Source organism: Dreissena polymorpha, chromosome 16 (genome assembly GCF_020536995.1).
Source record: "Dreissena polymorpha isolate Duluth1 chromosome 16, UMN_Dpol_1.0, whole genome shotgun sequence".
In the NCBI taxonomy this organism is placed as follows: domain Eukaryota; kingdom Metazoa; phylum Mollusca; class Bivalvia; order Myida; family Dreissenidae; genus Dreissena; species Dreissena polymorpha.
In genome coordinates, this window is record NC_068370.1 from 46,260,826 (window position 1) to 46,405,004 (window position 144,179).

The following is a 144,179-nucleotide window of genomic DNA, read 5'->3' on the forward strand; positions in this document are numbered from 1 at the left end:
TTAGAAAAAAAAACGATGAAAAGGTTCTTATTTATCTTCTTTTTTTGTTTTGTTTCTCTTTTATGTCGTTGATGTAATGAAGGCCAATGAAAATATAATATAGTTAAAGTTGGCTCCCATTTAACGAGCATGGTCGTTTGATGGTTAAAAAAATGCGGATGCATAACTAAGGCTTAAACGGATGCGTAGTAGTTGTTATGCTATGTATCTATAGAGTATATCGAGATCATATAATTGTGCAAACTCAATTAAACTATCCGAATCTTGGCTTCATTGCACTGCTTTTAGATTGATATTCGTTATATGCGTTAAATATAACTGTTGCAAAAAAAGTGTATTCAATATACTGAAACTGCCAGTTTATATTTATATCAGTTTCGGCTATGTCATTGTATTTGTCGAATCTGACATGTAACGCAAATTGCTAGTGTCCTATTATCTGGGCATAGGTATTGTACGTTATGTTTTGTAAAGATTTATCAAATTACTTTGAAAATCGCACGCAGGATGCAATAAGGTGTCAGCTTTTTATTTGCTGTTCGGTTTGACTTACCGATTTTTTTTTAAAATGCCCAAAAACTAGCGTAAATGTAATTACCCAACTATTGAAATAAACTTATAAAGTCATATATTGTATAAACTTGCATCAAGTTTTCACATACATTCAAAATATAATAATACATGTGGGTGCAATCATTTGTTCATTATTGTTTAAAATATTTTATTTACATACACCGTCCGATTGTTTAAGTTTTCTAAAACCTTCTTTAAAATATCATTCAACGTTATTGTCTTTTCTAACGAGGCTCTGTTTTCTGGCAAAAAACTTTTTTTTTCTATTGAATAGCTTGCATGGATACTCCTTGCGTGCTCAGCGTTCCGATATTTGCACACACAAAAAGTCATTTTGAAATAGCATATATATTTATAATTTTGCGCTGTTAAATAATGCACTACATTCAACAGTTTGGCGTCCTAACGAAATGTAAGTATATAAAAAGATCTAGGGTTTTGTATGCTGGAATTAATTCAGAATTAATTAACTGCCATAAAACTTGCATGGGGTGTATTGATGAAATTAGGTAACGTCCTCGTAAACAGTTTACCTGATACGTATTCCCGGTATTGCACGCCTCTGCATGTGAGCTCTGTTTACTAGCCATTGAAAAGGCCTGTAAATCAAGCATTACGGTACGAGCACAAACACAAAACATGTCTCGAAAACCGAAACTATGTTTACATGCCATTGAATAATAAATCAGATTATACCTTTCGATAAACACCCATTTAGTGTAGCAAACAGGCCCAGATTACTAGCTTATTTTAGGGGGTAACTGGTCTACGATTTTCAACAGCAAGTTTTATATGTCAAAATATTCGTATAGGTCTGTAGTTTTTGAAAACGACTTTCGTTTTCTCCAAATAGGTCGGAGATGGTAAAAAAAACAAGATGGCGTACAACATGGCCGACACTAATATTTAAAGGCGAAATTAAATCAACCATATTAGTTTAAATAAAATTTATTTTGAATAACAACACCATAATGTATTAAAAATACATATTTAATATTGTATATTTATACAATACATTATTTACAACAACTCAGTTCATAAATAAAAAAAATGTCAAGGTCAAAACGAAGGTCAAAGGTCAAATTAGTGTCTATTATAACACTTGTTTTACACTTAAATGCAAGAAAATAATAAATAATACAAAAACAGTGACATTTATTTTACCATAATCATTTACTGAGTATTATCATAGATTTTACATTACATAACAATCATGAAATATATCAGTTATGCAGTTTAGAACAAGCTGACATGTGTTTTGTGACACATATATAAAACATACTGTAAGATACAATATTATTATTATATTTAAGATGCACATGTCATGGTTATGGTGAAATGACACACACACACAATTGCTTCAAATAATATAACAAGCATTTAAACCAATAATACACTTTTATTAACTAGATGTACAATTTAAAACCGGTGACACACTATTACAATGTTAAAGGTTACACACCACTTATATATTGTACATGTTCTTAGGTCATTATTTTTCTATCAACTTGTAGATAAGTATTAAAGAAAATGTCATTTAGATTGACAAAACCATTCACTGACTATAATAAAGGGATGTTACATCACAAAACATTCATTTATTTCAGAAATGCCTTTTGGAACCACCTCACATGTGTTTTGTGACACATACATGTATATTAATCATACTGTTTTATACATTATTTTCAAATAAGATGAACATGTCAAAATTATTGTGCAATGACATACAATCACAGTTATGAACAATATAACAATCTTTGAACATACTTCTTAACAATGTTTTACCAACTGGATGTAAATATAAAAACCGAAAGATTGCATTCTACTAAATTGTTAAAGGTTACAAACCACTTGTGTCATTCGATTTTTTGTGTCATTTTTTAAAACTCTAATAAATCAATTTTAACATAAATAATATTGATAAGGCCAAAAAAAAAAATAGTCTTGGTTCAGGGAACCCGACCGACCCTATTTTTTGCCCCCGACCCTAACGATTTTTTTGGTCCATGGAAAAAAATCTGATGAAGAAAAATGCTAAAATCTCGTAAAATTTCATTGAAAACAGCCACCAATTAAACCTGGATTGGTTTTCTATATTTTTCTCTTTGTTTCAATGAAAGTTTTCGCAATTTGAACAGTGAACAATAACCGGTCTGCACGTGTATACGAGACATCGCTTGACCTTATTGTTATTGAAGTGCGCATGCTAGCTGGCCAATCAACATTGAGCTCGCTTACACATGAAATGACGTTGTTAAATGAAATGTAAAAAATGGGTGGAGCTATGGAGTAATATTCGGCCATTCATGCGCAGACACTGTGCACTTTGAATACACAGTTAATATTGTCGTCTGCAAACAAAATAGCGGCCGGTCGCAAATGTCGTATTATTATAGATTAAAAATGAAAAGAAGCGTGACAATATTTTAATTATTTCCAAGCTGTCTATTGATCTGAATTTAAAAGTGATAATTAAATAATTAGTTCTATGTCGATGATGTTACAACTTTCTGCCAATTTCCGATCGAAATGAAAAGATGATAATTAATTAATTTGTTTGTTTTACTCGCACACTATGCTAACTGACAGCAGCGTATTTTAATCAAATAAAAATGTGAAAAACACGCGCGGTTTAATTTTAATTAACATTTCAAATTTTTAACACATAGGAAGAGTCCTTCATCTACACTACTATAAAAATGGAAGTAACCACTTTGTCTCTAAAGTCGCTAACATGGCGTCTTTAACCTTAAAGCGTTGTTGGACGAAAAAGAGTCATAACAAAAAAAAATAATTAAAACACAAAACACTAGAACATTCAAAGAGTCATGGAAACTTGACAACAATTGGCTTCGCTTTGATAATGAATCAAAATCAATGTACTGTGACGCCCTTAGCCTGTACAAACCAATAGCAACATTCAAATTTATGTACACTGCTCACTTCCTGTGCGATGCGCTCAAACCCATTGCCATTTTATCAAAAAAATGTACCAGAAGAAAGACTTGTGCTATTCTGAGGTTACCCTCCTTTTGACAGCCACTATTCAGACTCTTGAGCACCTGTCGGAGACTAGGTCAGGTCTCATGATGAAAAAAATTCTGAAGGTCACACCCCAAACACCAGAGACTCATAAAGATGGCTTGTTCACTTTTGAATATGAAGGTCACACTATCACAGACAGACAAAGAAAAAATGGTTGGCTAAAAGAAATTTTGGGCCAGCGCTAGCCCTGAAGAAGTGCATAAAGAGCTAGGAATATTGAATAATATACAACGACTTAATACCACATGTGCAATATTAATCATTTGGTCAGTGTTTAAACAATCATGGGTGCATTAACTGACCCTTTTTCACCCTGAAATCAGTCGACTGGTAAAAAAAAAAAAAAAAAAAAAAAAAAGAAAAAACCTACCTACCCTCCTACATTTTTCTGGCCATGTTCCCTGAACCAAGACTATTTTTTTTTTGGCCTAAGTATGTTATACAGAAATACAAGCAAATCTCAATAGATACTCAATATTGCATCTCTGAAGATAATACATTATATTTCATAATCGAGTAGTGTGAAGTCAACAAGTAACTGTACATATACTAGAGAAGTACATCGGTAAACTTTAAGTTCAGTCTTTCTATGGAAAAAACAATATCATGTCACAGCAATACAGACAATCAACGGATGGCATTGAGAAGTGTACATTGTACTTACAGTACGGACTTTTCAAACGTGTTGACAATAATAACAAGATTTAGTGAACTGTGTTTGACCTATAAAATTGGAAAACACTTGACCATATGTTATTATTTTATTAATTGTTTGGGTTATATCAAGGTAATACATGGAAAATATGTTTTCTGATTTATTTGAAATAAGTTATTCTTATCAATTATGCTTTTTTATAATTTATTTTAAATCCTAATGCAACTGTCAAACCGTCTATTTACTGCTGTTTGAACACACATCAAGCTTCAGTATCAGAAATGTCACTATCTTGATCAAACACTAATATCAAGTTATGCAAATTGGCACAAAGCATATCTTGTGTGTGCATATTTGCAGTACACTTGCAGGCTGCTGTGCATGGCTGTTTGTTTATAAAACAGCGACATGTAAAGTCCTCACATATTTCACAGTCACACGTCAGATCATTGAGAATCTCTGGAGCAGCAATTGGTTGATTCATCATTGTTGGAACTAAATTGTTATTGCTATCAAAATGATAACCAAACAATGTTAGTGATGGCAAGTCATGTTTTGCAAAAAGGGAGTGGCGCCATATCCAGAGCTGTAGAAGACATCTGAGACAGTGTAGATAAAAACTGTCTCTGGTTCGAGGCAAGGCTTTGGGATGTGCAGATGTTGCAGCTCGAATGCGTCTGATTTCATTCAATGTGAGGTTTTCATTTCCATATAGGAGAGCAACAAACTTTTCACAGGCATCCTTTTGTAACTTCTGAAGGTTCAATTGTTCACCTATATCATGCAAATTCTGGAAAGTCTTGGCATATTTCATAAACAAATTGAATACTTCTTTCTTCCCTTTCCCGTGAAACCCACTGGTTGTATCACAGCTTGTGATACAATAAACTGTCAACAGGATTTTCATATGATCTTCAGTCAGCTTGTGAACAACATCATGGATTGGAATGAAACGTTTTTTGTCTACGTGAGTAGTGTTTCTGCCTGTGAGTAAATAAATCTCTTTGGCCCCAATTGATTTGTAATGATGTGTCACTTGCAATAGCAAGACATTTTGCATTTAGCATGTGCTCTGTATCACCAGCTGCTTGAAATGCATTTTCAATTGTCAACCAATACACAGCTTGAAGAAGAAGTGGGTCAAGAAAGTCTTTCTGAGCATTTAGTGTCATTTCATCAGGAGAATAATATTGATTTTCAAGCTTCTTAACAGATGAAGATATATGTTTTCTCAATATTCCTATAGCTCTATGTACAATTGAGCTGTCGGTTTCATCTTCGATATCATATGATACCTCATTGTCAGCCTGGGCTAGTTCTTCAAAGTGGTTTGCGTCCCTAATTGCATCCTGGAGTGTTTTTGTTGAATCACACACAAGATCTGTGTTTCCCCTCTTATGAATAAACGATATTTCGGGCCAAATTTCACTCAAAAGTTTTTAAAGGTAAGATGTTTTGTAATTTTCAGCTTCATGGCATCCCTTATTAATACAGAGCTGTATAAATTTTTGTCGTAATGTGGTTAATTTAACAACTTATTTTTCAACAATGACTGTGTGTTCAAATTCTACTTTCAAAGTTTTGGCAGCTTCTTGTAAGTGATATTGTATTTGTCACCCTTTTCAATGTTTAAATCAGCAGTATTGTAATAACTTGCAAGACAACCCTTTTTTCGGTGGTATTTAGCCTTAACAGCAACAAGATCACCATTTGGAAGACTTAAAGACGATTAATAACACACTCATCATGACGTTTATATGAAAAATCTAAGACCTTTGAGTATATTGTTTTAGGATCTATTGAATTAGATTGTTCAACAAATGACCAACTTCTAGAATAACTTTTTGAATTCCTGTCCAATTTTGGATCACATTTTTCTCCACATTGCAGTTCTTAGTTGAATTTTCTGAAGAAGACCTTGTTCTTAAAAGAGTTGTTTGATTATTGGGATCCTGCATTCTGCCATCAGTGATTTACCCGGACTGGTCTGCTGTTGCACCCGTCACAGCTGGAAGATTAAGGTTTAACCCATTTATGCCTAGTGGAGTCTCACATCCTTCAAAATTGGATCAATTTATTTCCAAAATTAGGGATGTCTAGTATATTTATTTCTATATTTAGAATATTTCTTGCAGAAATTCCTTTAAGCAAACAGCGTAGACCCTGATGAGACGCCGCATCATGCAGCGTCTCATCAGGTCATGCGGCGTCTCATCAGGGTCTACGCTGTATGTCAAGGCCTTTTTTCTTGATGCTAGGCATAAATGGGTTAAGAATGTTTTCTCTAGGAAAGTGTCTTGCATTGGTTTCGTTCATGATCATCATGATCATGATGATCACCACCACCATCATCATCATCATAATCATCATCATCATCATTATCATCATCATCATCATCATCATCATCATCATCATCACCACCACCACCACCACCACCACCATCATCATAATCATCACCACCATCATCATCATCATCATCATAAAATTGTATCACCATCATATGCATCATCATCATCAATCAACATCCTCCATTGTCACCATCCATCCTCTTCCATTATCATCAATAGTTTGTGTAGTGTGATCACCAAAACATATTGTTATAAATTGTACTTAACAGTGAACTATGTTGAGCTTACTCAGTATTATTTTATTACTGCAAGGACAGGGGTGCCGAAATCAAATGTCCGAGTTGCCCGAGTCGTACATTTGCTTGTCTGGGCAACTGATTTTTTTCAATTAAGTTGTCCGTGGACAACAAGTTTTTTAAAAGTCGGGTCCAGGTATACAAAAAAATACATTGTATTAAAGTCGTAATTAAGTTTTACAAAACCGGATGTTGACATGCGATAACATTGTCAGTGCTATTTGCGGAGCAATCAAGCTAAAATACGGGCACTCTTCTGCGCAGTGATCTCCCTTGTTCTACAAGAGACCAGGAGCATGCCGCATTTTAAACATTCGGCCCGACTGTTAGGTTACAATATACTAAAATATTTTGGAGTGCAATGCTATACTCTCTAAAAACATGAACATCATTTATAAGAAGACACAATTCTCTGTAGAAGCACTTGCCATGGCTTTATTTTAGAATGTTTCTGTGTGCATGTGGTAAGGAAAACATTGATGTTTAACAGAAATTCACTCTTTTGCTTGAAGGTTGTAGACTACATGAGACTTTGACAGATGGCAGCAAACCCTTCTCAACTGGTACGAAGCCGGTAAATAGATGGCCATAAAACAGTGACCGCTGATTCGCGTCGAGTTCTTTCTTGCATAACGTATGACCCCCCTTTTTTATTGTTTAAATCATCGCGACTTGGAATGCTCTTTAAGAAACGGTATGGTTATGCGGATGTCTATGCGCAAAAGTTTGACTTGATTTTTTGTTTAAGTTATTGCTTTCACATTGAATTTGAGTAGGAAATCTTTTAGTATATTGTGACCTGTTAGACAGTGTACAGACTTGTTTCTTTATTTTTACAATCAGAGGGAAATAAAAAGTATCAAAGTAAGATTATAAAAACACGGTCTACCTTGTTATTTAGTACGACTTTAATGGTAAAAATGGAAAATTTAGTTTTTTTTAATCATCAACAACGGAGCAGAAACCCAAAGCTTTGAGCAATCCACCTCCCCAAAAAATTAAGACAGATTATGATAAAAAATATGAGCTAAGTAAACGCACCAGAACTTTTCAAGAAACTTGGCTCACAGATTTTTTAATGGTTACCAGTTGATGATAATCAAATTGCTACCAGTAGCGGCGCAGAGCCTCAGTCTGATGAGGTCCACATATTGGACTAGTTTAATTTGTTAAGATTACCATGTACTTATGTTCAACAAATGTTTTAATAACACTAGCTTTGCAAGATTAAAAGTTTTAGAAAGTCTTTATATTGTTTATAATATACTGCTATAATGAATGTACTATTGAAATACAACTATAAACAAAACTAGCAAATCATACTCATTTTGGTATATTCCACATTATTTTAAATTAATCAATAAATGCGTTTATAATTTATATAAACATTAACGGACAAGTGTAGTTCAGCAACGGACAAGTTAAATTTCCTAAATGGTTGTCCGTGGACAAGTATAGTTTTTTGAGATTTCGCCACCCCTGTGCAAGGATTGGTCCTTCTTCCCATGGTAAGCAGTCATCAAATACAACTTATGTATGCACACAAATATAAGATGTAATTATTTAAGTCTTAATCTTGTTGGTAAAATTGCCCTTAACTGGTATACCTCTACACAAGTTCCACTGCCTGCATACAGTTCTCTAGTTTAATCACTTCAAAGTATGATTAAACGCTTCGTGTTGAGGTGATTCTTAAACAAATTTTCACACTTAAACATGCAGCAAACAAAATGTTAAATCATAAGGTTAAAATTTAACAAATTATGTTAATTTCATCTTTTACACCTCTTACATTTGTAAAAAGTGTATTATTATGAGTCAATTTTGAGAAAATGTGCATGCATTGTAAACAATAATTTGTTATTAACTAATGTCAAACATTTACATTATGTGGAATGATATCTTAGAGACAATAACTTTACTTTTAAATAGCCCAAACATACCTTTTGTCAACATCTAAAAAGCTATAGATTCATCTTTAGATGTGTTTCTCAAAATGTGAACTGAAAAACAGAAAAATTATAATATATAAAAATTAAACTTTAATAACGTTTTATTTATTAATATTCGGTTATTTGTATCAATCCGGATACTACTCAAGTTTAAAAAAAACAACAGAGATAGGGTGCACTATAAGCTAATTATTATATAATTTCCCATGCATACACATTGAAAAACACAATAACTTTCATATTTAATTACTTTTATAAACAAAAAGATAACATTAATAGCCTGTTTATGCCTTGAAATAGATTGGAGGCTCTGACCCTCAAACATTAAGCCTTTAAGCCTTGGTTTTTATTCGTAATTCCAAGTAGAATCTAAATTTCTTTCTTTAAAAGTGTTGCATATATATGTATTATGCTAAGCACTATACAAATAAACAAACTATATACATACCTTTTGTATGTCATGTTTGCCAAAATTTGTTTTTGTTTCATCTTCTGCAGACAGAACATCAAGGTCATGTCTTAATAATAACAAAGGGAAGCAATCACACACTTACTGTCTGAGGTGAAAAACAGCTATGTTTGAACTTAGTCCACGCAAACAAAATAGTTTGCAATCGTGCTTTTTGTAATTTAAAGACTTCTCATCATTTATTAAGATTTCAACATTAATGACATAAAATTTAAACAAAGTAAAGCAAAAAAAATGCCTGTGTAAACTAGTCTTTTATGACTTATTCAATACATGTTAATCTCTAGACAAACAGAGCTTCCTGGTAAAAGGTACTATTTAAAAGTAAATTTTAGAAACTGAAACCTTATTATATCTACAATTTTAATATTATTACATATATTTCTCAATACCGTAATTATATTTCAAAGTAATTTATTCCATTGTCTCGCTTGCGTGACCTTTGTCAATTATTTGACAAATCAGGGGCGAAACATGGGGTTGAACAAGATCCTGATGTAAATGCATACTTAACATTTTTTTAAAGGATTATTTGAAAATTAAGTAAAATAATTGAACCAATCATAATATAAACTGTGTTTTTCTCAATATATTTTATTATATATCAAGATATTATTAAAAACAGCATCTGCATGAGTGTTTTTTATTCATTTTATTTCAAATAAATGGTTTACAAATATGAATTACAAGAATTTTACTGCTATTTTCACTGAAAACGTCTATTTTAATGTATAACGTTATGTATTATAGAATAAGATATAGAAATTGTCATGAAAGAATGCTTAATATGGACTATTCAACTTAAGGTGTGTTTTTGTTTTTGGCGGCCATTTTTGACGCCATTTTGTTTCCATGGCAACTCCAACACTTACGGAAAAAATAATACCCATTACAATAACATTCAGACTTAGACCTACATTTTGATATATACAACTTGCTGTTGGCTTTCATAGACTACTCTGGTCCCATATTTAGGGTCTCATTTGCTACACTATTACGATCAATCCTTATATTAAAATGATACTATGGGCATTTTTCACTGTTGAATTGAGCTGAAAAGAATTAACAGGTCAAAAGAGTTAGTTAAAATGTGGTTACTGACCAATTATCTGCAACTCATCTTGCTACCAGTTGTTTATAAAAATATATTTTATATTCGATATTCTTACGTGACTCACCCAGTCCTGTAAGCCGAAATGATCCGTAAAACAAAAGTGTGTCTTTGTGTCGTATGAACGAATCTGCACTCAAATTTAATTTAGGTTCACATCGTACATGTATGATCAGTTGTCAAACGAAAGTACGGTTGATATTCAAATGCATTATTTTTCTCTTTCTGGGATATTGTTTTAGTATGTTGATGCTAGATTAACGAATATACGTGTATATGAAGTGAAAACACCAAAAATAAACAACGGTTGCGATAGACACCTATGAACTGCTAGATGCCCATAATATCACTTTAACCTGCGGCCTATTCCGGATCTCTTAGCTTTCTACAAATTATATAACGCGATATATATATACATATATATCATTTTGGGGGGATTAAAACTTCAGGGATATAATAGCTGTATTTACACACGGATACATGCTGGTCGATGCAAATAGACTAAACCATATGCGATTGCATTCATGTTAATATGTCTAATATGATATATGTTTGTGCCCTATTGCTGAACATAATGTTGTGTTTTAATTGTAAATAAAGGCGGACTTGTTGCATCCTTTGACATACTTACGAATTGCAAATAAAACTGGAAGAACAATTTGCCGTTTAAATATTATGAAATATTTGTGCAGTAAATACAACATATGTATTCAGATGTATAAGATTGCTCGCTCTCCTTAATCTGCCTTATAGTGTTGTCCCTACTTGAAACGTATTTTGGAAATGTTTTGAGGAACAAGGTTTTATTTTCTTCTATTAATATAATTATTGATGTTCGCGATTAACAATTAAAATTTAAAGTACATACACACCTTTAATTATATCATACGAAGCGATTTTTATGCTTTCCAAACATGTACTCTTAATTATTAGCCGTTGCTTGGATTTGTACTTCTTAACTATCTTATCGAGTAAAAAGTATGTAGTGTTAAATCGTAGCGCTTAACACGGCGAAGTTTTTCTGTTTACCACGCTTTATCGATATAAGATATATGTTTTATAGTTAAAACTTTAAATGCAATTCACAATGCATAGCCATGCAATGCTTGCGAATTATCAACTTTCATGTTTGGCAATAGGCTGCATCTTATTGGCAAGTGTCCAAATCTTACATGCTTCGCAACAGGTAAACAAAACCTCTTCCGATACAGGTTACTCCCGTAGTCGTTAATACTTTAGAATTGTAATAAAATCACATGCTATAAATGGACAATAACTCGCTGGCGTATTATTAATGACATGCCTTTTAATTTAGAAACGTACTTCTATGGCAAGCGACGTGCACAATAATGTCTTAAACCACGGTTTAACAGTTAACTATATAGTTAAGAGACTTTGAACCCGGGTTCAAAGTGCCGTTTGCACATTAATTTCTTAAACCCGGGTTCAAGACTATGAACCGCGGTTCAGAGCTTGTCTAAAAATAGATACAAATCTGTTATCTGCGACAACCAATCAGCGGAGCTTAAACCACAATTAGAAGGTAAATGTCGCGACTTCATTGTTCATCTCTTAACTATAGGGTTAAGAGACGTTGAACTTAATTTAAAAGATTCTGCATTTAAAACAAGTGGTGGCACTGATATCGATGCACGGATGCATATGATAGTCGTTGTGATGTAATAGCAAGTTGTCGTTATGGTGATGCCGATGGTAGCGATGCTGATTTCAATTTTAATTAATCTGAGATCGGTGTTTTAATTAATCTGAGATCGGTGTTGAAAACAATTCCGTTGTTATTGCTGTTAATCTCAATAGTGCTGATGCTAATACCTATGTTGTTTATGCTGATATAAGGCAGCGTTGTTTTTGATTGTGGTGAAGCTGATGCTAGTGCTGGATATGATGCTTTTGGAATTGATAATAATGATTCATTGGTATTGGCGCAGATATTGTTCGTTGTGATGCTGATGATGGTAGTGGCGATATTGATGTTAATGACGGTGATGCTTATTTTGGTGTTTTATTTTCTAAATACAAATAGATGGGTGTAATTTTAATCGCATATGTTTACGACGTACACATTAACATACTATACGCCTACAGAAAGTATTTAAAAGAGAACAGTGCTATCCAATTTTACCATTTATTTTGAAGGTTCGCATATGGAAAACGTTTATCGTCTTCTGACCCTCTCGTCATGATAATTACCTAAATAGATACTGAAATTATTCCATGCGCATCCAATTTCGTTCCAGCTAAGAAGGAACATTATGTAGCTCGTTGTTCCTCATTTTTCACTTTAATAACAATATTTATTGTAAACAACTGAAATGTCATCCCAACCCAAACATAAAAAATGCAAGCAGTGAATAATTGTATGGTTTGGGATTATCATGCCAATCTTTGCTGGGAGTGCATGGATTGGAGATTGTGCATATATTACTTAATATGTTATTGTGTTTTCTTGTGCAAAAACATGTTATGCAAACTAATAATTGTGTAAATTGCTTATTGAGTCACACCAATCATTAACACGGCAAAAACAATCATTCATTCCACGACTTTCGTCTCGATTCCTTATAAGACTATCAGCTAGATTTTTACTAAGAAACCGGTTAATAAACAAAAGTATGCCCGCTTTTAGCTCTTCAAAGGTTGGTTCAGGTAAATGTGCAAATTCCCCGTATTCATTTTTTTTAATTGAAATGTTATCAAGGGTGTATCTATGAATCCACAAAAGGTATCAACTTAAAACTAGATAGTAAACCTTGCATGGAAGTTAAGCTTGTTAAGGGCATATTAGGAGCTCTTAATTAAGAGAGATACACTAAAAATGTGTAGGTAGATAAATATCATGTATCGGCCAAAATACACTCTCAACATTTCATCATAGCTTTTATCGTTCATTTGAAATTGTAAATACAAGTAGATGGATTTGTTTAAACGTTGTCCTAATGTGTTTAATCATAAAGGTTTACACCGTACAAATGATAAATAATATACGCATAGAGCAGTCATATTGACACTGACACTAATATCCAGTTTCGCCATCAGTTTTGAACGTGCGCATGTGGAAATATTAATCATCTTTTGTTCCTGTTGTCATACAAATTACTTTTTATATACTGAAATAATATCATAAACATTCAATTTCAGTCCAGGTAAACAGGAAAATTAGGTACGACGTTTTTTCTCATTTTTGCATTTTTATATAAATACAAACTTGTAAACAACCCAAATGTCATCACAACCAAAGCATCAAAAATTGCTTACAGTTAAAGGGATCTTTTCACGCTTTGGTAAATTGACAAAATTGAAAAAAGTTGTTTCAGATTCGTAAGTTTTCGTTTTAGTTATGATATTTGTGAGGAAACAGTAATACTGAACATTAACCATGCTCTAATATAGCCATTATATGCATCTTTTGACGATTTTAAAACCTAAAAATTATAAAGCGTTGCAACGCGAAACGATTGAATAATTTGGAGAGTTCTGTTTTTGTCGTTAAATTTTGTGAAACTACGAAGATTGCTTATATAAGGTATAAAATACGTCACGAATGTGTACTCGGCGGAATAGCTCAGTAGGCTAAAGCGTTTTTACTTCAGGACTCTGGCAGGACTCCAGGGGTCACTGGTTCGAAACCTGCTCCGGGCAATGTTCTTTTCCTTTTTTTAATTTTGTCCTTGATTTTTTACTGGAGCTTTTACGATCCAATGTTTACATTTACCAATATAAGCATTTAATGAATAAGTTTTAAAAAATGCCAAAATCTGTGAAAAGGCCCCTTTAATAACTGATTCAGCTTGGGTTACAAGGACGTATAAAGGCCGATCCGGTTTATGGCGGCTAGATAGTGTTGAATAGACGTAACAAAAAACTAAATTATTTTCACACGGTTGCTCAACTTATGTAAGTTAGGATGATAAAGGTACTTTTTTGGTAAACAACCCTCCCAATAGCAGATTCTTTTGAAAAAGGCTTTGTCACGCGGTACTGTAACAGTAGAATAAGGAACAATATTTTAGGTTTACATAAAAAGCAATGATGCTATTATCAGTTATAAAATTGCTCAAACTAATGAGCATGCACGTATTTTATGATTGTTACTTAACAACTTATCAAGGAATTTAATTACAAACTACTTCAAATGAATACAATTCGTAAACTACTTTTTCCGCATGTGTAGTAGCTCTTACGGTGAAGGGAAAACATCGTATGCTAAAATGTCGTCTGCTTAATTTCTAAAATTATCATTTTCTTCATTTTTTTTCAAAGAATACTATCAGAATAGCAAACAGTTTGGATCCTGATGAGACGCCACAGAACGCAAAGGCGTTCAAAATTCGGTTACAGCACTGAAAGAGTTAAAGTAAAAGAGTGTGCATTTAACAACGCGTCAGGGCTAGAATAATAAGTTTACAGGGTCATTTTTCAGTTGAACTTCTTAAATTCTATTAAATTATCAGTTTATGAATTTTTTCATCCATGTGTACATTTACAACAGTGAACATGTTGTATTCTGAACAAACGAACTATTTCAGAGAAATCGCACAATCTATTTATTTCTAATAGGACAATTTAATTTGTAGAAAACTAATTACCAATATAGTTACAATTAATATGATCGATATGAGCAAACATGACATTGATATTTCATAAGCAATCATGTACATCGCAATTAATTATTCCATGTTTACATTCTATTTGTTTGCAACATTCCTTAAAACGAATTATCGCGGATGCAATTTTTTTCAAATGCGTACAACGTTCCATCTATGTGAAGTGGTAATGATATTAAGTGGTACTAAAACTATTTCATTCCGGGATATGATGCTATGATCAGCGTTAATATATATGCCATATTCAAATATACACTGTAGCGCCGCTAAATGTCGCATCTCCGCTATATGTCGCAGGCTACGAGATTTGTCGCAACCTTGACGATACATATGTCAAGCGAAGTGCACATTATTTCTTAACCCACGGTTTAAAGGTTAACTACATAGTTAAGAGACTTTGAACCCGGGTTCAACGTGTCGTTTGCACATTAACTCATTAAACCCGGGTTCAAGACTTTGAGTTTTGATTACAGTATAACAATGTTAGTAAGATTATACAATGTTTCCAGTACCTAATTATATAAATAATTTTATCACAAAACTAATTAAACCTAAGCATGTTTTCCTTAATGCAAACGTAGGCGTATGCATGCGTTAAAGCTTGTAAAAATTAAATACATAGGTCAGTGAATTTTCTCAAATACGCTGAAAACATATGCAACGTTATATGTCAATGTCTGCAGCAAGTATAGAGCAATAAATAAGTTGCATGCACAATTTACCCAGAAATATAACAGTATAAAAGAGGGCAAACTTCAGCAAAATTGCAGCTCAGATTAGTGGAACTTGCATAAATGTAGTAGAAACAAAGATATGCAGAAGTTGAAAGTTTTGTTTACCAAATGTTTAAGTACAATTTGTGATTATAATTCTATTTAATTATATTTCAGAGTTATAAAACACATCGTCGTTGACCTCACACAATGAACTCAATCACTGGAGTGAAGTTTGAACTGATGAGCTACAGTAGACAAAGTGATATGGAGAAGTTGCACGTTGACCGCAAACACATTTACCAAATGTACCAAAAGAGGGTGTAATTCTTCTAAATTTCATGTCAGAGCACTTGGCCACCTCACATAATTACCTCGCACACTCTTAAGACTTTCCAAACATATGTGTAAAGTTGAAAATGAATACGGGGAATTTGCATATTTACCTGAACAAACCTTTGAAGGACTACAAGGGGGCATACTTTTGTTTATTAACCGGTTTGTTGGTAAAAATCTAGCTGATAGTCTTATAAGGAATCGAGACGAAAGTCGTGGAAGGAATGATTGTTTTTGCCATGTTAATAATTGGTGTGACTCAATAAGCAATTTACACAATTATCAGTTTGCATAACATATTTTTGCATAAGGAAACACAATAACTTATTAAGTAATATATGCACAATCGCCCACAAATGCACTCCCAGCAAAGATTGGCACGATTACGGCCCTGTAATCTAAAACCATACAATTATTCAATGCTTGCATTTTTTATGTTTGGGTTGGGATGAAATAAATATTATTATTAAAGTTAAAAATGAGCAAAAAACGAGCTACATAATGCTCCTCCTTAGCTGGAATGAAATTGGATACGCATGGAATAATTTCAGTATCTAAAAGTAATTATCATGTCGAGAGGGTCACAAGACGATAAACGTTTTCCATATGCTAACATTCAAAATGAATGGCAAAACTGGATAGTACTGTTCCCTTTCAAATACTTTCTGTAGGCTTATAGTATTTAAATGTGTACGTCGTAAACCTGCACGATTAAAATAACACTCATCTATTTGTATTTAGAAAATAAAACACCGAAATAAGCATCACCGTCATTAACATCAATATCGCCACTACCATTATCAGCATCACAACGAACAATATCTGCGCCAATACCACTGGCATGAACATTACTATTAACAACATCAGAATCACCAGTTGAATCATTATTATCAATTCCAAAAGCATCATCCCCAGCACTAGCATCAGCTTCACCACAATCAAAAGCAACGCTACCTTATATCAGCATAAACACCGTCGGCATTAGCATCAGCACTATTGAGATTAACAGCAATAACAACGGCATTGTTTTCACCACAACCGACCTCAGATTAGTTAAAATTGAAATCAGCATCGCCACCATCGGCATCACCATAACGACCACTGGCTATTACATAACAACGACTATCATAAGCATCCGTGCATCGATATCAGTGCCACCACTTCCGACATAAGAACCACCAACTCCCAAATTAGCATCATCACAACCGACATAAGCATCACTACCGCAAACATTAACAGCTGCCTTAACGACATCAGAGCCACCACCGTTTCATCAGTATCAACCTCACCGACATCAGAAACATTTTAGCAAAATTTTAGCAGCACCTCGAATCACCAAAGGCACCAGCAGCACCGCTATCGTCATAAGTATTACCCTTACCTTCGCAAGCAGCATTATTTTAAACGACCACGCAATAAACAATGACATTTATAATTATTGATTTCTAGAAATTAATAAACTACATTAAAATGCAGACGAGTGTAGAAGAAGTTCAACACACAGCAACATTAAATTGAGCAAATCGCACTCTGCTGAATCAAAATGCGCGTTTATATTTATTTTATTTTTTATTTTATTTAATGTTTGTCTAACTTTATTTTTCTTATCATTCATAGCATAAAATAAACATACAATTATAACTTTTAAGGAATGACATGCACTTAGAAGCTTTATACAACTGATACTCTGTAAACATCCTCCTTTATTACACAACAATATTTTAACAACTGCACACCCGGTTGGGAGAAATCTATTTAAAAGAGATAGATCAGACAAATTCAGACATGACTTAATATATTAATTATCGCAATGTGCGCACGATTACGCCTTAACTATTTTTTCAAAAGAATCATGAAGGAATAATGAAAGTGTTTATTATAGATTCAGAATCTTTTATATTTAGTTCAAAGTCTCTTAATCCTGTAGTTAAGAGACATGAAGTCGCGACATTTACCTTCTAATTGTGGTTTAAGCTCCGCTGATTGGTTGTCTCAGATAACCGATTTGTATCTATTTTTAGACACACTTTGAACCGCGGTTCAAAGTCTTGAACCCGGGTTTAAGGAATTTATGTGCAAACGGCACTTTGAACCCGGGTTCAAAGTCTCTTAACTATATAGTTTACTGTTAAACCGTGGTTTAAGACAATAATGTGCACTTCGCTTGCCATATACTTCTAGCCTTTGTTCACACTATCAGAAATGAGCTGGCGCATACAAGGTAAACATTATACTCAAGGATAAAATATTACTTGGCTTTGAAATTAAACGTTAACAAAATCCAAACTGTGTTTATTAGAAGGACATGTGTAAACACAATTCAACCGCGCCTTTAATGCAACATATATCTGTTTAAACAGCTTGCATTAGTTGACAATACATTAATAACACATTATGAGAGAGCAAAACGTCCTATTCTACCTCTAAAGGTACACAAACCTGTGTTTTTAATAAATATCAAAGTCTTCTGTGTTTAACGGTAATGTTAAAACAGGATTATTACTGAAATGGTGCATACATACATGTAGATTTTTTGTGTGGTTTAAGTAGTGTATTGTTTGTTTTTCACGAGGAAACAAAAATATTTTTTTTCTCAGTGGCGCAGCTATGAGTAAAAATGCTTATTTCCTATGAGCGCTAATGAATAAAGTCAACAATCTATGGATACCAACATTTAAACAATACCTGTTTATTGCTTTTCAGCCGTGTATTTATATTTTTAAAAAGTTAAATTTGATACTTTTGCGAGAATGATAGTGTCATTACGTCAAAATAATTTCGTCATTTTACAGAGTACCAGTTGACAATATCGATAATGTTCACCATCATTGTTGGTATTTGAAACAATTAATTAATGATATTTCTCATTAAACCACATGAGATAATTACAATATCAGTTATTAAGTTGTATGAGTTTACATAAATGACAATGCGAAAATAACACGCTCTGTGTTTGATAAAAAAAAACAATTGTACCGTACAATGGTGTTAAAAAGTTAATTTGTGCGATAGTTTTAACCGCCCAAATCAAGTAATGTGGACTGCACATATAGAATTGTACCTGACAATTAACTCTGCACTCTGGGGGTAGGGATATTAAAGATAATGCTTTAATTAAAGTACCGGACATGAGCTTGTGTTCGCTGTTTTGCTTTACACAGGCGATTGGTTATTAGTTAAAGAACACAAGTCAAATGTTAGTATACAGAACGACTACTACAAGCTATAGCTTCCTGATTTATTAAAGGATTCAAACTATTTTGAAACACATGTAAACACTTAAAATGTTAGATGCTTAATACTTAAACCACGTATCTGCCATTAATGTGAATTTCCTAATATGGCAACACAATTTCATTGTAAAAAGGGGATCGACCGAACTGTGTTCCCATGTAATAAATGCAAACAATCAAATAAATTAGGCACATATATTAATGATATTAGATTATGGGTTTAACATAGAACGCAGACAGTATCATACAGTTTAAGCTCCTATTTAAAGCTCAAATGTTGAAGACAAAACTATATGTAAACACAGGGCGTTTACGGCCTGTAATTCCCACTATTTTATTTAAAAAAAAAAAATATATATATATATATATATATATATATATATCAATATGTGTCACGCCGTAACCTGGCATGGACGTGTGCGTTACCCAATTATGCTCAGCTGGCTGACTCTTAAGACAAGGTTATATAAAGTTCAAACGATAGCACCTTATTAAAGTCCCAGTTCATAGCTACATATATGGGCAGAACCATAAGAAATCATAAGAAAACGTGTTTTTATTTAGGACATCACTGAAAATCCGTTTGAAATCGGTTGAAAACCAAAACTATAGCGATTTTTATTTTGGGGTCAAGACGGTAAAGTACGAAAACGACCTAGTAAATATTCATGATTCGACACGTTAATTCAAACCTAAACAAACAAAATTGCGGATACGGGCGAATTTAGCGGAGAGAAGATTAGAACTGATGCAAATAAATCTGTTACAGACGGAGATTGAGTTTGCTAAATCTATGTATGTAAATTCCATATGCTAATAATGTTTATCGAAAGCTAAACATAGATATAATTTTCATAACTTGCAACGCTGCAATGATTTTCATGTATTTATGATCATTTATATACATGTATTATTTAATCGATTCAAAACCGATTTTGACCAGGTTATCGATTTTTCAATGAATTGAGGTAAAGTTTAGTTCTCGCTATAAGATTTATGTGCAAAACAACGATCTATTCCGCGAACTGGGACTTAAAGCAAATGTATGGAATGAAAACACACATGAATATTTAAAAATGATATGCATATATATCTTTCATGACTTTACATCCCTCAGTTTAAGTATACATATATATACGTTAAAAACGCTCATGCACATTTCGTTGTAAGTATTAAAAGACAATTTGAAAGCCAGTGTGACACTTGCTTGTAAACGGCTATCAAATATTGATTTTTAGTCTTTGTTTTGGATGTGATGTCTGTATGATGCATACAATTGCTAAATCATTTTTAAAAAAACAAATCGATCAATGTATTACTATGACTATAAATATATATGTATTTATCTATCGTATGTGTGTGTTTTAATTTGCCTTAAATAATAAAAATTTTTTATAGTAGACAGTTTTAATTTGTTATTAAGTGCTTAATTGTCTGCGTGGATTCGAGCTAATTTTCAAAACTGGACACACGGCCTATGTGTCATCACCTTTGGATCGATATGCCAAACACGCACGAGGCTTATCTATCTCTGCCTGCAAGTAAATTTGGTTCGTTATAGCATTTGACAAAGTAATTATTTGTCCTGGGCTAAGTGTAAGATTAACCTACCCCTCTAGAAGTTTACAAACATCAATCATTTGCATTAACCGTTTCAAGGCGTTGATCCCAGTTTTTATCTAACAATATACTCGTACATTACATATAATAAGATCCGAGCAAAACGCGCGATACAAAATGCATATTGTATCCATATTAATTGCAATTTTATGCACAACACATGTTGTCCTTCATTTTGATTGTAAAAATTACCTATGATTTCAGCCAATTTCAAACGAAGGGGAGATACTAATTCGTTAAACCTGTTCTGCCATTCTGTTAGCTTTAATAACAGCCGTATTAGGCAACACTATTAGCCAAACAACCACAGCCCATTCAATAAAATACTATAATTTTATAAGGATGCGTACTATTAGTACGTCTGTTTGTTGTATTGTTTTGCCTCATTAAATTTATTCAAAACCCACTTGTTCTACATTGAAACCATTCCGGTGACATGTCATATTTAGAAGTAGGGGGCGCTGAGGGAAATAAATCTGCAAGCATATATATATATATATAAAAGAGAGAAAAAAGCAAACATGAATACAGCATGCATCCCTATAATGTAAAATGCACATGAGATCTTATTCATATACATAATTAGTATTTATCGATTAAGGGCAGGTAATTTTATGAACACTAAATATATATATATTAATTGAATGTTAATTTAGGATATAACTGATGTAGTCACAAATTACTGTCAAACCATTACGATTTGACAAGATGAGATTTCGTGGTTTTGTTTATTTAATGGGCTGTAAAATTCGTGGATTTCCTTTGTTCAAAAAACTAATTGCATACACATAACTGTACTATGTGAGCCAGACTTTACTGTCAAAAAGTGTGCTTCACTGTGGGAAGTGAGTCCCAAAATCGACATGTCTATTAAATGAACGACGCGTGCTACGCAAAACATGGAAGGTCACCATTGGAGAAGAGGTCATACTCCCAAGTGTCATGTTAAAAGTGGATGTCCATTAAATGAACGACGCCTGCTACGCAAAACATGGCATGTCAGTCACCATGGGAGAAGAGATCATACTCCCAAGTGTCATGTTAAAAGTGGATGTCCATTAAATGAACGACGCCTGCTACGCAAAACATGGCATGTCACCATGGGAGAAGAGGTCTTACTCCCAAGTGTCATGTTAAAAGTGGGTTTCCATTAAATGAACGACGTCTGCTACGCAAAACATGGCATGTCACCATGGGAGAAGAGGTCATACTCCCAAGTGTCATGTTAAAAGTAGACGCCTATTACACAGATAAAAAAAATCAAATAAAAACTTACGAAGCCATTGACAACACAATGTTTATACAGATCTGGTTTCACCTTGGCAGGGTTAGACGACAACGGTCACGTGCTGTCACCAGATGGTCCCAAAGGACATACATTGTATATTCTTTATATATAATTTAAATACAACACGCTGATTTACAAAACTGTAAAGTGCCATTTAAAATTGCAGTACCGCCATTCCGATACAAAACGCCTTAAAGGGGCATTTTCACGTTTTGACTTATAGATAAAGTTTTTTTTTAAAACAACAGTGTTTCAGATTCGCAAATTTTCTTTGCAGTTACGATATTTGTGAGGAAACAGTAATGCTGGACATTTACCATGCTCTAAAATATCAATTATATGCATCTTTTGACGATTTAAAAACCTAAAATCTTATAAAGCGTTGCAACGCGAAACGATTGAATAATGTGTAGAGTTCTGTTGTTGTCGTTGTATTTTACGATACGACGAGGATTGCTGATATAAAGTATAAAAACATCATTCATCGTATGAGCACGAATGGCCGAGTGGTCTAAGCGATAGACTTTTACTCCAATGGTCAGTTGTTCGAGCCCAGTTGAGGGTTACTTTTTTTCTTTCTTTAATTTTATTCTTGTTTTTTTTTTACTGGAGCTGTTTAGATCCAATGTTTACATTTATCATTATAAAGAATTTACAGGCAAACTTCAATACATGCAAACATCTGTGAAAATGCCTTTTTAAAAGGCAAATATACATCCAAATAACCTCAAAGTCGTATATAGACGAACATTATAAATCCGCCCTCCGGTGCGTCTTTTGACTTAACCCCTGAACTCAGTTAAAGCTCTCATACATATGTATTACACCACTCACAAATCCATCCAAATCTACCAAAATCTACATAAGACTTCGTAAAAATAATAATCTTGCATCATGTTTGTGTGATGGGCACTATTGTTTTGTTTTATGCTTCATCTTTACTCGAGAGAATGTGTAATTTCCTAATAAGGGGTATATTTGGGAAGATTGGGGTAGATTTGGGTAATTCGTGTCGCCCTTGCATCGAACGAAATATAACACATTTTACTTCAAAAGGGTAGCAGGCTCTTTCGGCCCCAAGCTTTTTTGGCCCAGTCCGAAATTTCAGACTTATTCAACCAAAGCTTATTCGGCCCCAAATCGACCAGGCTTATTCGGCCCTTAATGAAATTAATTGAAAGTCACAGAGACATATACAATACATTTTATGTATTTTATAGGTCTTTGAAAACCATTATCGTTTTACAAACTGTTACCAATGTACACAATTGTTTGAATTGTTAAATTGTGCCGGCTTTTAATTGAATCGATTATCGGTTTATTAAATATTCAAAAGTACCACACGTTATTTGTATATTTTGAAATCTGAGTGAAGCTTTTTCTGGAAAGAAATAAAAAAAGTATATAATCGACGGCAGGTTAGTTTGATGATTCACTGTTGGAATATTTTTTACTTTTAATTTGTGTTTGTATGCACTTCGAATTGTTCTATTTGTATGGCCCTGTATCAGGATATAAGCGATTAAAAAACGTTATTAAAAAAATCAAGTACTATCTAATCATCGTATTTGACTTTCATGTGTTTGACGGTAAAAACATTTGATACGCAATATAAAACGTAATTCGTTCGTGATTTCTGATTTCGATAAAATATTCCACAGACATAGAACGTTAAGGAGTTCCAACTGATGTTGGAAAACAATCGGTCTTCCAGGGGTTTCACTGGCCCCAAAAAAGTTGTCGCCACTTGTTCGCGTCGTGAAAACGAAGACCGTCTTCGATTGACCTTTAAGGAATCGATTAACTAGTTTTTCGGCGTAGCTGATTAACGTCATTTTTGACCTTAGGTGACCTTTAGGTTACATTCATAAAAATGCCCGCGGCTACCCATGAATGAATACACTTCATTTAGTCCATTGGCTGATTTGAGAATACCACCAGAACATTGGAAACATGGCTGCGTCTTTCTAACACTGTTTTACTGCGTGTTCAGCATGAAACAATTTATCTCTTATGAAAAGGCATGATAGATAGAACAGTTTTACACTTAATTCTTCACATCAATACAATTTGTGCGTAGATTCTACACCTTCGTCAGTTCGCGGTTAGTGTGTGTGAATGTCAGAGTTTATATACAGGATCATCGCTGGGTCTTCACGAATACCTTATACTCTGACCGGAGTTCGATCGCGGCCAGTAAAATAATCGTTATATAATAAAGACGCTATGTGAACTATGTGAACTGCAATTTTCTTTTGACGATATCAAGCGATATAATTATGATATGTCAATAATAGATTCTTCATGTGTTTTCAACAATACCATGATAAATATTATTTTTAATTAATTTAACAAGAATTATTCCACCATATTGACTAATGTATTAAGCATGAGCGCGCTGTTAAGCGTGTTTAAAATATGTACGGATACTTCGCGTGTGGCCGGTTGGCTCATATGTTTTAATTTCACTTCCATTATTCTTTTTGTTTTCTGTTTTGTATCTATAGGTTTATGGCCAGCAATATGTAAAATAAGCCGCAAAAACTTCGCGTAACATCCCGTACTGCGTGTGATGCAGCTAAGAACTGCACAGAAAGACATTCGTTATCCTTGATCGCATTCATTGAACTCTTTACCTTTCATAAACTCCAACCACAATCAACGCCGTATATCTTTTTTTTAAAGATATTTCTTGTTGACATTGATTTGGAAATTAGTGGATGTTCACCTGTTTGCAAAAAAAATAATCGAAAACATTTCCCGCAAAAACATAACGTTTGTTTTATACCAATGAAATATTTTTTCATTTGCAATTGTAAACTGAGGAAAAGGCGCCACTTTTAGGTAAGATTGTTAAGGTAGATGCGGATCTCAGTAAGAATGTAGATATAAGGACTCTGATGATCTGTACGCTGATCCTAATTTTCGGATGTTTATCCGAATTACAGTTATTGTGAATTACTTTATTTCCTAGTTCTTCGTGAATGCTCTGAGCTTTAATAAGTTCATACGTACAGCTCAGAGTTCTTCTTGTTAACTAATTTTTAATGTAAAAAAATATGACTCGCGCATGTCTATACAATCGAATTCAATCAACCTAATACACAAAACAAAAGTTATAACCTCTAGATATTTTGGGACATTAAACTATGCGTAATGTGCTTAGCAAAAAAAAATTTATACCAAATACTTTTACATCTTATTATCACCATTTTTACCAAATTACAATAGGATCAAAATAATTTTAGGAGGTAAACATAGTGAGTTAATATGGTCACCCTCAAAACTAAAAGTAACAAAATTACCAACACAGATTGTCAATATCGATTGTGTCCTCCATTGGCAGCAATTACAGCTTGGCACCTTGCTCTCATTGAGACGATGTAATTTCGTATCTCACATTGGTTTATATCGGCTCAAACCTGCATTACGTCACATGATACGTCCTGTAAGGTGTTCTGTTGTGGCAGCTCCTGGACCCTTCTCTTTAGTAATTCCCATATGTGTTCAATAGGGTTCATATCCGGACTTTTCGCTGGCCATGGAAGAATACGGATGTTATTCTGTGCAAGCATGTCCCGTGTTGCCCTTGAAGTATGGCACGTAGCTTTATCCTTTGCTTAAATCATCTCTCTATTCGCTCGAATGTGGGGTATAACGTAAGGTTGAATGATATCTTTTGGTATTTTAGGGCATTTAGATTACCATTAACATGCACTTGGGGTTTTTGTATGCAAAGAAATTCCAGCCCACAGCATTATGGAACCACCAACAAAACGATCCACCTCCAACAAACAATTATCGTGGTTTCTTTCTCCCCGACGATGATATATCTTTATACGGCCATCAGCTCCACATAGTTTAACTCTTACCTCATCAACAAAAAGGACATTTGCCCAATCTGCTCTTGAATACCTCAGATATCGCCTTGCCCAAACTAGACTAGCTCTTCGATGTCTATGGGTGAGAATGGGACCTTACAAGGGCATCGATAGCGTATTCCAGCGGCTCTGAGGCGATTCCTTATAGTCTGTAGAGAAGCATGACAATTGTTCATTGCATTATTTTGCCTTGCAGTTTCTGTAGCAGGTAAAAATCTGTTACGTAAATGTGTTAGTACAATGTACCTGTCCTGGTGATGAGTTGTAACTCTCCGACCAGGACGTAGATAAATGTTAGCAACACTTCCAGTTCGTTGAAATTTTGCCCAAAGCGCGCTGATAGTCGATTTGATCCTAATTAAGACTCTAGAAACCTGAAAACATATGAAAAATACTAAACACCTTGCTTAAACCATAAATAGTGTCTTAATTGATGAATTTTATTCAATATCCGTTGTTTAATTTAAACGAGCAACATATCTATCTTATGGATGTACCACTTTGTAGCAATCAAATGGCTCTGCCATACTGCTCCATAGACATTCTAGCCATAGTGTTGCGTTTTTGGACACCGCTGACAACTTCAGTAGAGTTAGGATGTGGTGTGTAACAATTCATAAGTGTACACGTAATTTTTCGCGCACAAAGTCGGATTCGAACCCTCCTATCCGCACGACCATTCCGCACTACCGCAAACATGTGATTTTAGTATTTTTCGATATACAATAAGGCCACTCTTAATTGATATGTTGGTGTACAGATTAAAAAAAAGTTGAAGAGGCGAGCGAAAAAAAAAAAAATATTTTTTTTAAACAGGAAAATTTTCAAGCGAGCGAAGAGCAAAGTATAAAAAAAAACATTTCGATAGAAAAATATTGCATTAACAAGAGATACAGGTTTAAACAGCTATAGTTTACATTCAAATCAATTCTTATACAAAGAAAATAATCTATGTGCAAACGAGCAATAATATATCTATGAGTTACATACTTTTTAATAATAAAAATGCACTAAAATTAAGTTTCAGAAAGTAAACTTTTAAATGTAGAACACATGTCTAAAGCTAGTGTTTTCATATTAGGAATAGCATTACTTGTAAGTTTTAATTAAACATCTTTTAATGCAATTAGTACAATAATGTTTATATTTTTATATTTAATAACTCTTCCATGAAGATTCTGTGCTGTTATATGAATTTGCAGCCGTTAAAGCTTCCGATATGATTTCATGTCCGAACGATGCTACAGCAAATTGACGTTAAACAATATGAGGTCGATGTATATCGAACTCATATTTATAGGAGTAAGTTGCATATGACCTTTGACCACGAAATATAACCATATCATTAAAGTGAGGGACCCATGTCTACCTACTGCTGCTTATATTTGTTCGAAGTTTTCAGTAGTGAAAGCTGTGAATAGGTATACCATGTTGCAAGCTGTGAAAAGGTATACCATGTTGCAATAGCGCTTGAAGAGGGACAATCATCAAAATAATAATGACAGACAGTCGGACAAAGGCCTTGCATATTGTCGATACCATATTTTAAATAGGGCATATTGATGGCTACTCGCTAGTACGGTATTGTATTTTTCTGAAATAAATGTATACATCACAAAGAACTGTTTTGATGTTTCTAAAATACACGAACCTAGCTGTAAAACATTTTCCGTCAACCATGTGTTTTAATACTTCTAAAACATTATCCATGTGACTCTTTTAGAACCAGCCTTAAATGATTTTATTTTTATTTTTTGTTCACTTAAAATCGTGTTATAGGAAACATTTGCCTACAAATAGGGAAATACCGTCCATATGCCCATTTAATAAAGAAAATGCATAAGAAAACTTACGTCATGTTTCCTGATGTTGTTTCAAAATGAACATGCTTCAACGGTATCTGCTGATAGTTGCATGTGCGAACGTGAACAAACACATTCAAATAAGTCACAGAACGAAGCAGATGTGTTAATATTTATAAGGGTTGGCTGCAGCAACTTTTCACCGCAATTTGTTAAAAGGGCCAAGTAGGAAGCAATTTGTCTGGTTGTCTCGATCAAATTTTCATGCGACTACAGTTATAGATTACAAAGGTTATGAAACACTATATTTGGCATTCATATTCAGCGTCAAAATCGTTTCTGCGGGAGTGTTTTTTTCCACAAATTCTTGTTTTTTTCACTGGAGCTTTTTTAAGATCCAATGTTGAAATTTATCAATATAAATGGCCCACTTCAATACATGCCAAAATCTTTGAAAAGATCTCTGTAATCCACAATTCTATTAGTCTTTAAAAATTCAATCTGGGCCTTCATGGTCTATGCTTTCAACAACTTGAGTGGTCAATTACTAGGGTCATGGCTGTAAGATACCAATACTACAAATTTGTGAGGGAACTTTCAGTTGTTCAGTTATTTAATGAGTATGGTTTCTGTTGATATTTTTAACCAGGTTTTCCGAAGGAAAAAACTGGTTATTACAATGGCGAATGTCGACGGGCTGGCGGGCGGGCGGAACAAGCTTGTCCGGGCCATAACTTTGTCGTTCATTGTTAGATTTTAAAATCATTTGGCACATCATTAGACGGTGTGTTGTGTGAAAAAGAATTACGTCAATATCATCAAGGTCAAGGTTGCAACGAATAAAAAAATATTTATTTTGAAACAAAGGGGGTTGATTTTAAACATTCAGTTCAGTTTGACTTGTCTCCCTTTATCAGACTTTTTTTCAAATTGAAAACCTGGTTTTGTGACAATTTTGTCTCTTGTTAACTGTTGTGTTTACTCACAGTATATGAAGCTTGCACCAGAATAATGAACTGATTTTCACAGTCTGTCTTATTTAAACAAAAATCTGTTGTAAAGGTTATTTTTAAGTTTGAATTTTATTTGGAATCATCATATTATTTTCAGCTTACACTTGTCATGAGTTCCAAACGCAAGAAGGTCTCCACTGGAGACAATGAACAGCAAAAACTGAGCAAAAAGCAAAGAACAGTGGAAGCAGATGATGGAGAAGTCCCTTCCACTTCTCACGCAGAAAGCAGTGAAGAGCAGGAAACAGAAGATGGGGGAACTGTAATTTACAGACGCTCCCAAACGTCTGGTCCGAGAGTTGAGGAAGATATGGAGGAGGAGTCTGTGGTGGATCTCAGTCAGAACCCAGGATTTAATGTGGAGGTAATGGGGCTCAAAATTAGGCTCTCATGTATTCAAAATATGTGTTCAATTTGTAAAATGCAAAGATTAAATTGTAATTTATTTATAAAGTTATAATAAATTTTTATGTATTTATCATGCATCTGATTGGTTAATGTGCAACCATGTGTATAATAGCCACGCTGACGCACTCTATTAACTTTTGCATGCTCGCCACTAGTCATACGATGTAGTATTAAAATAGCCACCGAACATACTGCTTGTTCTCAGTTTATGATAACCCACACACACAACAAGATGATGTACATTTATTAAACATTTATTATGTTTGACAGGGCCTTTCCTTAATTAATTTGAGACAAATCAACACACCGTCATAACTGCTCTAAGATATTCTCTAAAAGGCAGAAGTCTATACCTGTAAGTAACCTAAAAAAAATTTGTTGAAATCAGTTGTCACTGTATAGTGCTCCACTTTCACAGAGTGACGATAGTGCAATGTGGGGAATCAGTTGTCACTGTATAGTGCCTCACTTTTACAGAGTGACAATAGTGCAATGTGTGGAATCAGTTGTCACTGTATAGTGCTCCACTTTTACAGAGTGACGATAGTGCAATGTGTGGAATCAGTTGTCACTGTATAGTGCTCCACTTTTACAGAGTGACAGTAGTGCAATGTATGGAATCAGTTGTCAATGTATAGTGCTCCACTTTTACAGAGTGACAGTAGTGCAATGTGTGGAATCAGTTGTCACTGTATAGTGCTCCACTTTTACAGGGTGACGATAGTGCAATGTGTGGAATCATAGAGAAGATTGAGCTGAAGAACTTCATGTGTCACCCAAGACTGAGCATTAACTTTGGTCCAGCAATCAACTTTATAGTGGGACACAATGGAAGTAAGTTGCTGATGAGAAAAAGCGAAGCTGATCTAAGATAATTAGAAATCTGTTTTACTATAGAGAAATCATCAATCTATACAGGGCTCGCGCTGTCGTTCGCCATTTGAGCCATTTGCGAAAATATTGAGAATTTGGCTCAAGAAAATTCTGATTTGCCAAAATGCTAAAATCTCGACAAATGCCATTAAAAATATTTGCCATTAATCCAGACTGGTTTCCTATAGTTTTCTCTTTGTTTGAATGAAAATGTTCGCAATTTGAACAATAAACAAAACGCGTCTGCACCAGAATAGAAACATCGCTTGACCTTAGTGTTATTGAAGCGCACGTGGTAGCTGGCCAATCAACATTGAGTTCGCTCATACATACTATTGGGTCATTAATGAGCAGACACTGGGAATACACAATTGATATTGTCATCTGCCAAAAATATAGCGGCCAATGGCAAACGTTATATTTAAAGATAAACAAATGAAAAGACGCGCAACAATTAATAATTTCTAAGCTGATAACTTTACACCTTTTTACCAACTATCGATCTGAATTAAAGATGTCGGTTGGTCCGTCCGTTCACGGAATGGTTTCTGGATGATAACTCAAAAACGCTTATGCCTAGGATCTTGAAACTTCATAGGTACATTGATCATGACTCGCAGATGACCCCTTTTGATTTTCAGGTCACTAGGTCAAAAATCAAGGTCACGGTGCAGTGATTTTTTTTGCCCAAAATTACAGCCGATATTCGGCTGCTTCCCAATTGCAAAAAAAGACGTTTTTTCCCAAAAATATAACAAATATTTCCAAAAAACTGACCAAATTTTCCCAATAAAGCCATGAGGTTACAATGTCATTTAGCGTTAATTTCGTAGAACGAGTGCCGATCGAGATTGTCGAGTCTACACCGAATGACAACTGACTTACAAATGTTTGCGAATGTAGCCGAATACGATATTACGTTGCTATCCACACAACTCTCTATATTGCGGATCTGTGTATAATCAGATTCATATGCATATTCTGCTTTATTATGTTTGTCATGCTGTATAGTTTGGTGAAATAACATTGAACTGAGGGTGTCAATTGTGCAAGATATTTAAAGGTAAACAAATGAAATGTATTATTTTAGCTCCATTTAATACAACATTAACACAGCAAGAACACTAAAGCGTGTTTGTTAATATTTGTTAATGTTTTCACCATATCATATTTTACTTTAAAAAACATCCTGAATTAAATTCATACTCTTAAAGAGATTATGATTAAATCATAATGGTACATGTATATTGAAGAATCTATAGATTATTGCAAGTGTAATATGCATGTGGAAGGATATTAACTAAACGTTGTAAGAAGACATGAAAGCAACACTTTATAATAAAAAAATGCTATCAAACATGAACTTAGCAATTTTTATTCTTTTCTTATAATCATATTTATAATGTTTCCCAATTTCATGGTTTATCGCGCTATTTTCCCCAATATTATGGTTTATCGCGCTAATTTTCCCAATCCAAATGCCAAAGGCTGTAACAAAAAAATATAAAAAAATCACTGCGGTGACTAGAACCAGTAAAATGGTTTCAGGATGATAACTCAAGAACGCTTACGCCTAGGATCTTGAAACTTCATAGGTACATTGATCATGACTTGCAGATGACCCCTATTGATTTTCAGGTCACTAGGTCAAAGGTCAAGCTCACAGTGACTCGACACAGAAAAATGGTTTCCGGCTAATAACTCAAGAACCCTTATGCCTAGGATCATGAAACTTCATAGGTACATTGATCACGATTCGCAGATGACCCCTATTGATTTTCAGTTCACTAGGTCAAAGGTCAAGATCATGGTGACTCGAACCAGTAAAATGGTTTCCGGATGATAACTCAAGAACTCTAAAGCCTGGGATCATGAAACTTCATAGGTACATTGATCATGACTTGCATGTGACCCCTATTGATTTTCAGGTCACTAAGTCAAAGGTCACGGTGACTCGAACCAGTAAAATGGTTTCCGGATGATAACTCAAGAGCGCGTACGCCTGGGATCATGAAACTTCAAAGGTACATTGATCATGACTCGCAGATGACCCCTATTGATTTTCAGGTCACTAGGTAAAAGGTCAAGGTCACGATGACTCGAACTAGTAAAATGGTTTCAGGATGATAACTCAAGAACGCTTACGCATAGGATCATGAAACTTCATACAATGCCCCAGATAATTATTTGGGAAATAGGGTTTTCACCCATCGATTTTGAAAAATAGGGTGATTTCATTCTTGAAATAGGGTGAAATGATTTATAAAAATGCATACCTTAAAATCATTACTGCTTTACTTTTGTTGAAGCTGCACACTTGTATTGATTCAATAAAACTGTAAACTATCATAATTAACTTTAATAAACATAAGTTTCATAACATATTTAATCCTTGAAACTGTCCTTAATATAAACTTTAAACTTAAAAAAATCGATAACACGAATTATTCTGCACTTATTGGCTCTTGCTTTCTTTGTTCGAAAAAGTTTACAATCGACTGATATTTTGGCGCAACAATTGCGGACGTCTGTCAACCTCTCTTAAACATTTTGATTTCGCATCTAATAGATACTGAAAGTACAGATGCTTAACAAATACATGCACAATGAGGGACGAATTATGTCAGATTGAAAACACATGTATGTCTTCGTCAATTATTTAGTCAGACGCTTTATTTAACTGTGAAATCTAGTCCGCAGAGCGTTTTAATAATTTTGAATGCTCCGTTATCAGTGCGCTTGCTGAATGAAAGCGTCGCCGTGTTATGATAATAATTCCAAAAATAAGAGAAAATTCCGAAAACGAGCAAAGCATTTTCAATCACGAGCAAAGCATTTTCGATCGAAGCTATTGCATTGTACGCATCAAATTTGATGAATTTGCGTAGAAGTCAAATTGGTTGCGTTTTCAATACGCATGATATTGTATTTCTTTGCGTTTTAAAACATTTTAACAGGGTGAAAGACTCAGATACGCAGCTTGTCTGGGGCACTGTTCATAGGTACATTGATCATGACTCGCAGATGACCCCTATTCATTTTTAGGTCACTAGGTCATAGGTCAATGTCACGGTGACTCGAACTAGTAAAATGGTTTCCGGATGATAACACAAAAACGCTTACGCCTAGGATCATTAAACTTCATAGGTACATTGATCATGACTCGCAGATGACCCCTATTGATTTTCAGGTCACTAGGTCAAAGGTCACGGTGACTCAAACTAGTAAAATGGTTTCCGGATGATAACTCAAGAAAGCTTATGCCTAGGATCATGAAACTTCATAGGTACATTGATCATGACTCGCAGTTTACCCCTATTGATTTTCAGGTCACTAGGTCAAAGGTCACGGTGACTTGACTCAGTGAAATAGTTTCCGGATGAAAACTCGAGAAAGCTTACGCCTAGGATCATTAAACTTCATAGGTACATTGATCATGACTCGCAGATGAACCCTATTGATTTTTTTTGTCAAAACTCAAGGTCACAGTGACAAAAAACGTATTCAAACAATGGCTGCCGCTACAACTGACAGCCCATATGGGGGCATGCATGTTTTACAAACAGCCCTTGTTTTTCATTGATTTAAATATATTTTGAAGTTCTTTATAGAAGAAATACAATGACTAATACACATGCGGTAATACGGACGATGTGATTTATATTATTTTGAATTGTAATCACGTGAAATTACAATTGGAAAGACAATAACAAAGAACAATTAGTAAGGGCTCTGGGTGGGGTGGGGGGCTCTGCCCTTTATTCCTGTTGTGTTCCTGCGGCTTCTGTTCTAAGACCCCCAGCCTAATTTTCAGGATTTCAAATTTGGGACAATTGACACCAATTTTAAATGTACATGTATAAAATAACTTGTATTTGTACTTTGACATGTACCATAATCATTATTTCCATATTGAAAACTGCATATATTATATTATGATACGTGATATGCCCTTGTTGATAGTATATATTATTATTTCAAGACCAGTTTTTGCGCACCGAAAAAACGAAAACTGGTTGGCTCAAAGAAACTTTGGGCCAGCATTAGCCCTGCTATAGCATATTACCACTTAAAGTGATATTATGGGAATCTAACAGTTAATAGGTGTCTATCGCAAGCATCCGTTGTTTATTTTTGGTGTTTTCACTTCATATACACTTATATTTGTTTATACAGGATCAACATGCTAAAACAATATTCCGGAAAGAGAAAAATAATGCATTTGAATATCAACTGTTCTTTCGTTTGACGACTAATTATGCATGTATGATGTGAACCTAAATTTAGTTTTAGTGCAGATTCGTTCATACGACACAAGGACAATTTTGTTCTACGGATCATTTCAGCTTACAGGACTGGGTGGGTCACGTAAGATATCGAATATAAAATATATTTTTATAAACACCAGGTAGCAAGATGAGTTGCAGACAGAGCTTCAGATAAGCTTTTTGGGGTAATTGGGTAATACCCTTCAAAATAAGAATGAATTGGGTAATGGAAAACGTGATTGGGTATCCAAAAGTATGATGCCCGCTCATATAAAAAATAATTGGGTATTTGTACCAAAACAAACAAGTGAATTGGGTATTTGCAATAAAACGTGAATTTAGCTTCTCAAAACCGTACCTACATAAAGTCACTGTTATGTATTCAATTGCAGTATAGGTTGTTCCATCTTTCTGCTATCAGATTCAACAATCTGAAGACAGGGGAATTTCTCAACCCACTCATCGAATGTGTTTCTACTTGTTTTTGTTCCAATAATATGGGCCAGTACTTTTGTTTTAGAAACCCAACACACCCCATCATAGGGGTATGGAACGGTATTGTGGTAGTATAATATAGTGTATTTTGACCGAAAATGCCCCAAACAAAATTCATTATAGTCATCAACTATGCCCATTGCAATTGTTTTATATTTAGATTAATTTACCACGACAAAGGAATCTAAATGTTTTTGTATTTTTTTGCGCAACTTTTTCGTCTGCCTCGAGACGTCATTTTGTTTGACTCGCATTTGTTATCATCTAAACGATTGGTAAATACGTTACCAGATAAAAACAAGCGCTTGTCGATTAAGACTCGATTCAAAACGGCCAAAACAAAACGGGATTTTTCATTACACATAGAAGGCGGCTCGAATTGGGTATTGGCGATTTGTTTTGCGTACCGGTACGCACAGATTTTGAAAAAATTGCGTATCCACCTATTTTTTATTGCGTATTTACGCAAATACGCAGCTTATCTGTAGCTCTGGTTGCAGATAATTGGTCAGTAACCACATTTTAACTAACTCTTTAAAACCTGTTAATTCTTATCAGCTCAATTCAACAGTGAAAAACGCCCATAATATCACTTTAAGTGACCACATTTTTTATCAATTCTTGATACAACTTAGTCAGAATGTTAATCTTGACAATATCTAAATCAGTTGGAAATCTGGGTAATGTTACTACAAAAACTAGGGAACCAGGTCAAATGTGGAAAAACCTTGTTGACAACCTAGAGGCCACATTTATTACTTAATCTTTTTCATATTCTTCCCAAAATAGGTCACCACGTTAAATCTTAGATTTAATCTGATCAGATTAGTTATAACTCTAGCAGAGGGGGTAATCACGTGATGGTCAAGATGTCGACGTCCATACCGAGACAGTTATTTTTCGCCGTTTTAAACCCTTTATTACTTCTGTTTATTTTTTAAATGACACTCACTTTCCAGCCATATCGACTTTACTCCCCGCAAATTTTCATAGTGGAGCCCTAATTAGGTCATCCCGCTAAGAAATTTCGCACCGGGTAAAGTTGAAAATAGAGCGAATATTACTTTGAAATAAAAGCCAGTAACTTTCTCCCTAATATGGCTGGAAAGTTAGCGGAATAAAAAATTATTAAACAAGTAATAAAGGGTATAAAACGACAAAAAAATCCTGCCTCTGCATTGACGTCGCCATCTTGTTTGTCACATGATTACCCCTACTGTCTAGAGGTAATATAACTCAATCTGATTAAACTTGGTCAGACTGTCTTGACAATGTCGTTGCTAATTTTGAATCCATGTCATGTCTGTCCTTAAACTATGTCACCAGGTCAAATTTGAGAAAAACCTTTATTGCTCTTGAGGCCACATTTACTTTTGACTCAATTATGGTGAAACTTATTCAAAATATTTGTTTGGAAATATCAAGGTGCATTTAGAATATGGATGATGTACATCCAAAAACTAGATGACCAGGTCAAATGTAAGAAGAAACCTTGTTACCATTAAAGAAGCCACATTTATGAATCAATCTTGATTTAAATAGTTCATAATTATCAGCTTGAATATGTCTAGGCTTATGTACATGTAAATCTGGGTTACATGCATCCACAAACTAGTTTACGAGATAAAATCTAAGAAAAAATGTTTGCTTTCAAGAAGGTTTATATATGACTCATATGACTGAATTAATTGAAACAAGTTTAAAAATTGATTATCTTGACAATATCAAATGCAAGTTTTAAACAAGGTCATGTGTGCCTAGAAAATAGGTCACTAGGTCAGATGTTAACAATTGTGTTATTACTCTTGAAGCCATATTTATGACACTATATGGATATAACTTGGTCAAAATTGTTTTCTTGCCAAAATGAATTCATTGAATATTAAATATTGGTTAGGTAGGGTCAGTAACTAGATGATGACCTAGTTGCAACAATTCAACTCTCAGCTTTATTACCCAACAGGTTGCTGAGAGTTGCCATGCAAGGTATTGTTAAAGGTGCAGACTTTAATCACCAATGCAAAGGCCAAGAAACACTGAAATTGAAAAAAAAATCAACTTGTTCCTGTCTAAACCACAAACAATGAAAGCACAATATAATTTCTTTTTATTAGCTCACCTGAGCACAACGTGCTCATGGTGAGCTTTTGTGATCGCCTTTTGTCTGTCGTGCTGCGTCAACATTTGTCTTGTTAACACTCTAGAGACCACATTGATTGTCCAATCTTCATGAAATTTGATCAGAAGATTGGTCTCAATGATATCTTGGATGAGTTCGAAAATGGTTACCTTTGCTTGAAAAACATGGCTTCTAAGGGGCGGGCATTTTCCTTATATGGCTATAGTAAAACCTTGTTAACACTCTAGAGGCCACATTTATTTTCCGATCTTCATGAAACTTGGTCAGAAGATTCATCCCAATAATATCTTGGACGAGTTCGAAAATGATGCCGGTTGGTTCAAAAACATGGCCGCCAGGGGCGGGGCATTTTTCCTTATATGGCTATAGTAAAACCTTGTTAACACTATAGGCCACATTTATTTTCCGATCTTCATGAAACTTGGTCAGAAGATTTGTCCCAATGATATCTTTGATGAGTTCGAAAATGGTTTTGGTTGCTTGAAAATCATGGCCATCAGGGGCGAGGCATTTTTCCTTATATGGCTATATATGGCTATAGTAAAACCTTGTTAACACTCTAGAGGCCACATTTTATTGTCCAATCTTCATGAAATTTGGTCAGAAGATTGGTCTCAATGATATCTTGGATGAGTTTGAAAATAATTATGGTTGCTTGAAAAACATGGCTTCCCAGGGGCGGGGCATTTTTCCTTATATGGCTATAGTAAAATCTTGTCAACACTCTAGAGGCCACATTTACTGTCCGATCTTAATGAAACTAGGTGAGAAGATTCATCCCAATTATATCTTGGACGAGTTCAAAAATGATGCCGGTTGTTTGAAAAAACATTTCTACCAGGGGGGCGGGGCATTTTTCCGTATATGGCTATAGTAAAACCTTGTTAACACTCTAGAGGCCACATTTATTTTCCGATCTTCATGAAACATGGTCAGAAGATTTGTCCTAATAATATCTTGTTATCTCAGATGAGCGACATTGGGCCTTTCAGGCCCTCTTGTTTTTTATATTTAAGAATTCTGGTTGCTATGGCAACAAATGGACTAGAAATATTGCCAAAAATGGTGGAGTTTCACCAGTAGGGGACTTATATTGCTTGGCAATAGTCTTTTTATTCTAAGGAATTCTAATTTTGAATCCCAAAATGGATCAAATTGTCCTGTTTTTCAGGTGGAAAAAGTGCTGTGATCACTGCCCTAGTGGTTGGTTTGGGAGGCAAGGCTTCAGTGACAAACAGGGGCACCAAGATGAAGGGGTTCATCCTTACTGGAAAACAGTAAGTTGCAAATTGAACTTAATGTACCTAGCAGTGGGTGATTTTTTGGCCCTCTTTTGAGATGGGGCTTTAGTCTTCATTTTGTGGGATAATAATAATGTGTGATTTTTGGCATTTTCTGGAAAGATCTTTAATAGAAGGGTAGAGGAAAATCTATTAATACATTGTTAAAGAGCTCTAGGGGCCACATTTATTACTCATTTTTGATTGAACTTGGTCTTTACTATATCTAGACCAAGATTTAATCTATGTCATACAGTGCTTCGAAAATCGAGGTCATCTTGACAAATCTTTTTAAACATTATTACACCTCTAGGATGAATATTTATGACTGATGATACTTTGTGAGAGTGTGTATCTTGAAAAAATATAGGCCAAATTTTAATCAGGGTCAGGTGCATCCAAAGTCTAGGTAACCAGGTCAAATATTTAAATAAATTGTTAACACTATTGGGGCTCAGAATATTATCATGACAATATCATGTAAGTTATGTTCCAATCCGGGCAACAAAGGGTCAAAATCTAGATAACTAGGTCAAATCTTTAATAATGGGTGTAGGTGAACTCGGCTGACAACTTAAACGCCATCCATTATGACCCTCTTGTTTTAAGACCTGTCACCTAAACCTCAGCGCAAATGTCACCTAAAATTGAAAAAAAAAAATGTCAGTATTTTCTCAGAATTAAAGTTATTTTAACCAAAATATCAAATTCCAGGTGAAAAATAAGCTGTTTTGTTAAACACAATAATTTTACAGATATTTTACTCTAAAATGATGTCCTTAAATTCATGCTACACATTGCAGAGCTACAGATAAGGGTCGTATTTTCATAATTACGAATTGTTTTCAAGTCCGTTACGTATTTATTTTAAAATCTTGTAGTACCATAAGAATTACAAAATCAAGTTACAAATATTATTTTTACATTAGTTTGTATCGATTATCGATTTTTATTGAGTTTTTTTCGCCTATTATACATGTAGATCTTTTTGGTGCTTATATAAAATGGTTATCGGGTTTGTTTAACTAAGCGCATTTTTTCCAATAAAAGCGGCATGTACAGTCTATCTGTCAAAAAGCATGGCCGCGCCCAGAGAGCGTCCTTAAAACTGCAAAGCGTGCAAAAACACGCTTTTAACATATTGTATGCAAAGTGAGCCGAAGTTGAATGTTAAGAAAGACATTATAGAAAAGATCTTATACGATGTTGTATGTTCAGTTGCCGAAACAGTCGGAAAAGCTTAAAAAAACGCGACACGATGGGTCCAAACTTAAACAAAAAACATTGAACGAGTGGAAGGGACAATTGCCGTGGCCAATCGTTGAAAAGATTGAAGGGGAGACCAGTTTTGATTGTGAAATATGTAAAAATTCATCGAAGGCATGCAATCTAAGCACAGTTTGGGCATATGAAGGTATTTGAAAAATAAAATTGTATACTACTGAATAGACACTGTTGAACTCGTTTTAATTAAGTTGCTAGTATGTTTATTTTGATTTTTTGCATGAAAATAACCATTATTATTTATTTTTAGGTCATTTAGAAAAGTTAAGAATTATTTTCCAAAACTTAGTAGTAACGTTAAGAATGAAATTTCAGAGTTAAAAATAATTTTTGGAAATCTTGTAGTAACGTTAAGAATTTCACAAAACCTTATCTGGAGCTCTGCATTGCTATAATTTTATAGATTGAATTCGTATATATATATGTTTATTATGCCCCCCCTTCGAAGGAGAGGGGGTATATTGTTTCGCACACGTCCATCCAGTGTTTTTTTCAGTTTGGGGGGAAGGGGGTCGAGTCCCCTGAGAGGGGGAAAATTCGCGCTTAAAAGGGGAAAAGGGGGAAATTTCTATGCTTAACTAGTAACCCCGGGTGTACTTTGTCCAGGGTTTTCCATGGAAATCCATGGAAAATATGAGGCTGGAGTATTCGGACTAAGTTTCCAGCCTTTTCCAGCGTCAATATTTAAAAAAAAGGGTGGAAAATTGTCCATGGTATGTGGAAATAGCCTGGAATAGTTTCCATGGTTTTCCAGGCTCCCTGGAATAATTACCATGGAACAATTTCCAGGGTTTTCCAGCCAGCATGGAATAAATACCGTCCGAATACTCCATGTAATCTGGAAAACCATGGATTTTTTTCCAGGGTTTTCCAGATTACATGGAGTATTCGGACGGTATTTTTTCCATGCTGGCTGGAAAACCCTGGAAAATGTTCCAGGGTTTTTCCTTGTTTAATATTCCATGGATGCCTGGTATAACATGGAAAATTGTCCAGCGTTTACCATGGTCACTGAATAGAAAAAGAAATTTCTGGTCTAAAAACAATATTCATGTATTAAATGAATACAATACTCACAGCTTAAATAAATCATAATTTAAGGTTAGATTAAAACAAAACAAAAAATCAACATAATGCCTTAGTTTCTTCGATGTATTATTTTGTTCACAATTCATCAAAATATAACATCAGATTACAAATTGTGTTACATTTATTTAACCATACATGCCATTCGTCCCGGATTGTCCGGGACAGTCCCGGAAATGAAGACCTTGTCCCGCTGTCCCGGAAATCTGTCAAATGTCCTGGAATTTACAAAATCCATATATACATGTACCTTATCTTAGGCTTAACTGCACCTCGAATCTGTGTATATCTGCAGCGTCTCCATGACAATGCCTACCCGAATAGGCAGACTCCGCTACATTTCAAAATCGATCAATTTACAGGGGTCCTGTTATCATATCGATTGTCTCACGTTAGCGGTCAAACCGAAAAGGCGGCATTGTTTAATGTGGTTGTTAATTGACTTTAATCAACTACGTCATTATTTCCCGCTGCGTAAGGGCAAAGGATAGTTGTTCACACATCTGAAGTCCAACATCGCTGAGTAAAAAATTAAAAGCAGTTTATGTTCGCACGTTTAACCGACAAAGAAGTTGAGTAAAAAAGTAGGCATATAAAAACGTCATCCTCACTAGGTTTATTATTGTCTTGTTCTAAACCCCCATGTTATAAATAAATAAAGGCGTATTAACAACTACGCGTTACACACCGGTCTTAATAACAATAACGCAGTGACGTCACCATCTATGTTTAGAACGCTTACACTGAAAACACGTGGCTTGTATCTAGTAACGGAAGAAGTAATGTTTAATTTGACGTTAATAGGTGAAGTGTATTTCGGATAGGCTTTCGAACTTTTGCAATTAACGATGCGAAACAAAAAAAAACGTACCAAAAATGCGTATGTCTGTAAATATCGCTACATTTTATACATGTCCCGGAAAATCGGCATAAGTCCCGGACAATTTAACTCAATGTCCCGGAATTGGTCTGAAAAATTATGGCATGTATGATTTAACAAATTATTCAGATCAAACAAGTGTTGTTTAATACATGCTTACAAAGCCTCTATGTCCATTATCATAAATCAGGCCCTTACATAACAGAACAGGCGCTACTTTAAAAGTTAAAAAGTATAATGCAACCTTCACAACATGTATTCAAAGTAACAAAATACAAGCAAGTCAAGTAATATACAGTAACAATTCATGAACCCTGTACAAACGATATACAAGAAACAAAATGAAAAATTTAAGTTATTTTAGCTATTTCATGTTTGTCACAATATATGTAGCTGCCCATGAGCACAAGGATACTATTTTTCTCAGCTACATTGTACTTTCACTTTAATGCAATTTAGGTGCTCAATTTCATTAAAATACTTTGCATAATGCATGTACATGTATTACTTTCCAAGTGACAGTTTAAAATATAATTGCAAGTCTAAAATTTGTGTAGGCAGCTTAGTAAATTATAAGTACCCAGGTGGGATAAAATTACAGTTTTTAAACACTTTTTTGTTAATTAGCAGGGCTTCAGTAGGTTGTGGATCTTTTATAGAACTTGTACTGCTGTTATACTGTACAGCTCCTGCATGATCTCTGAAAGAAAAACAAAGCAAACAATATTACAAGAAAGTCATAAGTTTTTTACATTCATCTGTAAAAGTAAATGTGCAGCAATCATATGATTGAATATCTATACTTCAATGCTCATTCATATTTTAATCTATTTTAGATATTTCATATCACTGCTCAATTCGGTATGTGGCTTTTTTGTATTTGAGCGAACATTTACGATCCTAAGTAGTTAGCAATTATTTCTTTTCCATTTACTGAAATTTATTCTCTTAAAGTTTGCAAGCGGGCTTTAATCTACTTGCAAACAGGCAACCACACAGGAAAACTGAGACTTTCAAGTGAATAAATTGGTGATTTAACTTATATTTTTATATGACTCTCTTTTATTTTGAAATTTATATTGTTAAATGCCCCAAAACGGGGTACACTAGCATGTATCTGGAAACTCAAACATACATGTATATAGGAATTTTATATTCAGATATTGCTATATGAAAGTTATGCTAATTTGCTAATTCATATAAAAATAACCTGTAATTGAAACTAGACCAAAATATTGGATACCAAAAAGACAAAATACTTTCAAGTGGTTAACACTAAATTACTTATATGAGCCCGGGGCATAACAATATTTACCATGAATTTGTGGCCATGTTAGTCCTCTTAGTAAATGCGCCAAAAGAGCCGCTTTGCTGTCTTGGGTATCTTTCATCAACTGGTCAGCTACAGTTAAAGCACATAATGAAAATGTATATAGAAAATAATTCAAGTATTGTTTTAAATATTTAGTAAAATGGTCTTTAAATAATAACTTACAATGAAGTTAATACATCACAAAGCATAGCATAACAAAATTTGTAGGTATGATAAGTACAAATTTATTATTGCTATAATTAGAATGATGTGTAATTCTATTGGTATGAAAATGCACAGTGAAACCTAAAAAACAATGCTATTGGTATAATTAATTTATTTATAAACATTAACAGCATTAATGAGCATTGAGTTCTCATCATGCACAGCACATAACTCCCTTAGCCTCAGTTCCCTAGCCATGCATTATAAACTTCCGATACTACATTCAAGCTTATTAAAATCTCCACATAGGACTTCCTTTATCAAGCTGCAAACTGCACTTAGTGAAAATGTGTGTGACAGCTGCTTTTAAACTTCTATATTTGCCATACTTTTACCTAAAATGTCACATAAAAAAGGTCTACAATGATGACATAAGAAGAATAAATTTAAAGGAATATTTAGAAATAATGAAAATCACAAACCTTCAGTTGTTGTTCTATTCCTAGACAGACTTCTGAAACACTTGTATGCATCACTTTTTAACAACATTTCATGTCACTTTCCAAATGATATACATACATTATTATTTTAAGAAATTCTTGTTAATGGAAAAACTCATTAACTCTACTGTTTGTGAACATTACATTAACTTCATTTTAACAACAAGTTTAACCTGCATATTTTACAATACGCCTGCTCCAGAATTTCAATCTAACAGGTAAACTTTCTGTATTTGAACTCAGCCAATCAGAAAAGGCTGTGATATTTTATAACCAATAGATTAGCAGCAGACATATCTGACTCACACACAGGTTTATCAGATAGTTTGTTAATTGCAAACCTGGACTGTAGTTAAATATTGAGTGTGTATACACCTTGAACAGGGTTAAGGAATTTAAACTTGTAGACATTGCTTTGAAAGTTACTACTATTACTTCTACTACTAGTACTACTACTACTACTTCTGCAAAACTACTACTACTATTACAACAGCCACAACAACAACAACTACTACTACTACTACTACTACTACTACTACTACTACTACTACTACTTCTACCACTACTGCTACTTCTACTTATACTACTTCTACTACTACTACTACTACTTCTACAACTACTACTATTACTTCTACTAAAACTGCTGCTACTACTACTACTACTGCTTCAACTACTACTACTGCTTCAACTACTACTACTACTACTACTGCTGCTGCTGCTGCTGCTACTACTCCTGCTGCTGCTGCTGCTACTACTACTACTGCTACTGCTGCTGCTGCTGCTACTATTACAACTCCTGCTGCAGCGACTACTACTACTACTACTGCTGCTGCTGCTGCTGTTACTACTACTACTACTACTACCACTACTACTACTACTACTACTACTACTACTACTACTACTACTACTACTACTACTACTACTACACTACTACTACTACTACTACTACTACTACTACTACTAGTACTTCAACTACTATTGCTACTACTACTGCTACTACTACCTACTGATGCTGCTGCTACTGCTACTACTGCTGCTGCTGCTACTTCTACTACTACTACTTCTACTACTTCTACTACTACTACTGCTGCTGCTGCTAATGCTACTTCCTTAACTACTACTACTACTGCTGCTACTAGTATTGTTATTATCATTTATTCTACTATTGCTACCATTACTGCTACTATTCCTGTAAATGCTAAAACAACAACACAATAATAACTGCTACTACTGCTACTGTCACTTTAATTTGCACCAATAGTATAATTATCAGTAGTTTAACTGCTTGTACAACTTATACAACAACCACTTTTACTTCTACTCCTACAACATATTCTACTGCCAGCCTCAGCATTACTACTTCTACCACTACTACTACTACTATAACTACTACTATTTCTGCCCAAACTATGCACATTGTTTTATGTTTTATTCATATGTTGTGTAAATTGTTGAACTCTGATTTACTTTGAATAAAATGTGTTGCATTTTTATAAGTTATTTTCTCCTCTTATAAAGTCTAAGTTTTTTCCAGGGTCAGCTGAAAATGTTAGAGTCTTTTCCATGCTTAAAAAATTCTATGTTCCACTTTCCATGCTATCTGGAAATATTTTCCATGGTTATCCAGCCTAAATCCAGCGTTTTCCATTCCTTTTCCATGCTTTTCCATCCAAGGCTGGAAAATGCTTGGGGAAAAAAGTCTACGTTTCATGGACATTTCTAGAACAAAACCCTGGAAAACCCTGGAAACTGTTTCAAATTCCAGGGATTTCAATGGAATTCCATGTTATACCATGGATTTCCAGCCTAAGTTCCATGATTACCCTGGACAATGTACACCCGGGACAGTACAAAATCAAGTTTTAACACTATAATTCGCAATACAGAGGGAGAAAAACATAATTCAAACTCTTTTATTCATTAGCATGTTATGTTCAAAGTTCAACATTTCTGGGCTTTTCAGCGAGTTTATCAATTATTCTGGTGACCTCCTCTTCACCAAGTCTCTCCGTGTGCAGACAAATTCTGATCAGGGACTTCAGTGTAGCTTCCCCAAGCCTGTTTCTCTGTGGCGTGCAAAGCAGGTTGAGCAAACTAAACAGTCTTTCAACACTCTCTTGACCGGACGTTTCTGGCGTTTCACTGCCGGCATTTGAAGAAGACTGACTTTTAAGTTGTACTTGTTTGAAAAGAATATCAATTTATTTTTAAGTTAAAACAGATTTGTCAATTTTTTTACGATAGCTTTTGTTGTTGTTCAACTACGTACTGTTTGCGGTAAAGGCTAAAATAAAGTAAACATGCGGATGCAGTTCAGGAAAATTGTAGTAAATTCGTAACGAAAGACGTATTTAAATGACGTATTGATTAAAATTGAATAACACTTCCGAGAGGGAAATTATAAAAATATTTGGGGGAAAAATATATACTCTAAAGATGGGGGAATGGGGCCGAATAACGCCGAATATTTCATCCAAAGAAAACACTGCCGTCGGTCCGTCCACAGAATGGTTTCCGGATAATACCTCAAGAACGCTTACGCATAGGATCATGAAACTTAATAGGTACATTGATCATGACTCGCAGATGACCCCTATTGATTTTCAGGTCACTAGGTCAAAGGTCAAGGCCACGGTGTCTATAACCAGTAAAATGGTTTCCGGATGATAACTCAAGAATGCTAACGCCTAGGATCATGAAATTTCATAGGTACATTGGTCATGACTTGCAGATGACCCCAATTGATTTTCAGGTCACTAGGTCAAAGGTCAAGGTCACCGTGACTCAACACAGAAAAATGGTTTACGGATGATTACTCAAGAACGCTTACGCCTAGGATCATGAAACTTCATAGGTAGATTGATCATGACTGGCAGATGACCCCAATTGATTTTTAGGTTACTAGGTCAAAGGTCAAGGTCACGGTGACTTGAACCAGCAAAATGGTTTCTGGATGATAACTCAAGAAAGCTTACGCCTAGGATCATGAAACTTCATATGTACATTGATCATGACTGGCAGATGACCCCTTTTGATTTTCAGGTCGCAAGGTCAAAGGTCAAGGTCACATGGAAAAAAAACGTATTCACACAATGGCTGCCACTACAACTGACAGCCCATATGGGCGGCATGCATGTTTTACAAACAGCCCTTGTTTGAAGCGAGATTATACAATGTTGTCAAATATTTATTAATTTATATAAAATGTGTAAAACAAACTTATTAAACATATATTTCATATAAATTAAAATAAAAGTTAAGAAGAACATGTGTCGAAAAATGCAAAATGAGCCATATATTTAATTCTGATATCGAAATATCTGTACATTCTAATTCGCCAGCATGTAAATCATGGATGTATGATGTGAATCTAAATTTAGTTTAGCGGTTCATTTTAAATTCCTGCAACAATATTTATTCATACAACACACAAACACTAACTAACAAGGTGAATTATTTGGTTATTGTAGGAAAATATGTACGAAATATCTTCGTCACAATCGGCTCGGGTGCTAATTTGTCTTTGCTGCATTTTTAGCTCATCTATTTTTTGAAAAAAAATTATGAGCTATTGTCATCACCTTGGCGTCGGCGTTGGCGTCAGCGTTGGCGTCCCGTTAAGTTTTGCGTTTAGGTCCACTTTTCTCAGAAAGTATCAATGCTATTGCATTCAAACTTGGTACACTTACTTACTATCATGTGGGGACTGGGCAGGCAGAGTTAGATAACTCTGGCATGCATTTTGACTGAATTATGTGCCCTTTTTATACTTAGAAAATTGAAAATTTTGGTTAAGTTTTGCGTTTAGGTCCACTTTTTTCAGAAAGTATCAATGCTATTGCATTCAAACTTGGTACAATTACTTACTATCATGAGGAGATTGGGAAGGCAATGTTAGATAACTCTGGCGTGCATTTTGACAGAATTATGTGCCCTTTTTATACTTAGAAAATTGAAAATTTTGGTTAAGTTTTGTGTTTAGGTCCATTTTATTCCTTAAGTATCAAAGCTATTGCTTTCATACTTGCAACACTTACTAACTATCATAAGGGGACTGTGCAGGCAAAGTAATGTAACTCTGACTGGCATTTTGACAGAATTATGTGCCCTTTTTTTACTTAGAAAATTGAAAATTTGGTTATGTTTTGTGTTTAGGTCCACTTTATTCCTACAGTATCAAAGCTATTGCTTTCATACTTGCAACACTTATTAACTATCGTAAGGGGACTGTGCAGGCAAAGTTATGTAACTGTGACTGGCATTTGGACGGAATTATGGGCCCTTTATACTTAGATAATTGAAAGTTTGGTTAAGTTGTGTGTTTTGGTCCACTTTACCCCTAAAGTATCATAGATATTGCTTTCATACTTGGAACACTCGCAAACTATCATAAGGGTACAGTAAAAGGACAAGTTGCATAACTCTGGATGTCATTTTTACGGAATTATGGCCCTTTTTTGACTTAGTAACTTTGAATATATGGTTAAATTTTGTGTTTCGATCCACTTTACTTCTTAAGTATCAAGGCTATTGCTTTCAAACTTCAAATACTTTCATGCTATCATGAGGTTACTGTACCTGGCAAGTTGAATTTTACCTTGACCTTTGAATGACCTTGACTCTCAAGGTCAAATTATTAAATTTTCCTAAAATTGCCATAACTTCTTTATTTATGATTAGATTTGATGGATACTTTGACAAAACTACTCTTACCTGACATACCACAATAGACTCGACCAAAACCATCACCCGTGCCCCCCCCCCTTTCCCCCCCCCCATTATTATTTTTTTTTTTTTTTTAAAGATCATCTCACAAATGACCACCACATCCTCACACTATCCCCCCCCCCCACCCCCCCCCAAATAAAACGGTTAAAAAATTGATTATTTTATTTTTGAAATACCGTCCAACCATCGCACCCAAGAATCCCCCCACCCACCCCCCCTCCCCGCATCCACGATTTTTTTTTTCCTTTTTTTCGCATTTTTGGAAGATAATGTAATAAATGTCAACACACCCACACAATGCACCCCTCTTCACTCCACCCCTCCCTCCTTTGTGATTGAAAATGAGAGTCCCTTCACCTTTAAAAAGAAAATAGATGAGCAGTCTGCACCCGCAAGGCGGTGCTCTTGTATGAAATTTGTCTTCAATGTATAATTTCCAAAACTTTAACATCGGCCATAACTTTTTTTAATATTGAAGATAGCAACTTCATATTTGGCATGTATGCGTATCTCCTGGAGCTGAACATTATGAGTGGTGAAAGGTGAAAATCAAGCTCATTCTTCAAGGTCAAATGTCAAATATTCGGTCCGTCCGAAAATTTGGGCCATAACTTTTTAAATATTGAAGATATCAACTTGATGTTTGGCATGCATGTGTATCTCATGGAGCTGCACATTTTGAGTTGTGAAAGGTCAAGGTCATCCGTCAAGGTCAAATTTCAAATTTTGCAATATTGAAGATAGCAACTAGATATTTAAAATGCATGCGTATCTCATGGAGCTGCACATTTTTTAGTGGTGAAAGGTCAAGGTAATCCTTCAGGTCAAAGGTCAAATATATGGCTTCAAAGTGATGCAATAGGGGGCATTGTCTTTCTGACAAACACATCCCTTATTGTCCCCTACCGGTTTCACCGGAGGGGACTTATGGTTTGCGCTCTGTCTGTCTGTCTGTCAGTCTGTCAGTCAGTCACACTTTTCTGGATCCTGCGATAACTTTAAAAGTTCTTAATATTTTTTCATAGTATGATAATCCAACAAAAACACATATTTTTCTTTCCTTTTTTATCAACGTTTCGGCTTACGCCTTCATCAGGATAATACAAATAATAACAGAAAGCGGATGTTACGTCATTGACTTAACGTACATTAAAATGCGGGAAAATGTACGTCAATAAAATGAACGTTAATTAAATTAAGCTTTACTTTCGGATTCAAGAATACACAATTTCCTATAAAATTATATGTAAAAAATACTAATAGGAAAAAACAAAAGTAGGCTTAATTTAATTGAAGAGCTAGTCTTTTATGTTAAAAAGAACTTTGTTATTCATACCTTTAGGGTGTAATGTTTTAAGTCTATGAATCCAGTAAGTTTCTTTACACAGACGATTTATGTTGTTACTAACAACATCAATTGGCATAAAGGAGAAGTCATTTGCGCTGTGGTGATCTTCATTAAAATGTGATGCGACCAAAGTTGAAAATTCAGGGTTAGAAAAGTTTCTTATGTCAAATCGATGACTGTTCATTCTTTTTGACACCGGTTGCATGGTTTGTCCAACGTACTGCTTCGTACACATGTAATGAGGTATATTACATCTTTAGATGCACAATTCATATTCTTCTGTAAATTAAATTGCTCGCCTGTTACTGTACTTTTAAATTTTTCTCCAACGTGTATGTATTTACAATGGGAGCAACGTGTTCTTCCACAGGCACTGGACGCACGTGAACTGTTCAAACTTTTCTTAAATTGAGCACGTGTAATGAAGTTTCCTATATTATTAGGCCTTTTTAAACGCCAGTATGGGCTTATAAGTTTCATACACACTTCTCACTTCTTCTTTTTGTGACAGGTTAAGTATGTCCCAATACTTGTTTATTGCGGCTCCTATGTTTGGCAATGACGGATTATATTCCACTGTAAATGGGATAACTTTTGTTTTTGCTTTATTGCAGGACTGTAATGTGTCTTCTTGAGATAGAGCAGAAACTTTTTCAAATGCACAATCGATAACTTTTTCCAGATAATCTCGCTCTTTAAAATGATGCTTGAGGTCTTGAAGTGACAATTTGAAACTGTTGTCATCCGATATAATACGTCTATATCGCTTCGCCTGATTGTATGGTATTCTGCCTTACACTGTTTAGGGTGGCATGACGTATAGTCAAGATATTTGTGGTTATTGGTCTCCTTTATGTGTATATCTGTTTGAAGTGTTAAGTCGTCATTAATAGAAACATCCACATCGAGAAAAGACACGTTTTTCTTAGAAGCTGAATGCGTAAACTTCATGTTAGGGTGAAAACGGTTTAATGCTTCAATAAACAATTCAAGCTTCTCTAAAGAGTGGTCCCAAATCATAAATATATCATCTAAAAAGCGAAACCACAGTGTCGGTTTATGTTCACATATTTCAAGGAAGTCTTTTTCAAGTTTTCCCATAAATAGTGAGGCATATGCTGGGGCCATTGGACTACCCATAGCGGTACCCATTTTTTGTAAATAGAAATCATCATCAAATTGAAAATAGTTATTTTCAAGTACAAGTCGTAACAACTTAGAAACTATGTTGCTATTAATGTTGCCATTATGTAAAACTCTTCACAAGCCTTGATTCCATCGTCGTGTTGTTTTTTTTGTGTTTTTTTTTTAAATATTTTTTCATGAGACTTGAAACATGGATAGATGGCAATATGGACATTATGCACGTCATTTCAATTTGTTCCTACGTCAGGGCCCTCAATCTATCAAATCTGCCGCCGAATTTCGGCGGCAGTCCCCTACCTGAAAAGTATACTTTTTTCCCCTTTTAGGGGGAAAAATTCCCCCTAAAAAAAAAAAAAAAAAAAAGTTTTTTTTTTTTTTTTATAGAAAGATGTGTCTCATGATTATTATATCTCAGTTCTATTTCAATTTAATCTTTTCAAACATTCAAACATACTTAATTATGAAAAATGCAATGAATATAGTGCAAAACATGTACAAATGAAATAATGAGAGAGTAAGTACAAAAATCCCCCAAAAAGGGAAACGCCGCGAAAATTCCCCCTCCTAAGGGCTGCAGACCCCTTCCCCCAAAGTTGTGTGAGGGCCCTGTACGTCAAAAATTCTGGTTGCTATGGCAACAAATAGACTAGAAATACTGCTGAAAATGGTGGTTTTCTGGATCCCGCGATAACTTTAAAAGTTCTTAATATTTTTTTATGAAACTTGAAACATGGATAGATGGCATTATGGATACTATGCACATCATTTCATTTTGTTCCTACGTCAAAAATTCTGGTTGCTATGGCAACAAATAAAAAAATAAAAAATTGATAATGGTAGAGCGGGTAGGGGACTATATTGCTTGGCAACAGTCTTGTTCTTGTCTATTTTGTGTTATTGTAACATATTTTATCAATTAATTACAATTTAAAACATATAAAAAATTGTTTAATCTCGCTTTAAGGACTGCTGAGGTGGAGATAAGGCTACGCAATCAGGGTCAAGACGCGTTTATGCCAAAGGCGTATGGAAGGACGATCATTATCAATCGCAAGTTCAACAGTGATGGAACCTCCCAGTACAAGCTCAAGGGTCACAATGGTAGGCAGTTATAGCAGAGATGGGAATGGTTCCTTGAATTCAAATATGGGAAAAATCAATGTACCAAATCCAAATGTAGGGGTAACTTTCATACATTATAACTGATCGGGAAATGGCATTTTTATAGATGTAAGCTTAATAAAAGAGGAAAACTCCATGAATTAAAAGAAATGCTCTGAGGGGATGTAGCCTTTATTTGGTTCAAACTGAAAGATATCAAACTTGCATTTATAAGACTACCCTAGCAAAAATCAGAAATCTTGTTCTGTTAAAATCAAATGTATATTATGATATGAAAAAAAAAAGTCTCATTGATCCCTTATGCACTGAGATTTACTCGCCAGGCAAAGTTGTGTCCACTAAAAAGGACGACCTGATGCGTATCCTGGACCAGTTCAACATCCAGGTTGAGAACCCTCTAGCCATCCTGAACCAGGAAACCAGCAGAAACTTCCTGAATTCAAAGAGTACCAATGACAAATACAGGGTAAGATCTTCCTGAACTCAAAGAGCGCCAACAACAAATACAGGGTAAGATCTTCCTGAACTCAAAGAGCACCAACAACAAATACAGGGTGAGATCTTCCTGAACTCAAAGAGAACTAACAACAAATACAGGGTAAGAATTTCCTGAACTCAAAGAGTACCAACAACAAATACAGGGTAAGAATTTCCTGAACTCAAAGAGCACCAACAACAAATACAGTGAAAACTCGCTATTAAGACCACTTGTGGGACTTTTCAAAAGTGGTCTTAATAGCGAGGTGGTCTTAATTCTGAGTTTTCATGAATTTGATGGACATATAATTACAACAACGTAAATATTCACTGAACTTTTATCTGTTTGCATACAATATAACAGTCATCCGTTTATACATTGTATTTATACATTGTACAAAGATAGTATTTCAAGTTGTTCATTAAAGAAGTGTAAATACATGTATATGTACTTTTCATCAAGATCCTTGATGTCTACTTAACGAATGAGTCAATTGTCGTCTGCTTAGCATTTTGTCGAATAAAAGTCGAGATTTTCTTTTTAGAATAGCTTGAACCCGAGTCTTTCCAATGCCGAATAAATCGTCGTTGAGATTTTCCATCACTTGCGTCGATCAAATCAATCTTTTCTTTTAAACACAACTCTTTCCGTTTTCGCTTATCCATTTTGAATAACGATATGGTATAAAAGTCGGTTTTTATATCCATCACGAACAAAACCGTGTTACTCAAATATCCTAACTGTTAAATTATTCGCCGTAATAAATCTTTAAAGTGTGTACCAAACAACTAACAATTTACCCATCAAAGACTCAATAATAATAATAGCTAATTGTCAATCAAGGGTTAAAAATTATAACAAGTGCCGAAAATCTAACACCTGTGTTGCAAATCGATGCCAAAAACCGTTGTCGTTAATTGTGGTTAATTGGGTCAGAATGGCTTCGTACACAAGCCCGATAGTACCACAACATCAGATCAAGTAAGGTGTGAAAATTACTGGTCGTTTGGCGGGTGTCAATTAAGAACAATATCGATAATTGGTACTGATTAAAGTGGTCGTAATAGCGGATTAGCGGGTTGGTCGGATTAGTGAGTGTAACGACCATTGAAATATAGAAGGAACAAATCGGGACTGAAAAATGGTGGTCGACTTAGCGAGTTGGTCGGAATACCGAGGTGGTCGTAAAGAGAGTTTTCACTGTACAGGGTAAGATCTTCCTGAACTCAAAAAGCACCAACAACAATTACAGGGTAAGATCTTCCTGAACTCAAAGAGAACTAACAACAAATACATACGGAATATTACGCTAGTCAATTGTTCCAAGAGTTTGTATTCAGTCGAGTGGCTTGTGTGATGACGTATCACACGAGAGGCGGAGCCTCGAGTGTGATGCGAAATAGCACAAGCCACGAGACTGAATACAAACTCTTGGAACAGTTGACTAGCGTAATATTCCATTTATTATATACAGCAACTAACGAAAACAGTTAACAATTGTATTTTTTGCTTTAACAAAACATACAACACAATGATACAAACGGAACGCCGTAGTTTATATAACACGCGCATGAATACAGTTTATGCAAATTAGTCTAACGTGTACACATTTGAACAGGGGACACACAGGTTTTAATCTTCGCGTGTTGAAAGCACATGTTGTTGGATTTACTAGCTGGATTTATAATTCACCAACAGTTAATCGCTGTCACTTTCTACTATGCATATTCTCTTGCGTTTCTTCGATGGAGAGTGTGCATAGTAGTTGTTAATGGTTACGTTACACCGGAATAATTGTGCACCTTGGAGATTTGTGTTATCGTGGGAATCATCAATGGCGGCGTTGGATGTGTTTTTGTTGCTGCTTGACATAGATGTGTTTCGCACCGATGCCGGGATGACAGAACCATAGGTAGGCCTAGGGTTAAGTTGCATAATTTGTTGTTGGTCAGGATTTTCTGATAATATGTCGGACATGGCTGCTTGCATTTCGAGAGAAGCCTTTGCGTAATTGTTAACACTTTGCACATTTTTGTGTCCAGTTAGCTGTTGAATTGTTGTTGGAGCAACCCCATTATGCAAGAGAGTCGTACAGGTTGTTTTTCGGGCACTGTGATTTTGACCTGTGAGATCGCCCATCTCGGCCATCGTTCTCATTATTGACCTCAAGGAGTTTTCACCCATGGGCTGACATTTATACCACTTGTTGGACCCATCATGTCGACTATAGTTTATACTCAAGTAGAAAGGGGCATCATCACGCAGAGCTTCTTTCGGTCTGTGATGAGCAAACTCCTTGTACGCTTCAACAGGGCATGAATCTTTGTTGGTATGAGCAAACTGCTTAGGTGGAAAGGCCCTTTGATCCGACTTGGTTTCCGATGTACGTGTTTTGGTCAACCGTTCATTGTATTCAAGGTATTCTCTTCCTTGATCAGTTTTTTTCAGTTTGATGTCGCCCCATCTAAGGTTGTGACTTTCGGTTCCACCACGAATGCCGAACAATGTTGAATTATTTAGCCAAACTTGATTCAACAGCTGTCTTGGGCTTTGAAGTCCAATTACTGCTTTTTGTTTTAAAATCCCTCTTTCTTCAGAGGTAATGGCTTCAGCAGCATGGGGCCTGTTTCCTTTTCCTTTTTGCTTCAGTTCCTTTCTTTTGGAAGCCAAAACCTTTCGAGAAGTTTCAAACTCTCTGTCATCCAAAATGCTGTGGGAATATTTATTTTCCCTTAAATATCTGGAAAAAATCACATTTAAACAATTGATTTTCATTCTTTTATTTTTTAAACTTGACCCATGTACCGAATTATTTGATTTTTTTTAACTGGATATAATTTGAAAATTATGGGCATTATTTACATTTTGTTCGAGATATTATTTTTTTAAACCGTTAATATCATTGTGCGGTTAATATTCAATTTACATATTGTTTTGTTTAATAACTTTTATACATTTATTTGCCACTTAATTAAATTTTATTTTCATAGATGTGTGCAATAACCAATCAGGTTAACATAACAACTATAAAGCATAATTACACAGCTATAACATTTCATGCTGTTTAAATATTTTAATTTAATCACTTTGTGTTGGATGTAGTAAATTAACTCAACAGCAAGGTCGACATGTTTTAATGTTTTATGGATAGGGTGTCCGTGTAGCCACTGGGAGGTGATGGGTTCGATCACCATCCAGCAAGCGTTCTTAAGATCTCTCACAAAGACACATAGTAATGGCCCAGAAAATGGACTGGAGAGTGTTTATATAAGCATTAGGCTTTCGATGGACTCAAGCTTAAATATATAGGTTAAAACTATCTCTACAGCAGTGAGTAATACAGTACTACAACAACATTGCATGATCATCACTGAAATACTATTTCGATTCAATGTTGATTGTTTATACACTGAGCACTTTATTCTACTATGTTTTTGGTGTGTAAATATGAATTTCTTTTACAAACCGGTCAATGCCTCGATGGTAGCTTGTGAGTGTGTCAGGCTCATACTCAGACCCGTCGGCTTTACGGATGGACAGGAGGAATGAACCTATGTAGTTGTCAAGTTCAGTGGTCATGATGTCACAGACAGATCTTGTTTCATTGCGTGGTGGTTCTGATAGCCAGCGTTGGAAATGGCGCATACATAATTCAGTTTTGCGGCTAGTGTTCACATTTTTCATACTTTGAACAAAATTTGTCTTTTCATCTTCTGTTACATGTACAAATGTTGGTTGTTTACGTGTTTCACCTTGAGCATGACTATTTAAATTCATCTGTTCCATTTGATTTCTTTGGTCTTGTGAACTTAAATCTATATTTTGATGCAGATCAGACTTACTTTCATTGGGCAGCTGGACACCTGCTTCTAAAAGAGTGGACACTGCATTTGTTTCAGTATTTTCAGTGCTACTGACATTTTCATTCTCTCCAGAATTATGAACAGCCGTTTCAAATAGTTCATTTTCAATAAAACTATCGTCAATTAAGTCAAATAAACCGATCGATGACCATTCCGCTATGTCCATGGTCGAAAATTCGGCCATATTTACTCTCTCGTCAAACTGCAGACGACGTATCTAATAATACTACACAGGGGGCTTTCCTATTTTCGCTACGCGTAGTGTGACGTCATTAAATGGGTCGAAGATTTAACAAGGGGGGTTTCCTATATTCGGTGCGCATAATGTGACGTCATTAAATGGGTAAAAAAAAGTAGTCCGGCTTCTAAAAATAGTAGTATGGTAATACGGAATTGGAAACAGCAAGTAGCGTAATACGGGATTTTTTATTTCAACGATTGATACAACCTGTATTTTGTTAAAAGCATTCAACAGGTATATAATAAAGGGCAAGATCTTCCTGAACTCAAAGAGAACTAACAACAAATACAGGGTAAGATCTTCCTGAACTCAAAGAGAACTAACAACAAATACAGGGTAAGATCTTCTCCTGAACTCAAAGAGAACTAACAACAAATACAGGGTAAGATCTTCTCCTGAACTCAAAGAGAACTAACAACAAATACAGGATAAGATCTTCCTGAACTCAAAGAGAACTAACAACAAATACAGGGTAAGATCTTCCTGAACTCAAAATGCATGAACAACAAATACAAGGTAAGATCTTCCTGAACTCAAATAGAACCAATGACAAATACAGGGTGAGATCTTCCTGAACTCAAAGAGCACCAATAACAAATACAGGGTAAGATCTTCCTGAACTCAAAGAGCACCAACAACAAATACAAGGTAAGATCTTCCTGAACTCAAATAGAACCAATGACAAATACAGGGTGAGATCTTCCTGAACTCAAAGAGCATAAACAACAAATACAGGGTAAGATCTTCCTGACCTCAAAGAGCATAAACAACAAATACAGGGTGAGATCTTCCTGAACTCAAAGAGCACCAACAACAAATACAGGGTAAGATCTTCCTGAACTCAAAGAGCATAAACAACAAATACAGGGTAAGATCTTCCTGAACTCAAAGAGCACCAACAACAAATACAGGGTAAGATCTTCCTGAACTCAAAGAGCATAAACAACAAATACAGGGTAAGATCTTCCTGAACTCAAAGAGCACCAACAACAAATACAGGGTAAGATCTTCCTGAACTCAAAGAGCACCAACAACAAATACAGGGTAAGATCTTCCTGACCTCAAAGAGCACCAACAACAAATACAGGGTAAGATCTTCCTGAACTCAAAGAGCGATAAATAACGAATACAGGGTAAGATCTAGAGCTGCAACGATTTGATTGTGATGGATTGAAAACCGGTTTTAAATGCGTCAATTTGAATAGATGCCAACCATACCAAATTAGATTCGATTCTTTAACATATAGACATAGATACGTAAAGCTTGCTGTACGCTGACAATTTGATATGGGAAGGTATAGGTTTCATCTTAACCTGTAATTACGACACGCGCGATTGGTCACTTATTACTTTGGTCATCCAATCAATAAGTGCGTCACGGTCTATTTTCGGAAAAAGCGTCAAAATGGCAGAAAAGTTGTGGCCGACAAATTGAAATTATCAGATGTGCCTAAGAAGCTAAAATCAAAAGTGTGGCAGTATTTTGGGTTTTGGGATGGTAGCCCTCCCGATAAAGCCACGTTTAAAGTGTGCTTCACGGACGTGGCTTACTCTAAGTCCGACTCAACCACTAATCTAATGCAACATGGCAAACGCAAACATAATGTTGATTTAGCAGGAGGTAGCACCAGTGCAACTACTGCAGTCGCTAGCCAGAAAAGTAGTTCTGTTTTTGTTGGGACTTTGTTAAGTGGCCAGCTGAAAGTAACTGAAATGAACAGATTTAACTTAACCCCTGAAAGGACAGAATCTATTTCCAAATCTATTATTGGGTACTTAGCTTGTGACATGAGACCATATTGCAAGGTACAGAACAAAGGTTCCTAATTTGCTATTCTTTTTAGGTGTTGTATTGAAATTTTAAAATAGTTTGTCAGAAAATTGCCAGTTTCTTGCTGAACATTTCTTACAAATGTAAATTTAACCCACTTTCAACAGTTTGTAAAACACTGTTGAATCAACCAAACTATCAAACAAACACACAAATGCCCAAGATATCTAGGTATTCAACACATTTGAACAGAAATGTTTATTTTGTGACAGAAGAGTGAATATATGATAAAACTAGGTTGAAAGATGAATCGAAACAATTGGTATCGGACTGTCTGAAATCGAAATCGAATTAAATCGAGCTGTTGGTGAATCGTTGCAGCTCTAGTAAGATCTTCCTGAACTCAAAGAGCACCAATGACAAATACAGGTTAAGAACTTCCTGAACTCAAAGAGCACCAATGACAAATACAGGGTAAGCACTTTCTGAACTCAAAGACCACCAATGACAAATACAGGTTAAGAACTTCCTGAACTACCTGACCTAACCTATCTAAAACACCCAAGTACTAGTTTTCTAAATTTAAAGAACATCATTGGCAAGTACAGGGTGTCAGTGACTTTTCAGGCAAATTTAGCTCCTGAAATAGGACCACAGCCACAAACTAACTTAACAGCTCTAATTACAAGCCTTAAAGCTTATAGCAACTGTTTTTTTTTAGCTCACCTGTCACGAAGTGACATGGTGAGCTTATGTGACCGTGTGATGTCTGGCGTCCATATGTGTGTGCGTGCATGTGTGCGTGTGTCCGTCAACAATGTGTTTGTGTAGACAGTAGAGGTCACAGTTTTCATCAAATCTTTATGAAATTTGGTCAGAATGTTTATCTTGATGAAATCTGGGTTGGGATTGTATTTGGGTTATCTGGGGTCAAAAACTAGGTCACTAGGTCACATAATAGGTCAAATAATAGAAAAACCTTGTGTTGACAATAGAGGTCGCAGTTTTCATCCAATCTTTATGAAATTTGGTCAGAATGTTTATCTTGATGAAATCTGGGTTGGGATTGTATTTGGGTCATCTGGGGTCAAAAACTAGGTCACTAGGTCAAAAACTAGGTCAAATTATAGAAAAACCTTGTGTAGACAGTAGAGGTCACAGTTTTCATCCAATCTTTCTGAAATTTAGGTCACTAGGTCAAAAACTAGGTCAGTAGGTTAAATAATAAAAAAACCTTGTATAGACAATAGAGGTCACAGTTTTCATCCAATCTTTATAAAATTTGGTCAGAATGTTTATCTTGATGAAAACTGGGTTGAGATTGTATTTGGGTCATCTGAGGTCGAAAACTAGGTCACTAGGTCAAATGATAGAAAAACCTTGTGTAGACAATAGAGGGCACAGTTTTCATCCAATCTTTATAAAATTTGATCAGAATGTTTATCTTGATGAAATCTGGGTTGGGATTGTAGTTGGGTCACCTGGGGTTAAAAACTAAGTCACTAGGTCAAGTAATAGAAAAACCTTGTGTAGACAATAGAGGTCACAGATTTCTTCTAATCTTTATGAAATTTTGTCACAATGTGGGTTGGGATTGTATTTGGTTAGCCAGGTGAGCGATTCAGGGCCATCATGGCCCTCTTGTTTTAATGAAACCTTTTGTCTGAATGTAGATCATTTTCAATGCTTTACACCAAAGTATGTCTTTTTTAGCTCGGCTGTTTTGGAGAAAACCCGAGGTATTGTCATAGCCAGCTCATTGTCCCGCTGTCAGCCGTCCGCAATAGGCGTCGTGCTAAAACCTTAACATTGGCTCTAAAATCAAAGTGCTCCACCTACAACTTCATATGGAGATGCACCTTGATGAGTTCTACACGCCACACCCAGTTTTGGGTCACTAGGTCAAAGGTCAAGGTCACTGTGACCTCTATAAAAAAAAAATCTGACAAGCTTTCGCAGCAGAGCGTGGCACTCGTTATGCGCTGTTCTTGTTTAAAGTTTAACATCACTATCCTTTCTTACTGGAATATTGCATGAATGATGGTATTAACAAGTCATATGTCATTAAATTTAAATCTTACATTCACTTTATTGCTGTTTACAATATATTTCAATTAATTTGTATTTATAAATCGTTAAGCAATGTTTTTATATTTTTTCAGTATTCATCTGATTCCTTTGAAATTTGTTTAGTCACTTAGTAAATTGAAAATTAATAGAGTTAAAAGTGTTTCTGAATTGGGTATTTGTCCAAATATGTGTTGCTCTGTGTGTTTCAGTTCTTCCTGAAGGCGACTCAGTTGGAACAGATCAAGGAGGACTATGAAAGAGCTGATGAACACAAGAACAGGACAATAGAGATCATCAATGATAAAGTTGGGGTATGACAAATTGTTCTGTTTTCTGTCGTGATGGATTGTATTATTTAGGGAAATTCAACATTATGTTATTTGTATGTTGAGAATTTATACATTATTTGTTTGAATGTTAAATGATAAAGTTTTTGATCTAAGAAGTCATTACGTAAATGCACTATTTGATGGTGATGGGCTTGTGAAATACCACTCAGAATCAACTCAGGTTATATAGCCCACTGAAAAACTACAGCATAGCTGGAAAATTAACCCCAACTATGTTCTCACAAAAGTAATATTTTAACTACTCAATCCATAAACATTTGTTTTAAGTAACAGTTGCTAGTAATTATGCCCCTCTACGAAGAAGAAGGGGTATATTGTTTTTCTGGATGTCGGTCAGTTTGTCGAAAGACCAGTTCGTTTCCGATCAATAACTCGACAACGAATTAACTCATTGGCTTGATAATTCACAGGTGCATTGGCCTTGGACAGTAGATTACCCCTAGTGAAATTGGGTCACTAGGTCAAAGGTCAAGGCCACTATCACACTAAGTGTGAAAATCGTTTTCAATCAATAACTTGTCAACCACTTGATCGATTGGCTTGATACTTTACATGTGCATTGTCCTTGGACAGAAGATGACCCCTATTGAATTTGGGCCCACTAGGTCAAGGTCACGATCACACTAAGTGTGAAAATCGTTTCGGATCAATAACAAGTCAACGAATTTACCGATTGGCTTGATACTTAACATGTGCATTGGCCTTGAACAGTAGATGATCCCAATTGAAATCAGGGTCACTAGGTCAAAGGTCAAGATCACTTTCACACTAAGTGTGAAAAACGTTTGCAATCAATAACTCGTCAACGAATTGACCAATTGGCTTAATACTTCATATGTGCATCCGCCTTGGACAGTATATAATAGATGACCCCTATTAAAATTTGCAGGGCTCAACATTAACCTAAAAACCAACTTGCCCTGCGGGGTAAGTACATAGAAAATCTACTTGCCCTGAACGTAAAGCCACTTGCCCAAACATGAAATACCACATTTACTGTAAATCTCATATTTTTTTAATAAAGATCAAAATGATACACCACAAAACCTTTTTTTATTTTCGAACATTTAACAAAATGATTACAGCAATTAAAGTCTTAATTAAATGCTCTTTGTTCTTTTTTGCCTTGCCCGAGCAGACAACTAGATTATAAAATAACTTGCCTGGACCCGACTTTTACTTGCCAGGGGCAATAGGACAACTGTTAATGTTGAGCCCTGATTTGGTTCACTGGGTCAAAGGTCAAGGTCACTGTCACAATAAGTGTTAAAATTGTTTCAGATCAATAATTTATAAAAGAAATGAACGATTGGCTTGATACTTCACATGCGCATTGGCCTTTTTGGACAGTAGATGACCTCTATTGAAATTATGGTCACTAGTTCAAAGCCCTGCTTGGGAGGGGGGCATATGTCTCTTACCATCGAACTCTTTGTTAGTGTTGCATTTGAATTGACAGCATTTTGTGATAGAGCAGATCTGCACTGATACATCTCTTGTTTAGAACAGAGAACATTGTTGTCCCCTAATGGTGGAACCAGAGGAGACTTATGGTTTGCGCTCTGTGAGTCCGTCAGTCAGTCTGTCACACTTTTCTGGATCCTGCGATAACTTTAAAAGTTCTTCATATTTTTTCATGAAACTTGAAACATGGATAGATGGCAATATGGAGATTATGAACGTCATTTCAATTTGTTCCTACGTCAAAAATTCTGGTTGCTATGGCAACAAATTTTTAAAAAAGTCTGACATTGGTGGAGTTTCACCGGTAGTAGCTAGGGGATCATAATTATTGCTTGACAATAGCCTTGTTTAAAATGTCTCTTTGCAAGTTAACACCTGCATACCTGTGCAAGCTTTTAAAAATCATTCTTGCATTTTACAACTGGAAGATGTTTTGCTTGCGCCACCATTTTTGCCATTTTGTAAAAACTGTCGCTTTTTTGATAACAGCGGGCCATTGTATAGCCAGTTAAATAGTTATTACAGCATATATTTACAATAGCAACTAATATAGTAATTGAAGCTATATGAGTATTTGTGTTTACTGTATTTTCGAATATCATTTTACACAAACAGTGTTGTCAGGCAGGTTAAAACACTGTTGAATTTCCGTTGCAGTCCACACAGGCTAATCACAGACAACACTTTCTCTATTTACTGGATTTTTGGTAAGAGGAGACTTCATTTAAACGAAAAAATAAAATTAAAAGCGGTAAGAGTCGTCCTTGATTAGTGACAACACTTAACACACATTAATTTAGCCCTGTTTTTTTCCAGAGCCCGGCTCATGTATGTTTGTATGCCCCCGGTAGGGTGGCATATAGCAGTTGAACTGTCTGTCTGTAAGTCTGTCAGTCTGTGCGCCCGTCCAAAAACTTTAAAATTGGCCATAACTTTTGCAATATTGAAGATAGCAACTTGATATTTGGCATGCATGTGTATCTCATGAAGCTGCACATTTTGAGTGGTGAAAGGTCAAGGTCATCCTTCAAGGTCAAAGTAAAAAAATATAATCCAAGGGAAGTAATAAGCTTAAAAAGGGAGATAATTTATAAACCTGCCAAATGATATATTGAAATTTTATTTCAAAGCGGCGTAATAGGGGGCATTGTGTTTCTGACAAACACATCTCTTGTTTGTCATTAGATGATGCCTAAGCTGGAGGCAGAGATCCTTGCACTGGAGCGCCAATTTAAGGCCCTCACCGCTGTCGATGACCTGAAAACCAAGGCTCAAAGATTGAGACATGAGCTCGCATGGGCGTTCATCATTGAAAAGGAAAAGGTTACTGCTTTTACAATGTGCAAATGATTGTTTAATATCTTAGTAATTGTAGGTTTTAACTTCCAATTAACATTTTGTTGCACATGAACTAAAATTGAAGTCATTATGATAGATTGACCTTATAACATGACATTTTAAGTAATTTATCTGAAATTGGAATCAAAAGTCAAGAGAGATAAATTTTCAACCTAACTTCTTGACTTCAGATTAGGGTCGTGTGATAGAAAATCTAAATTCTACTTTTCGTAGGGTATGGATCCATTGGTAAAAGAAAAGAACCATGAGGAGGCTCGACTGCCCTCATTCAAACAACATGCTGAAGATGCCAAGGTAGTCTTTCTTACATTATATTTGTACATATTTTGTTTGTTATGTTTGTACATTTTTAGCTCATGTGACCGTGTGATGTCCAGCGACCGTTGTGCGTGTGTGCGTGCGTGTGTCCGTCAACAATTTGTTGTGTAGACATTAGAGGTCACAGTTTTCATCCAATCTTTATGAAATTTGGTCAGAATGTTTATCTTGATGAAATCTGGGTTGGGATTGTATTTGGGTCATCTAGGGTCAAAAACAATGACAATAGGTCAAATAATAGGAAACCTTGTGTAGACAATAGAGGTTACAGTTTTCATCCAATCTTTATTAAATTTTGTCAGAATGTTTATCTTGATGAAATCTGGGTTGGGATTGTATTTGGGTCATCTGGGTTCAAAAACTATGTCACTAGGTCAAATAATAGAAAAACCTTTTGTAGGCAATAGAGGTCACAGTTTTCATCCAATCTTTATGAAATTTTTGTCAGAATGTTTATCTTTATGAAATCTGGGTTGGGATTGTATTTGGGTCATCTGGGGTCAAAAACTATGTCACTAGGTCAAATAATAGAAAAATCTTGTGTAGACAATAGAGGTCACAGTTTTCTTCCGATCTTTATGAAATTTGGTCAGAATATTTATGATAAAATTTGGATTGGGATAGTATTTGGGTAAGCTGGGGTCAAAAACTAGGTCACTAGGTCAAATAATAGAAAAACCTTGTGTAGACAATAGAGGTCACAGTTTTCATCAGATCTTAATGAAATATGGTCAGAATGTTTGTCTTGTTAAAATCTGGGTTGGGATTGAATTTATGTCATCTAGGGTCCAAAACTTAATCACTAGGTCCATAGGTCAAATAAAAGAAAAACCTTGTGTAGGCAATAGAGGTCAAAGTTTTCATCCAATCTTTATGAAATATGGTCAGAATGTTTATCTTGATAAAATTTGGGTTGGGATTGAACTTGGGTCATCTGGGGTCAAAAAGTAGGTCACTAAGTCAAATAATAGAAAAACCTTGTGTAGACAATATAGTTCACAGTTTTCATCCAATCTTTATGAAATTTGGTCAGAATGTTTATCTTGATGACATCTGGCTTGGGATTGTATTTTGGTAATCTGAGGTCAAAATCTAGGTCACTAGGTCAAATAATAGAAAAACCTTGTGTAGACTATAGAGGTCACAGTTTTCATCCAATCTTTATGAAATTTGGTCAGAATGTTTATCTTGATGAAATCTGGGTTGGGATTGTATTTGGGTCATCTGGGGTCAAAAACTATGTCACTAGGTCAAATAATAGAAAAATCTTGTGTAGACAATAGAGGTCACAGTTTTCTTCCAATCTTTATGAAATTTGGTCAGAATATTTATGATGAAATCTGGGTAGGGATAGTATTTGGGTAAGCTGGGGTCAAAAACTAGGTCACTAGGTCAAATAATAGAAAAACCTTGTGTAGACAATAGAGGTCACAGTTTTCATCAGATCTTAATGAAATATGGTCAGAATGTTTGTCTTGTTAAAATCTGGGTTGGGATTGAATTTATGTCATCTAGGGTCCAAAACTTAATCACTAGGTAAAAATTAAAAAACACATTCGTAGACAGTAGAGGTCTCAGTTTTCATCCAATCTTTATGATGTTTGGCCAGAATATTAATCTTCATGACATCTGGGTTGGGATTGTATTTGGGTCATCTGGGGTCAAAAACAAGGTCACTAGGTCAAATCATAGAAAAACCTTGTGTAGACAATAGAGGTCATAGTTTTTATCTGATCTTAATGAAATATGGTCAGAATGTTTATCTTGATAATATCTGATTTTGGATTGTATATGGGTCATCTGGGGTCAAAAATTAGGTCACCTGGTCAATTCTATTAAAACCTTGTGTAGATGAAAGAGGTCACAGTTTTCATCATGTCTTAATGAAATTTTGTCAGAATGTATTAATTAATGAAATCTGGCTTGGGATTGTATATGGGTTTGATAGAATTTAAGTTGATGTAGCAAGGTTTGTCAGGTGAGTGATCAGGGCCATCATGGCCCTCTTGTTATTGTTTGCTTTGAAACTGTGTGTATTCAATGAAATCTGTTATTTCAGGACATTCCATATGAATTGTAAATCACCATGGATCATAATCTATTCTTGTACTTCAGTATTTTCTGGTCACCTATAAGTCTTTAATATGTGAAGTCTTTTCATGGAAGTCTCAAGCTGCAGACAAAATGAAATACATGCCTTACACTTGGGGGAATTCATTTTAAACCTACTAATCTAAACATAATGTTTAAGTCCATATATTGCCAAACTATTCAGATGTGGGTCTATGCTCTTAAACTTGAAATTAAAATCTAAAGAGAGTTTTACTTAAAAACAAAATACTATAATTTGCTGACATTAAATTTGCATAAGTTGCTTAAATTCCCATGAAAAATTATTTGTTTGCAAACAGCAAGGGATGAGATTGATTTATTCCATTCTTGTCCATGTCATAATCTCATTCTTATATATCAACTTACGATTTAACAATAATCTTATATGATTGCAAAAAGAATACCCAGATATTGCATCAAGGACATTGCAGGATTTTCTCACTAATTGCTTTTCAGAGAAAACTAGATGAAGTTAACACCCGCATGAATGAAATGACTTCCCGACTGTCAGCCAGTGGGGGAGATGTTAAATCATTGCAGCCAAAGTTAAATGAGGCAAAAGCAGATCTAGCAGAGCAAAAGAAAACCTCCAGAAACGCACAGGTTATAAGAGTCTTATTGTCGATAATACTTTGTACGTGAATGGATGATCTTGCAAAATAATCAGAACAAGACGAGATATTGACAGTTTCAACAGTAAACAAATCAGGTAGTCCAAAAATGTCAAAACTGTAAATTTAACAGAAAGAAATCATACATGAAGGTCAATCTTTGTGTTTATAACAATTTGTACAGTGTGCTTATTTTTATTAAACCTGGACCTCCATTTAAGCAATTGGTCCCATGCTTGACCCTTTCTGTACACAATTGAAGTTTTAGAGGCAGACAAAGCATACGAAAATCAATATCAAATTCTTGAGTTTCAATTTATTTTCCTTGCAAAATGCTAACCATTTGCTGCATTATTATCCCCCACCATAGGAGGGATATTGTTTTGGCGTTGTTAGTCTGTCCGTCCTTCCGTCTTTCCGTCCGTCCGGCACTTTTGTGTCCAGAGCCATATCTTGGAAGTGCTTTGGCAGATTTCATTGAAACTTGGTATGAGTATATATATGGATAAGAGGATGATGCACGCCAAATGGCATTGTACACCATCTGTTTATAACTGAGTAATGGCCTTTTTTATCTTGAAAAAATGCTTTTTGTGTGTCTGGAGCCATATCTTGGAAGTGCTTTGGCGGATTTCATTGAAACTTGGTATGAGTATATATATGGAAAAGAGGATGATGCAGGCCAAATGGCATTGTACACCATTGGATAATACGGAGTATTAGCCCTTTGTATCTTGAAAAAATGCTTTTTTGTGTGTCCGGAGGCATATCTTGGCAGTGCTTTGACGGATTTCATAGAAACTTGGTAGGAGTATATATATATATGGATAAGAGGATGATGTACATTGATTGTCCATTCGTCCAGACAACTTGTTGTGTCCAGAAGTATATTGGCGGGGGATATCAATTCAACAAATTTGCTTGTTTATAAAATCTGTATTTAACCCTTTGTAAGCAACTGGTCCCCTGTTTCCCCCTTTAAACTGGTGCCATGTTTCCATCTTTCACCTGATTCCATGTTTCTGTCTTTCCACTGGTCCCATGTTTCTCCTTTTCAACTTATTCTATGTTTCTTCCTTTCAGGTGATCACATGCTTCCCCTTTCAACCGATTCGAAGTTTCCTTCTTTCAACTGGGGTCATGATTTCCTTTTTCAATTTGGTCTCGTGTGTCCCCCTTTTAAATGGTCCCCTGTTTCTCCCTTTGAAATGATTCCATGTGTCCCTTTTAAACTGGTCTGATGTTTCCCCCTTTCAACTGGTCCAATTTTTATTCCTCCGAAGGAGGGCATATAGTGATTGCACTGTCCGTCTGTCAGTCCATCTGTCCATCACACTTTTTTGAAAAAAATTGCATTACTTCTATGTCGCCTCTGTTGTAACCTTCATGTTTGGTATGCATGTGTATATGGACAAGGCCTTTCCATATGCACACACATTTTTACCCCTTTCACCTTGACCTTGAACTTAGGGTCCACGTTTAGGTTTCAAAATTTGCGTTTAGGTTTCTAACATTGCTCATAAATTCTATTTCCCTTTAGATGTAACTTTCATATTTGGTATCAGGGTTCGCACAAGGCTTAAAAAGTGCTTGAAAACGAGTCCTGCGCTTGAAAAGCCCTTGAACAAAGGTTGGCCTTGAAAAAGTGCTTGAAAAGTGCTTATTTCATGTAAAAAAAGCCTTGAAAATGTTTATTTCTGCTCAAAATTACTTATATCATCGCTTAAATTATAAACTTAAATCGTTCTTAAGGGAAATATTACGAAAATTTATCATAAATTCCTTCGCGCAAAAAGTTGAGTACGAAATATAAGTTTCGTACACTATTGAGTACGAAACGTTATGCGTACATGTCACAAATTATGTGTACTACGTAAGAGGTTCTCCATTGTGATCAATTTTCGCGAGTGAAAACGCAGCGATGGGGAAGTGTCGTTTCAAACCAGGGTGGTTAACTGAATATTACTGGGTACAGAAAAAGAAAGGACATTCTAAAAGCACATTGTCGGGTCTGTATGAAGACCATTGGTGTCGGGGGATGGGGGAAAGTGCTTTGAAAAGCCACGAGAAAGAGGAAACCCACAAAGAAAACATGAAATTTAGAAGCAATTTGTTTGCTTGTAATAACTTTAAAAAGTAAATACATACAGTCATTTTACCAGTTAAGAATCACCCGGCAAAAAGTTTATTCATTTGACCAAAATAATTTCTTTCGGTATTTAGTGTCAATGTGAGAAGATGTAAAAATAAAGAGTAACATTTATTTTGTATGATAACAGGGTAGGCCAGACGGCATATGCAGTTTTTTGTAAAAAATAGCCAATTAAATTAACCCTTCGGAAAATTATAAAAAATCATTCAACTTACAGAATTAGTATTTCAAAACATTGTCATTGCATTTGTTTTCAATCAGCAAAAAGTTTATTTGAAAATAATACTCCTTGAATCAGTTCTGGTTAACTTTTTGCTGCATTTTTCCACTCTGTAAGCTATTTACAAAAGATTTCTCGCTAAAACTTTGTTAATTTATTCCTTAACCTAATGTATATCTTAGACACTTCTCATTTTGTTTTTATTGGGGCATTATGGAAAATTAAATTCAAATTAATCGGAACTGCTGATAATCCGGAACTGGTTGACAAACTGTATGTAAGACTCGTTGAGTTAAGGATTGAAAACATGTATGCAATAACTAAAAATAACATGTATGAGTTATTGTGGAATAATTTTAATTTGTTTGAGCAAATAAATGATATTTACTGTGTTAAACTTGATTGAAAATGCTTTTTTTTAAGGAAACTAACGAACGGTTCTCGGCCTTGAAAATGAAAATTTGGCGTTGAAAAGTCCTTGAAAAGTGCTTGAATTTAGGTTTGAGATTTCTGTTTGAACCATGGGTATGCATGTGTATATGGAAAAGACCTTTCCATACGCACACAGATTTTTACCCCTTTCACCTTGACCGTGAACTTCGGGTCCGAGTTTAGGTTTCAAAATCTGCCTTTAGGTTTTGAAAATTGCTCATAACTTCTATGTCGCTTCAGATGTAACCTTTATATTTGGTATGCATGTGTATATAGACAAGGCCTTTGCATACGCAAACAAATTTTTACACCTTGACCTTTAACTTAGGGCTGCTTTTAGGTTTAAAAATCGGAATTTGGGTTTCTAAAATTTGTTCTGTTATATAGCTGTCTTACATAACAAACAAAGCATTTTTCGGGGCATCCTATGGAGACAGCTCTTGTTCTCCTTTTTAAATGATTCCATATATCCCCCTGTCAATTGGTACCATGTTTCCCCCTTGCAAATGGTCCCATGTTTACCAATTTCAACTCATCACATATTTTCCCCTTTCAACTGACCCCATGTTCCGCCATTTCAACTGATCCCCTGTTTTGCCCTTTCAGCAGGTTCCATGTTTATCCCTTTCAACTTGCCCCATGTTGTTCCCTTTCAACTGACCCGATGTTGTTCCTTTCTTCCACAGCTGGAAGTCAAGAGGCTGGAGGGAGCTGTAAGGTCCAGCAAGAAGGAGGAGCAAGAAATCCTCAACAGGATCAAAGAGATTCAGTCAAGGTACAGTGTTCGTTCTTCAGCTATAAGGGAACCACTTTGGACTTTAGTTTACACATAAAAAAAGAAGTTACACGTACATACACATGTCCAAAAAGTGTCTTTTGCTTAATATATACACAACTGATCAAAATGCCAATTTGAGGTTCTTTTTTGTGTATCTCGAAAAGGCAGCTTTTTATGCCCCTGGTAGGGTGGCATATAGCAGTTGAGCAGTCTGTCTGTCCGTGTCAAAAACTTTAAAATTTGCCATAATTTTTGCAATATTGAAGATAGCAACTTGATATTTGGCATGCATGTGTATCTCATAAAGCTGCACTTTTGAGTGGTGAAAGTCATGGTCAAGGTTATCCTTCAAGGTCAAAAGTAAAAAAAATACAATTCTAGGGAAGTAATAAGCTTTAAAAGGGAGATAATTTCTAAACCTGTCAAATGATATATTGAAATTTCAATCAAAGCCGCGTAATAGGGGGCATTGTGTTTCTGACAAAGACATCTCTTGTTTTCATTGGCAGTGGTGAATGCAGTGGTCTCCACTTTTTTTTGCGCAGACAGTAATTTAAACAGTTCTTGGTACACTCTTGATGAAATTTGATCTCAGTTTTCTTTATAATAGCACTTTATTTATTTGTGCTACCCCATCTGATGAAACTTCCAATTTGCAGTTCTGGTATAGCCTGAGATTAATTATTGCAGTAAACATTTGTAAGGGAACTGCCTATTTTCACATTAACCAAACTGTTCAAATATCTTTACTGGATATTATCAGCCACCGCAGTCAACAAAAGGTGGAGTTGGCCAACATAGCCCAAATATTTAACCAGGTTTTCCGAAGGAAAAAAATGGTTATTAGATTGGCGAATGCGGGCGGGCGGAACAAGCTTGTCCGGGCCATAACTATGTCGTTCATTGTCAGATTTTAAAATCATTTGGCCCATTTGTTCACCATCATTGGACGGTGTGTCGCGCGAAATAATTACGTCAATATCTCCAAGGTCAAGGTCACACTTTGAGTTCAAAGGTCAAAAATGGCCATAAATGAGCTTGTCCTGGCCATAACTATGTCATTCATTGTGAGATTTTAAAATCATTTGGCACATTTGTTCACCATCATGGGACGGTGTGTCGCACGAAAGAATCACGTCAATATCTCCAATGTCAAGGTCGCCACGACTAAAAATAGATTTTTTTTTTAAACAAACTTACAAAGGGGGTTAATTTTGTTTGTTCATTTCAAAAGTTCAGTTTGAGTTTTCTCCCTTTATCAGATTTTTTTTCACAATGAAAACCTGGTTTTGTGACAATTTTGTCCCTTGTTATATATTGACTTAAAAGACGCTTTTACAAGCCAATCTTTATAAATTTACCTGTGAAATCTTATTAAGCTTGGAAAATGGTTTCTGGCTTGATGTTGATTTCTGCCCCTTATCTAATTAAATCTATTGTGCTTTGGGCTTAATGCATGTGTGTAAAGTGTCATCTAAAATTAGCCTGTGCAGTCCGCACAGACTAATCAGGGATGACACTTTCCGCCTTTACAGGATTTTTGTTTACAGGAGACAGTATTTTCACTGAAAATTCCATTTAGCGGAAAGTATCATCCCTGATCAGCCTGTGTGATCTGCAAAGGCTAATCTGGGATAACACTTTATGAACATGCATTAAGCCGAGTTCTCCCAGAACGAGCTCGACAGTCATGTATCTGTATTCTATTTACAGTGCCAAGCACGACTACGAGGCTGAAAGGCAGGCCCGGCAGCAGAAGGTATCAGAGCTAGAGGCCCAGCTGGCTGGTTTGGAGGCTGAGGAGAAGACCACTGACCACATGGTGGACCAGCACAGGAGCTGTGTGACCAAGTACAGGAATGACCAGTTCAAACTCAAGTATGTTGGAGGGTTGATTAAACTAGGCGCCCTTACTTGTGTTGGTTCTATTTCTTGATTTTTATGCCCCAGTAGGGTGGCATATAGCAGTTGAACTGTCCGCTAGTGTGTCAGTCAGTCCGTCCGTCCCTCCGTCTGAAAACTTTAACATTGGCCATAACTTTTGAAATATTGAAGATAGCGACTTGGTATTTGGCATGCATGTGTATCTCATGAAGCTGCACATTTTGAGTGGTGAAAGGTCAAGGTCATCCTTCAAGGTCAAAGGTCAAAAAACAAATCCAAGGGAAGTAACAAGCTTTAAAGGGAGATAATTTCTATTTTATATTAGTTGGTAGGTACAGATCAATTTCAAAAGGGAAGTAATTTATTTTAAAAGGATATAATTAAAAACAAATTTTAAGGTCACGGTCATCCTTCAAGGTCAAAAGTAAAAAAATACAATCCAAGGGAAGTTATAAGCTATAAAAGGGAGGTTATTTCTAAACCTGCCAAATGATAAATTGAAATTTTCATTTCAAAGCGGCGCAATAGAGGGCATTGTGTTTCTGACGAACACATCTCTTGTTTTTTCATGGCTTGCACATCTTCCCATACTTGCACAATAATGTTTTTGTACAATTGTTGGTTTCCTTTTTAGCTCACCTGAGCGATAGCTCAGGGTGAGCTATTGTGATCACTCACCGTCCGGCGTCCGGCCGTCCGTCTGTCTGTCTGTCTGTCTGTCTGTCTGTCTGTCTGTCTGTCTGTAAACAATTTGTAAACATCTTCTTCTACTAAACCATTGAGCCAATTTCAACTAAATTTCATGTGGAGCATCCCTAGGTCATGGGACAAAAGATTTGTTAAAAAAAATTGATCACATAACCAAGATGGCCGCCATGACCATATATGGTAAAAACCTTAAAAAATCTTCTTGTCGGAAACCGCTCATCAGATTTTCAAAAAATTTCACAGGGATGACCTTTGAAGGCTCCCCTGAAAAAGTTGTTAAAAGAAATTTGATTCGTCAAAAAACATGGCCGCAGGAGTTCGTTGAACTTTGCATGTTTATTCGTTTTTGCCTATTTTGTGAAACTTTCAAAAATCTTCCACATTTTTTGTCCGATCCTTTCCAAATTTGCACAGTGTCTTTATATCAATGAGGACACGAACCCTACAAAAATTAGCATTATTGGTCCATGAAGTACAGAATTACCTCCCCTTGAATTGAGAAAATGGTGTTTATGCAATAAAGTCCAAATTTTTCATCCAATTCTTTCCAAACTTGTTTATATATCAGATTAAAGAGAATAAAATTTTCTTTATTATGGTTTTTCTTTCATGAAAATCCATAAAGGATAAGTGTTATTAATAGTTGCTTAATTAATGAACAATGCGAATTATCGGTATTGATTTTTTTCCTGACATGCTGTCCCAGATATTAACCGCTTTCAGCTGTAGACTGTGCATCAATACATCGCCGTGTCATTGACCTGAAAAATTCATATGCAGTCGGCATTAACACCGGTCATCGAGACAAATTACTGATGTGAAAACAAATCTTACATCGTAGAGGATTAAATAAACAATTACATTTGATTAAAGATTAAAGATTGCTGCCGATTTGAATCAATTTGAGTACTTTTTGGGTATATTTGATGCCGAATGGGAAGCTGTGTTCAGACTTAAGTTGAGAAAAATGGCAACGAGATACTTGCCTGTTGGTAGCTAAAGAAACTTCAGCGTACAGTTTATAATGGGTGACCATTCCCCGCTGTAGTCTACGGGCGGGTAGTGAACTGGTTGAGAAAAGTGGAAGCTTGTGGAAAAGCGGTTTGAGAAGTTTGTAAGAAAACCCTGAATTATCAGTCTTGTGGGAAGAAGTCATTGCGTCTCCACGCAGAGGGCCCTTATCACATAAAGAATATAAGAACCATCAAGACCAACCAGGTAGGGTTTTTATTTTTTTAAACTAACACCCCGAATTTGGTAGTATTTTCTGTTGCTAAAGTTTACTGTTTAGGTTGTTTTGCATCAAAAATCGGCAAGATCTAGCAAATTTGCCAATTTTTTTTTAATAATAACGTGTGATTCATTGATTGTGAGCTTTTAAAACATTTTGACCTTTGAATAAAGCATAAATCAGGAAAAGAATTTTAACAGTAATTGAAAATACGATCAAATACGCCATTTTTGCTGACTGGGACAGGTCTTTTTTAGTTAAATAAAATGTTTTATTGTCCCCAACATATGAGCCCAGCAGCAAGAAATGTTTGTTTTTTTACTTTTTGTAAAACAAATATGGGCAACCTACCGTAATCCAAATTCGCCAACACCTTAATTCGACGATGTTCTATTTTTATTGATTAAATGGATGATTATTGTCTTGGAATCATTTCAAAGTAATATAGCCGAGTTTAAAATTATTATTTTGTGCTATTAAACATTCATTATTTCTTAAATTATTTGCTAAATATTGCTTCATGTAACTGTTACATCGTCAAATTTGGGTCACACCAGGATACAATTATTTAGCATTCAAACAACGATTGGGATAAAAACTAGGGGAATCCATGCTGAAATTTTCAATTTTAACTGTTTAGCAGAAGCCACCATACCTAATTTTCTTAGGTGTATGTGGAGGCTTCCGGCAGCATGATTCTGTGAATATAAATGGTGACATTTGATTCTGCATTAATTAAACATGTATTATTGACTTTTTTAAAGTATGTGTGAAAAATATAATTTGTAACCACTGTTACAGGTTTTATCTGGTTCTTCAAAAGCAACACCTGCAGTTGAGTCCATGCCAGACAGAGGGTGCATGTGAATGAATTGCCTTTTGACTAACTTTGTGTTCTTTATCAAATACATGAAGATTTTTAAATATATGTGTATGTTGTTTTTTTAAGAAAATAGAATCACCAGAACAGGTACAGGCACCCTTTAAATGTGTCGAATCCATGAGTTTCTGGGGGCCTCTGGCCCCCTTGTCCCCTGGACCAACCGAGGGCCCTGCGGCCCCCTGGCCCCCAGCTTTAAGTTCAGGATTTTCAAAATATCCAACTTTGACCCCTGCAAATGCTTTTGTGAGCTTTTGTAATCGCCTTTTGTCTGTTGTGCGTCGTGCGTTGTGCGACGTCAACAGTTGCCTTGTTAACTCTCTAGAGGCCACATTTATTGTCCAATCTTCATGAAATTTAGTCAGAAGATTGGTCTCAATGATATCTTGCATGAGTTCGAAAATGGTAACGTTTGCTTGAAAAACATGGCTGCCAAGGGGCACGGCATTTTTCCTTATATGGCTATAGTAAAATCTTGTTAACACTCTAGAGGCCACATTTATTGTCTGATCTTCATGAAACTTAGTCAGAAAATTCATCCCAATAATATCTTGGAAGAGTTCTAAAATGATGCCGGTTGGTTGAAAAACATGGCTGCCAGGGGGCAGGGCATTTTTCCTTATATGGCCATGGTAAAACCTTGTTAACACTCTTGAGGCCACATTTATTTTCCGATCTTCATGAAACTTGCTAAGAAGATTTGTCCCAATGATATCTTGGATGAGTTTAAAAATGGTAATCTTTGCTTGAAAAACATGGCTGCCAATGGGTGGGTCATTTTTCCTTATATGGCTATAGTAAAATCTTGTTAACACTCTTAGAGGCCATATTTATTGTCCTATCTTCATGAAACTTGGTCAGAAGATTCATCACGATAATAATATCTTGGACAAGTTCGAAAATGATGCCAGTTGGTTGAAAAACATGGCCGCCAGGGGGCGGGGCATTTTTCCTTATATGGCTTTAGTAAAACCTTGTTAACACTCTAGAGGCCACATTTATTTTCCGATCTTCATGAAACTTGCTCAGAAGATTTGTCCCAATGATATCTTGGAAGAGTTAGAAAATGGTAGTTTTTGCTTGAAAAACATGGCTGCCAAGGGGCGGGTCATTTTTCCTTATATGGCTATAGTAAAATCTTGTTAACACTCTAGAGGCCATATATATTGTCCTATCTTCATGAAACTTGGTCAGAAGATTCAACCCAGTGATATCTTGGACAAGTTTGAAAATGATGCCGGTTGGTTGAAAAACATGGCAGCCTGGGGGCGGGGCATTTTTAACCAGGTTTTCCAAAGGAAAAAACTGGTTATTAGATTGGCGAATGCGGGCGGGCTGGCTGGCGGGCGGGCGGAACAAGCTTGTCCGGGCCATAACTATGTCGTTCATTGTCAGATTTTAAAATCATTTGGCACATTTGTTCACCATCATTGGACGGTGTGTCGCGGGAAATAATTACGTCAATATCTCCAAGGTCAAGGTCACACTTTGAGTTCAAAGGTCAAAAATGGCCATAAATGAGCTTGTCCTGGCCATAACTATGTCATTCATTGTGAGATTTTAAAATCATTTGGCACATTTGTTCACCATCATGGGACGGTGTGTTGCACGAAAGAATCACGTCAATATCTCCAATGTCATGGTCGCCACGACTAAAAATATATTTTTTTTAAAACAAACTTGCAAAGGGGGTTAATTTTGTTTGTTCATTTCAAAAGTTCAGTTTGAGTTTTCTCCCTTTATCAGATTTTTTTTTCACAATGAAAACCTGGTTTTGTGACAATTTTGTCCCTTGTCCTTATATGGCTATAGTAAAACCTTGTTAACACTCTAGAGGCCACATTTATTTTCCGATCTTCATGAAACATGCTCAAAAGATTTGTCCCAATGATATCTTGGATGAGTTAGAAAATGTTAGCGTTTGCTTGAAAAACATGGCTGCCATGGGGCGGGTCATTTTTCCTTACATGGCTATAGTAAAATCTTGTTAACACTCTAGAGGCCAAATTTATAGTCCGATCTTCATGAAACTCGGTCAAAAGATTCATCCCTATAATATCTTGGACGAGTTAAAAAATGATGCCGGTTGGTTGAAAAACATGGCTCCAAGGGGGCCAGGCATTTTTCCTTAAATGGCTATAGGTAAACCTTTTTAACACTCTAGAGGTCACATTTATTTTCCGATCATCATGAAACTTTTTCAGAAGATTTGTCCCAATGATATCTTGGATGAGTTCGAAAATGGTTTTGGTTGCCTCAAAAACATGGCCACCAGGGGCGGGGCATTTTTCCGTATATGGCTATATATGGCTATAGTAAAACCTTGTTAACACTCAAGAGGCCACATTTATTGTCCAATCTTCATGAAATTTGGTCAGAAGATTGGTCTCAATGATATCTTGGATGCATTTGAAAAAATTATGTTTTTTTTTAAAAACAGGGCTTCCAAGGGGCGGGGCATTTTTCCTTATATGGCTATAGTAAAATCGTGTTGACACTCTAGAGGCCACATTTACTGTTCTATCTTCATGAAACTTGGTCAGAAGATTCATCCCGATAATATCTTGGACGAGTTCAAAAATGATGCCGGTTGGTTGAAAAACATGGCTGCCAGGGGGGGCGGGGCATTTTTCCTTATATGGCTATAGTAAAACATTGTTAACACTCTAGAGGCCACATTTATTTTCTGATCTTCATGAAATTTGGTCAGAAGATTTGTCCCAATAATATCTTGTTATCTCAGGTGAGCGACTTTGGGCCTTTCAGGCCCTATTTTTCTTCATATTTTCAATACACTTTTTATTAAAAAATTATTGTTTTTGTGAATGGGGAGCTGACTTTTAGAAAATGAGTTTGAAGCTTAACATGAAATAAAAAGCATATTGGCCGTATTTGATCACTGACCTTGGCATAAAAAAAAATCAACATTTGGAAAAAACTAATGCATCTGAAATGAAAAATTAAGTACAAATAGCAGTTTAACATTCAATCCCTCACTTGTTTTCCTTTAGTCAGGAAAGCCAGACATTGCAGACCCAGCTAGCCAAAAACCAGCGTAACCTGCAGGCAATGAAGGCCTCCCAAGGCAACAGACTGCGCCGCTTTGGGCCCCAGATCCCGGACCTTATCAAGGCCATAGACCAGGCCCATGCACAGGGACGCTTCCATAAGAAGCCTATAGGACCAATTGGTGATTATTAAATTGGCATGCCAGCTCAGCTGTAGAGAAGAGCGCTTGCCTATAAATCGAACGTCGCATGTTTTATGCTCAGCATGGCAACATGACTTGTTGCAATAGGTCCTTAAATTGTTTATACCACAATAATTAGTGCTGCTGATTTAAGTACTGCAGTTGTGATTGCACTCAGTCCAGGTACACCACTGAACTTGTGAACAGGATAACTGACCTCCAAGACATGACCAAAATACTGTTGAAAATGGCAAGACATTGAATTAAAGAAACAAAATATTGTTATTTTAGAAAATTGTCACTTATCCAATTGTATATTTGGAGATTGTGAGGTTATAGGTAGGAAAAGGTGGGGTCAAGAACTTTTAAGTGTCTGATCAGTATCTTTAAACTATGAATTTCTTTTACAGTTCACATGTGAAATAGAGATCAATGAGAATAATAGTTTAAACCAAACAACTGTTTGATACATGTATTTGTTTGCTTTAAATTATATGTTGTTCAAACTGCAATGGAATGATTAAAAAGAAAAATATTTAAAATGACTTAATTGAATTTGACTTAAATAATATTTCAAAATAATATTAAATTGATAAAGATTTTGGCCTAAAACTTGCCTGAATAAGGACACCAAATAACCTCCATGTTGCAATTATTTGCTGAATGTCAGAGCAATTGAAAAGGCATGCAAGAAAACCATTATACTGTTTCAATAATCACTCATATGTGAGTTACATCTTGCAAACCAATTACAATAAATAAATATTATTTAGCTTTTAAACATACAATAACAACCGGTTAACGAATCAAACACTTTTACAAGGATTCTATTACACAGTTTCCATGACAATAATTCCAATCACTTGTTCAGGGGCCTGCTTCACCCTGAAAGACAACAAGTGGGCGCTGCCCGTGGAATGCTGCTTGAAGGGCCTGATGAATGCGTTCTGTTGCCATGACTACCAAGACGAGAAGGCCCTGGAGCAGATCATTCAGAGTGTGTGCCCGGGGAACAAGATCACCATCATCACCAGCAGGTTTAAGGATCAAGTGTATGACACTAAAACCAAGGTGTGTTGTCGTAATTAGGATTTGTTGTGCTGTGTAACTTAGAATTGCTTGCCTATAAATTAAGCAGCCAGTCTTTTTATGCCCTTGAAGGAGGGCATATAGTGATCAGACCGTCCGTCTTTCGGTCACACTTTGCGTTTAGGTTTCGAAAAATGCTCATTACTTCTATGATGCTTCAGATAGAAAATTAAGCTGCACATTTTGAGTGGTGAAAGGTCAAGGTCATCCTTTAAGGTCAAAAGTAAAAAACAAAAAATCTAAGGGAAGTAATAAGCTTTAAAGGGAGATAATTATCTGTACCTGCCAAAAGATAAAAAAAGAAAAGAAATCAAAGCGTCGCAATAAGGGGCATTGTGTTTCTGACAAACACATCTCTTGTTAGCTCATCTATTTTTTGAAAAAAAATTATGAGCTATTGTCATCACCTTGGCGTCGGCGTCCGGTTAAGTTTTGCGTTTAGGTCCACTTTTCTCAGAAAGTATCAATGCTATTGCATTCAAACTTGGTACACTTACTTACTATCATGAGGGGACTGGGCAGGCAAAGTTAGATAACTCTGGCGTGCATTTTGACAGAATTATGTGCCCTTTTTATACTTAGAAAATTGAAAATTTTGGTTAAGTTTTGTGTTTAGGTCCATTTTATTCCTTAAGTATCAAAGCTTTTGCTTTCATACTTGCAACACTTACTAACTATCATAAGGCGACTGTGCAGGCAAAGTAATGTAACTCTGACTGGCATTTTGACAGAATTATGTGCCCTTTTTATACTTAGAAAATTGAAAATTTGGTTAACTTTTGTGTTTAGGTCCACTTTATTCCTACAGTATCAAAGCTATTGCTTTCATACTTGCAACACTTATTAACTATCATATAGGGACCGTGCAGGCAAAGTTATGTAACTCTGACTGGCATTTGGACGGAATTATGGGCCCTTTATACTTAGAAAATGGAAAATTTTGTTAAGTTTTGTGTTTTGGTCCACTTTACCCCTGAAGTATCATAGATATTGCTTTCATACTTGGAACACTCGCAAACTATCATAAGGGTACAGTAAAAGGACAAGTTGCATAACTCTGGTTGTCATTGTTACGGAATTATGGCCCTTTTTTGACTTAGTAACTTTGAATATATGGTTAAATTTTGTGAATCGATCCACTTTACATCTTTAGTATCAAGGCTATTGCTTTCAAACTTCAAATACTTTCATGCTATCATGAGGTTACTGTACCTGGCAAGTTGAATTTTACCTTGACCTTTGAATGACTTTGACTCTCAAGGTCAAATTATTAAATTTTGCTAAAACTGCCATAACTTCTTTATTTATGATTAGATTTGATTGATACTTTGACAAAACTACTCTTACCTGACATACCACAAGAGACTCCACCCAAACCATCCCCCGTGCCCTCCCCCCCCCCCCCCTGGACCCCCCCCATTTTTTTTGAAGATCATCTCACAAATGACCACCACACCCTCACACTATACCCCCCACCCTATCCCCCCAAATTATTTTTTTTGGAAACGGTTAAAAAACACAACTATTTATTTTTATTATTTTATGTTTGAAATACCGTCCAACCATCGTACCCAAGAACCAAGAATCCCCCCCCATTCCCCCCCCCCCCCATACCACTCCCCCCCACTCCCCCGCACTCCCCCCCACTCCCCCCCTTTTTTTTTGCGTTTTTTTTTGCATTTTTGGAAGATAATGTAATAAATAATGTATAATGTAATGTCCACACCCCCACACTATACACCCCCTTTCACTCCACCCCTCCCTCCTTTGTGATTGAAAATGAGAGTCCCTTCACCTTTAAAAAGAAAATAGATGAGCGGTCTGCACCGGCAAGGCGGTGCTCTTGTTTATAAAGTAAGCAGCCAGTCTATTTTTAAAGAGAATGCACTTGCTTCTCCATTTGTACCATTGATCTGCAATATTTAATTTATGCTTTGATCAGTCAGAGACCTTTTTCAATTGTCTATACTTAACCAATCATATTCTATTTAATTCTTTTTTAAATTATTTATGATCAAACTATAAACTCCAATTTACCAATATGTTCAAATGACTAAGCAAAATATTTAAATTAAGATGTTCATTATATTATCCCTCAGACGGACATAATGCCATGGTCTCATTGCCCTTTCACTGAGGTGTTTATGATTGCTTGCAGGGAGCAGACACACGGCAGTACCCATCTGTTCTAGACATGATCCAATCAGACGAGCCCATGGTGTATAATACACTTATTGACCAGGTACATTGCTGCTCACTTGTTTAAGACACATGTGGCTAGCGTGTGGCTATGATATTAATTAGTGAAAACATCATTTTGAATGATAAATAATCATATTATAACAAACAATCAACTTTTCTGGGAAAAAAATCACTATCAAATATATATATATATATATATATTATATATTTGATAGTGAATTTTTTTTCAGAAAAGTTTCGTTTTTGTTATAATATGATTATTTATCTATATATATTTGATAGTGATTTTTTTTCCAGAAAAGTTGATTGCTCATTATAATATGATTATTTATCATTCAAAATGATGTTTTCACTAATTAATATCAGAGTCACAAGCTAACCACATGTGGTTTCAGGTTCTCATGCATGAATAATTGTGATTTTATGGAAATTTAACTGATTATTGTTAATTTGTTTGTAGGTGCCATGTTTTTTTCTGATTAGAAAAAAGTGTTAATATAACAGGCAACTGATTTTTGAACCCACAAGGCTTTCTGTTTTGATAATGGGTATGTGAAATTAGATATTGGTCTTCTACATTAATTGTTCAAATAATGGACCTCGGGTCAATAAAGGCCTTGCACATGGTATCACAAGATTTATTTAGACTTATGTTGTAAAATAACTTGAAAAGTTTTCTCTAAATCAACACGTCAAACAGGTATTATATTGTGAATTTAACATGATATAGTATTTCCTTACTTATTTTGTTCAAATCATGCCCCTGGCGTTAAAATTGGACCCACTCTGGGGTGTGGTTGTGAAATGTTTTGTATTGACTTATGTGACACGATAACTTTGATACTTGGTATATGACATCAGATTGTGGTCCTCTACAAATATTGTTTAAAGCCTTCCCCTGGTCTCAAAATACTGTCCATGCCTGCTTAAAGAGGGTGGTAAATACATGTAATTGATACAAAAATGTTCAAGGTATTGGTAGCTTAGTTGTTAAGCTATGGTAATTGAGGCCCAAAACTGTTGTGGGTTTTCGACCATAAATCATTTCAGTCGCCATTTCCACCCTGCCTATAATTGAAGTACACTTGATGTTATTACCAGTGTTTTTTATGGCAATTTCGGGGGCCTATATTCGGCCCCATTCCCCTAAAAAATGGGTATATATTTTCCCAAAATTTAAAAAAAAAAATCCCCTCCAGAATTAAAAAAAAAATATATTTTTTTTATTTTTTTTTTTAGAAAGAACTGTCTAATGATAAATATATATCACATTTATTTATATGAACACCTAACAAAGTATATAACTATATTAAGTATGATTTTTTATTATTATAAAGAGTTATATTAAATTAGTTTTTCCCAAATAAGTGGACTTTTCACATGAATTGCATTTTTTTCCCAAAATGGCCAGGAAAAGGCCTGATGTATCTATATTGTTTCAATATTCGTTGATAAAAATAATCATATTTGGTCCATTTTATTGATATCAAATGCTCAAATTTTCCATTTTATTGATTAAAAAATCCCAATAAGACACAAATTGGCTATGGAAACTGAGACTGTGCATGACGGCTGAACTGTCTGAAACTAATGTTGACAAAATCATTGATAAATATTTAAGAAAAAGGACAGATACATTCAACTTTGAATATTACATTCATACATACATGTGTATTCATATAATAAATATCATTACATATAAAAGATTGAATTTATAATTTTCCCCTTTTCCTAAAACACGACGCGTTTTTCCCCTTTGGAAGGGCCCCGCCACCATTCCCCTATAGGTGAAATAAAACACTGATTACTGGAAATGTTTACTGACTGATGTTTTATAATTGAAATACTGTTAAATTAAATGGAAAAAAATACCAACAAATTCAAAAAACATTTGGGTACATGTTCCAGCAAACAGTGGAGTGTGTGTTGCTTATAGAAGATGGACGGACGGCCCGACAAGTCATGGATCCTGAAAAGAACCCCCCTAGAAATGCCAGACAGGTCAGTGATTTTTTTTGCTTTTATTTGTTACAGCCTGTACCATTTGAATTGGGAAAATTAGCGTGATAAACCATGAAATTTGTAAAAATAGCACGATAAACCATGAATTTGGGAAAAATTAAGCATTATACATGTAAATATGATTATAAGTAACAGAATTAAAATTGTTTTTAAGTGCATGTTCAGGGGGTTTTCTAGCCATTTTGGGAAAAGGATTCTGGTCAAATTGGGATTGTTTTAATTGATAATAGTGGCAAATTTGGGAATTATTTATCAACAAAAAGGACTAAATTAAACTTATATATATTGCGGGATGTTTAAATAAATAGTTGAGATCTAGAGTTAAGAAATCATAGGTCATAAGAGACTTCTTTCTTAAAAAAACAAAACATTTTTTTTTTTTAGTTTTTGGGGGAAATTTCGGTCAGCTTTTTTGGGAAAAGTTTCTAACCGTCACACTTTGCGTTTAGGTTTCGAAAAATGCTCATAATTTCTATGTCTCTTCAGATGTAACATTCATATTTGGTATGCAAGGCCTTTCCATACGCACACAAATTTCGACCCCCTTGACCTTGAACTTAAAGTCCGTGTTTAGGTTTAAAAAAAATGTGGTTAGGTTTCAAAAAAAGCTCATAATTTATATAAATGCGTTTATCAGGGGCCTATGTCATCCTATGGAGACAGCTCTTGTCTGTTGGTTAACACACTCCTGTAAATGACAGAGAAAAAACATGAGGAGTGCTTTGGGATAATTCGGCTTATGCTTTGCATAAAGTGTGTCACCAGATTTGCCTGTGCAGTCCGCACCAGCTAATCAGGGACAAGACTTTCTGCCCAAAACTGAATTTTTAACTCGGCTGTTTTCGGAGAAAACCCGAGGTATTGTCAGCTCGTCGTCCGCCATCTGACAACCGCGGTCCGCGTCGTGCTAAAACCTCGACTGATGCGCCTTGATGAGTTCTACACACCACACCCATTTTGGGGTCACAAGGTCAAAGGTCAAGGTCAGTGTGACCCCTAAAAAAAAATGACAAGCTTTCATTTATTCAAAACAGCACCCGCAGCAGAGCGTTGGCACACGTTATGCGGTACTCTGATTTTTTAGAATATACTTACTTTAAACAAAATATTCCACATAAGCGGAAAGTGTCTCCCCTGATAAGGCTGTGTGAACTGCACAAGCTAATCTGGGAAGACACTTTGCGTCTACATTAAGCCCTGTTTTCCCAGAGCATGGCTCACTTCAAATGCTACAATGGTGCATTATTTCCCAGGCTTTCACTCTGAACGGTGACCAGGTTATCAGTCAGCCCACATTCCGCTACTACTCCAGTAACCAAGACAAGGTCAAATACTTGACGACCAATGTAGAGGATGATATTGCAGCTATTGAGGCAGACATTGGTAAGCTGTGACCAAGTCTCAAAGGGGAATAGTTTAGTGTTACTGAATGTGGTATTGTTATAAAACAAAACTGTGTAATATTTTCACAAAAGTATGTGTTTTTGCCACTTAATCCACGTGAGTGCTAATATTGGATATCAAAGGCACAATTTGCTATCTATGACATTTTTAGCTCACATGAGCACAACGTGCTCATGGTGAGCTTTTGTGATCGTTTTTTGTCCGTCGTGCATCGTCCGTCGTGCGCTGTCAACATTTGCCTTGTTAACTCTCTAGAGGTCACATTTATTGTCCAATCTTCATGAAATTTGGTCAGAAGATTGGTCTCAATGATATCTTGGATGAGTTCGAAAATGGTTACGTTTGCTTGAAAAACATGGCTGCCAAGAGGCGGGGCATTTTTCCTTATATGGCTATAGTAAAATCTTGTTAACACTTTAGAGGCCACATTTATTGTCTGATCTTCATGAAACTTGGTCAGAAAATTCATCCCAATAATATTTTGGATGAGTTCGAAAAATGATGCCGGTTGGTTGAAAAACATGGTCGCCAGGGGGCGGGGCAATTTTCCTTATATGGCTATTATAGTAAGCCTTGTTAACACTCTAGAGACCACATTTATTTTCTGATCTTCATGAAACTTGCTCAAAAGATTTGTCCTAATGATATCTTGGGTGAGTTAAAAAATGGTTACCTTTGCTTGAAAAACATGGCTGCCAAGGGGCAGGGCATTTTTCCTTATATGGCTATAGTAACATCTTGTTAACACTCTAGAGGCCACATTTATTGTCCAATCTTCATAAAAACTTGGTCAGAAGATTCATCCTAATAATATCTTGGACGAGTTCGAAAATGATGCCGGTTGTTTGAAAAACATGGCCGCCAGGGGGCGGGGCATTTTTCCTTATATGGCTATAGTAAAACCTTGTTAGCACTCTAGAGGTCACATTTATTTTCTGATCTTCATGAAACTTGGTCAGAAGATTTGTCCCAATGATATCTTGGATGAGTTCGAAAATGGTAATCTTTGTTTGAAAAACATGGCTGCCAAGGAGCGGGGTATTTTTCCTTACATGGCTATAGTGAAAATCGTGTTAACACTCTAGAGGCCACATTTATTGTCCAATCTTCATGAAACTCGGTCAGAAGATTCATCCCAATAATATCTTGGCTGAGTTAAAAAACGATGCCGGTTGGTTGAAAAACATGGCCACCACGGGGCGGGGCATTTTTCCTTATATGGCTTTAGTAAAACCTTGTTAACACTCTAAAGGTCACATTAATTTTCCAATCATCATGATACTTGGCCAGAAGATCTGTCCCAATGATATCTTGGATGAGTTCTAAAATTGTTTGGGTTGCTTTAAAAACATGGCCACCAGGAGCAGGGCATTTTTCCTTATATGGCTATATATGGCTTATCTTCATGAAATTGGTCAGAAGATTGTTATCCCCCGCCATAGGCGGAGGGATATTGTGTTGGAGTTGTCCGTCCGTCCGTCCGTCCATCCGTCTTTCCGTTCGTCCTGAGCCATATTTTGGAAGTGCTTTGGGGGATTTCATTGAAACTTGGTATGAGTATATATATGGATAAGAGGATGATGCACGCCAAATGGCATTGTATACCATCTGTAAATAACGGAGTTATGGCCCTTTGTATCTTGAAAAAATGCTTTTTGTGTGTGTCCGGAGCCATATCTTGGAAGTGCTTTAGCGGATTTCATTGAAACTTGGTATGAGTATATATATGGAAAAGAGAATGATGCTCGCCAAATGGCATTGTACACCATCTGTTAATAGCGGAGTTATGGCCCTTTGTATCTTGAAAAAATTCTTTTTTGAGTGTCAAATATAACCCTTTTGTGTCCAGAAGCATATTGGCGGGGCATATAAATTCAACGAATTTGCTTGTTAATCCTGCCGAAAATTTTTCGGAGGGGATATAGTAATTGGTCCTGTCCGTCTGTCCGTCCGGCTGAAACTTTGTCCGGAGCATAACTCCAAATCTATTCAATGGATTTACTTTAAACTTAGAATATAAACAGATGGCAACTAGGAGAAGTGCAGTGACCAAGAACCATAACTCTATCTACCTTAGTTTTTGAATTATCTCCCCTTTGATATGAATTTAAAGTACATTTTTGTCCGGAGCATAACTCTAAATCTACTGAAGGGATTTACTTGAAACTTGAAATATACACAGTTGTTGGCAACTAGGAGAAGTGCAGTGACCAAGAACCACAACTCTATCTACCTTAGTTTTTGAATTATCTCCCCTTTTATATGATTTTAATGTAAATTTTTGTCTGGAGCATAACTCTAAATCTACTGAAGAGATTTACTTGAAACTTTAAATATTAACAGATGGCAACTAGGAGAATTGCAGTGACCAAGAACCACAACTCTATCTACCTTAGTTTTTTAATTATCTCCCCTTTTATATAATTTTGAAGTACATTTTTGTCCGGAGCTCAACTCTAAATCTACTGAAGGGATTTACTTGAAACTTGAAATATAAACAGATGGCAACTAGGAAAAGTGCAGTGACCAAGAACCATAACTATATCTACCTTAGATTTTGAATTATCTCCCTTTTTATATAATTTTTAAAAAAAATTGTGCGGAGCATAACTCTAAATCTACTGAAGGGATTTACTTGAAACTTGAAATATAAACAGATGGCAAGTAGGAAAAGTGCAGTGACTAAGAACCATAACTCTATCTAACTTAGTTTTTTAGTTATCTCCCCTTTTATATAACTTTAAAGTAAATTTTGTCCGGAGCATAACTCTAAATGTACTGAAGGGATTTACTTGAAGCTTGAAATATAAACATATGGCAACTAGGAAAAGTGCAGTGACCAAGAACCATAACTCTTTCTACCTTAGTTTTTGAATTATCTCCCCTTTTATATAACTTTAAAGTAAATTTTGTCCGGAGCATAACTCTAAATGTACTTAAGGGATTTACTTGAAACTTGAAATATAAACATATGGCAACTAGGAGAAGTGCAGTGACCAAGAACCATAACTGTATCTACCTTAGTTATTGAATTATCTCCCCTTTTATATAATTTTAAAGTAAATTTTTGTCCGGAGCATAACTCTAAATCTACTGAAGGGATTTACTTGAAACTTCAAACTTAAACAGATGGCAAGTAGGAGAAGTGTAGTGACTAAGAACCATAACTCTATCTACCTTATTGTTTTAATTATATCCCTTTATTTAATTTCAAAGTAATTTTTCGTCTGGAGCATAATTATCTCCCTTTATTTGTTTTTACAAATATTATACTACTCTCTAAAACAAATGTTGTCATACAAGCAAACACATTTCGGCGGGGATTTGGCACTACCTTGACAAGCTCTTGTTCTCAATGATATCTTGGATGAGTTCGAAAATAATTATGTTTGCTTGAAAAACATGGCTTCCAAGGGGCGGGGCATTTTTCCTTATATGGCTATAGTAAAATCATGTTAACACTCTAGAGGCCACATTTACTGTCCGATCTTCATGAAACTTGGTCAGAAGATTCATCTCGATAATATCTTGAAAGAGTTCAAAATTTATGCCGGATGGTTGAAAAACATGGCTGCCAGGGGGCTGGGGCATTTTTCCTTATATGGCTATAGTAAAACCTTGTTAACACTCAAGAGGTCACATTAATTTTCCGATCTTCATGAAACTTGGTCAGAGATTTGTCCTAATAATGTCTTGTTATCTCAGGTGAGTGACTTTGGGCCTTTCAGGCCCTCCTGTTTTCATGCTGTATCAACTAGCACAATCCAGTTGAGTACATTTATTCAGTTAATTCTCAAAATATATGTATATCCCATTTAAAAAATCTAAACATTTTGGATATATGGTAATAGAAAATGACATATTGATTTTTGTGGCGATGAGGAAGAAATGAGGCTGCCAATCTTATGTCCCTCTGATGGACTTCTAGGTAAAAGTTGATTGTATGTGAATAACTCCAGCCACTGTATGCAGTCATTGAACAATAACAAATGGTTGAACTGTAAACCTGTAAGACACAAATAAGGTGAAATAAGGTGAGCTTGTAATATTCTATAAAAGGGACTACATTTTTCTAATACCAGTATTTGAAGAGTGCAAATTTCATACAATTTCACTCTCTTTCATTCATGGAAATTAAATTGTTTTTTTTATGGTGCAAAAAAAAACCCTGATATGATTGTACTAGTTTTTCTCAAATGTTTCAAGCAGACAATTTAACTTTTTTTTTCTTGTAGTTTTCCATTTTAGAATTTCAATTTTTTTCCCATGCAGTTCCAGCCAACATTTTTTTATGCCCCCAAAGGAGGGCATATAGTGATCGGACTGTCCGTCCGTCCGTCTGTCCGTCACATTTTGCGTTTAGGTTTCGAAAAATGCTCATAACTTCTATGTCCTTTGAGATATAACCTTCATATTTGGTATGCATGTGTATATGGACAAGGCCTTGACAAAAGCACAACAATTTTTACCCTTGTGACCTTGACCTTGAACTTAGGGTCCGCGTTTAGGTTTCGAAATCTGCGTTTAGGTTTCGAAAAATGCTCATAACTTCTATGTCCCTTGAGACATAACCTTCATATTTGGTATGCAAGTGTATATGGACAAGGTCTTACCATACGCACACAAATTTTTACCCCTTGACCTTGAACTTAAGGTCTGCGTTTAGGTTTCGAAATCTGCGTTTAGGTTTCGAAAAATGCTCATTACTTCTATGTCCCTTGAGATATAACCTTCATATTTGGTATGCATGTGTATATGGACAAGGCCTTTCCATTCGCACAACACTTTTTACCCCTGTGACCTTGACTTTGAACTTAGGGTCAGCGTAAAGGTTTTGAAATCTGCGTTTGGGTTTTGAAAAATGCTCATACCTTCTATCAAAGCGTTTATAGGGGGCATATGTCATCCTATGGTGACAGCTCTTGTTTCCCCATAGTTTTCCAGCCAACGATTTCTCCCTTTTTTAGCTCTACTGCCCAAGGCAGAAGAGCTTATGGGATGGCATGGTGTCTGTGTGTGTGTGTGTGTAAGACGTTGTCTTGTTTATCCGATAAAGTCCACAGTTTTCATCCGATTCTTTTCAAACTTACTCAGTGTCTTTATATTAATGAGGACTCGAACTCTATTAATTTTCAGGTCACTGGGTCAAAGGTCAAGGTCACAGTGACTCGAAATAGTACAAACTTGTTTATCCGATGAAGTCCACAGTTTTCATCCGATTCTTTTCAAACTTACTCAGTGTCTTTATATTAATGAGGACTCGTACCCTATTGATTTTCAGGTCAATGGGTCAAAGGTCAAGGTCACAGTGACTCGAAACAGTAAACACTTGTTTATCCGATAAAGTCCACAGTTTTTATCCGATTCTTTTTAAACTTGCTCAGTGTCTTCATATTAATGAGGACTCAAACCCTATTGATTTTCAGGTCACTAGGTCAAAGGTTGAGGTCACAGTGACTCGAAATAGTAAAAACTTGTTTATCCGATGAAGTCCACAGTTGTCATCCGATTCTTTTCAAACTTGTTCAGTTTCTTTATATTAATGAGGATTCGCACCCTATTGATTTTCAGATCACTGGGTTAAGGGTCAAGGTCACAGTGACTCCAAATAGTAAAATGGTTTCCAGATGTTAACTCAAGAATGCTTAGGCCTAGGATCATGAAACCTCATAGGTACATTGATCATGACTGGCTGATGACCCCTATAGATTTTCAGGTCTCTAGGTCAAAGGTCAAGGTCACAGTGACTCGAAATAGTAAAATGGTTACTTTTTCTTGTTTATCCGATAAAGTCCACAGTTTTCATACGATTCTTTTCAAACTTGTTCACAGTCGTTATATTAATGAGGACTCAAACCCTATTGATTTTCTGGTCACTTGGTCAAAGGTCAAGGTCACAGTGACTCGAAATAGTAAAATGGTTTCCAGATGTCAACTCAAGAATGCTTAGGCCTAGGATCATGAAACTTCATAGGTACATTGATGATGACTGGCTGATGACCCCTATTGATTTTCAGGTGGCTAGGTCAAAGGACAAGGTCACAGTGACAGTGTTTAAAGCAGTAGAGCGATTCAGGCCCTCATGGGCCTCTTGTTCCTGTATAGTTCCAAGCAACTAACAGATTTCTAGCTTGTTTCCCGTATATTTCCAGTCAACTTACAGAAGAAGGTTGGTCAGATGCGTCAGACGTCCACCCAGCTGGAGGGGGACATTCAGTCCAACCAGCAGCTAGAAAGGAAGGGATCCACGCAGCTCATGAAGATACGGGACAAGAAGAGGAAAATAACCATGGTGGGGATTGCGTTCATGTATGGTTTTAAAAATAAATAAGTTTGATTTGTGTTTTATTATTTACTGTTGAACATCACTATTTTAACATTTTTTGGGACTGTCAAAGTTTTAAATTTGAGTTATTCAAGATAAAAAAAAGTTGTTTGTTATCTAAAATAGAAATAAATTGCATCCGTGTTAAAGTAGCGCTGTTTACCGTTTTTGGTCTGGATCATAAAATAAGTAATGAAATATGTAAATGATAAAAACGTAAATTAAAAAATGTAGTAAAATGCATTGTGGGATTGTGCAATTACATGTTTGGTGCTTATCATTTGGTTTCAATGTCAATTTGTTTTGTTAGGAAATCACAGAACTGAAGAACATTGAAGATCCAGCACCTGTTGATGTAGCAACTTATGTAAGTATAGATTTCCAAAATGGCAAAAAGTGTCTTACGTTGTGTTCAGCAACATGTAAATATTTGCTCTACCAGAGTTAACTTTGCCAGAACAATAAAACCATGATGTATGTGTGAGTGTGAAGTAAAATATATTATTTGATCTCTTAATGCACACTTAATTTGTCTTTTTGTTCATATTCTTATACACAGGACAATACTTGAGTCAACCTTGTATTAGAATAATTTGTGTACATGATGTAAATTATATTTATACAAAACTATGACGTGACATAATGCATAGCATGTCTATCCGTTGTATCGGCCCTCTTAATGAATACATACAAATTTTGGAAGTGAACAGATACAAAAACATTCATGTTTTGTATGTCAATCTATAGTTAAATGTGTATTCTTGGACATTAAAACGAAAACTGCATTTTAATTGGAAAGGTTTTGATAAATTACTGGTTAGACTTAGCTCCCTTTAGTAATCTGTATCATGTACAATGGGTCTCATAATATCGGCCCTTCTGATTGGGTGGTAAAATGTGTTACTCTGCGCATATGCTTGTTCTTAAAATAGCATCTTAATGGAAAACAAAACTCCTGCCCATTTTGTTCTCAAAATATTTTTACATTTTATTGAAAAATAAGCAGCTTATAAAACATTTGATAAAGCTACTATTAATCCATAAACTAACTAACATAATTGTGATAATTGTGTGTTACATAATTTAAACATCAAATCATAGCCCTGGAATAAACATGACCTACTTTCCAATTAATACTGGAAATCATGAAAATGATCATCTTTATAATCATGGATAACCATCAAATTAATTATTACTTTTAAAAATTCAAAAAACAATAACTTTCCCGCACTTCTTTAGGGTTTTTGTTACAGGCATGATACTATGAGGAGGGCCGATACTATAAGAATAAGGGATAATGCGACTGAGCCATGCTCTGTAAAAGGGGTTTAATTCATGTGCCTAAAGTGTTTGCCTTGATTAGTCTGTGCAATCTGCACAGGCTTATCAGGGACAGCACTTTCAGCTTTTAAGATATTTTTCGTTTGAAGAAAGTCTCTTAGCAATTATCAAGTTTAGGTGGAATGTGTCGCACCTGATAAGCCTGTGCAGCCTGCACTGGCTGAACTGGGATAACGTTTAACACACATGCATTGAACCCAGTTTTGCCCTTGAAGGAGGAGGAGGTGAAGCTGTTACGTCAGCAGATTGAGGCCAACGAGGCCCAGCTCCTTGTGAAGCAGACGGTCTACAGAGAACAGGAGGAAGTGCTCAAGGAGGCTGATGACAAGTTTAGGAAGATCGAGACTGAAGTGAAGTCCAAGATTGGAGCAGCAGACCAGATCAAGGTTCTGTTTCAGTCTTCATAGTTAAAGATGGATCGTGCTCGGTGAAAAGGGGGTTTAATGCATGTGCGTAAAGTGTCGTCCCAGATTAGCCTGTGCATTCCGCACAGGCTTATCAGGGATGACACTGTCTGCTTTTCTCTACTTAGCAAAAATCCAGCTATGGCCGAAAGTGTAGTCCCTGATAAGCCTGTGCGGACTGCTTTGGCTAATCTGGGACGACACTTTATGCACATGCATCAAACCTCTTTTTTACGGAGCACGGCCCATATATTTGTATGTTATTTCTTCTTTGGACTTGTTCATTGATTGGTAAAATAAAACAATAACTTCATAGATTTGAAAAAATCTTCTTTTACATTGTATTGAAACAAGCCAAATAACTCGCAAATTTAAGAAAAATATTAACAAATAATATAGTAATAATCATTAAAGGTGGATCAAATCATACAGCATTTGTAACTCTTCTGGATAATTAAGAGTGATTTAGTAAGATCGAAATTGAGTGTATACAAGCCCCTTTTATTGAACTTGTCTAGCTGTACATTCGTATGTATGTCCTTACGCTTGTGTTTTTTAAATCCTATTCAACTATTTGGTGGATCAATCTCTATCTTAAAGACTAGAAAAAAACTAAATATGTAGATGATTGAACAGCAAAAAAGTTTTCCCGTGAAAAGTTTAGTCATTATCTCCCTTTGCCTGATTTCACATCCTGAGCCTTGTGTTTTCACCTCAACTTTATTACTGGGAGGAGCTCCCTAAAACTTTTACAGTTGAATGACCTTAATTTGTAGATGATTCATAAACAAAATTTTGGGCTTTGACGAGTTTTGGCAGAATGTAAATTAGTCTGTTTTTCCACTATTGGATGAATTGTCCAGAAATAAAGTTTTTAACTCTGATTTAACAACTTGGGGGAATCTCGCTGAAACTTTCACAGTTGATTGACCCTAATGTGTAGATGATCTTGTAGAAAGCAAAATGGGCTGCTTTGAGTGTTAGCAGAATTATACCCACATGTCTGTTTTTCCACTATAAAACAAATTGTCACAAAATTGTGTGTTTTCAACTAGCTACTGGGTGGAAGATTTTGCTCAAACTTTCATGCCTAAATGACGTTCATGTGGAAATTATTGTTTGGAAAGTAATTTTGGACTGTATAAAGTTTTTGCTGGCTGATTGCCCTTTGCTGTTTTGTCAATTGTGAATTTTAAGTGGGGTTTTGTGTGTGTCCTAACATTGGCTGTTGTGGCCTCCGTGTCTTTGACACATTTTTACTTTATTTCATGAGTATACTAAGTGAAGTCCTGTGTTTCACTGAGCCTCATTCTGGGAAGACTGGGCTAAATGCATGAGTGTAAAGTGTCATCTCTAATTAGCCTGTGCAATGGGCACATGCTAATCTGTGACTTTTATCTTAAACTGGAATTTGCTAAGTAGAGACTTTCTTTAAACAAAAATTACCTTAAACGCGTAAGTGTCATCGCTGATTATCCCGTGCAGACGGTTCAGGCTAATTTTGGATGACACTATACGAATTTGCATTAAGCCCTGTGTTCCAAGAATGAGGCTTAACTGCCCAAGTGTGTTCCAGGAGGAAGTGGGGGTGATTGTCAGTCAGTTGGAGGAATGCAAGAGGCACAAAAAGCATTATGATGCCAAACTGAAAGAACAGGAGCTTAAAATCAGAGACGTGAAGGACAGGATTGTAAAGTACCAACAGGAAATTGATGTAGGTTAACCCTTTTCCACTTAGATGCGTATTTTGACGCATTTGTATCCCCTTTAAAAGTATAATTGTCCCCTACCCGTGAAACCGGAGGGGACTTATGGCTTGCCCTCTGTGTGTCCGTCAGTCTTTCACACTTTTCTGGATCCTGCGATAACTTAAAAAGTTCTTCATATGTTTTCATGAAACTTGAAACATGGATAGATGGCAATATGGAGATTATGCACGTCATTTCATTTTGTTCCTTCGTCAAAAATTATGGCTGCTATGGCAACAAATAGACTAGAAATACTGCTTAAAATGGTGTTTTTTTCTGGATCCTGCGATAACTTTAAAAGTTCTTAATATTTTTTCATGAAACTTGAAACATGGATAGATGGCAATATGGACATTATGCATGTCATTTCATTTTGTTCCTACATCAAAAATTCTGGTTGCTATGGCAACAAATAGACTAGAAATACTGCTGAAAATGGTGTTTTTTTCTGGATCCTGCGATAACTTTTAAAGTTCTTAATATTTTTTCATGAAACTTGAAACATAGATAGATGGCAATATGGACATTATGCATGTCACTTCATTTTGTTCCTACGTCAAAAATTCTGGTTGCTATGGCAATAAATTAAAAAAAAAAAAAAAATCTGACAATAATGGTGGAATTTCTGACAATGGTGGAGCCCGTAGGGGACATATATTGCTTGGCAATAGTCTTGTTTAATTTAAGACCTTTCTTAGATTCAAGTTTTAAAGGCTTCATTCCTGACCCTAAATTACTGATGAGCAGCAAACAGCATAAAACCTGGACAGACTGCGAGTGCGAGTTACTCGCAGGCTGTTCTGGTTTTATGCTGGTTGCAAAGCCATTTTCACTTTGCTTCTTATGGGGGAAAGGGTTAAATAATTGATAAAAGAATATGAGAGATATGATTTCTCATTGTTTTCAAGTGAGACAAGAGGGGTGATTTCTCCTCATTTCAAGTGATTTTGCTCTTTTAAATGTTAAGATAGCTTCACCAATATTTCACATGTTCAATTCATCTGTCAATTAAAACAGTTTTTAGCTAACCTGAGCAGAACGTGCTCATGGTGAGCTTTTGTGATGGCTTTTTGTCCGTCGTGCGTCGTGTGCCAGCAACATTTGCCTTGTTAACTCTCTAGAGGCCACATTTATTGTCCAATCTGCATGAAATTTGGTCAGAAGATTGGTCTCAATGATATCTTGGATGAGTTCGAAAATGGTTACGTTTGCTTGAAAAACATGGCTGCCAAGGGGCGGGGCATTTTTCCTTATATGGCTATAGTAAAATCTTGTTAACACTCTAGAGGCCACATTTATTGTCTGATCTTCATGAAACTTGGTCAGAAGATTAATCTCAATAATATCTTGGACGAGTTGGAAAATGATGCCAGTTGGTTGAAAAACATGGCCGCCCCACATTTTTAACCAGGTTTTCCGAAGGAAAAAACTGGTTATTAGATTGGCGAATGCGGGCGGGCTGGCTGGCTGGCTGGCTGGCGGGCTGGCGGAATAAGCTTGTCCAGGCCATAACTATGTCGTTCATTGTCAGATTTTAAAATCATTTGGCACATTTGTTCACCATCATTGGACGGTGTGTCGCGCGAAATAATTACGTCGATATCTCCAAGGTCAAGGTCACACTTTGAGTTCAAAGGTCAAAAATGGCCATAAATGAGCTTGTCCGAGCCATAACTATGTCGTTCATCGTCAGATTTTAAAATCATTTGGCACATTTGTTCACCATCATTGGACGGTGTGTCGCGCGAAATAATTACGTCGATATCTCCAAGGTCAAGGTCACACTTTGAGTTCAAAGGTCAAAAATGGCCATAAATGAGCTTGTCCTGGCCATAACTATGTCATTCATTGTGAGATTTTAAAATCATTTGGCACATTTGTTCACCATCATGGGACGGTGTGTCCCACGAAAGAATCACGTCAATATCTCCAATGTCAAGGTCGCCACGACTAAAAATAGATTTAAAAAAAAAAAAAAAACTTACAAAGGGGGTTAATTTTTTTTGGTCATTTCAAAAGTTCAGTTTGAGTTTTCTCCCTTTATCAGATTTTTTTTTCACAATGAAAACCTGGTTTTGTGACAATTTTGTCCCTTGTTCATTATATGGCTATAGTAAAACCTTGTTAACACTCTAGAGGCCACATTTATTTTCCGATCTTCATGAAACTTGCTCAGAAGATTTGTCCTAATGATATCTTGGATGAGTTCAGAAATGGTAACCTTTGCTTGAAAAACATGGCTGCAAAGGGGCGGGGCATTTTTCCTTATATGGCTATAGTAAAATCTTGTTTACACTCTAGAGGCCACATTTATTGTCTGATCTTCATGAAACTTGGTCAGAAAATTTATCCCAATAATATCTTGGACGAGTTCGAAAATGATGCCGGTTGGTTGAAAAACATGGCTGCCAGTGGGCGGGGCATTTTTCATTATATGGCTATAGTAAAACCTTGTTAACACTCTAGAGGCCACATTTATTTTCTGATCTTCTTGAAACTTGCTCAGAAGATTTGTCCCAATGATATCTTGGATGAGTTCAGAAATGGTAACCTTTGCTTGAAAAACATGGCTGCCAAGGAGCGGGGCATTTTTCCTTATGTGGCTATATATGGCTTTAGTAAAATCTTGTTAACACTCTAGAGGCCACATTTATTGTCCAATCTTCATGAAACTTGGTCAGAAGATTCATCACAATAATATCTTGGACGAGTTGGAAAATGATGCCAGTTGGTTGAAAAACATGGTCGCCAGGGAGGCGGGGCATTTTTCCTTATATGGCTATAGTAAAACCTTGTTAACACTCTAGTTTTATGTAGATTGTGAACTTCTTTTTACATTCATTAAGGTATTTGCTGTATGTTGTTCATTTTTGTAAAGATACTTAGATTCCTTAGACTTGGCATGTACCTGTTCTTAATTCTCTGTCATTGTTCTTCATTTTCCGAGTTCTTGGAATAAAAGTAAGTTATTTTTGTTAAAGCTGCTTTGGTTTTCACTTATAATTAAATTCTTTGAGTGTATTCAGGCGTCTCTGGCTGGACGCCTTTAGTTAATTGAATTACAACCAGTCAGTGGTTTCATCATGACCGGAAATAAGCGTTCGTCAAATAAATATTTCCGCATTACATAAGTGCTCACAAAATTACATAACTCGTAACCGTCCTGTGACTGGTTTATTTGGGTAAGCTATGGAGACCTCACTACCACACCTGGATACGACAGTTGAGTTCGATAATGGTTTGGATCGGTAAAAAAACATGGCCGCCAGGGGGGGGGTCTTTTTCCTTATATTTATATGGTAAAAAAGCTTGTGAACACTCTAGAAGTCACATTTTTTGCCTAATCATCATGAAATTTTGTCAAAACATTAGTTATGTGGATGTCTCGGACGAGTTTGAAAATGGTCGTGATCAGTGAAAAAACATGGCCACCAGGGAGTGGGGCAGTTTTCCTTATATGTATATAGTGAAAACATGTGAACAGTCTAGAAGACACATTTTTTGCCCAATCTTCATGAAATTTGGACATATCTTGGAAGAGTTAAAAAATGGTTCAAGTCTGATAAAAAAACATGGCCGCCAAGGGGCCATTTGTTGTTCATTCTTCATGAAACTTGGTTAGAACATTTGTTCCATTGATATTTTGGACTGCAAAGAACAGGTCATTTCTTTTTATCTCAGGTGAGCGACTTTGGGCTTTTCAGGCCCTCTTGTTTTTATGATCTGGGTAGGGTGTTTCCATCCACTGGACATGTGTTCTAAAATCACAGCCTTAGATGACCTTTTATTACTAAAAAACTATAAACAAGTCAATCACAAGTCAAATGAAACACTTTTGCAATGCTAATCTCTCACAAACAGTGCTATGTATGAATTTGAAACTGTATCATGTTGGCGTTTGAAATCAAGGCCTACTTATTTGGGTTGAAACCGTCCATGATGCTGCTCCGTAAATTCTAGGCATGTGTTAATGAAAATTGTGTTTGTTAAATGGATTCTTAAGGTTTGATTGTATCATATTTTTTTTTTACAGCATATTGATGTAGGTGATATATCTTGTTAAATAGAATCACCTTGGAGAATATCAACAGAAATGTTATGTTTGCAAAATAACTGTTAATATAGCATCACATTATAAATTATTCTAAATACATATACCTTGGTCAACAGGCTGGCTCAGTTTGTAGTGCTGGCCTACTAATGTTAGGATTGCGGGTTTGATTTTCAGCCTGGCCACAAACATTGAGAGGGATCTGAATCTGTAATGGAATATATTCTTTCTTTCTCATAATAACCCATTTATGCCTAGCATTTAGAAAAAAGGCCTTGGCAAACAGCGTAGACCCAGAGTCTGCGCTGTTTACTTAAAGGAATTTCTGTAAGAAATATTCTAAATATAGAAATAAATATACTAAACATCCCTACTTTTGAAAATAAATTGATCCAATTTAGAAGGATCGGAGAGTCCACTAGGCATAAATGGGTTAAAGTATATCATTTGTCAGTTATTGGCATATCTATGAGCACTTTGTACTGTTAATCAGCACATTCATGAAAAGTGTAAATGGATAAATGCACCACATTGAAATTACTAAAATACTCTTGAAAACAGCTAAAACAAATCCATAACATAAACGTGAATCTGTGTCATATAAGTTTTCCTTGGAAATTTAAATCGCCGTATTGAAAGCACAGTGTATCAACTTTGGTCTGTATCTATTTTGCAAGGATGACATTGCCAAGGCGAAGGAAATCCACGAGGAGAGGATCACCACAAGGCGAGGCTCTCGTAACCTTGGCAACGAGATCGCTCAGATAGAACGACAGATCAAGGCTCAGGAAAAACAGTGGGTACCATAATATTTGAGCTTTGAGTGATGCATTTGATGCGATTGTAATTCAACACCATCTTTGTTTTCCTTTCTATCTTTGATATAAACAATTTCAGTATATGTCATAGAACTACAACCGGTTCTATCTTTGATATGAATGACTTCTGCTTATGCCATAGAGCTATAAATGTTTCTATCTTTGTTATGAATTACTTCTTCTTATGTCATAGAACTACAACCAATTTTATCTTTGATATGAATGACTTCTGCTTAAGTCATAGAACTACAACCAGTTCTATATTTAATATGAATGACTTCTGCTTATGTCTTAGAACTACAACCGGTTCTATCTTTGATATGAATGACTTCTGCTTATGTCATAGAACTACAATCGGTTCTATCTTTGATATGAATGACTTCTGCTTATGTCATAGAACTACAATCGGTTCTATCTTTGATATGAATGACTTATGCTTATGTCATAGAACTACAATCAGTTCTATCTTTGATATGAATGACTTCTGCTTATGTCATAGAACTACAACTGGTTCTATCTTTGATATGAATGACTTCTGCTTATGCCATAGAGCTACAACCGGTTCTATCTTTGATATGAATGACTTCTGCTTATGTCATAGAGCTACAACCGGTTTTATCTTTGATATGAATGACTTCTGCTAATGTCATAGAACTACAACTGGTTCTATCTTTGATATGAATGACTACTGCTTATGTCACAGAACTACAACTTGTTCTATCTTTGATTTGAATGACTTCTGCTTATGTCATAGAACTACAACAGGTAGGAAACAATAAATTATGTATGCATATTTTGTTTGCTAAATAAGTTTTTTTTCGCTAGATGACTGCAAAAATGATTGAAGTTGTGCCAAAACCCATCATTCGTGGGTTCAGATTAATTAGATGGCATATACAAATTTTCTTATATTATGCTAACAGTTAAGAAATGTTTGTCTTAAGCAGTACAAAATTTTGGTGATTTTTTTTTTCAAATTATGCCTCTGGCATAGAAGCTAGCAATGCCACAGTAGCCTCTATTTTGTTTGCAATTACGGTCATTCTGCTGACAATTAAGATTATCCAAGAAACAACGACTCTCGCCAAATCTCAGTTGTTTATTTATCGGTGAAACAATAATTTTAATGGTAATGGCTGGTAACATTGCGGGATATAAATTGAAAAGGAACACTAGATTTCAAATGGTTTATGGACTTTCCTGGCCAGGTGCAGTAGTTGAAATGATTTGTATTCAGAATAACTCTGAATGCAGAGAGTATTGCAGACAGCCATTATTATTGACTTCTGGTGAGGCTAGTGTGGTCCAGGTAAAACAAATGGTATGACCAGTTCCCATAATTAAGTATTGATAATTGAAAACTGTTGAAGTGCTGACCATTTTGCGGATAAAAGATATTGTGCAAAAATGAAAGACTACCTGTACCAGCATTGTTCACTGGCATTATGAAACCTAATGGCAAACATTACAGAATTTCACATAATGAATACTGTTAAATTTGCAGTATCAGTATGTAAAGTACAGAAAAAGGTTTATAGAATGAATGCTTTAAATGTTCCACTAGGTGAGTTTTGTATGTAGTTTTAATAGGATTGATACCAGGTTATGCCCATCTCATTAAAAATCAGTCAATAGAATTCTTCTCTCTTTGGACTGTTGCTTTTTGCCTCCCTGAGTGGACTTCTACCAACTTAATTGTCATCTTGTCTTTGAGGTAAAATTAGCCCCGCCCTGGGGAAAATGTTTTCTTTGTAAGAATAGTAAACACTGAAACAAATCTCTGTCAGAGCTAGAATCACTACATTATCACAAAAGTGAATTCAGGTGAGAAAGTCAGGGCCTTCATGCCTTTAAAAAAAAATATGTTATCTTATATATAATATATATATGTTTTTTATAAAAAAATAAGTAGATACAGCACTTTGAAACTTAAGCATAATCAACTGTATTTTAGACACGGTGATCCAGCAGAAATAGGCCGACAGTACAAAGAAAAGCGGGACTCATTCACAAAAATTCGTAAAGAAGTTCATCAGCTGAAAGCATTTTGTGAAGTAAGTTTAGACATAGATCTTTTTATTCTAAGTCAAATTCCTTTTTTCATCTTTGGGCATTGTCATCAAAAGAAGTTGATGAGCCATGTCTGATCTATTTGAAATAGACAGCTATTGAAGTTGGGTTTGCAATTTCAAGATCCAGATAAACGCGGGGTCACTGTATTTCACATTTTTCCCTACACAATGACAAAAAATCCCAATATTTTATTACATAACCCATTCAAAATTGTGAAACTAATATGCATGCTATCATGAAATCGATGATGTTCTGGTTTCCATTTACATGTGTTAGAATCCTGACATTACTATATACTGATACAAATATGCTCTACCATTTAAATAACTGACACAATTATGTCATAAACAATCATCGAATTATTGTTACACCCCTGCAAGCAAAGTGATGTTACTATGTAGAAGTGCAAGATGATGTTTTTGGTTTGTCATTATATTCTTTGCAGAGTTATGTTCTCTTTAATTTAAACAAATTGTTGATACTAACATGATTGTTCAGTCATGTATTCTTTGTAGAGCAAACTGTACTCTGTCTATAAAAAGGAAACTATTTTAGTGTCTTTTATACTTAGTAGAAGTGCCAAACGTTATGTTTATGTTTGTGTATATCACACTATTTTATTGTATAATCATTCTTTCTTGAAAATAAGGCAATTAATTCAACAAATCAATGTGAGGCTTTTTAGCTCACCTGATTGCTCAGGTGAGCTTTTGTGACCGGTCTTTGTCCGTCGTCCGTCCGTCCGTCCTTTAACATTTGTTCGTAAACACTCTAGAGGCCACATTTATTGTCCGTTCTTCATGAAACTTGGTCAGAAGCTTCGTCCCAATTAAATCTCTGTCGAGTTCGAAACTGGGTCGTGCCAGGTCAAGGTCACTAGGTCAAAAAAAAGAAAAAACTTGTAAACACTGTAGAAGTCACATTTCATGCCCAATCTTCATGTAACTTTGTCAAAATGTTTGTCTAAATGATATGTTGGTTGAGTTCAAAAGTGGTTCTGGTCCGTTGAAAAACATGGCCGCCAGTGAGCGGGGAAGTTTTCCTTATTTGGCTATGGAGAAACCTTGTAAACACTCTGGAAGTCACAATTTTTGCCCAATCATCATGAAAGTTGGTCAAAACATTGGTTTTATTGATTTCTCGGACAAGTTCGAAAATGGTCCAGATCGGTGAAAAAACATGGCCGCCAGTGGGTGGGGCATTTTTCTCTAAATGTATATAGTGAAAACGTGTCAACACTCTAGAAGTCACATTTTTTGCCCAATTTTCATGAAATTTTGTCAGAACTTTTGTTTCCTAGATACGTGAGTTAAGTTTGAAAATGGTTCCGGTCTGTTGAAAAACATGGTTTCCAGGGGGATGTGGCAGTTTTCCTTTTATTTATATGGTAAAAAGGCTTGCAAACAATCATGAATTAAGGTCATGTAACTTGTGAGACAACTCTTCTAAATATTGCATTTAAGAATACAGTAGTTACTCCCCTTTGATTATTAATGTTTTCATAATAATACAGTGTAGTTGTGTTTCATTTATGTGTTAATTGTTATTCGAGGTTAGATGTTTTTATGCCCCCTTTCGAAGAAAAGGGGGCATATAGTGATCGGACTGTCCGTCCGTCCTTCTGTCTGTCTGTCTGTCTTTCCGTCACACTTTGCATTTAGGTTTCCAAAAATGCTCATAACTTCTATGTCCCTTGAGATATAACCTTCATATTTGGTATGCATGTGTATATGGACAAGGCCTTTCCATACGCACACCTTGTTTGAGCCCTGTGACCTTGACTTGAACTTAGGGTCCGCGTTTAGGTTTCAAAATCTGCGTTTAGGTTTCGAAAAATGCTCATAACTTCTATGTCCCTTGAGATATAACCTTCATATTTGGTATGCATGTGTATATGGACAAGGCCTTTCCATACGCACACAATTTTTTACCCCTGTGACCTTGACCTTGAACTTAGAGTCCGCGTTTAGGTTTCGAAATCTGCGTTTAGGTTTCTAAATCTGCGTTTAGGTTTCGAAAAATGCTCATAACTTCTATGTCCCTTGAGATATAACCTTCATATTTGGTATGCATGTGTATATGGACAAGGCCTTTCCATACGCACACAATTTTTAACCCCTGTGACCTTGACCTTGAACTTAGGGTCCGCGTTTAGGTTTCGAAATCTGCGTTTAGGTTTCGAAAAATGCTCATAACTTCTATGTCCCTTGAGATATAACCTTCATATTTGGTATGCATGTGTATATGGACAAGGCCTTTCCATCTAAATCTGCGTTTAGGTTTCGAAAAATGCTCATAACTTCTATGTCCCTTGAGATAAAACCTTCATATTTGGTATGCATGTGTATATGGACAAGGCCTTTCCATACGCACACAAATTTTTACCCCTGTGACTTTGACCTTGAAAAAGGGTCCGCGTTTAGGTTTCAAAATCTGCGTTTAGGTTTCGAAAAATGCTCATAACTTCTATGTCCCTTGAGATATAACCTTCATATTTGGTATGCATGTCTATATGGACAAGGCCTTTCCATACGCACACATTTTTTTTCCCCTGTTACCTTGACCTTGAACTTAGGGTCTGCGTTTAGGTTTCGAAATCTGCGTTTAGGTTTTGAAAAATGCTCATAACTTCTATGTCCCTTGAGATATAACCTTCATATTTGGTATGCATGTGTATATGGACAAGGCCTTTCTATACGCACTCAATTTTTTACCCCTGTGACCTTGCCGTTGAACTAAGGGTCTGCATTTAGGTTTCGAAATCTGTGTTTAGGTTTTAAAAATGCTCATAACTTGTATGTCCCTTGAGATATAACCTTCATATTTGGTATGCATGTGTATATGGACAAGACCTTTCCTTACGCACACAATTTTTTACCCCTGTGACCTTGACCTTGAACTTAGCGTCCGCATTTAGGTTTCGAAATCTGTGTTTAGGTTTCGAAAAATGCTCATAACTTCTATGACCCTTGAGATATAACCTTCATATTTGGTATGCATGTGTATATGGACAAGGCCTTTCCATACGCACACAATTTTTTACCCCTGTGACCTTTACCTTGAAGTTAGGGTCCGTGTTTAGGTTTCGAAATCTGCGTTTAGGTTTCGAAAAATGCTCATAACTTCTATGTTCTTGAGATATAACCTTCATATTTGGTATGCATGTGTATATGGACAAGGCCTTTCCATACGCACACAATATTTTACCTCTGTGACCTTTACCTTGAAGTTAGAGTCCGTGTTTAGGTTTCAAAATCTGCGTTTAGATTTCGAAAAATGCTCATAACTACTATGTCCCTCGAGATATAACCTTCATATTTGGTATGCATGTTTATATGGACAAGGTCTTTCCATACGCTCACAAATTTTGACCCCTGTGACCTTGACCTTGAATTTGGGGTCCACGTTTAGGTTTTGAAATCTGCGTTTAGGTTTCGAAAAATGCTATAACTTCTATCAAAGCGTTTATAGGGGGCATATGTCATCCTATGGTGACAGCTCTTGTTTTTAGGTCACCTTATTGCTCAGGTGGGCTTTTGTGACTGGTCTTTGTCCGTCGTCCGTCCGTCCACATTTGTTCGTAAACACTCTAGAGGCCACATTTATTGTCCGATCTTCATGAAACTTGGTCAGAAGATTTGTCCCAATGAAATCTCGATCGAGTTTGAAACTGGGTCATGTTGGGTCAAAAACTAGGTCACAAGGTCAAAAAAAAAGAAAAAGCTTGTAAAAGAAAAAGCTTGTAGAAGTCACATTTAATGCCCAATCTAAATGTAACTTTGTCTTTATGTCTGTGTTAATGATATGTTGGATGAGTTCAAAAGTGGTTCAGGGCCATTGAAAAACATGGCCGCCAGTGGGCGGGTCAGTTTTCCTTATATGGCTATAGAGAAACCTTGTAAACACTCTAGAAGTCACAATTTTTGCCCAATCATCATGAAAGTTAATCAAAATATTGGTTTTATTGATATGTCGTACGAGTTAGAAAATGGTCCAGATCGGTGAAAAAACATGGCCGCCAGTGGGCGGGGCATTTTTCTCTATATGTATATAGTGAAAACATGTGAACACTCTAGAAGTCACATTTTTTGCCAAATTTTCATGAAATTTGGTCAGAACATTTGTTTCCTTGATACGAGAGTTGACTTGGAAAATGGTTCCGGTCAGTTGAATTACATGGCTGCCGGGGGGGGGCAGTTTTCTTATATTTATATAGTAAAAAAAAGCTTGTGAACACTCTAGAAGTCACATTTTTTGCCCAATCATCATGAAACTTGGTGAATAGATTTGTTTTATATATATCTCAGATGAGTTTGCAAATGGTCCCGATGGGTCAATAAACATGGCTGCCAATGGGGTGGGGCAGTTTTCCTTATGTGACTATATAGAGAGAAACCTTGTGATCGAACACTATAGAAGTCACATTTTTTGCCTAATCATCGTGAAACTTAGTCAATACATTGGTTTTATTGATTTCTTGGACAAGTTGGAAAATGGCTCAGATCGGTGAAACACACTTTTTAGCTCACCTGATTGCTCAGGTGAGGTTTTAGGATTGGTCTTTGTCCGCTGTCCGTCCGTCCACATTTGGTTTGTTAACACTCTAGCAGTCACATTTCTCAAGCATTCTGTATCAAAGTTGCTGAAAGATCTCAGTTAAGTTTGATGATGAGCAAAATCACATAATTAATGCCATAATTATTGCCCTTAGATTGTCCAAATTTTCATTATATTATACAACATCCTTGTAAGCAAAGTTTGATGTTTGGGGGGTCAACTCAAAATATAGGTCACCATTTCAAATCTTACAAAAACAAAAACACTCCCTACGCCAGAGCTTTGGTTCAATAATGATGAAACTTGACCAGGATGTTTGTCTGGTCAATATCTGGGTCATGTTTGACATTAGGTAAAGATTGAATGAACCGACTCCTCTCAGGTGAGCGAACTAGGGCCATCTTGGCCCTCTTGTTGACTATGTGTGTGATCTTTGAGGAGCAGGAATTGACACAATTTTGAGATCAATTAAATTTATACATAATTTTTGCGCCTGCTTTAGATAAGAAATTGCTGGGATATTTGTCAACTTTATTGACTGATTTAATTATTCTTTATTCCATTCTGTTAAGAGTCTTGACGTAGCCATGTCAAAGAGGTTTGATCGCTACTCAGAATTCCGGCGGTATATCGCTCTGAGAATCAAGACGTTCTTCGCAATGTTCCTCAATGAAAGAGGCTACAGTGGCAAGATAACCTTCAGCCACAAGGAGGGCACACTGGATATGATTGTGAGTACATATTAGACTGAACTTTTTCACTGAACAGCCAAGGCTGAACATTTTCCACTAGCTCATTGGTTCCCAGCTGGTCACATGAACATTTTCCACTAGCTCATTGATTCCCAGCTGGTCACATGAACATTTTCCACTAGCTCATTGATTCTCAGCTGGTCACATAAACATTTTACCACTTAGATATGTCTTTTGACGCATTTGTAGTCCTTTTGTAAGTTAAATTTAATTAAATACCTTTCTTACTAGATTCAAGCTAGTAAGTTAAATTTAATTAAATACCTTTCTTACTAGATTCAAGCTAGTAAGTTAAATTTAATTAAATACCTTTCTTACTAGATTCAAGCTAGTAAGTTAAATTTAATTAAATACCTTTCTTACTAGATTCAAGCTAGTAAGTTAAATTTAATTAAATACCTTTCTTACTAGATTCAAGCTAGTAAGTTAAATTTAATTAAATACCTTTCTTACTAGATTCAAGCTAGTAAGTTAAATTTAATTAAATACCTTTCTTACTAGATTCAAGCTAGTAAGTTAAATTTAATTAAATACCTTTCTTACTAGATTCAAGTTTGAAAGGCTTCATTTCCAAGCCTTAGTTACATGTACTGATGAGCTGCAAACAGCATACAACCTGAACAGACTGCGTGTTACTCAGAGTCTGTTTTGGTTTTATGCTGTTTGCACATTGCCATTGTCACTTTGCTTCTTATGGGGGAAAGGGTTGATTGCGAGAGGATTGGTCGTGAAGCTATTTCTACAACCAGTCTCCCCCTATTAGGGTGCTTCTAAAAAAATGAATGTCTCGGGATAGTGTTCTCCAATCTTTCATTACATGAATTGATGCTAGTAACAACAAAGCTGTACAAAAAAGTTAGGACTTGCTCAACTTGTTTAAAGTTATTAATTATCTGCAACTGTCAAGGTGTGTTCTGTCATTTTCATGGGCTATTATTTTCCGCCATTTATTTTTACCTCATCTCTAACTAGCAATATGACTGAAATACTGTTGAAAAGAGTGAACAATCCAAATAAACAAAAACAATAACTTTTGTGCGTGTATGATTTTTCATTTATATTTATTCATTCTCTTAATTAGCACAAAACATTGACAAGCAACAAAGCAATAAAAACAGATCTCTTAAAAATGACAGAGAAAAATTCTACAATATGGCATAAATCCACAAGGACCCAAGTCGTGCTTTTTCATCATTTATTAGTGTTGCATAATCTAACCCAAATTGTCTAGGTAGGGTTAATTTATTTATAAGAATTTCCTTCGATGTAAAGCTATCATTTTTAGTGTTTAAAAGCAATTTTTCGCTCTCTTTTTTCAAAGACAATTCTCGGCTTAAAAAAGTCACATTTATCGTCCAATCTTCATAAAACTTGTTCAGAACATTTGTTTAAATGATATCTTGGATCATTTTGAAAATACTTCTGGTCTGTGGAAAAACATGGTCGCCAGGCATCAGAGAATTTATCCTAATAATATGGCTATAGTAAAACCATGTTAGCACTCTAAAAGGTGCATTTATTGTTCACTCTTCATGAAACTTGGTCAGAACATTTGTTCTAAGGATATCTTGGGGCCGCACTGAGCATGTCAGTTACTTTATATCCCAGGTGAGCAACTTTGGGCCTTTCAGGCCATCTTGTTCAAGTTTCTTGTCCGACATTGTACAGGACCCAAATTTGTGTCAGGCATTATTATGTTTTCTCAGATTTGTTTTACATATTTGGCAGAGCTGTAAAATAAAGAAGCAACAAAATACTTGTTTTTAAGTGACTTAATTACATTGTGTAGATGCCTCATACTATATTATGCATTTATCATGCTGTTTGTTACAGTACCCTGCCAATGTCTATGCATGTGGGCATTCATTTTTGTAGTTTTACAGCTTTTGTTTTTATGTAAAATATAAATACAGCTTGATATTCACACAAAATTAAAGTAACATTACTACTCAAAATCAACGAAAATTGCTTACAATATTTTGTAAAATAAACATAACCAATTAAAAATCAATGTTCATTATGGCAATTTGACGAAATTTCAATGCCAGATGTGGTCTGGTAAATTAGATGTTTGTAGATACAAAATGCTCGTTGTTTTTCCATTTTAATTTCCCGCAACAATTTCTATTCATACGACACATGAACACTAACATGGTGTTCGTGTGTCGTATGAATAGATATATTTGCGGGAAATTAAAATAAAATTAATTGTGTCACAAATAAACAAAAACGAACATTTTGTATCTACAAAAATCTTTGTAATAATACCACATCTATCGTTAAAATTGTGGCTTTTGCTATAAGGATCACTAATTGTTTAGGTGTTAACTTTATTTTACGAAATACTTTACAAAATTTTTGTTGAATTTGAGCGTTATAGAGACTTTAAGAGAAAAATCATGTCGTTCTAGATTCAACTGTGAAAGATAGAGCGACTACAATGTTAGTAAGGTCAGCCTGATTTTGTCAGCTGTAACCCTGTAGGGCAATGGCTTTTAACAGATCTTTACAATCACAATAACTAAATTGCAGGTTCATCCCACAAAGTCAGGCAAGGACGAAGGCAACAAGGATCTGCGCTCCCTGTCGGGCGGTGAACGTTCCTTCTCCACAATCTGTCTCATCCTGGCCCTGTGGAAGAGCATGGAGTGCCCCTTCAGGTGCCTTGACGAGTTTGATGTCTTTATGGTGAGCCGCTTGCTCAAAATATTAATTAAGTTCTTATGATATCTCATCTGTTTTTATGCCCGGGATCGAAAGATCGGGGGTATATTGTTTTTGGCCTGTCTGTCATTGTATGTGTCCATGTGTGTGTCCCAAAACTTTAACCTTCTTCATAACGTTTGCAATATTGAACGTAGCAACTTGATATTTGGCATGCATGTGTATCTCATGGAGCTGCACATTTTGAGTGGTGAAAGGTCAAGGTCAAAGGTTTTTTTAAAAATCAAAGCGGCGCATTAGGGGGCATTGTTTTTCTGACAAACACATCTCTTGTTTGAAATGGTTTTAGTCTCAGCTGAGTGACTTGGGGGCCTTTGCTTCCATTGTTCAGGTAGTTATTGCCCTTTTGTTAATTATTTGATTCCATGCAATAAATCTGACTATTGATACATATTTGAAGGAATTTTAAATGCAGCAACCCATTTAGGGTGGATATAGTAATGCTTATGTCAAATTGTTTGGTTTAATTACTTGTCAGGGAGTTATTTCCCTTTGATTAATGACAATATTTTATAGTTAATGTTGCATTTCCGCTAGAGATCTCAATAAATAATGCTCCAAATTTTGAGTCTTCTCAATTCTCCACCACTTTTCTCAAGATTTTCTCAATTTTTTATGCCCCCGGATCGAAAGATCAGGGGTATATTGTTTTTGGCCTGTCTGTCATTGTATGTGTGTGTGTGTCCCAAAACTTTATCCAAACCTTTAACCTTCTTCATAACTTTTGCAATATTGAACATAGCAACTTGATATTTGGCACGCATGTGTATCTCATGGAGCTGCACATTTTGAGTGGTGAAAGGTCAAGGTCATCCTTCAAGGTCAAAGGTCAAAAAAATAAATTCAAAAACTTTAACCAAAACTTTAACCTTCTTCATAACTTGCAATATTGAATGTAGCAACTTGATATTTGCCATGCATGTGTATCTCATGAAGCTGCACATTTTGAGCGGTGAAAGGTGAAGGTCAAGGTCATCCTTCAAGGTCAAAAAAAATAATTCAAAGTGGCGCATAAGGGGGCATTGTGTTACTGACAAACACATCTCTTGTTTTGCAGGATATGGTGAACAGGCGCATATCTATGGAGATTCTAATGAACACAGCCAAGGAGGCCAAGGATCGACAGTTCATATTTCTCTCTCCTCTAAACATGAGGTGAGATGAGGAGCTGATTAACCAATTCAAGGCCTATTTCCTTACATTTTATAAAAGATTATGTTTGCTTTAATTTACCTCGAATGAATTCGATCAGTCAGTACAGCGTTGTGTGGCACATATTGTGCGTTGTTGACTTTTAGCTTGTTACCACTCTAGAGGTCACAGCTTGATGTATGAATATTGGTCAGAAATTTTATCTTGACAAAAGTTGGAAAATGTTACTATCTTGAGGAAACTTTGTCAGAATCTCAATGTGGAAATACATAGAAGAAGTTTTAATTTGGTTCAAATGAGTCGACTATTATGTTGTTTAAATACACTTTCTTAAGAATCCACATTTTATTACTTAATTTTGATGAAATGTGGTTAGAATGTTTGTCTTAACAATATTTGGGCCATGTTTATATCTGAATAATGTTGTGTTAACCCTTTCTCCCATAAGAAGCAAAGAGAAAATGGCTTTTGCAATCAGCATAAAACCATAACAGCCTGCAAGTAACTCGCAGTCTGTTAGGTTTTATGCTGTTTGATACTCATCACTATCTAAGGCTTGGATACGAAGCCTTTAAAACTTGAATATAGTAAGAAAGATCTTTAATTAAATGTAACTTTCTAAGTGACAACACATGCGTCAAAATGCATATCTGAGTGGGAAAGGGGTAAAAAAAGGTCACCAGGTCAAGCCTTCAACAATTTGTGTACCTTGGACACAGGTGAAGTCTCTTTGGCAATCATGGCTTTCTTGTCTGAATTGTGGTAAAGTTTTATTCAGCTTTAAACTAAGAACATAAAATGTAATCATTTAAGTAAATTATGTGACCTTGATTAGATAATCAATCTAACATCTCAACTATGGACTAGATTATAATGGATTTGAGTCTCATTAACTGATGGAAAATATTGTCATAAATTTATGGGAAATATTGCCATTCACTTATGGGAAATATTGTCAGTCACTAAAATGTTTCAACCGTATCTAGTATAGAACAGACATTCTAGACATATGAGTCACTTGTATTATATTTCATTCCTTGTTGATCCATTTTGTGTACATCATGTTATATTATTATTTTGAAGTTGTTCATATATTGTTACACGTGCAATCCTAACACAGCTGTGTCCTGCATGTTTTCAGTAACCTGGGTATCAGCTCTAACAGAATGAGGATCTTTGAGATGCCAACACCTGAAAGGGGTCAGCAGACCCTAGACCCTGACCCCTGAAATGGAATGGGAACCTGAATTTTACTTAAACTTGCACATGTGAAGGTCTTAAGAAACGTGATGGGACACCTTGGTTATAAATTAATGCTTGGACCACAGTTGCCCACACTTTGTTCTTTTTGTCCTTTTTGTATCAAGGAGATACCAGCTCTGCATCATTTGCCTATGCTTGAACCACAGTTGCCCACACTTGTTCTTTTAGTTATTTTTGTATCAAGGAGATATCAGCTATGCATCATTTGCCTATGCTTGGACCACAGTTGCCCACACTTGTTCTTTTAGTTATTTTTGTATTAAGGAGATATCAGCTTTGCATCATTTGCCTATGCTTGGACCACAGTTGCCCACACTTGTTCTTTTAGTTATTTTTGTATCAAGGAAATATCAGCTATGCATCATTTGCCTATGCTTGGACCACAGTTGCCCACACTTTGTTCTTTTAGTTATTTTTGTATCAAGGAGATATCAGCTTTGCCTATTCTTGGACCACAGTTGCCCACACTTGTTCTTTTAGACCTTCTTGTATCAAGAAGATATCACCAGCTTCATGTCGAAATGGGTCTCATGATGCATGCAGCCAGAGTGGCTTAAGACCATTTTGTATGGTAAAGTCATGTACATAAAGTATTATGCTTTGAAGTATCTTTGCTAAGTATATTGTCTATGGGCTCTGCTGATATATACCTGATTCTTAGGAATATGGTTTCAACAGGGGTATGTTGACCCCTGTCATTGATGCAGACTCCCCCTATGTGTGAATCGTGTTTTTGAGAAGCCAAGACAATAACAGACTGAATACCCATAATAATAAAAGTTACAATAATACATATTTACAGTGTTTTAATAAATTCTCTTTTGATAATTGCGAGTTTGTGTTTTGTAAAAAATATTACAAAGAGGTTAATTCATGTAGTAGATATGGGTCAGGCAAAAAACAATTAATTTTGTGGAAATTTTAATCTCTTTGTTTAGATGTCCTTGTTTGCGTGAGTGTGACTTAAGTGTTCTTAATTAAAAATGTATAATTTATTTGATTATTGGGGAAGTTCAAATTCTCTATTGCATTTTGTACATTTTCTTGTAGTAGTTAAAGTATCTGAATATATTTCCAGGGAATTATTGCAGATAAACTTTAAGAATTAATGGAGTGTGCACTGAACATCGTTAATTGAATTTGATTACAGCTAGTTTTAAAATATGATTTACACAACACTTGTCGTGTTGTCAAAATTCCTATTCCACCAATATGTATATGGATACAAGATGAATATTGGACGTCTTAAATATGTCTTTATGCCTTAAAGTTCTTTAAGTAGTTCTCAATTTCACGCATTGGGGATCATTTATCTATATACTGGCAGATTTACTAGAAGATTTTTCCATGATGCATGAGCAGCTGCATAGATTTTATACCCATGCAAAGAAGTGTCGGGTAGTGAACTGGATTCTCCATGGACACCTTCCTATCTGTCTGGTAACAAAAAACCTGTCGAGTGCTTCTTTACTCTTCAAAAACTTTTGCCTATGTAAGTTGCTGAATTGCAAAATTCTGAAGTAAGAGTCCAGATATTCTGTATTATGTCCAATTTTGACATGTAATCTCTCGAGTGTGATCTTGGTGTTTTATCATTATGCTAGTGAATAGGGGTCTTGTAAATGACACATTGTCTCCCAATGATTCAAACTGTAAAACACCATGTTGACGTTTCTGTAAGAAAAGTGCTCAATGATGCCCAAATGTGAACTTTCACCTCTCAGTAAGACCTTAGTCTTGAGCTAGGGTGACCGGTCTGACACGAAGCACTCTGGTGAAGATATGTAATTAATTATTATGCCCCCCTTCGAAAAAGAGGGGGTATATTGTTTTGCACATGTCGGTCTGTTGGTCCGTCCGTCCACCAGATGTTTTCCGGATGATAACTCAAGAAGGCTTAGGCCTAGGATCATGAAACTTCATAGGTACATTGATCATGACTGTCAGATGACCCTTATTGCTTTTCAGGTCACTAGGCCAAAGGTCAAGGTCACAGTGACTCGAAATAGTAAAATGGTTTCCGGATGATAACTCAAGAATGCTTAAGCCTAGGATCATGAAACTTCATAGGTACATTGATCATGACTGGCAGATGACCCCTATTAATTTTCAGGTCAAAGGTCAAGGTCACAGTGACTCTAAATAGTAAAATGGTTTCCCGATGATTACTCAAGAATGCTTAGGCCTAGGATCATGAAACTTCATAGGTACATTGATCATGACTGACAGATGACCCCTATTGATTTTCAGGTCATTAGGTCAAAGGTCAAGGTCACAGTTATTCGAAACAGTAAAATGGTTTCCGTATGATAACTCAAGAATGCTTACACCTAGGATCATGAAACTTCATAGGTATATTGATTATGACTGGCAGATGACCCCTATTGATTTTCAGGGCACTAGGTCAAAGTCAAGGTCACAGTGAATTGAAACAGTAAAATGGTTTCCGGACAATAACTCAAGAATTCTTACGCCTAGGATCATGAAACTTCAAATGCACATTGATCATGACTGGAAGATGACCCCTATTGAGTTTTAGGTCACTAGGTCAAAGGTCAAGGTCACAGTGACTCGAAATAGTAAAATGGTTTCCGGATGATAACTCAAGAATGCTTATAATTAGGATCATGAAACTTCATAGGTACATTGATCATGACTGGCAGATGACCCCTATTAATTTTCAGGTCACTTGGTCAAAGGTCTAGGTCACAGGGACAAAACACATATTCACACAATGGCTGCCACTACAACTGACAGCCCATATGGGGGGGCGTGAATGTTTTACAAACAGCCCTTGTTTTAAAAGGACATGATAAAGTTTAAACCCGAACAAGTCGAGATGCACCAACACACATACCTTTTCTCAACCATTGAGACAGCTAAGTTAAGTTTTAGCAAGCTACAAAGTATTAAACAAGAGGGCTACAGGCCCTGGTGCGCTGGCCTGAGACCCAAAGACAATTTTATTGATGTCATCTTGTGTGATTTTTGTTTTTTACATTTGACTTCTGACCAAGCCTGTTTACCTCATATGACACACAGTTTATGTGGACAGTAACATAATTGGAACAAACGTTCTGCCCAAGTTAGAAAATAAGGTAAACAAGAAGTTTGGTGGACTGTGTTGTAATTCTGGTACATCATGTCATGCAAAGAAAATTGCATCACCTCTTTGCAGCCAGTTTTTTTTTATAGGATGTTTTTACTATCCAAAAAAGTTATGATAATATAAAAACGAAAGTTCTGAGCAAGTTACATGATGTGAATGGTGACAGTGTGATGTCTTGTGTTGTTTAATGAAGATACAAATGAAAAACTGCCCCACCCTCTGGGAGTAATGTTTTAAACGGACTTAAACCGTTATCTAACTCAAAAATAGAGCAAAATAATATCATTTGCAAGTTTCATAATGATTTTTCAACGTCTTATAAAGGCAATTCTAAGTTTTTACCCCACATGACAGAGTATAGAACTAAGCCGAGATATCATATAGACAACGCTTAATATAAATTGATTTCACCAATTTTTAATCACATTTGTCATTATAATGTATCATCTAGAGTGTTCGCACTATACAATGTGTAATACTGATATGTTACGTCCTGAATAAAGATAATCTTTAAACTTCCTATGATGTTATTACACTATTTATAGTTTTATATATCGATTCATAAGAGCAAATTGATGAAATACACCATACAGACATGCAGACCTATGTTTGTCATCATATGCAACTTATTAGAATAAAACTTTGAATTAAAGTACGTGTACACACATAAATATGCAATTTCTATACACACTATTTTGACAATCTTTTGATAATTGAAAGATATTCAATAAAGAACCATGTATGTGTAAAGATACATATTAAAGTCTTAGATTAAAGGGGCCGTCCAACAGATAAAGCGTTGTGTCGACGCGAAACGATATTTTGGGAAACTACGAGGATTGCTTATATAGCTTATATAGCTATAAAATAAATCCGCTTAAAACATGTGCGTGGATCGTTGAGTGGTCTAGGCGGGAGGCTTTTTACCCCAGGAATCCAGGGGTCAGTGGTTCGAGCCCTGTTGAGGTTTACTTTTTTTTCCTTTTTAGCTCATCTATTTTTTGAAAAAAAAAAAATGAGCTATTGTCATCACCTTGGCGTCAGCGTCCGGTTAAGTTTTGTGTTTAGGTCCACTTTTCTCATAAAGTATCAAAGCTTTTGCATTCAAACTTGGTATACTTACTTACTATCATGAGGGGACTGGGCAGGCAAAGTTAGATAACTCTGGCATGCATTTTGACAGAATTATGTGCCCTTTTTATACTTAGAAAATTGTAAATTAGGTTAAGTTTTTTGTTTAAATTAGGTTAAGTTTTGTGTTTTAGTCCACTTTTCTAATAAAGCATCAAAGCTATTGCATTCAAACTTGGTACACTTACTTACTATCATTAGGGGACTGGGTAGGCAAAGTTATATAACTCTTGCGTGCATTTTGACAGAATTATGTGCCCTTTTTATACTTAAAAAATTGAAAATTTGGTTAAGTTTTGTGTTTAGGTCCACTTTATTCCTAAAGTATCAAAGCTATTGCTTTCATACTTGCGACACTTACGTATTATCATAAGGGGACTGTGCAGCCAAAGTTATGTAACTCTAACTGGCATTTTGACAGAATTTTGGCCCCTTTATACTTAGAAAATTGAATATTTTGTTATGTTTGTGTTTTGGGTCGCTTTACTCCTAAAGTATCATAGCTATTGCTTTCAGACTTGGAACACTCACAAACTATCATAAGGGGACTGTACGGAACAAGTTGCATAAATCTGGTTGTCATTAATTTTGACGGAATTATGGCTCTTTTTTGACTTAGTAACTTTGAATATATGGTTAAATTTTGTGTTAACATCCGCTTTTATTCTAAAGTATCAAGGCTATTGCTTTCAAACTTCAAATACTTTCATACTATCATGAGGGTACTGTACCTGGCAAGTTGAATTTTACCTTAACCTTTGAATGATCTTGACTCTCGAGGTCAAATAATTAAATTTTGCAAAAAATGCCATGACTTCGTTATTTATGATAGATTTGATTGATACTTTGACAAAACAACTCTTACATGACATACTACAATAGACTCCACCCAAACCATGCCCCCCCCCCCCCCCGAATCCCCCCTCCCCTTCCCCGCCCCCCCCCCCAAAAAAAAAAAATCTTCTTTTTTTTTAAAGTGGAAAAACATGGTCGCCAAGAGGTGGGGTAGTTTTCTCTATATGTATACAGTGAAAACATGTGAACAGTCTAGAAGACACATTGTTCGCCCAATCTTTATGAAATTGGTCAGAACATTTGTTTCCTGGATACGACGGTCGAGTTCGAAAATGGTTCGGATCGGTAAAAAAAACATGGCCGCCAGGGGGGGGCTTTTTCCTTATATTTATATAGTAAAAATTGCTTGTGAACACTCTAAAATTCACATTTTTTGTACAATCATCATGAAATTTTGTCAAAATTTTGGTTTTATGAATATCTTGGTTGAGTTTGAAAATAGTCGTGATCAGTGAAAAAACATGGCCGCCTGGGGGGTGGGGCAGTTTTCTCTATATGTATTTAATGAAAACATGTGAACAGTCTAGAAGACAAATTTTTTGCCCAATCTTCATGACATTTGTTGGTCAGAACATTTTTCTCCTGTATACGACGGTTGAGTTCAAAAATGGTTTTGGTCTATCTAGTAACATGACCGCCGGGGGGGGGGGGGGGGCATTTTCCTTATATTTATATACTAAAAAAGCTTGTGAACACTCTAAAAGTCACATTTTTTTGGCCAATCATCATGAAACTTGGTTAAAACATTGGTTTTATTGATATATCGGATGAGTATGAAAAAGGTAATGATCAGTGGCAAAAAAGGCCGCCAGGGGATGGGGCAGTTTTCTCTAGATATCAGGGACCTATACAAACAAAGGGATTAGCAAAGACCTATAGATAACATTATTATGTTATCTATGGGTCTTTGGGATTAGCAACCTCGCGATATCCCGTAACAGCACGCAAAATAAACCGGTGCGCGAGATCAGGGACCTATACTTTAATCTCGATCGATTGGTCCCGGTGTAGCGAAAATAAACCGGTGCGCGAGATTTGATAATCTCGATGTATTGGTCCCTGTGTAGCGATAATGCGGCTACACGATATCGAATGCGAGGGATTTCGCTTATTTAACGCGTTACGTTTTTATGTCCCCCACTATAGTAGTGGGGGACATATTATTTTTGCCCTGTCTGTCTGTTGGTCTGTCTGTTTGCGCCAACTTTAACATTTTGCAATAACTTTTGCTATATTGAAGATATCAACTTGATATTTGGCATGCATGTGTATCTCATGAAGCTGCACATTTTGAGTGGTGAAAGGTCAAGGTCATCCTTCAAGTTCAGAGGTCAAATATATGTGGCCAAAATCGCTCATTTTATGAATACTTTTGCAATATTGAAGATAGCAACTTGATATTTGGCATGCATGTGTATCTCATGGAGCTGCACATTTTGAGTGGTGAAAGGTCAAGGTCATCCTTCAAGGTCAGAGGTCAATTATATGTGGCCAAAATCGCTCATTTTATGAATACTTTTGCAATATTGAAGATAGCAACTTGATATTTGGCATGCATGTGCAACTCATGGAGCTGCTCATTTTGAGTGGTGAAAGGTCAAGGTCATCCTACAAGGTCAGAGGTCAAATATATGTGGCCCAAATCGCTTATTTTATGAATACTTTTGCAATATTGAAGATAGCAACTTGATATTTGGCATGCATGTGTATCTCATGGAGCTGCACATTTTGAGTGGTGAAAGGTCAAGGTCATCCTTCACAAGGTCAAGGTCATCCTACAATGTCAAACATCATATAGGGGGACATTGTGTTTCACAAACACATCTTGTTTCGGATTCAAATTATATTATGTTAAATAAACAAGTACCTATTCGTTTAATTGTTGTGTTGTTGATCTCAAAATCAATCATTAATTAGTCTTATTATAACGCAGTATGTCGAACGGGCACCCAATTATCGGACTCTTTGATGAATGTTAATTGCCGGTTGTTTCGCCAGGGTTAAATTGCCGTTGTTTATCGCACGTATGTGCATGTGCAAAAGACTGGTCTTTTAATAGAATTAAAATGTTACCATGTTTTGTTTAAAATAGCAACATTATCAAGACATGTTAAGTGCAAACAACTCAAAATGTATAATTGTTCTTTTAACCTCCGACGCAGCAAATTTTCGAATGTCATTTTAATATTCATTTGAACTCCCTTAAGTCATAATGAACGTCGGATTCATGGAATTTACTGAAAATGTCTTCTAAACATAAAGATTTCCTTTCATGGGATGACGACATAATTTAGATTTGGTATTAGGTGATTATACTGATGATGAGGCAAACAATAAATCGCAAGCAAGCACGAAAGAGCTGTGCTGTATTTGTCCTGTTTGTGGTGCGGAGTATAAAAGTGTATCAGGATTTCGAGGTCATGTCATGAAAAAACATCAACAGAATTTACGAGGTAATACATATTGGATGCATTTTTAGCTCATCTATTTTTTGAAAAAAAATTATGAGCTATTGTCATCACCTTGGCGTCGGCGTTGGCGTCGGCGTCCGGTTAAGTTTTGCGTTTAGGTCCACTTTTCTCAGAAAGTATCAATGCTATTGCATTCAAACTTGGTACACTTACTTACTATCATGAGGGGACTGGGCAGGCAAAGTAAGATAACTCTGGCCTGCATTTTGACAGAATTATGTGCCCTTTTTATACTTAGAAAATTGAAAATTTTGGTTAAGTTTTGCGTTTAGGTCCACTTTTCTCAGAAAGTATCAATGCTATTGCATTCAAACTTGGTACACTTACTTACTATCATGAGGGGACTGGGCAGGCAAAGTTATGTAACTCTGGCATGCATTTTTACAGAATTATGTGCCCTTTTTATACTTAGAAAATTGAAAATTTTGGTTAAGTTTTGCGTTTAGGTCCATTTTTCTCAGAAAGTATCAATGCTATTGCATTCAAACTTGGTACACTTACTTACTATCATGAGGGGACTGGGCCGGCAAAGTTAGATAACTCTGGCGTGCATTTTGACAGAATTATGTGCCCTTTTTATACTTAGAAAATTGAAAATTTTGGTTAAGTTTTGTTTTTAAGTCCATTTTATTCCTTAAGTATCAAAGCTATTGCTTTCATACTTGCAACACTTACTAACTATCATAAGGGGACTGTGCAGGCAAAGTAATGTAACTCTGACTGGCATTTTGACAGAATTATGTGCCCTTTTTATACTTAGAAAATTGAAAATTTGGTTAAGTTTTGTGTTTAGGTCCACTTTATTCCTACAGTATCAAAGCTATTGCTTTCATACTTGCAACACTTATTAACTATCATAAGGGGACCGTGCAGGCAAAGTTATTTAACTCTGACTGGCGTTTGGACGGAATTATGGGCCCTTTTTACTTAGAAAATTGAAAATTTGGTTAAGATTTGTGTTTTGGTCCACTTTACCCCTAAAGTATCATAGACATTGCTTTCATACTTGGAACACTCACAATCTATCATAAGGGTACAGTAAAAGGACAAGTTGCATAACTCTGGTTGTCATTGTTACGGAATTATGGCCCTTTTTTGACTTAGTAACTTTGAATATATGGTTACATTTTGTGTTTCGATCCACTTTACTTCTTAAGTATCAAGGCTATTGCTTTCAAACTTCAAATACTTTCATGCTATCATGAGGTTACTGTACCTGGCAAGTTGAATTTTACCTTGACCTTTGAATGACCTTGACTCTCAAGGTCAAATTATTAAAATTTTGCTAAAATTGCCATAACATCTTTATTTATGATTAGATTTGATTGATACTTTGACAAAACTACTCTTACCTGACATACCACATCAGACTCCACCCAAACCATCCCCAATGCCCTCCCCCAGCCCCCCTCACCCCCTCCCCCCCCCCTAATTTTTTTTTTAAGATCATCTCACAAATGACCACCACACCCTCACACTATACCCTCACCCCCCCCCCCAATTTTTTTTATTTTATTTTTTTATTTTATTTTTTTTATTTATTTTTTAAGATCATCTCATAAATTACCACCACACCCTCACACTATACCCCCCCCCCCACCCCCCCCCCCCCCAATTTTGTTTTTTTAAATGGTTATGTTTGAAATACCGTCCAACAATCGCACCCAAAAATGTCCACAACCCCACACTATACACCCATCTTCACTACACCCCTCCCTCCTTTGTGATTGAAAATGAGAGTCCCTTCACCTTTAAAAAGAAAATAGATGAGCGGTCTGCACTCTCTCTCTCTCTCTCTCTCTCTCTCTCTCTCTCTCTCTCTCTCTCTCTCTGTCTCTCTCTATATTTATATATATATATATATATATATATATATATATATATATATATATATATATATATATATATATATATATATATACACTCATGTTTTATTCGTTTTATTATCATATATATCTCGAACAATCAATATATAAAACAACATTTATAAATCAAATCCTCGCACATGCAAGTAAGATATCCAAAACAGCGGACACATGATACGGTGTAATAATGATGAGACAATTGAATCTGGCATTTACAGTTACTACTAAATAGTGTGTACAAAGGAGTTTAGTGTTTTATTCCTTTAATTATTTTCAAAGAAATGAATATAAAACGTGTTGTAGAATGGTTTTAACAAAATTATGGACAAAGATTTAAATGCAGTTAATAGAACATAAAAGTTTATTCTGACTTAAGCATGTTAATCTAATCGTTTTTACATTACATTTACAATAACAGCATGCTTTTGAAGTAAATACAAATCATGCATCACTTCGAAAAAAGTTCAATTTACTAGAGTTGCGACACCTTAAGGGGTTTCGCGGGATGGAATGAGTGGGAACTAAACAAATTTGGATTCAAAAATTTTGGGTAAGAAAATGTGGGAACACAAATTTTGGGTACTAAACAAATGTGGGTACGAAAATTTTGGTTACGAAAAAAAATGTGGGTACGAAAATTGTGGGTACAATGGGTCAATGTTAAGGTTTTAGCATGGCGGACGCCGGACGGCGAAAAGACACGACACGACGCGATGAGCTGGCTATGACAATACCTCAGGTATTCTCCGAAAACAGCCGAGCGTATATGCATAAGTCAGTGAGTAATACTCAACAAGACTATTGTCAAGCAAATTTGTCCCCTACCGGCTCCACCATTGTCAGAATTTATTTAATGTTTTTATTTATTGCCATAGAAACCAGAATTTTTGACGTAGGAACAAAATGAAATCACGTGCATAATGTCCTTATTGCCATCTATCCATGTTTCAAGTTTCATGAAAAAATATTAAGAACTTTTAAAGTTATCGCAGGATTCAGAAAAGTGTGACTGACTGACGGACCCACAGAGCGCAAACCATAAGTCCCCTCCGGTGAAACCGGTAGTGGACTAATAAAAGCTAGGCACGGCGTATAAAATCAGAACCACTGGGTCGAATCTGCTGAAACTTGGCCACATTATAGATTATAGTCCAAACAAGCTACAGAATTAGCGTTTTTGGACCTGACGGCGTAAAACATTAACCAATAATGGACAGCACAAAATGGGTCATTTTGTACAAAAAATGTAAACTTCAAGTGGCATTTAATGACCTTTAGACATCAGAAAATTGCAAATTTTTAATATTCTGCACACTTCGACTTGTTTTTTTTTACAAATTTAGAAGCATTTATGCTTGGGATGTATATAAACCCTGTTATTCAGTGTCAAATTTGGCCAAAAATCACAATACAATCCCAAAAATGGCTAAGCAGCAATGCCCCTTTAACATTATTCCTTATATTTAATTGTATTGTTTAAAAAGATAACTGTGTATATTTAATCATAATGGCTCTGTATATCACACATGATAGGGCACTGCTGGGGCTTGAACCCAGAACTCATCTCACATTGTAAGATGCGTTTTTTCAATTAAACTACAATGACTGTATCTTGTGAAGTGGAGCCAACATACACCCACATACCGGTAAGTGAAAAAATCATTCTGTCCACATATTTGTACTGGGCGTTAGTGAAAGTGAAAGTCTTTTTCCAGGTTTTCCCTGATTTCCAGGTTGGCTGGGAACCATGTTTAACTATGATAAAATGTTCTTTAGATGCCATGTGTATTAATATATAGGTCTATTTTTCTGAGATATTAATGAAAATGCCTTTGGGTATGTGGCGAATATTTAAAAAATCTGCAACTTGATATATGGTGCTAACACGGTAAAATTGTATGAGCCCAAATTATAATAGATGAATGCCTATTATGCTTCTCTGCTTATACTATGACGACATGTTCATACAATGCCATTTTTATTAATATACATGTATATGCCAAATTTAATGAAAAAGACTTGAAAATGTGTCGCAAGATACCAAGTAAGAAAAAAATCAGCATTTTTATGTAGGGTCTTCACACGGTAAAATTATTTGTGCCCAAAATAATAATAGATGAATGCATATTAGGCCTCAATGTTGCTTATACTATGACGACTGGTTCATACGATGCCATTTTTATAAATGTCTATGCCAAATTTAATGAAATAGACATGAAAATGTGTATCGCCAGGTACCAAGTAAGAAAAAAATCAGCATTTTTATCTAGGTTCTTCACACGGTTAAATTATTTGTGCACAAATAATAATAGATGAATGCATATTAGGCTTCAATGTTGCTTATACTATGACTACTGGTTCATACGATGCCATTTTTATAAATATCTATGCCAAATTTAATGAAATAGACTTGAAAATGTGTGTCGCCAGGTACCAAATAAGAAAAAAATCAGCATTTTTATGTAGGGTCTTCACACAGTAAAATTATTTGTGCCCAAATAATAATAGATGAATGCATATTAGGCTTCAATGTTGCTTATACTATGACTACTGGTTCATACGATGTCAATTTTATAAATATCTATGCCAAATTTAATGAAATAGACTTGAAAATGTGTGTCGCCAGGTACCAAGTAAGAAAAAAATCAGCATTTTTATGTAGGGTCTTCACACAGTAAAATTATTTGTGCCCAAATAAGAATAGATGAATGCATATTAGGCTTCAATGTTGCTTATACTATGACTAATGGTTCATATGATACCATTTTTATAAATATCTATGCCAAATTTAATGAAATAGACTTGAAAATGTGATTCGCCAGGTACCAAGTAAGAAAAAAATCCGCATTTTTATGTAGGGTCTTCACACGGTAAAATTATTTGTTCCCAAATAATAATAGATGAATGCATATTAGGCTTCAATGTTGCTTATACTATGACGATATGTTCATACAATGCCATTTTTATTAACATCTATGCCAAATTTAATGAAATAGAATTGAAAATGTGTGTCGCCAGGTACCAAGTAAGAAAAAAATCAGCATTTTTATGTGGGGTCTTCACACGGTAAAATTATTTGTGCCCAAATAATAATAGATGAATGCATATTAGGCTTCAATGTTGCTTATACTATGACTACTGGTTCATACGATGCCATTTTTATAAATATCTATGCCAAATTTAATGAAATAGACTTGAAAATGTGTGTCGCCAGGTAACAAATAAGAAAAAAAATCAGCATTTTTATGTAGGGTCTTCACACGGTAAAATTATTTGTGCCCAAATAATAATAGATGAATGCATATTAGGCTTCAATGTTGCTTATACTATGACTACTGGTTCATACGATGCCATTTTTATAAATATCTATGCCAAATTTAATGAAATAGACTTGAAAATGTGTGTCGCCAGGTAACAAATAAGAAAAAAATCAGCATTTTTATGTAGGATCTTCACACGGTAAAATTGTTTGTGCCCAAATAATAATAGATGAATGCATATTAGGCTTCAATGTTGCTTATACTATGACTACTGGTTCATACGATGCCATTTATTAAAATATCTATGCCAAATTTAATGAAAAAGACTTGAAAATGTGTGTCGCCAGGTACCAAGTAAGAAAGAAATCAGCATTTTTATGTAGGGTCTTCACACAGTAAAATTATTTGTGCCCAATTAATAATAGATGAATGCATATTAGGCTTCAATGTTGCTTATACTATGACTACTGGTTCATATGATGCCATTTTTATAAATATCTATGCCAAATTTAATGAAATAGACTTGAAAATGTGTGTCGCCAGGTACCAAGTAAGAAAAAAATCAGCATTTTTATGTAGGGTCTTCACACAGTAAAATTATTTGTCCCCAAATAATAATAGATAAATGCATATTAGGTTTCAATGCAGGGTTGGCATATTGACTGGTCAATTGAGTATTGACCGGGCCGGCAGTCAATACCCGGTTAAAACCGGTCAATACTGGTCATTACTGGTCTTTACTGGTCGATTAAAAATTGTAGCATTTAAACATTACAAAGGAGCCATTTTATATTAAATCAATAATTATTCTGTAATTGATAAACTTTTTTCTGAGTTATTTATTTTTAAAAAAATCTTTAAAAAGCTGTAAAAAGTTACTTCTTAATTATTTATGGAAACAGCCTCAAATACATAAGGACTAAGGCAATATCTTTATCTCAGTGTATCACATCTGTTACTAATTAGCCGGATTTTACATAAATTCCAGGTTGATAAACACAACAAGGTAAAGGTACCTTGTAGTCGGTGAGATATAATAATAATACAGTTAGTAAGGCTCATACCCTGGGTACGGTAAATATACTAAAACGTACGCGGGAATTTTTTAACACTAAATCGGTTGTTGTCGGCTATTTTGTCAAAATTAATTATGTTTACATTTATGTCAATTTTCTGTTAAATGGCCTTTATATTATCAAAACTCATTGTTAAAATCAATAATGTGATTTAATTTTAAATCTTAAATTGTTTAAAGTCGCGTCATTGTATGACGTCGTCAAATATAATATTTTCCGCGACATCGCACGTTCACTTTTTACCGTCATAGATTTTTTAAAAGAAACATTATTTGGTTTGCAAGGTCCGTTAAATGGGGAACACCATATTCTGTCTTTATATTATGTTTTAACAATTAATTAATGCTGTGTAATAAAATTGTATAAGATATTTCGATATTTATTGAAAATGTTTCAAATTGTTATGTCAATTTTCTGCTAAATGGCATTTATATTATCAAAACTCATTGTTAAAATCAATAATGTGATTTAATTTTAAATCTTAAATTGTTTAAAGTCGCGTCATTGTATGACGTCGTCAAGTATAATATTTTCCGCAACATCGCACGTTCACTTTTTACCGTCATAGATTTTTTAAAAGAAACATTATTTGGTTTGCAAGGTCCGTTAAATGGGGAACACCATATTCTGTCTTTATATTATGTTTTAACAATTAATTAATGCTGTGTAATAAATATTGTATAAGATATTTCGATATTTATTGAAAATGTTTCAAATTGTTATTTATGAAACCTTTTATTCTAATGAGTGTATGCTATTATATTATACTTTGAATAGCATATCTGTTGTACTATAATCTTATTACTCATTTTTTATTGTTAATTTCATTCATTGTAGAGAATGGTCAATGTTACATCTAGTTGCCAATGCTTGTCGTCAACGTTAGTAGTCAATGCTTGTAATCATTGTCGTCAATGTTAGTCGTCAATCCTTATCGTCATTATACATGAAGGAAATAAAAGCAGAAACAGAGACGTATTCTTGATTACTTGCTTATTCCTACGGCGTCCTCTCAACACTCGTACTAAAAAGCATGTTAATGCTGATTTTTTAAAAGAGAAGTTTGTTTAAGGTAAACAATATTGTTTTACGTTAATCGGTAGCATGTTTAACGCAGTGTTCTCCAGAAACATCTGAGAAGCCAGTTATATTTTCAAAGTAGCCGGCGATTAAGCAATAAAACATGTGCATTTGCACCATTTCAATTGATATTTTGGGGAAAAGTAGCCTGCATCTAGATTGAATGTAACCGGTGAAATCGCCGGCTGCCGGTGCTTCCAGAGACCACTGTTAACGACATCGGATTTTTGGCGGATATACAAATCAGATACAATCTAATATTTGCGGGTATGTTTAAGTTTATTTACTGTACCCGGGGTACATGTAAGTAAAATTAAGAGTACCCGGGGTACATGTACCGGTAAGTAGTACCCAAGCCGAGTATGATCAATCGAGCCTTAGTAAGTGAGTGATGGTGTATGGGATAACACGCACTGAGGGTGTATATTTTTCACGAACAAGTCAATTGAAGGTGTTAGAGATGCATTGATCCATAAGATTAAAAAGGGTAATTAACCACGAGCTTATTAAAATTAAAATGATGACATTACATTGTACCAGCTGTTTATTGTTGTATACTGTAAGCTTGCAATATTTTAAATAATGTAAACAACTTACCTTGTATTAAGTTGGCACATTGTTGTCAGGTGTAGAAACTTTTTATACTTATTTCTGTTAAGTTGCACTGGCTGAACCAAAAGAATTATGTAGTCGTTTCTAAATAATCACGAAACAACCTACTAATGCTTATATGCTTGCCAGTTACTGAGTTTGTGCATTTCCATTCATTATCGGCCTTGGCAAACAGCGTAGAATCAGATGAGACACCGTGTGATGTCTGCTATTTCGTTACGCTGAAGATTTCCATATCCGCGGGTGTTTTTATGTCAAATGTTATGGTTTTTCAATAGATCGTATACTTATCTACAAAACAGCTAATTAGCGTTCACTTTACATCATTTCTGATGATCTTATTTTGTAAATAATTTCTGAGCGTTAATTCCTACGTTGCTATGTCGTCAGCCATTTTGAAGGTTGGTTTGTTTACTTTCGGTTTCCACTACAAACGAAATTAATTGATTTGCTGCTTGCGTTTATTTATTGATTAAATAATAAATTATTAAACCCTAATAATGTAATTGTCTGAATATCATTTATATTCAAGATATTATCGGATAAATAGAATACCATTCTAATACCAGTGTGTACTTACATTTATCTCGGAAAGCCTAGCCGTGTAAACCTTTCTTTAACTCGTCGCACTCAATACGTTGAATAACACATAGATTTATGTCATGTTCATTCAAAAACCACAATGTGCACAAAAGACATGCATGTGTACTACCGATTGATATTCAAACACAATTATTACGCCTTTTTTATCGATTAAACGCCTAACTGAATTAATAACGCGTAACGTCAGTTTCTCTGTTTCGTAGCAAGATGGAAGCTAGCCTAAGCGCTTTTCATGACGTCACGCGCGCGTGCCCTTTCCCATAAAAAATATTTAAACGCAAAATACTCGAAAACCTGATTTTTCCCAGGTATAACGCCTACGCCAACAGGTAGATCGCATTCTTGTCCATATACATGTCAAATTTCAGCAAACGTGTTCGGCCAGTTTTCAAGAGACCCAAATCGCGGCTATATGCCTCAACTTAATGAAACTTAGCCCCCTTTATCATTCGTTCGAATGAACGTCATCAATGATGACGTCCAATACATCACTCATTCCATACAATATAAGGAATAAACATGTTTTCGTGAGAATGTTAATATTGTTAATACATAGTGACCACATAATTTCAAATGTAGTTTAATAATAACAACACTTATACTTGTATAGGTCCCTGTCTGTACCAAAGTTCATAAGTGAAAATATAATTATTAAATGACTTTTTTTAAACAACAATTACATACATTAATATAAAGTTAGGACACATATAATTGCATAAATTATATGCTTGCATTGTTTTTTCATTCGTAATTAAAATAATTTAGAAATATAGAATTGAGTAATACTGACAATCTAAAAGCTGTATGATATAAATGATACCTCTACCTATGCTACACTTAATTGTAGTTAAGTATAAGTAATATCCCTGTGATGACAACCTATACTAAAGCAAAACTATAGTTTATGTATAGCGATATGGTTCCTTAGAGTATATTAAGTACAATCATTTTATTTAGAGAGCAATCTATAAGTAAAATTAATAACTCCATCTATATTAACTAGTTACTTTCATTTATCTATATCCCAACATCGACTATCTATGCGAAAAAAATATATAGATGAGCTAGAGGGATATATATGCTCGTAAGAAATTAAATAATATTGTACTAAGAAATTAAATAATATTGTAAGCTTTAAAAAACAAATACGACAAAATAACTTACATGTAGCAAATATTATACAAATTATATGGTAAGTTATTTTTTCGCATTTTTTTAAAAATAGTACACTATTATTTCGTTTCATACATACAATATTATTTAATGTACAATACCTTCAAATTAAAAAAACAACAACAAAATAACTATACATAAAAAACATACACATGTAACATAAACATTCAACAATACACATGTTATACTAGTTGGATGTAATGTTTCAGTAACTAATCACTTTCTTAAAATATATTACAAGTGTACAACATGTAAAAACATGGATCCATAAGTTAAGACATATGCTTTAACTATACCGCACATTACTTTTACATAAATAGGCACGTAGTCTACATTCAGTAATCGCACTTGAACAAACTGAATAAAATCAAATAAATGATTCATATTATGTACAACATATAAAAAAACAATACTTGTTATACCCAAAAAATCCAATACTAGTTATTCATTCAATGCGATCAATACCTTTTGCAAACTAAATTATTCAAAGTTTTCTTGAGTCTGCAGTGAGAACAAATTTCTTAAAGAAAATAATAATATTCAAGTAACATTGATGCTTCATACAGAACCAGTGATTAAGCAGTATTTGCATGGTTTTAGGAACTCAGTTTATAATAACATGACAATATAAAAGTAAAATGTGCAGCTCCATGAGAAACACATGCATGCCAAATATCAAATTGCTATCTTCAATGTTGCAAAAGTTATGACCAATGTTAAAGTATTCAGACGGACGAACTGACTGGCGGACAGTTAAAAAACTATACACCACCCTTTGGGGGCATAAAAATTCATAACATATATAACAACGAAATTTATTTAATGATTTATCCTTGTCATTTAAATTGATCAATAAGTAAAGTTCACTGCATTAGCTAAACTAGAAATGGCGCGGCAGAGGCCGACGCGTATCCCCACGCCGAATGTTTGACCTAGGTGTGCCCCAGGGTTGGTAATGGGGCCATGCATAGCTGAGATTGACCGTATTGTCATAAGAGAAGTTCATCATCAATTAGAAGTGAATTGGTGTAGAAATGAAGAAGTTATAGTAAAAGGCAATTTTGGGTGGGTGTGACATATGTGGGCAGGGCGCCCCAGGGTTGGTAATGGGGCCATGCATAGTTGAGATTGACCGTATTGTCATAAGAGAGGTTCAGTATCAATTTGAAGTGAATCGGTGTAGAAATGAAGAAATTATAGTAAAAGGCAATTTTGGGTGGGTGTGGTCTATGTGGGCGGGGCGCCCCAGGGTTGGTAATGGGGCCATGCATAGTTGAGATTGACTGTATTGTCATAAGAGAAGTTCAATATCAATTTGAAGTGAATCGGTGTAGAAATGAAGAAATTATAGTAAAGGCAATTTTGGGTGGGTGTGGTCTATGTGGGCGGGGCCCCAGGGTTGGTTATGGGAACATGCATAGTTGAGATTGACCCTAATGTCATAAGAGAAGTTCAGTATCAATTTGAAGTGAATCCGTGTAGAAATGAAAAAATTATAGTAAATGGAATTTTTTGGTGGGTGTGGCCTATGTGGGCGGGCGCCCCAGGGTTGGGATTGGGGCCATGCATAGTTGAGATTGACCCTAATGTCATAACAAAAGTTCAGTATCAATTTGAAGTGAATCCGTGTAGAAATGAAAAAATTATAGTAAATGGAAATTTTTGGTGGGTGTGGCCTATGTGGGCGGGGCGCCCCAGGGTTGGGAATGGGGCCATGCATGGTTGAGATTGACCGTATTGTCATAGGTGAGGTCCAGTATCAATTTGAAGTGAATCGGTGTAGAAATAAAGAAGTAAATGTAAAATAACCTAAAAAAATGAGTGATAATTTCTGACGCGGCCCCACCCCAACCCCTATAACTTTTGACCCAGGGGTCAGATCAAAATTCCAAATAGTGCAGGGTCGCACATATGCTCATAGCTACCATGTGTGTAAATTTCAAGGTTCTAGTGCTTTTAGTGTAGGAGGAGATAGTGGCCAGGACGGACGGACAGACGGACGGACAGACGGACGGACGGCGGAGATCACCACAATATCCCCACCTTTTTTTCAAAAAGCGTGGGGATAAAAATATTTATAGGATACAAGTTACTTTTTAAAGATACCAGTTTTGTTCTAGGACATATGGCAGATATTTTATAATGTACATAAATAAAAAAAAATCCATCATCGAGTGTATGAGGTCCATGTATTGTGCATACCATCCCATCACTGACAAAAGTTAAATTTACAGAAAAGGTTTACATGAATTATCTATGCATACAAATAAATCTGTATGATTGGTTTATGGAAACTTATGTTAATAATCTGTAAACATACATTTCCATAAAAAAAGATTTATTTTTATGCAAACATAATCAGAGACCTATACAAACATATTTGTATAGGTCCCTGACATAATTAACCCATTTATGCCCAGTGGACTCTCCCATCCTTCTAAATTGGATCAATTTATTTCCAAAATTAGGGGTGCAAAGTATATTTATTTCTATATTTAGAATATTTCATAAAGAAATTTATTTAGACAAACAGCGCAGACCCAGATGAGACGCCGCATTATGCGGCGTCTCATCTGGGTCTACGCTGTTTGCAATGTCCTTTTTTAAGGACGCTAGGCATAAATGGGTTAAAGTCAACCTTTTCTGTTTACTTTCGTCTTTTTAACTTGGAATGGTCTATGTTTTCTTTGTCGACCGCACCCCTTTTAATGTTTCCCTGCTTTACTGGTACAGCCAAAGAGTCGACAGTTCTCATTGTTGTCATCACATTTCTGACCTCATAGACAGTTGGGTTATTATTTGATCCCGCTTTATGTCTATAGTGACTGAAATGTTGCTCAAGAGGATCCTGATTGAAATTATGGGTCAATACAAAATTAGCCCCCTTGCTTAACATAAACTTCACACACTCGGTGATGGAATTTACAGATATTTTAAGTCCATCGAGAGTCTGGTGGCTTAAAATCATCTTGGCCCGCTGGGAATCATTGAAAATTCCTGGTCTACTTTGAATGCTCTCCTCCCACTTATTGATGTAACCAAGAAAATCTTTAGTCAGGAAGTTCAAGCGTTCATCATCCACACTAGTGTAAGGCAGTAAATTGTCATTGCGTTTATTTCTGCCTTCAAACAAACTCCTTACATTTAGACAGTCAAAAAATTTGTTGAATAGTTTCATGAACTGCACAGTTTCTGAGACCTCTGGACCGTACAACTCCTCAAGGGCAAGAGCAACAGAGTCGCTCAGAACCTGTGCAGCTAAACTGACCTTCATGTAGTTGAAGGAAAGCAGATCAATGTGTTTTCGCGACAACTTTGGGCAGGGAGAGTACAAGTACATCTCGCAATGTTCCTCAAATAAACGAACTAGGTGCATCCATGAAATGTCTTTATCATTCCTCCACAGCATTCTTGATTTTTTGTGGGCATGTGAGTTACTAAAATTGTTCCTCACAGTCTTCAGAAGATGTGGAACATCTGATATAAAGTAAATGTTCTGGTCACTGTTGTGTGGATTTTCCGTCTTGTATACGACAGATTCAATACCCACTCGATGCATGTTGAAAAACCGTCTATTTGGTGATGCACCGTCACAAGTGAAGAACAAGACATGTAAATTAATTTGGGATAATTGTAGTAACGCTACTGTCTTCCACAGAATGGGGTACAGAAAATCGGCTGTTATGCCTGTCGTTGCAAAACCAAACAACGGAAAACACCAGTTGCAAGACAAACTTCGCAGCATCACAACCAACATGTATTTTGCTAGTTCTTTTTTAGTCTCATTCTTTGTTTCGCTGAATTGCATCATTTCATTGGCAACATCGCCTAGATTGCAGTATCCGATGAGCTGCCCAGTGTGTTTGTCGTACACTAAATCTTCTTTAATTTTTATCTCATCAAAGAGAAGACCGACATAATTCCTCCACTCTGTGTCATACAGGTGTCTCTTCACAGCTTCCTCCTTCAACAAACCTAGAACATCTGCCTGGTGACCCATTTCACTCTTAAGGAAGTGCGAATAGTCAAATAATGTCCTTGTTGATGGCAAATTTACAAATCCAGTTTCGCGAAGAACATCATACGCTGTTTCTGACTTTTGTCGAAGGTAGAGACACCAACGAATGATCATGGGGTGCCATCGCATCCTCGACTGTCTTTCTTTTTGGCAAAAGACATCTGCTGTTCCCAAAACAGACGCTGTCGGGAACGATTTTTCAAATTCTGTCTCACAACTTGCCATCAGGTCTTTCAGTTCATGATGTTCACTGCCTTCAACATTGATCCCATTTGCTGTGATGATCTTATCAAATTCCCTCCTTTGTTTCCACAACTCTGTTTGTAAATTTTTTATTTCATGTTTCTGCTCGTTTAATTTCATATTAAGTTCCAGTTTAGTCATGTCTCTATGTTTAAAGTTTGTGTGGCTGTATTTTCGGCACGAATTTAGTCTGCTTTCAACCCTATTTTTCCTGCTTTGTAATAAGTAAAAGTACTTTTTGCAGGCTGAACACTTTTTTGATGTGGACAGCATGTCACATTTCACAGATCTAATAGTGGAATTATATCTCTCTCCACTGGCATGTGTTGCGTTGAAGTCCCCTTCCCTGTACGCCACAATTTCTGGGGAGTTGTTGCTGGACAACCCTGATCCATTGGGAACTAAATTTGAAAATTCCACCTGAGGATTTCCTATGCAGACATCAAATTTTAACAGTCTTTCCAATAACACCAGAACATAAGCAAGGCGATTGATATGTTGTGGCAGTCCAGTCCATATTTGGTGAGATCTCGGAATGCATTTCCGATGCACATAGACAGAGCACGTAAAATCACTCTTAATTTCAACCGATAGCTTGATTGCTGTCAGACTGTCATTTGCGTACAACTGTAACATTTGAATTGATTGCTCTGATTCCTTTACAACGAACTGAGATGAAATATTTTGCAGTTTAAGTTCCACAGCAAAGTCTGAGAAGGTTGTCGTCTCCACCTCCATTTCTAGAAGCCCTGAACTACATTCCATCACATCAGCTTCAGGCTTATCATTGTTTGTCTCCTGGAAGGAGTCAAGCTCATATGTGGAGTCTTCATCAATAGCATAACTATGATCACTTGTGAACTGCACATTTTCACTTTCTGACTGGGTAGAAGAATCTGTTGTAGCTTAATGTTCACGAGGGGTTCACTGGCAACATGGTTTTCTTCCTTTGGCTGTTCAGATGTTGTGTAGTGGTACTTGCGTTTCACCGTAAGGGATCCTCTTTTGCGTTTTCTAGGCATTTTAAAATCATAAAACAAAACATATTCTAAAAATCAGTTAATAAAATGTTTACACAGTCACCATTATTTATTGAAAACATGGCTTGCCACCATAGGAAGACTAATAGACTATGCCACCTTTTTCCACATTTTTCGAAACCTTAACGCAAAACCTAAACGCAAAGTGTGACGGAATTTCAGACGACCAGACAGATGGACATACAAATGTACTAAGTTGTATCAACATATTAATAAAATTAATTGAAATATTTATGTAAGAATTCCAATTTTTTGCTGTAATTGAATAACAATTATCTACACATTTCTGAAATTCTTAATTGAAGCATTAACAATGTGGAAACAAACTCTTGAAAATATCTCAGAATAAATGTTTTCTCCAATGATAAAGAAATATGACCTTTGCAATTTTTCATTTTTTTTCTAGGATAATAGTTATTAAATTTATATTTAAAAAAAATGGCCAAACATTCTGTGAATGAGAACGATTATATGTCTCGTGTTTTGAGAAAACTTGGCATAATGCATGTGCGTAAAGTGTCGTCCCAGATTAGCCTGTGCAGTCCGCACAGGCTAATAAGGAACGACACTTTCCACTTTTATGACATTTTTCGTTGAAATGAAATCTCTTCTTAGCAAATATCCAATTAAGGCGGAAGGTGTCGTCCCCGATTAGCCTGTGCAGTTACGCACTTGCATTATGCCCAGTTTTCCCAGAACACGACTCATATAATAATGAACACATATTATTTGCAGTCACATACTATAGTTTGTTCAGTGATGTAAAACAGGATTAAATAAGTATCAACCTAACAATTTTAATTATCAATTAAAAAATAATTATCTAAAAATTGTAAGACCGTACACACACTGCACTGGCTAAGACAAATCATATTTTTTTATAAATATTTCAACAATTATAAGAAAAATATAAAATTTCACAATTATGAAAAACCATTTCATAGTTAAGCGATATAACTTGCATATCTGATAATTACATCTATCTCCTTTGAATTAATGTTCATCTTAGCAATTGTGTGATTATTTCACACATAAAGTTCAAAGTGTATACAAATTTAAGCTAAAACTGGAATGTATGGAAACTTTCTAAGTGTAAATTCTCAGCATAAAATAAAAGCCAAGAGAATTTCTGTAATATGTGTATGATAAGCAAGTCCTGGTGCACCTTTTTGCATCTTTACATAGAAAATAAGACATGTATATTATAGAATAATAAATTGGTAGTAGTTTCAGTACTCCTATTTGCTATTAATTGACTGAGTTTTTTCAGCATCAGATCACAAGAAAAACGACAACCAGAAGGGACAAGACAGTAATTTGCCCAAAGAAGAATTTACTAAGTTACAGACAATCTTCCCTCAAGCCTTCTCAAACAGCTTAAAAAACATCCAAACAAATGAGCTATACAATATTTTTGGAAAGTTGATTGAGGCTGAAATCGCCGAACAATTAGAGAAGAACAAGGAGGTTGAGAAATATTTTGAAGAGATAATTACAATCTGTCACAAGAACAACAACCTATCTTCTACAGAAGAAAGGGAACTTCTCTTCAAAACAGTTCAGTTTGTATAGGTCCCTGTCTATATGTATGTAATAATCTGGTTATTAAAAACATGGCCGCCAGGGTGGGTGGGGTAATTTTCTATATAGGCCTATTGGGAATACTTTGAAACACCTTATTTTTAAAGTCAGTCTTGTCATACCATTAATTTGAAATATTTGCTGAAGATTTTTAATCTTTGTTTCTTTCTATCTTAGTCTCTCAGGTGAGCGACCCAGGGCCTCTTGTTTTAACTCACTTGACAATAAAGATAAATACCGTTTTATTTCTATCATCCATTCTTATAGTTATATTCCGAGTTATACATGTTCTCTTATTATTTTAAGCTACCATCAGTATATAAATTCATAAGCCTTAATTTTCTACAGACGAATTATTAAGTTATCGGTCTTTGTGAATGAAGCTCTTCTAACCAGGCAGTCCATATTGAACGTGGTTTGAAAAACGTTTACGACGCGTTCAATTTGCTACATAACGTACGATTGTTTGTTTGGTTCAACCCATTTATGCCTAGCGTCTAGAAAAAAAGGCATTGGCAAACAGCGTAGACCCAGATCAGACGCCGCATAAAGCTTCTCGACCATGCTTTTTGCGAAGTTCAACGCCTTTGTCAGTCTATCAAAAATACCATCTTATTGACAATTAACTTATAACCATAATCGGGAAACATACGATTTCAAATATACATATCAACCGCGGGAACCGCGCTTTAGTCCAAAAATAATAGGCTATTCTTTGTCATGCGATCTCAACTTTTTAATAAGGACCTCTACTTAAGTCAAAGTTTAACCCACGCAAACTCAAAAAATATGTGACACTTTATAAACAAAACATATTAATACGGACTCGGTTTACTATTTGATGTAAGTAAAAAATTCAATATTAAATGAGTGATGAAAGTTGTACAGTACATGACATTAAAACAAAATTCTACAACGAAAAAATACTAGGTATACAAACTATATTCACACAAACTTTGTTTTTAGTTCAACACAAAGACATATCACATACGTGTTATTACTGTAACAAACATATCGTTCTTTCTAAATGTGAATGTAACTCCATAATGTGGCTTCCGTACCTTCAATGCGCCTTGTTGAAACGTTACCCGATATAGAAATGCTGTAAAACAGTAGAGTTAACGTCGACTGATTAACGCTGTCATTTTTTTTCTAATATTAGACATGGCACTTTGTAATTAAGTTGCTACCTGCTTCAAGGCGGAACTTAATACAGGTGTAGTTTGCCTTTAGATTTGGTATTCTGATGGTCAACATTGTAGTGCACCGTTTGGATATCACCATGTCATATAATTTTACACCAACCGCTGACAATTACTCTATTGAGAAAGAAAATGCACAATACCGGTAATAAATAATTCACTTTTAAATGTAGTTTGTTGTGAATGTGAATATTATCAATACGCGAATATTCTTCATACAGACCGGAGAGGAAAAAAAACAGTTTCAAAACACACATTTAAATGCGGACATTTATTGTTCAGTGTAAATTATGTCATTTATACCGCTTCACTTTTTTTCAAGGAAAGAAAAGTATTTTTGATATGATTCACAATTTGTTATTTTATTTTTACGAACAATAATTATAGATCAACTCGAGACGCTATATTGCACACCGCTCAGCCTTCATTGATCTCACGTTACAACAAAAGTAAACGTTCTTTTGTTTTTGTCCATGAAGGATCGGAACAGCATAAACATGCTTATACGTTAAACAGTCATGGGTTGTCGGTTTTGTAGAAGACAATCATTATTTGTAAATGCCCTAACTGCGTTGTTCAGCCTAGGAACTTCACTCTAATTAGGACTTACAGTGAAAACAGAAATATGGAACTATAAAAATACGATTTTCATGGAATTTCATCGAGTTGTAATGACAAATGACTCGGAATGTGTTGAAACAAATACTTGCGTTATAGGATAAACATGGACATAACTTAAATGTTTTTGGTTACATGAATTGCTATACGTAGAAACCGATTCTTCATTAAGAATACTGTATTTGCGAAAAGTCACAAAACAGCAATAACTACAACACACGCAAATTGTTGTTAAAAAAGACTATACTCTTTTCCCATGGGCGTCTTAGAATTGATTCAATAACACCAAAGCAGACAGGAGGCCACAAACATGGGCGATAACAATCCCGCTCGTGTTCAGCAAGAAATTGGACAAAACCTGTCTGTGGCGGCCGCACAGCAGTTCGCGATGACGGCGGAGGAAATGGCGTTCAGCGGTCAGCAGAACTTCGCCAACAACCGGGCGCTCCGGAAGCGCACCAGCCTCGACACAAAGGAGCAGCAACGTAACACCCAGAACTGGGTCAACCGCACGAGCTCAGGGGTTGGGATCAGTATGGGTGTGAAGCGCCTAGGTGGGATATCCGCGTTGGCGGCTCCAAATATGGCAATAAGCAGCAATTTGGTTCAGAAAGAAAGTAACTTGCAGGTCGACGTCTTGGCGGAAAATCTGACTCAGACGTCGCTGGCGAATCAGAACAACAGGGCTAGCTCCGAGAACATGGAAACAATACGAGAAAACATTAAAAACAGCAGAGAGTCACCGAAGAAAAAACGCTGCGAAAATATTTTGACGATTGAAGAAGCGTCAAGAAACCGAAGTAGTAGTTTCGGTTCCACCAATCAAATCGATTCAGCTAATCTCAGAAACAGTCAAAATAAGCCAATGCGACCGGTGAGTGACAGTGTGACGTCACTGAACGAAAGCACAGAAGACTTCCGACGAATGTACCGGGCGGGGTCAATCGTGGACGCTCATTCGGCCGCCATTGATCTTTCAAATAATTGCCGGAAGTTCTACTTCAGCCACTGTAAGTCGGCAGAGGCCATTAAGAAGGCGGTTCGAGCTGCCAAGCACACGCGCGCTCAGGAGAAAATGGCGGGGAAGAAGTGTACAAGCTTTGATAACGCTATGGACAGACTTCGCTCAGAAATGGTATAAACATAGTGCATCTTTTTAGTTATCTAATTCTCGACTGCATGGGGTATACATTAGTAAAATATTATATGGTAATGAAAATAGTTTTGTCTAAATTCTAGAATAGGCAAAAGAGTAGCCAAAGTAATATTGTCCGCTCTCTAACCCCAATACTTTTAATCGTATCGCATTCAAACATGGTGGCAACGTTTGTGGGCAAATACAGTAAACCAGGTTCGATAATTAGAAAGATCACTTGAAGCACTACTGAGTTACGGCCCTTGAATAACATTAAATAAAATTAGTTAAATGCGCCCTACCATCCAATAGTATTCTTATCAACGTCAATGGTCACACAGTCATAATAAAATGTCGACCGTCAAATATGTTGAAGCGCGTATGGATTGTGGCCATTAAATCGTTTAAGTCTTTCTGTGAAAATTTGCATTGGCGAAAATAAAACCTTTTTTTGCCTCCATTTTTCCTTGAATTATATATATATATATATATATATATATATATATATATATATATATATATATATATATATATATATATATATATATATATATATATATATATATATATATTGAATAATATATATACTTTCCGTAAATATGTGTTCTGTAGTTGTTTAGTGTTACACATCCATTCGCGCCTAATTTTTACTGATTTTTTACATTATTTTTTGCAATTTTAATTATATTCCCGCAGGTGTTTGGACCCTACGCCCTTACAAAGTATATTATTTTAATCAATGTCAACGCAATAACAATGACTTTCAAAAATGTGGAGAAACTTTTATATTTGCTCCACTTCATTAATATTGTTTGTATTTGAAAGAAGAACATTCAATGTTTTTATTTTCAATAATTGAAGCAGATTATGCACAACAAAGTAATTTCAACAGTAACTGTTTTAAATCACTGAACACAGTGTTTGGCGTTGTATTGTCTTTCTTATCAATATATAGTGTTACACATCACTTTTGTTCACGAGATCGTGCATTGTCAATCAAGATCCATGGATTGAAAGTTTTTCGTTTGTCATACTTTGTTATTAATGTATAGAATTTGGCCGTTAATGAAATTCAATCAATGTTAATGTATTACATTATTTACCGACTGCATACGAGGTTTTATAATAATAATAATAATAATAATAACTTTATTTCACGAAGATAACACATTAAAAAATAGCATATCTTTTTTACAATGTGGTCTTCAAAAACACAGTATATGTAAATATAACTCAACAATGTCTAGCATACTGCATTCAGCCTTAAAATAATTACAAAAGCATCATATAATGAAAATTATAATACTAATACAAATAATATTAATAATATAAAATAACAGTAATCTAATTACAATAATAATAATACAAATAATAGTAATAATTATAATAATAATAATAATAATAATGGTTATTTCATTCTTTCATAACAACAGACAATCACAAAGCAAAAAGAAGAAGAATAAAATACCCAAAGGCGGTATTTTAATCCATACAACCCACAATATCAAAAAAAAGTTTTGCGTTTGTAGCAAATGATTTTTAAGGTGCCGTTTAAAGGAAATACTTGTAGGTGCTTATCTTATATTATTTGGAATAAGTTTCCATATATTTCTCGCACAAAAGGAAAAAGTACGCTTTCCGTAATTCGTTTTAAATGCAACATATGATAAATCGTTGTGGGTGGGTGGTGGACCTAAGAAAGTATGTATTGTTATTTGATACAAAAATAACGTCATCAAAATAAGGAGGCATTGAGCCATCTAAAACTTTGTACACTATAGTCCCAACAAGAAATTTACACATATTTTAAAATTTGGTTAGCATTTCAGTGTACATGCATTTGCAATAATGATACAGATACGTGTTCTGCCTGCTATTATACACGGCTTACTTGTATTCCGATATTTTTTTTGCGTGGAATGGCCACTTCCCTTTCTTGTTTTTAAATGGTATAAAATACTGTGCCATACACATTTTTTCTCAATATCTTAAAATGCGGACTTGTTTCTATCTAAGTATATTACAAGTTTATCATTGATATAAATATTTTGTTTTCCTTCTAGTTTTGACAACGCCCAAGTATGTATGTAAGTGGCCTTCGTTCCCTGACGATATTTTTTTCAGATTCCACAATCTCAAAAATAGAAGTTTGTAACTTGATAAAGCACGCAGTTAACGCGCAAAAAATACGGAATTCATATAACTATAATATACATGTAGTTCGTATGGAATTTGCTGAAGATATTGTCAGGCAATATCATTTAATTAAAATAATAATTTAAATAATTGTATTTTTAATATGTGGGTTGTGGTGTCTTCGCATCTGACATCGCACTCGTTATTTATTATGTTATTACCAAATAAACACCTAGCAACCGAAACTATTTTAACGAAGATGAAGCTAAGATATGCACCTGATTCTCGGAAAACGCGGTTAAATGCGTGTGTGTAAATTGTCGTCCCTGATAAGCCTGTTCAGTCCGCACAGGCTAATCAGGGACAACACTTTCCGCCCACAATGGATTTACGTCTAGAAGAGACCTCCTGTGAACAAACAATTTCATACACGCGATAGTTGTCATACCAGATTAACCTATGCGGACAGCACAGGTTAACCCTTTGCATGCTGGGAAATTTGTCGTCTGCTAAAATGTCGTCTGCTGAATTTCTAAAATTAGCATTTTCTTCGATTTTTTTCAAAGAATATTATCAGAATAGCAAACAGTTAGGATCCTGATGAGACGCCACGTTCTGTGGCGTCTCATCAGGATCCAAACTGTTTGCAAAGGCCTTCAAAATTCGGTTCCCGCACTGAAAGGGTTAAGGTGGAAGGACACTTTACGCCACATGCATTAAATGTTCCCAGAGCGAGGCTCACATCTTCATTACGTGCGTATACAGTTACATAGCCATACACCATTACGTAGCGGTATATTGACCGTTTCAGGCTGACCTGATGGACCAGGATCTGTCGTTGATGAAGCAGCTTCTGAAGCTGAACGACAAGATCGAAGAGATTAAGACACAGGTCATCTATCGCAACCGGAACGAGGCTTTCAGCACGAGCTCTATGAGCACGTCCGAGATCTCGGACTCCGAGTACAGCGACACCGACGACAGTCGAATAGACATTTACAACGCCTCGACCGGAACTCATAAACTAAAGACGCTTAAGTCGCTCAATCACTTGGGAAAGGCGCATGTAAGACATCCGGAAGAGGTGGACAGTGAGGCCGAGACGGCCAATGGAAGTAATGACGTGAGTTTTGGACACGAGCCGAAACTGATTGAGCGGAGCGGAAGTGATGTGATTGTTTACCGGAAGAAGCATAGGAAGAAGCACCGCAGTAAGAGCCACCGGAACTCTGGCGACGAAACTGAGACGCAGACGGAAGAAAGTGATACGGAGGGAAGCATTTCCGATACTGAAAGCAGTTGCGATTCAGGATCTACCAAGATGGCTCCCTCGGACGGAGACGACAATCTTGATGACGTCATTGACGCTCCCGACAGCGGTATACAGAGCCCGACACCGGAAAAGGCCGTGGAACCGCCTAAACCAAGAAAAGGCGGCATTTCACAAAACTCGAGTTTCCTTAATTTCCACAAGACGAATGGAACGCGGTACTTAAATCCGTTGGCGGGCAATGTTTTGACCCATCAGGGACACAATATCTCGCTGGAGAAATACTTCATACCACAAGGACTCGTGTACTTGAAGCATGCCAACGCCGACAATGTGTTCTGTCAATTCACAAAGTAGATAACACTTTGACACATGTTATAAACAAGCGGTGCTTGTGTTTGATTCATTTAACTATATGACAACAAATTGTTTCGTTTTAATATTTCCGACAAACAAAAATTGACATGTAATTAACATGAAAATAAGTGCGTTGTGATAGCACAGTTTAAATCTTATTACCAAAAACGGATTAAGAGGCTATATAATTTTTGACAGCCATTTCCCCCTCCAACATAACCAATTCACCTTATTCAATCACTTGAAATCAATTTACAGAAAGTTGTTAGATTACAATTGTTTAATGTAGTACGTATCTGTGTCTTAATTATTTTTTACAGGTTGCGCAATTTGGCTAACACTTAATGTCATCGTCACCATAGCGAGACAAAATATATAAATTGTGTCAATTTTTTGTGACTCGCACATAAGAAAGGAATATGCTTTTCGTATATGCACGTACACAAAAAAATCAACTTGTTATGACTAAAAGTTTATGGTCATGATAAAACATTCCGCCATCGAAAACAGAAGTCCTGTATCAAGGCCTATGCAATGGTAAGGTGTCAAACATTCGATCATGTTCGTTTTTGCGAAATACCACGCTAAACCAACAGAATTAACCAAACGTTGAAGAAACACATATTTTGGATCTATGTTTATAAGAATACAGAAAAAAGCCGTTAACTTGTTATAATGAACAGACCTTGGTTGTTATGGAAACAATTATCAAGTGCTTACTTCAAGCTACCGCTGGTTCTTATCCTGATTATACCAACCTCTTTTCGTTTCTTTTTTAAAAGTCAAGCCGGTAAATAACTCGATCCAAAATAATCTAAAATCTGTTAACAAGCCAAAGTAAATGTGTACGTTTTCACCGAGTTATTCCCCAACTATATTACTCTTACCGCTACAGTTTTCTCCCCTGATTGGATGAATCACATTCACCTGACAGTACGTAATACTGAGAACATTTGGATTTACCAAAAGGTATGCGTACAGCTTTATTACTAGTTTAAAATGAGTAGAATATTGTTTAACCAATTAATGCTTAAGCGTCTAGAAAAAAGGCATTGGCAAACAGCGTAAACCCAGATGAGACGCCGCATGATGCGGCGTCTCATCAGGGTCTGCGCTGTTTACCTGAAGTAATTTCTGTAAGAAATGTTCTAAATATAGAAATAAATATACTAGACATCTCTAATTTTGTAAATAAATTGATCCAATTTAGAAGGATGGGAGAGTCCACTAGGCATAAATGGGTTAAATATAGCAATTGCCTTTGTATGCCTTCGTGTGTATTCAAACGCGTGAGCGTATACACTATGTTTAA

At 35.6% G+C, this 144,179-nt stretch overlaps 3 protein-coding genes and 2 long non-coding RNA genes across 6 annotated transcripts in view; 4 read left to right on the forward strand and 1 right to left on the reverse strand.

The window, feature by feature from the left end:
• Positions 1–24,948: 24,948 nt before the first annotated feature.
• Positions 24,949–112,096, forward strand: LOC127861429 (structural maintenance of chromosomes protein 6-like). 2 transcript variants are annotated; one of them, XM_052399904.1, is made up of 27 exons: positions 24,949–25,108; positions 29,058–29,324; positions 30,082–30,202; positions 38,316–38,421; positions 51,838–51,974; positions 52,319–52,461; positions 60,628–60,729; positions 63,418–63,555; positions 63,805–63,885; positions 66,478–66,624; positions 70,123–70,211; positions 71,928–72,092; positions 77,929–78,107; positions 78,979–79,178; positions 81,355–81,438; positions 83,307–83,399; positions 84,674–84,803; positions 90,977–91,116; positions 91,460–91,516; positions 92,706–92,876; positions 94,471–94,608; positions 99,371–99,489; positions 101,466–101,565; positions 106,714–106,872; positions 109,426–109,581; positions 110,675–110,772; positions 111,911–112,094. In XM_052399904.1, the coding sequence occupies exons 2-27, from the start codon at positions 29,070–29,072 to the stop codon at positions 111,996–111,998; spliced, it is 3,396 nt and encodes a 1,131-aa protein (XP_052255864.1). In that variant the 5' UTR covers positions 24,949–25,108; positions 29,058–29,069; the 3' UTR covers positions 111,999–112,094. The 2 variants fall into 2 exon arrangements, with proteins under 2 accessions (XP_052255864.1, XP_052255863.1); XM_052399903.1 differs by lacking the exon at positions 24,949–25,108 and adding an exon at positions 25,823–25,867 and having other exon boundaries at positions 111,911–112,096.
• On the reverse strand, positions 86,729–87,108 carry LOC127861435 (uncharacterized). Its single transcript, XR_008040216.1, has 2 exons — positions 87,058–87,108; positions 86,729–86,896 (listed from the first exon to the last, which is right to left on the reverse strand). It is a non-coding gene; the product is annotated as an uncharacterized LOC127861435 (long non-coding RNA).
• On the forward strand, positions 96,045–96,663 carry LOC127861433 (uncharacterized). Its single transcript, XR_008040214.1, has 2 exons — positions 96,045–96,252; positions 96,415–96,663. It is a non-coding gene; the product is annotated as an uncharacterized LOC127861433 (long non-coding RNA).
• A 29,930-nt stretch (positions 112,097–142,026) lies between the features above and the next one.
• On the forward strand, positions 142,027–142,867 carry LOC127861818 (uncharacterized). The gene has a single exon (XM_052400496.1). It carries the CDS (start codon positions 142,061–142,063, stop codon positions 142,865–142,867), a length of 807 nt encoding a protein of 268 aa, XP_052256456.1. The 5' UTR covers positions 142,027–142,060.
• Positions 142,868–143,783: 916 nt separating this feature from the next.
• LOC127862589 (sulfotransferase 1C2-like) overlaps positions 143,784–144,179 on the forward strand; it is a 15,255-nt gene continuing 14,859 nt past the window's right edge. The window contains exon 1 of the mRNA XM_052401783.1: positions 143,784–143,836. The gene's annotated coding sequence lies outside the window, so the exon portion shown is untranslated. The remainder of the gene's footprint in view (positions 143,837–144,179) is intronic.

Bases quoted from the DNA above. Each gene is read 5' to 3' on its own strand.
- LOC127861818 (XM_052400496.1), top strand. From the start codon at position 142,061: ATGGACCAGGATCTGTCGTTGATGAAGCAGCTTCTGAAGCTGAACGAC.
- LOC127861429 (XM_052399903.1), top strand. From the start codon at position 25,838: ATGTCCCGTGTTGCCCTTGAAGTATGGCAC. The intron at 51,975-52,318 runs GTAGGCAGTTAT...TTTACTCGCCAG, and splicing joins CAAGCTCAAGGGTCACAATG to GCAAAGTTGTGTCCACTAAA. The intron at 60,730-63,417 runs GTATGACAAATT...GTTTGTCATTAG, and splicing joins TCATCAATGATAAAGTTGGG to ATGATGCCTAAGCTGGAGGC.